Genomic DNA, 113,603 nt, shown 5'->3' with positions numbered 1-113,603 from the left:
GAGCGGAAGTGCAACGCGAGAGAGAGTGTGAGAAGAAGAGCACTACGATATGGTGAACTCGCTCTACTGTAATGTGTAGAGCATAGTGAGTTCTTATTAGGTTTTTACAAAAGAATATGTGTACATACCTGGCGGCCCGCCCACTTACCTGGGCGACCACATTGGGCTTTATACCCCAACAACCTCCCACTTAAAGTCCAATGTGGTACTTTAAGTGTGAGAGAAGCTACTATACAAGCTAATATACAAGAGATGTAGAGAAGTGATGTACTACCCTACACCTAACTGCTTGCGAAAATGCGCAAAGCTCTCTGAGGGAAGTCCTTTTGTAAGTAGATCAGCAGGATTTTCTGTGGTGTGAACTTTGACAAGCTGAAGTTGCTTATCCTCGAGCATTTCCCTGATGAAATGATACTTCACATCCACATGCTTTGTCTTTGAGTGACAAACTAGATTGCGAGCCAATTGTATAGCACTTTGACTATCACAATATAACACAGGCATCTCTTCTTTGATTCCCAAATCTGTTACTAGTCGATTAAGCCAAATTGATTCTTTGCATGCCTCTGATGCTGCAACATATTCAGCCTCTGTAGTAGACTGAGTAACACAATCTTGTAATCTAGAACGCCATGATACTGCTCCACCAGCCAATGTAAAGACATACCCTGATGTAGACCTTCGGTTGTCTAAGTCACCTGCATAAACTGAGTCTGTAAAACCCTTTACACTTAGCTCCTGACTCCCATAGCATATACGCATACTCTTTGTAGCTTTCAGGTATCTCAATATTCCTTTCACTGCCTCCCAATGTTTCTTGCCTGGGTTTGACATGTATCGACTTACTACTCCCACTGCAAATGCAATGTCTGGGCGAGTAGCAATCATTGCATACATCAAACTACCCACTGTAGACGCATATGGAATCTTATCCATTTCAGCCTGTTCTTCCTCAGACACATGACAATCTTGTTTGCTAAGTTTCACATATGGTGGCAATGGAACACTCAGTGCCTTTCCCTTCTCCATATTGAAACGTTGCAAAACCTTGTCAATATACTCTGTTTGAGATAACCAAATCAACTTCTTTGATCTGTCTCTCTCAATGCGCATACCAAGTATATGACGTGCCTCACCCATGTCTTTCATGTCAAATGATTTTGCCATCTTTGACTTCAAAGCTGAAATTTCTTCCAAGTGCTTGCCAGCAATCAACATGTCATCCACATCCAAAATAAGGATCAACCAACTACCATCCTTAGCCTTCTTTGTATATAGACAGTGATCGAACTCACTACGTTTGTAGCCTTGAGAAAGCATAAACTTGTGGAATTTATGGTACCATGCCCTCGGTGATTGTTTTAAGCCATAAAGACTCTTTAACAACTGGCATACCCAATCTTCCTTGCCTTTCTCAACAAACCCTTCTGGCTGTTGCATGTAAGTTTCCACATCTAAATCACCATGCAAGAACGCTGTCTTGACATCCATTTGGTGCAACACCAAATCTAATATGGCAACCAATGCAAGAAAGCATCTCAATGTAGTCATCTTGACCACCGGAGAGAAGACTTCATCAAAGTCAATGCCTTGTTCTTGCTTAAAGCAACAAGCCTTGCTTTGTACTTTGGCTGACTATCATGAGCAGTGATCTTATACATGTAAACCCATTTACAAGGTAGAGCCTTTTTGCCCTGTGGGAATTTAACTAGCTTCCATGTCTTGTTTTTATGCAGAGCTGTCATCTCTGACTGCATGGCCCATTGCCAATTCCCGGAGTCCTTCATTTGCACTGCTTCCTTGTAACATGAAGGCTCATTGCAATCAGTCAACATGACATAGTTCATAGATGGAACAAACCTATCAAGAGGTCGCGTGATACGTCCAGATCTATGCACAATAGGTGGCTCAGGCTCAGCCACAACTTGTGGTTCCACTCTATCCTGTCCTTGCTCCTCTTGAGCCCTGACATTTTGTCTTGCACGTGCAGGTCCATCTTCTTGGAAGACAACTCTTCTAATCTCCTCAACCCTCTCTGGTTTAGAATGATATTTGGATTCATTAAAGTGAACATCATTGCTGCGGACAACCTTTCTGGATTCGGGATCCCAAAGTCTGTACCCCATCTCACCAGAATTACCATAGCCTAGAAAGATGCACTTTCTACTCTTTGGCTCAAGTTTGTTCCTAAATTCCTTTGGAACGTGAGTATATGCCTCACAGCCAAAGACTCTGAGATGCTTGTATGAGGGCATTTTGCCTGACCATACCATCTCTGGCACTGAATCCTTCTGCAAAACCTTGCTAGGAGATCTATTTACAAGATGAACAGCTGTTGATACAGCTTCAACCCAAAACCCATTTGGCAGCTGTGCATTAGACAACATACTTTTGACCTTCTCTTGTATGGTCCTATTCATCCTCTCAGCAACACCATTTTGAGGAGGATTGTAAGGAGCAGTAAGTTCACGTTTTATACCTTTTGACTCACAAAAGTCCTGAAAGGCCTTTGAAACATACTCTCCACCATTGTCAGTGCGTAAGCATTTAAGCTTCTTGCCACTCTGATTCTCCACAAGTGTCACAAACGTTTTGAAAACACTAAACGCTTCATCCTTGTGCTTGAGAAAGTAAACCCATACTTTCCTCGAGTAATCATCTATAAATGTCATAAAGTAAGAAGCTCCCCCTAGAGATAGGTTAGGCATAGGTCCACACAAATCACTATGAACAAGTGCCAACTGTGTATCTCTTCTACTGTTTCTATGCTTATGTGGCTGTTGTGTTTGCTTACCATACAGACAATGTTCACAGAATTCAAAATCATTAAATGAAAAGCAAGGCAAATAACCAGAACGAGACAAGATTTCCATTCCCTTCTTGGACATATGTCCTAACCGGCTATGCCACAAAGAAACGTTCGGCTGCTCGGTTACATTGATTACATTTTTAGAGACATTTGATACATAAATCATGTAAAGTCCTCCAGACTTTACTCCATGTGCTACTGTCATAGAACCCTTGGATATCTTCCACATGTTCTGTCCAAAAGTGGTGACGTAGCCAGCATCATCAAGTAAACTGTGCTGATCAAGCTCTTTGTAATTGCGGGAACATGTCTCACATTCTTCAGCGTGAAAGAAGAGCCATTCTGAAACTTCAATTGAACATCTCCAACACCTAAGATCTCACATGTCTGCCCATTGCCTAGCCAAACATGATCTTTAGTGGTCACATAAGAGGTAAACCACTCCTTGTTTGGAGACACATGAAGTGATGCCCCTGAGTCTATAATCCAGTCACTCAATGAATTTCCATCAGATGCTGTAAGATGAGCCGAGTCCATTGTATTCTTCAAGAAGTAGATGTCGCCTGACACTAGACTGTCATCCTCTGCAACAGTGTTTGTCACATTTATTTCTTGAATCTTCACTGAGGACTTGTTCTTCTCACCATGGTCTTCAACTTTCTCTTTGCCTTTTTTTGCTTTCCATTCTCTGCAGTCTCTTTGCATGTGACCCTTCTTGCCACAATGGTAGCATTCTATGTCACTCTTGCCTTTAGCACTGCGGGACTTGCTACGAGACTGGTTCCTCTTTCCACCTTTGTACTTTTCTTTGGTCCTTCCCCTTACAACTAAGGCTGTTCCTTTGCCTTTGTCCATTGTCTTTCTATTGGTTTCTTCAGTAAGCAGACTTCCTTCTACACCTGCTATGTTCAAACCATCTGGAGGTACAGAATTACTCAAAGCTGTGCCAAAAGTGTCCCAACTTTCCGGCAATGTGATCAACAGGAACATAGCTCTAACAGGTTCATCAAACTTGACACCTTGAGCTGACAACTGACTATAGATTGTGTTGAATTCATTCAGATGATTGGACATAGGTGTCCCTTCTTTCATCTTCAAGTCAACAAGCTTCTTAAGCCAGTATACCTATGAAGCTGCACTCTGCTTCTCATAAAGATCACTCAGCTTTAACCATGCTTGATAAGCCGACATCTCGTCTACTACATTGAAGTAAACGCTTTCTGCCAAAGTCAGCATAATGGTAGAAAGTGCCAATTCATCCATTTCGTTCCATTCATCTTCGTCCATATCTTCTGGTTTTATCCCCTTGAGCTTTATAGGTTTTATCTGCTTCTTTTGTACCAACACGTGCCAAATCTGCTTCTTCCACAATGGGAAATTGGTTCCATCCAGCTTCTTGATATTGTAAAGAGCAGTGTCCTGTGATCTAGCCATAGCTACGCTTCACAGTAGTTTACTTTCCTGGGAAAAATTCGGCAGAGTTTCCCCTGTAAACTGACCTCTGAACCAATATCAACCTGTCAAATGAACCAAGAAAGCTTCAGATTCTGCAGAAATTTTGGCAGAGTCTCCTTTGTAAAATGGCTCTGGTGTACTAAAAAACATACCAAAAAACAGCTCAAAAACACTGTCTCTCTGACACTGTAAGCTGTGGGTAAACCTGTCCTGCACCTGTACTGTCTCTGACTGTCCTATCACTGTCCTGTAAGCATAGACTGCGACAATTCCTCAACGGCAATAAAGCAAAGATGCAATCCCAACTGTCTAACTCACAGTCAATACATCCTAGCTGCCTATCTAAGGGTGCTCGAGGGATCGCTCCAAGACCTGTATCACCGAAAGGATCTCAACATTCGAGAATCCCCCAGCTCAATAAAACCTCACTCGACCCTCAACAAAGGCTGCAGTAAATCTGACAGTACATAGACTTCCCACAAAGTCATACATCCACAAATTTCCCACTGTATGCTGTAACCGCTGCGGCGGTTGTTTGCTACGTGACTCACAGCCAGCAAACCCTCAACAGACATACATCATCTCTGACAATACATCCCATGTGGAAGTACGTGCAATGTCAGGATGAAATCTGAAATATCAAGCAGCAAACACAAGCTACCTGATGAACTAGTGGATGTCGCCTATAGTCTGTGTGTAGATGCGCCCGTGTCGTATGTGACACGCCTCCAAGAACTGTGAGCCGTCCTTCAATGTGTAAACAGCCACAAATCAACACTCTGGGAGTGTCGATATCCTCAGCACCTGCAGTCGTAGGCCGAAAACCCCAAATTTGCAGAGTCGGATCTGCACCCGCTGAGACCACGTAGTCGAAAATGACCTGCGCAGAACTTTGTCGAAGCCGAACGGTGACCGAGATGACCTCAGAATGAAATTCTGAGCACACCAAGCCCTACGGGCCCACCCACAAGATTTGGGGCCGTGTCTTTGCCTGTCGAATTTCACTCCAATCTGAGCTGGTGACTCTAGCCTCCTGCAGTGCTGCCCCGAGCCTCGATCTGAGCTCTGATACCAGTTGAAGGAGTACGAGCGGAAGTGCGACGCGAGAGAGAGTGCAAGAAGAAGAGCACGACGATATGGTGAACTCGCTCTACTGTAATGTGTAGAGCATAGTGAGTTCTTATTAGGTTTTTACAAAAGAATATGTGTACATACCTGGCGGCCCGCCCACTTACCTGGGCGACCACATTGGGCTTTATACCCCAACAACAACCATGCCCTATATAGGTCCTTGGCCCTTGCTCTTTATAGGACCTCTTTACAACATGTTTGTCCTAGCCCTTGGCCTACCCGATCTTACCCTAGGCCTAAAAATGGCATATGGTCCATTTGAGAAATGGGGCATTGTTGCAATAAGGCCATTATCATCCACACAGTCTGGAAGTATGTGATTATAGGAATATATTACATGACTAGGTGGATAGAAGCACGCTCCACTAGAAGCATCACCGCTGAGGATGTAACTTAATTCATCTTCAAGTGCATGTGCCACATATTTGACATGCCTCTAGAGATCCTATCTTATAGAGGGCTAGGATTTTGAGTAGACTTGGTGGGGGAGTCAATGGAAAAGTTGAAAATTAAGCATAGGCAATCAACTCGTTACTAAACTTAATGCAATGGGTTAGTTGAAAAAGTGAACCTTCTTATTTAAAATATTATCACCAAACAAGTGCATGTGCACCCCAAGGCTTGAAATAAACGGTTTATAGGATATCTTTCAAGATATCTCTGGGATACACTCCTTTTCACTTGGTGTATGGACAAGAAGGTATACGACCCTTAGAAGTAGATCTAGGAAGCCTGCGAATCCTAAAACATATCATGAAAATAATGAAAAGGAAAAGATGAAATAGAGGATCACTGATTAAGAGAGGTTAGAATTGGATAGAGAAACAAGTATACAACACTATGCTATGCAGGTAGAAAAGAGGACACGGAAATTCAATAGCAGGCTGACCAAGAAGGACGTTAAGGAAGATTCTCTATTGTTGCAGTATGAAAATTGATATGACCACAAGGATGATGGCAAGTGTTTGCCAAAATCGGCATGACTTGGTACAATATTTTTTAAATGGAAGCTACAGGTTGGGAGATCTAGATGGAAACTTACATCACGCCCCAGTGAATGGATGGCAATTAAATTCTTATCATTGTCGTAAAGCACCACATATAGGGAAAGTAGATGACATATGCAAAGGAACTTTTATTGTGGTACATAATTTTTCAAATGGCAACTATAGGTTGGGAGATCTAGATGGAACCTTACATCAAACCATAGTGAATGGATGTCAATTAAACCCTATCATTATCGTTGAGCACCACAGATAGGGAAAATAGATGATGTAGGCATCTGCTTTGAAAGAGGCCACTGAGAATGGGATGTCGGCTAGAAACATGAATGTCTCTAGCCATCAAGGGAGAGCTATATGAGGCAAGCTTTTATAGCCTCGCCTAAAACCACCATTTTGTACATAATTAGGTCACCTTATGGGATTTTTAGGGACTGTCTAAAATTTCAAGAACCTCCACTAGCATTCCATATACTATTATGCTATGGAGCTTCTCCTTATGAAGCTCATAACCAAAAGCCCTATGGATTCCACTCATTTTCTCTACAATACACTTGTATTGATTACTCATCAGTGCTTGGAAGAAAAAGAGAATGATATATGAGTATCAAGGAAGATGCTAAGTTGCTTGGGTCATGGAGATCTTAGCCTCCGTGGTCCTTGTATATTCAAGCTTCTCTTTGTTGTTGCAAAGGGCTCCAAGAGCTTGAGTAATGAAAAGCCTTTTAAGGGGTTTTTGGCCTTATGAAATCTCGCCCTCAATCTTGTCTTGGCTTGTGTTAATAATCTTCTCTTTAATTTTGGTTATAAGCATGCTAGTTTAAACATCTATGTGGAAATTATGCTTGGTTATGCACCCAAAAATGTAACCATTGCTAAGGTGAGTACATGCCTAAAGCAAGCTAAATCTAATTAAGGTTTCAGCCTTAACTGACATGTATGCCAAATATGGTGCTCTCATGAAAGCACGAGAACTTCTTAATAAGTTTAGAGCAAGAGGATGTCTCTTGGAGCACTTTGATGGCAGGATATGCTAAGCATGGATGTGATAAGGAAGATTCGGATTTTCTTTCAGTAAGTACAAGGGCGAAGCCTCTCTCTAAATGCAATTGCCAATTCTTGCACCTTGAAGGCTTACACAAGACCTTCGTGTGGGTCAGAAAATCCATGAGGAGTCTACTAGTGAAGGGCTAAATAGGGGCAATAGATTCTCTCTTTCTCCCTATGGGACCCACGCCACCCCACCTCACCCTAGATAAAAATAAATAAAAATACATTAGAAGGTAAGGTAGGGTGGTCAATATGGCCATTGCCACCCACCCTTGCTTGTTGCTATACATGGTGACCCCTCTCATCGTCCTCATCTCCCGCATGTGCCCATGGGTTGCTACCCCCTACTCAGATGGCCAACCATCACCGCCATCCCTCTCTCTCCCTATGCGGTAGCCACCTCCCTTCTCTCTCTCATGCCATATCTCCTCTCTTCGTCATTCGACATAAGAAACTAGAGAGAAAATCTCTCTCTCTCTCTCTCTCTCTCTCTCTCTCTCTCTCTCTCTCTCTCTCTCTCTCTCTCTCTCTCTCTCTCTCTCTCTCTCTCTCTCTCTCTCTCTCTCTCTCTCTCTCTCACACACACACACACACACACACACACACACAAACTATGCATATGCACATTCACCCTCTCGCTCTCACGTTCTACTCACACACAAAAACATATATATATATATGTGTGTGTGTGTGTGTGTGCGCGTGTGTGTATAATTATCACCACACATCTACACGCAATGCATACATACATATTCACATCACCCTTTTACGCACACGTATCCATAGAAAAACACCATCACCATATGCTTTTATGCATGAAAGCACAAAGAATAAGTTTTGATGACAAAGGCGACAAAGCAAAACATTGAAAAGCCATCCTAGACGACACAATGGCACCAAAGGCATCCCCCAGCATGCAACAAGGTCAAAGACGACCTTCTTGAGAATCTTTAACCATTATTTGTCAACCTCGGGCAATCTTTTGGCTAGAAAGTTTCCAAACAACTTGTAACTTTTGTAAATACCCTGAGCCCACCTTTTGTCTAGAAAGTGGCCAGACAACTTGTGATTTTTGTAAATACCCTAAGCCCACCTTGCCATAGAAGTGAAACCCCAATCCAACTCTCTCTCTCTCTCTCTCTCTCTCTCTCTCTCTCTCTCTCTCTCTCTCTCTCTCTCTCTCTCTCTCTCTCTCTCTCTCTCTCTCTCTCTCTCTCTCTCTCTCGTATACTTTTAAACCCAAAAAACCATTGTATATTCCACCCCTCTCTAGGTATCACCACACAGGCTATATGTAAAGGCATTTAGCATCATCATCCTCTCATATAACCCAAGACAACAATCTACTAGGTGGGTTCTAGGCTATGTGCTTGGTCCCCCAGGTCTAGAAGTTGATAAAGCATCATTAAGCACTAAAACCATTCACTAATCACCTCCTCCACACCTATAAAAAGGGTCTCTACATACAAAGGGAAAAATTTAAGGCACCCACTGGTCTCCCTCATTAGGATCCTCACATTATACACACTAGAAGGCTCTACTCTCAAACACCATGTCACTATCATGCTTACACTATCCACCACATAGCAACTCCTTTTATGAATAAGGATATCTACCTCTTGTCTCCCTCTTGTATGGATTCCACGAATAAATGGTAAGTTCTCTACTCCATAAGTTTCTTCCATGGTACACCTTGTTTCTCATCGTGTATGATGTGCTTATTGTTACATGGTGGTGTGTTAGTTGATTAGGTATCTATTGGATCCTCTTGTTTTCCTATTCTTGTTTTGGGATAGGCATGTGGTTGTAACTCTCTCTCTCTCTCTCTCTCTCTCTCTCTCTCTCTCTCTCTCTCTCTCTCTCTCTCTCTATGGTTGTGAAATCTTAAGGAGTGTAGTCGCCATTGATTTGGTAGCATAGGTATTGGTGGGTCACCCTTTCCCCTCTTCCCATCATGATATGCATGTGCTCCATTATTTAGCATGTCATTCTCTCTCCCTACGACATCCTAGCTGCAAGATAGCTAGGTGGTACCCCTCTTTTGTTTGCTCTTGATGAGGTCTTTATGTAGTAGCCTAGTGTAGAGAACATTGGGTCATTTTACATCCCTCATACAGTATTGTTGGGAAATTGGTCCCTTCATTCAAGGAGCATTCAAGAAAATTGGTAAGTGGTCTCCTTTTCGTATGTGGGTGAAGGACTTGCTTGTGACAATTAGCAAGGACACTTGTACTATGTTTTGTAAATGGGTTTCAATGATCGGTATCTACAATGGAAAGTAGCCCCACCAAAGATTTTTTTGGGCTTCATGCACTACTCAAACTAAAGAGACACTACACACATGACTTTTTCTATGGAAGCAAGTTCTCAAGTGATAGCAGAGAAGGGGAGACATGCTTTTTCTTCAATATTTCAATGGCGAGACCATTATTTGAAGTTGATCAAGTGAATTGAATGAGGCAAAAAGAAACCGGTGATCTTTACTATGCCTGGGTGCAATTTGATCAAATTTGCTATGTGGCGAATTGGGTCACCATGGCATGCCCTATTTATAACCCTAATTAGATTGACCTTCGTGGTTGGGCTTGGTCTCATTTTTTTACATTCCACCATTTGGAGGTATGCAAGGGGCTAATCCTGGTCTCTTGGTGCACTTAGTATATATGACCTTCTCACCATGGCAGTATGTGAAATGAAGGACGAGGACACAGAATCATAACGATCATCTATACTACTTATAATGGGGGGAGGGATTTCGACCCCCCTCCCTGCCACGAGTCAATGCATCCTTCAAGTGGCGGGTGTCCCCTGTTAGCTGCGGGTGAGACAATGAACAACGTGCAGCCAGAAGGGTGCTGGGTGGGGGGGGGAGAGAGAGAGAGAGAGAGAGAGAGAGAGAGAGAGAGAGAGAGAGAGAGAGAGAGAGAGAGAGAGAGAGAGAGAGAGAGAGAGAGAGAGAGAGAGAGAGAGGCGACTGGAGGCCGCCAACCACACTAGTTCTAAGAAGGTATGAATGTAAATGATAACCAAGCATCGGTGCAAACCTATTGTCAAAAAGTCCAAAGACTTCCTCTTAGCTCTAAATACACACATGTTCCTCACACCTCTCACCATATCTCTCTCAAAAAAATATACAATCAAGATTATGATATTTTCTTGCTACACACACGTAGATGTGTAGGAGATGTAAGAGAAGGAGATGCTGATCAGATTGCACATAGAGAACAAATTAGAAAAGCAGATAGGAAAAATCATAAAAATGATGGCTTAAATCTACCTCCAAAGTGCATGACACACTCTATATCTTGGTTATTTGATATTTATTCAAAAGTTAATTTAGTGAAAAAAATTAGAGGCCCCTCTTTTTACATAAAGTTGCATGTCCAACCATGGGAGATGATAGTTGGAAAGATTTTGCTAACTACTACAAATGGTAGTTCTTCCACACTCATTGATGCACTTTATGTACCATCGAAAAAATTAACCTTTTGTCTATATCTACACTTGCAAGACTTGGACTTAATGTCAAATTTATGGATGATAGATGTACAATTCATGATCTCAACTTTGGTGATGAAATTTTTGCATTTCGCATTTTGTGTCTTTGTAGAAATGTGATAGGGTTGCTTCTTTGCCGTCTCTTGAAGCACCCAATAAACATGGTTGTTGTAATGGAAATGGCCTATGAACTTTAAGAGTAGCGGAATTAGGAAATTAGATGAAGAACTTTTGTGAGATTACTTTGTGAGCATAGCGGGTGAACTTAATTGATGGTAGTAACATAAACATGGTACTTAGTTAACTTGGCATGAACAATACTTTTGCAAGAGAGAGAGTTTAGAGAACATGACAATAGTTGAGGACCAGATTCATACGGAGCCGGTCCCCCCTCCCCCCTCCAATAGGCATTTGTATTATAGTTTCTCCCATCAAGAGAGACTTGGTACAATACAATCTTTGTCTTCCTTGTGACCTAGGTGATGCAATGAAGATGGAAAGCTTCATGCATCACAAACATAACATAAACTTTGTAGAAAGCATTAACTATCCCAAGCCTCAGTCCCAAGGCCTCAAACACCTTCGAAGGCGGAGAGAGCTAGCGGGGAATGAGGGTAGGGAAGAGGAAGAAGAAACATTCCATAGGAGAAAGAAATAGTTCCTCACTTATCATCACTCTTCTTGCTAGAATACGTAATAGCATAGTAACGAAGATGGAGAAGAGGGCAAGCTTAAGCATTGAAGCATGGCTCTTGGTTGGATTTGCATTCCATAGCCAAGAGTGTTGGTGTAGGCTCTCACTTCTCACAAGCTTGGAGAAGGAGGTGGAATTCCTCTACTTTCACCAAGTGAGAATCATCCACAAAATGAGTGTGTGTGTATGGTGTATACCTCCCCCAGCACCCCCCTTGCTTTCTTGGGGTGAGTTCTAGCCTTTCCACATGCTTCAAGCTCATTTTCCCCCCTAGCCAATCACATGCAGCATGCATTCAAGTACATGGGTAGTCTTTGGACAAGTGTCCTCCTTACCCCTTAGAGAGAGAGAGCTTGAAAATATCTAAATATTTGTTGGATGGAACTAGAAGCTCATTGGACCCCTCTTTAGCCCAACCAATAGCATTCAAGCACACCATGTGGCTAAGCATAGGGAGAGTCTGACATGTGTCCCATGTGCCCCTTGAGAAAAGGGGTGCCCTTTGGGTGAGTGGGAGGTTAAGTCAAAAATTCCCCTAACTTTGGGCTTTCCCCCTCCTTTGTAAGGTCTCTTTTTGACTCAAGCACCTTACCCCCCATGCATGGGAAGCTTCTCAAGCACCTTCCTCATTAAGTTTGTAGGGTCTCTTTTGAATCAAGAACCTTACCCCCCATGCATGGGAAGCTTCTCAAGCACCTTCCTCATTAAGTATGACAAGCACCTCAAGTACCTTAGTCATCAAGCACGACAAGCACCTCAAGAACCTTAGTCATAAAGCACGACAAGCACCTCAAGCACTTTAGTCATCAAGCACGACAAGCACCTCAAGCTCAGCCTTAGCTTACCTAAAGTCAAAGGACTTTTAGCACTAACTATTGGAGGTCTTTAAGGAAGCTAACCTAAGGTCTTTTAAACTCCATTAGATGCATGTTGCTCTTTGATAGACTACCTCCTTTTGGACCCATATTGAGATGTAACCATCACTCCTCTTGGTCCCTTGTTGAGATAAGTCTAGAAGCACTTATTGCACATTGCTCTTTGGTAGACCGTCTCCTTTTGGACCCCTATTGAGATGCAATCATCTCTCCTTTTGGTCCCCTGTTGAGATAGGTTTAGAAGCACATTGTCATTCTAACTCTTGTTCCCGTTTATTCTCCCACATTAAATGATCAGTTTAATATCACAAAATCATTTAGGTTAGCTAGATATTAGATTTTATGATATTACCTCTCTCTTGAAATCATAGTCGTCCTTGACTATGAGGTAGAGAAGATAAAGCCTAGTCATTAATCCACGTTACTTAGCGGGTAGAGGATCCCTTTTTACCCTATGGCATCATTCCAAGATGGAGACTAATCCATTTGGTGCTTGGGAGACGTAGCTGCCGCAAGCATGTCTGCTTTTTAGTCCATACTTCCAAAGTAGAGTGACAAGTTCTACTTGGTGTTTGGGAGATGTCATCACCACAAACATGATTCTAAGCATGCATATTATTTAAATTTGTGCACAATAAAAAGAGAACTAGTCTTATAAGACAAAAACATTTTTCATTTAAAATGCATTTTCATATGCTTACTCTAGTGCAACATTGTAAGCATTGACAAGGTTCATATTTTCCTTGAGCTAGGTTCTTTGCATCCATCTAGCATCTTTAAAAGAATAATTCTTAAACTTTATAAGATACTGTCAGATAATCTTACCGTTTCTTAATACCTGGTCTTCATGTCATAGGATAGATTCAGATTGAAGTACTTGATTTCTGATTTTTGAAGGGTCTGCAACTATTGCTTCTTTTGATGGCGCTCCTTTGTAAGGCTTATGTAGGCTCTCATGGAAAACATGGTGCATGAGCCAATGGTTGGGGCAACTTTAATTGATAAGCCATCTCATTGATTGGCTTAAGAATTTAAAAAGGGACATAGTATCTTTTGCTAGTTTAGCATAATAATCTTGGTGGCCCATAGGATTCTTGCCCGTAGTATGTCTTGGACGAGCCTTGAGAAACTTAGCAAGACCCAATCATTTTACTTTAAGGCTAAGGCTCTTCTGTGCTTATTAGCCGCAGCCCTTTTTGCCTTTGCTTTGAGATGGATATAACCTCTTTAATCTTTGAAAAAGATTCTTGTGAGTGTCAGCTATATTCATTAGTAGCGAAGATCTTCCCACGTACTTTAAGTAGTAAGGGACTTTTGGATCTTCCCTCTTTAACCTCGAAAGGTGCTTTCCCCATAGAAGTATGTACAATGTTTTTGTACGCATACTCTATAAGAGGTAGGTACTTCTATCATTGAGAACATTGATCTACTTCCAATCTACTTCCATGACATAGGCTTTTAGTAGATTCAAGAATTGTTAGATTAGTTATTTCACTTTGGTCATCCGTTTGTGGATGATAAGCCGAAAGAGAAATTTATGATAAGCCGAAAGAGAAATTTAATCTACTTCCTAGATCCAAAAGAGACCCTTCTAAAAATTACTGGTCATTCTAGGATCTTTGTCCGACACTATGGATGTTGGAAATCCATGATGCTTGAAAATTAGAGATATAGAGAGGGTTGCCATTTGATGTCCGTGTTTTCTTGCTAAGCCCATCGACTGAAACAATCCAAGTTGCTTCCCTCAATCAAATCTCAACTTTTGGTATACCACGCATTTTGAAACATACTCTTGTATGTTTTCTTTTCATGATAGACCAACATAAATACATTTCTACTCCTTGAAGAGTAGATTATGGATTCCCTTTTTGCCCCGCATAAGGAGAAGCATGGGATTCATACATGGATTTCTTATTGTATGGGTGAGTAACACATAGCCTATTGCCGTTTGGAAGATAACCATCCTTCAAGGTGAATGGTTGTTTTTTCTTCCCTAATGCAAAGGCTGTAATTACATACTTGAAGTCTTGGTCAGTAGCATACTCATCTATCATAAAAGATAGATCATTGTGAGTTGCTATAAACACCACATTTACCCTTGGTCATTGTGAAAGTGCATCGACCACTTGATCGTGCTTACCAACAATGTGAGCAATATGAAATTTAAATTGCAAAAGAAAATTAGCCCCACCTCATTTGTTTGTCGGAGAGCTTGGTTTGCATTATGAAGTTCTTGAGGCCTTGTGATCCATTCTTAGGATGAATGAAGTCCCCAAGAGATAGTGTTTCCACGTGTTTAGGGCATATAGAATAGCTAGTAGCTCTTTTTCATATTTTTTCAATACTCACTTATCGAAGTTGAGCCTTTGACTCTCATATGCTATGGCATGCCCTTCTTGAAGCAAAATAGCTCCAAGGCAATTACCACGAGCATCACATTGGACCTCAAATGGCTTTGAGAGATCTAGTAGTGTGAGCACAAGTTGAGAGATAAGATTCTCCTTAAGCTTCTTCAAAAGCTTCTTGCACTTTTGCAGTCCATTAATACTTAACGTTCTTTTTTGTTAAGTCATGTAATGGGCTTGCTATTAGCGAGAATGTTTGTAATGAAACATCTATAGTATGCACACATACCTATGAAGATTCATACCTTTTGTAGATTCCTTGGATTAGGCCATCCTTTTATTATCTCTAACTTTGTTGGATCCATACGGGTGCCATCTTTAGAGATAATGTGACCTAAATATTGAATCTCTTGTATAAAAAATTCACTTTTCTTTTGAATAATGGAAAGCTTGAAGATTTTTGTCCATCATGAGTTTGAATGCATTTGGAGCATTTGTCAGGCCAAAACTTGTAAAGTATCAAATAGACCTTCTACCCGCGGCACGGGAAATCTATTTTTGATAGTGATCTTATTTAGTGCTCTATAGTCGACACACATGTGATATGTGTCATCTTTCATTTGCACTAAAAGAAACAGTGAACAAAATGGAGAGGAGCTAGACCTCACCACCCTTTTTCCACCAATTCATGCACTTGCCTCATGATCTCCTCTTGTTGAGCTTGTGAAACTCGATAAGGAGGCTTGTTAGGCAGTGAGCTTCCTGGTAGGAGCTCAATTGCATGGTCATCATCCCTCATTTTAGAGGTAGCTCATTAGGGATGTCATTAATGAAAACATCTTGGGATCCATTTAGGAAATTAGACAACTCTAAGTCCTCTTGATTCACTTTATTGCAAGGATATGGTGTTCCCCGACTCATTAGCATCTATGTACATGCTCTTTTCCCTGTAGGTGAAGTAGATTCTCCTTTCAAGGAAATTCATGTTGGGAGCCATGCGGTTAAACCATGGTGCCCCAATGATAACATTCTCATGTTTGAGAGGGGAGATGAAGAAATCCTTTTTGTCCACATAGCTTTGGACATGAAGCCTTAATTTTCCCATTAAGGAAGTAACTGAGACGTCTTGTCCGTTGATAGCTCCATTGGCTTTCAATGCATCTCCTATCTCATGGGCTTGTATGCCTAGCTTGGTGGTCAATTCCGTGGATATGAAGTTGTGAGTTGAACCAGGGTCAAAACAAAATAAAGGCATCATGCTCTTGCATCTTTCCCCAAGCATAGGAAAGGAGAAATCCTTGGCAATGAGCATCCTCTTTTGGAGCTTCAAACATAGAGGCTTTAGGAGTTTCATTGCGGGCAATTCTCTTGGGGCAAGGACGATAACCATGGCCTTGCTCCCCACACTTAAAACATTTGTGGTCCTTACAAAAAGCTTCTAGCTATTTAGGAGAGAGTTCATATTTACCTTTGTAAACTCCCTTCTCCTTGGACCAATTGTTGATGTTGTTGGATTAGCCTTGGTAAGAATTTTGGGCATTGGTTTTCCCCTTGGCACCGGTTTTGTCTTTATTTTCCATGGGCTTGACATTCCGTCTAGGCCCTTGTTGGAAATTGACGCGTGAAGCAACCATGGTGTGGTGGATTACTTTGGTGATAGAACCAGGCCGTTGAGAGTTGACATACTCGGCCATCTCGTTGGGTAATCCTGCATAATATTGTTGCTTTTGCTCGGCAAAGTCTATCTTTTGAAAGATAGTAGCCTTGAGATGTAAATCCCAAAACTCGTCCACATATTTGTGGATAGACTCATGAGAGAGAAGCTTTAAACTTCACCATTTGTTAAGCACTTTGTCCTTTGCATCACTTGCAAGGAATTGCTTTGTGATGGAAACTCGTAGATTTTTCATGTCTTTGGGGCTTCGCCGTTGCCACGAAGGTTAGCCACCATTGACGAGCCGATTTTTGGAAGTGCATAGCTACATGTCATAGCTTGGAGGAATCTGTGAAGCCCTCGTCTCCAAAGGCCGCATCAAATTGTTGGATGAAGGCCAATACTTTGTTGGTAGCACCAAAGGTGTGAGAAAAGAGATACTCTTTCCTCCCTCTTTGAACTTCTTTAGCTTTTGTGACCTTCACCATGCAGGGTAAGATTTGTGATGTCCTCCCCTCTTGTATTCTCTAGGAGAATAGCCATAGCTTTCATCGGTAGAGGAGGAAGGTGAAGAAGAAGGAGAAGAGGATGACCTCTTTCTTGCCCTTTTCTTCCTTTGTTTCCTCTCTTCCCTTTTGGAGTGACAAGGAGAAGGACTATGGGTTAACCGTTTCCTCTTGGGAGGAGTTGGCAATTGTTTAGTCTGCCTTCTTCGCGGAGCCACATCTTTGGAGGAATTTAGGGATTCATTAATTTCTTGATCTTTGGATTCCTCCTCTCGTATGGGAGAGAGTCTTCTTTTGGGGGTCTCATCAAGAGGCCTCCTAAGCTCTCTCTCCTCTTGGAGAGGAAAGGAAATCCCATAAGCACGAAGTTGTTAACTTCGGCTTGCAAAACGGGGTTGCCCATAGCTTGTCGCAACCTAGTGACAAGATAATTAACAAACATGGGGGCATCATGCAAAATCAAAGTTATCAATGTTCATTCTACTCTCTTGGTTACAGTCAGCCATGTTAATTAAACTTATGTGTTTAGTTAGTGTATGCTTTGGCAATTCAAAACCTTAGTTGCTACTCCTCTTAGCCTTTGAAAATAGGCACTTAAGTATCTACACCCATGACTCAAATTGGTTAATTATAGAGAGTAGTGGAGTGAGTTTAACATAGCGAAGTTGCCGAGGGATAGCTCCTTTTGGACTTCTTATCGCTCAATAATCGTAAAGCCGTAGGCAAGTCTAAAAAGACTCCAAGACCAAATCTCTCGAGGTGTGCACCATATCCCACATAGTGGGCTCAACAAAACCGATAATAGATACCAGTCCCACTTACCCTAATATAATTAACAAAATCAATCATTAATAAGCTACTTAAGGACCTCTCTTCTTAAGCAAGAAAAGAGAAACCAAATGCTCTGATACCAACGTAATGGAAATGGTCTATGAACTTTGAGAGTAGCGGAATTAGGAAATTAGATGAAGAACTTTTGTGAGATTACTTTGTGAACATAGCAGGTGAACTTAATTGATGGTAGCAACATAAACATGGCACTTATTTAAATTAGAGAACGTGACAACAGTTGAGGACCAGATTCATACGGAGCCGGTCCCCCCTCCAATAGGCATTTGTATTATAGTTTCTCCCATCAAGAGAGACTTGATACAATACAACCTTTGTCTTCCTTGTGACCTAGGTGATGCGATGAAGATGGAAAGCTTCATGCATCACAAACATAACATAAACTTTGTAGAAAGCATTAACTATCCCAAGCCTCAATCCCAATGCCTCAAACACCATCGAAGGCAGAGAGAGCTAGCGGGGAATGAGGGTAGGGAAGAGGAAGAAGAAACATTCCATAGGAGAAAGAAATAGTTCCTCACTTATCGTCACTCTTCTTGCTAGCATACATAATAGCATAGTAATGAAGATGGAGAAGAGGGCAAGCTTAAGCATTGAAGCATGGCTCTTGGTTGGATTTGCATTCCATAGCCAAGAGTGTTGGTGTAGGCTCTCACTTCTCACAAGCTTAGAGAAGGAGGTGGAATTCCTTTACTTTCACCAAGTGAGAATCATCCACAAAATGTGTGTGTGTGTGTGGTGTATACCCCCCCCAACACCCCCCTTGCTTTCTTGGGGTGAGTTCTAGCCTTTCCACATGCTTCAAGCTCATTTTCCCCCCTAGCCAATCACATGCAGCATGCATTCAAGTACATGGGTAGTCTTTGGACAAGTGTCCTCCTTACCCCTTAGAGAGAGAGAGCTTGAAAATATCTAAATATTTTTTGGATGGAACTAGAAGCTCATTGGATCCCTCTTTAGCCCAACCAATAGCATTCAAGCACACCATGTGGCTAAGCATAGGGAGAGTCTGATATGTGTCCCATGTGCCCCTTGAGAAAAGGGGTGCCCTTTGGGTGAGTGGGAGGTTAAGTCAAAGATTCCCCTAACTTTGGGACTTTCCCCCTCCTTTGTAGGGTGTCTTTTTGACTCAAGCACCTTACCCCCCATGCATGGGAAGCTTCTCAAGCACCTTCCTCATTAAGTTTGTAGGGTCTCTTTTTGACTCAAGCACCTTACCCCCCATGCATGAGAAGCTTCTCAAGCACCTTCCTCGTTAAGTATGACAAGCACCTCAAGTACCTTAGTCATCAAGCATGACAAGCACCTCAAGCACCTTAGTCATCAAGCACGACAAGCACCTCAAGCTTAGGTCGGATTCCTACCTAAAGCTCAGCCCTAGCTTGCCTAAGGTCAAAGGACTTTTAACACTAACTATTGGAGGTCTTTAAGGAAGCTAACCTTAAGGTCTTTTAAGCTCCATTAGATGCACGTTGCTCTTTGATAGACTACCTCCTTTTGGACCCGTATTGAGATGTAACCATCTCTCCTCTTGGTTCCCTGATGAGATAAGTATAGAAGAACTTATTGCACATTGCTCTTTGGTAGACCGTCTCCTTTTGGACCCCTATTGAAATGCAACCATCTCTCCTTTTGGTCCCTTGTTGAGATAGGTCTAGAAGCACATGTCTCTATTCTAACTCTTGTTCCCGTTTATTCTCCCACATTAAATTATCAGTTTAATATGAGAAAATCATTTGGGTTAGCTAGATATTATATTTTATGACAGTTGTGAAGGTTGTGTTGTCGGTAAGATGCAGCGTTCAAACTTTCCAAAGGATGGTTTGGTAAGGGTTACATGTAGGTTGCAACTTGTGCATAGTGATGTTTGTGGGCCTATGCAAACTCCATCCTTGGGTAATTACCTGTACTTTATGACTTTCATCGATGATTACTCTAGACATGCATGGGTGTATCTGCTTAAAGCTAAGTCCAAAGTGTTCATGTGCTTCAAGTAATTTCTAATTATGGCTAAAAATATATCATGAATTTATTGCATTTCTAGCTAGTCATGGGATAAAAACATCGATGTCCAGTGGCGTATACACCTCAGCAAAATGGTGTTGCTGAAAGGAAAAATACACACTTACAAAGATGGCACGATATACGATCAAGAGTCAAGCTTTACCACATTCGTTTTTGCTTGAGGTTACCATGTGTGCTACTTATGTACTTAACATGTGTCTTACCAAGTCCTTGTAGTCTATGACTCCTTATGAAGCATGGCATTATAAGAAGCTATCTATTGATCACATGCGCATTTTTGGTTTTTTAGCTTATGCTCTAGTGCCTGGCAAACACAGTGCAAAAAATTGGATGATAAGGCTGTCAAATGCATTTTTGTTGGTTGCATCTTGAAAGCAATGGTTACGGATATACCATCCACAAACAAAATGTATCTTTGTTTCTCGAGATGTTGTAATTGTGGAAGATTCTGTTGAGCCTTTGTTATCAGTATACTTCAACCTTTGTTATCAATATACTTGATGTGGAAAGGGATGAGAATGAGGAGGCTAGGGGAATACCAAAATGGTCGGTGCTTACATTGCGTGATAGTAAATTGGATGCACCTATGTCCAGTCGTACTCACTCACATTCTCGCCATGCATCATATGCATTAGATTGTTATGCTTTGGTTGTGTCTAGTTTATGTAGTGAAGAGAAACCTCTTTCTTTTGATGAAGCATATAACTAAAAAAATTAGATGGTTGTAATGCAATCAAAATATGATGCACTTATAGAGACTTAAACATAGACTTTATGTGATTTGTTGAAACGTAGGCTGGATGGGGAGATTGATCGCTACAAGGCTAAACCTGTTGCAAAAGGTTATGCATAGCAAAAGGCATCGACTATGAAGAAACTTTTGCTCGCACTTGTTGTATGGCCACTATTTGTTTTCTATATGCATTGGCAACTCTGTTTGGATGGAATGTACATCAATCAGACATTATTACATTGTTGAATTCAAGGATGAATTGAATGCCACTTTCAAGATGAAAGACTTGGGGCTTTTGCATCATTATTTGGGCATACAGTTTAAACAGTGTGATGGAGATATTGCCTTGTGTCAAGCAAGATACACAAAAATATTACTATGTAAGTTTGGACTTGAGGAATGCAAAGCTATTGCTACTTCAATGGAAACATGTTTGAAATTGAGTCTTCATGATGCTGGAGATCTTGATAATGTCACTCCTTATCTGATTGCTATCGACGGGCTGCTATTGGTGGATGACTTATTTATGTATGCACTATGGGGCCAAATATTCAGTTTGCAGTCTCATAATTCAAAAGATTTATGCATAGCACTCTCTCTAAGCATTGGCAGGCTTTTGAAAGGACCTTTCGCTACTTGAGTGGCACTTTACATCTTGGGTTGTTTTATCCAAAGGGGGAATCATTGCCACCATATTTTCATGAATTTTTGGATTCATATTGGATTGGTTGTTATGACACATGAAAGTCCACAAGTGGTTTTTGTTTCATGCTCGACAGCTCATGCATATCATGGTTGAGTAAGAAGAAACCTAATCTGCCCACTTTCGCTTGTGAAGTTGAGTACATGGTGGTATTCACAACTACGATTGAGTGTGTGTGGGTCACATTCCTCATGGTTGATTTGGGTGTTGGAGAGGACACTGCCAACATCATCTACACTGATAGTTAGAGTGCATTGGCAATTGCAAGGAGACCAATTTTTCATTCTCTCACAAAGCACATTGACGTACATTATCATTATGGCAGGGAGAGACTCTCAACAAGAGAGCTCAGCTTGTTGCCTTATGTGTCAACACAAGACAACCTTGCAAATCTATTCACAAAGGCATTGCCTTGTGAGAATTTGGAAGCTTTGCACAAAGATTTGGGCTTGCTTACCTTTGTAAATTGATCATGTCCTTAGGGAATGGCCCTTTCCTATACACTATGTGCCAGCTCTCATTCCCCGCATCACTCCTAGGGGAGATTTGTTGCCATACATGTGGTAGTGATGTGTGTGAACACACTTAGGATCGTCGAAGCATTTTTTACCTCACTAGAAGGTTTTTTCTCACGTGCATTGCATATGCGCCCAATCATTCAATGTATAACTTAACTTTTTATTCGAGCACTAAGCAATACAATCTCTATTGTGTGCCTTGAGCTTCTTCATCTTTTCCAATTTGTGCGTGCATCCCAACAACCCTAAATCCAACAAACAAAAATGCAGTGGAGACTTCACACGTGAGCAACCGTTATGGCACCCAAAACAAAGCCAGGTTAAAGCCTCAAGAGTCCACCTTTCAAAAATAACTATCGCACATGCATTCAAGAGAATTTATAAAACCTCTCTACACACACACTTCACCATAAATTAAAACACCCCTTTTGTTTTTTAAACTTGTAATTTTTTGTAAAGAATTCACTTTTTAACCCTCTTGTATAGGTACTTCCGTAACTCTTTGAAATATAAAAAACCCCTCGAGGTGAACTCATGTGCTACACTCACATATTTTGAGGTGTCAAAGTATTGTACCTTGATTTTCATAGAGGCAGCACAAGATTTTTTTGTCTTTGGCTCTAAAGCAAGGGTAATACAGGATATTTGTTTAGTTGAAGGTGCCCAAGGTTTTTAAAGTGGAGATGCATGGAGAAGATGGTCATGTGGGGATGCATGAGGTACAAATCTGTATGGAGTAAGCATGCACATGTCTGAATTTCACAGAGCGTGTGGCAAAAAGAGGTGACCCTCACATGTATTTTGTATTTCTAAGTGCTTTAGGGTTAAGTTAAATAGAATATGTTTATTCATTTTAGCCACTCATTGGAGAGAAAGATATCTTCAATGCATTTTTCAAGGCAAAGAACCTATTCCAACCTCGACATGTAAGCCTACTTTGCAAAATGGGTAAGATACATCAATAGTATTTGCACAAATATGTTGCAAGCCACTTCATTTTTCACCTACTAAGAAAAGTTTTAACATTGGTTGTCATGAACACACATGAGAGAACAAGAAAGACAAAGAGAGAGATGGAGAGAGAGTGAGGAAGAGCATCTTTTGGCAAATTTTCTCATTGGATTCCCATATTTTTTTGTGAAATGCTTGCCAATAATTTTCCCTGTAAAAGTCTCATTTATGTCTTTTCTCACTTTTAGAAAACTCCATATCCACCCTCAAATCATCTTCATATTTGCAAACAACGCGTATGAGACCCCAAAGTAGAGCCCTGACAATGGGCCTTACACTCAATGACAATAAAAGGCTAGGTCGGTTGAAAGGTGAATCATTGTCACTTTTAGAAAACTCCATATCCACTCTCAAATCGTCTTCATATTTGTAGACAATGAGTATGAGACCCCAAAATAAGCCCTGACAATGGACCTTACACTCATTGACAATAAAAGGCTAGGTCAATTGAAAGGTGAACCATTGTCACTAGCAAGGTGTAAACAACAACACTTGCATTTCTTGTGACACAACACTCCATGTTGGAAGTGCAGCAATCATTGAATTTGATTGAAGGCAATGGCACACCTTCAATTGTGATGACATCAATAGTTTTGTGACATTGGCTTACAACACAATCCAAAGATGGGAGGATCTAGGCTAGAATAGTATATGAGAATCCATATCCTTGCATGGGCAAGTTGATGGATGCAACCTATCCACCTAGCCAAGAAATCGAGCCTTTGATGATGGCTTGATCGATGGAGAGGATGATACAGATGAAAGGTAAAACCTCGTGTATATATGTATTGCAATAAAAGCTATAGATGCAGATAATTTTTTTAATGATGCACAATGTCAATGCAATTTTTCTACGATGTATCATATCAAAGTAAGTATTGAAGTCTAGCATTAATGCAATGTATGTGAGTAGTTATTGGACTACTCATTTTAAGCTATAAAAGAGTGTTATCTTTGGCTATATACTTGTGTATTATCCTCCCATCCAACTCTCTTTCTCTCCCTCTCTCTCTCTCTCTCTCTCTCTCTCTCTCTCTCACACACACACACACACACACACACACACACACACACACACACAAACAAACAAGCCTCAATCCCCCCCCTTTGTCTCTTTCACCCAATCTCCACAAGAAGAGACATAATGGCTAATCTTATCACTTGTTTCAGTATGTGATGGAGTTCTCACGTGAGAGCAAGCTAATCACTCCACTGCCACCGTCGAAGCTGAGAGGTCAAGTGAGTTTCTCAACACTAACAAGAATAGTATAAAATCTTTCAAAAAACTCCTTGGATAAGTGGTGATGGAGGCGTCCAACCTACACACCGTTGCCACCAACCTTGAGTGCTATTTGTTATGGTGGTCACATCAACTTGTGCAAGTGAGTAGGCACTACTTTTTGTGCTTGTAGCCTTACAATGGTTTGTGGCCTAGAAGGGGCGTTCATTGACTGAATGTAATGTTTGTGCAGTTGCTTCATGATGAATTGAAGTAGATGTACGTTACAGGCTCTTACGAAATGAAAGGTTGTAGCTAAAAGGCAATCGAAAGTCAATAGTTTCTTTGAATTTTAGCTGCAACATTTTTTTGAATAGTGCTTTGTCTCTGGCACTCTCACTTTTCTCTTATGCTTTGATGCTTCTACATTTCTACAAGCTCTCTCTCTCTCTCTCTCTCTCTCTCTCTCTCTCTCTCTCTCTCTCTCCCCATAGTCAAGTGATGGTGGATAATTGTTTGGGACTAAACAAAGAGAGATTAGGGACAATGAATGAGGATTAATGATAGCCACACATTGATTTGACTTCGATTATGCTCTAAGTGATAAGGGACGAGGTAGGGGCATGCACAATTGTAGGATTACAAAGTGACTAGTGCAAATGCAATCATCAATACACAAACTCTTTTCAATACTAATCATGTCAGCCCAAGAACATGCCTGATGCTTTGTTAACTAAGTAATGATTGGAGTGGGTTTGTGGGATGGGAGGTCAACTAGTAATTATGATCATCATTTGGGAGATTAAGAAACAATATTCTCATCCTAGCTCTTATTTCACTTGTAGAGTTAGAAAGTAAACACAAAAGCCATTCATAATGCAAGAATTTATAACTTTTCATATAAATTGAAAGTGATGACAACATGCTCTTCTACAGATGAAGAACCAGGGCTAGGTCTTGTTATTGCTTGCATCATCTATTGTTGCTCATCATGACCTAGGTAATTTTGACCTTTCATTTCTAGGTTTGAAAATCTCTGAGAGATTTGGATACTTCTCAACCCTTCTTAACCCTGTGTGCATGCACATGCATCACAACAAAAGAGGGGCCGCATATAAACAACATAGGTCAAGGCCCATCCCCAACATTTCGAGACAAAGTGTGAAGCTTTGCTTTGTTGTGGTTAATTAGCCACTTCTTTGTATATCTGTTCACATCATCCGCTTTATGGGGGCATGTTGGATTGATTTTCACACATACTTATCTCTCTTATAATGTGTTCATGTTGTACTCTAATATTTGTAAGGAAGAGAGCTTCCCTTTATCAAGCTTCTTGCTCTGTGTGTGTACTCCTATGACTGCTACATTTCCTTCTCATTCAACTAGTCTTGATGTTATCGTGCTAAGTCAAATACCTTAACAAGCATTACACTTGACACAATGATCACTTATAAAAGTATAGAAGGGAGTTGCAAGTTTGTCTCTCCACTTTGCCAAGGTCGTGAAATATATGAAACATAGGTTATAAACTCCATGCAATGAATTTCTCACTATCTTTCTCTCTCTCCTCTAGTACAATCGTGGCAACTTTTTTTCTCACTGCTTGACCAAGCAAGAGGTTCAATTCAACAATTTCAAAATGTCCAATTTGAGTATGATTCAAGATTTGTCCTTTCACTTAGTAGTCGAACCGTTGAACATGCACATATCTAGTAGGCATGCAGGTTCTTGCTAGCTTCAAGTTTCCTCTTACCCATGCGGTTAATTTTCAAACACATTAAACAAAAGTAGAAGTAGGCTTTTAGTAGCCCAACACCTTCACATGTGTGTGTCTTGTAGGCATGTAACTTCTTACCATTTAGTTTTTTCGCACCCATGATTAATTCTCCAACACAATAACAGATGTAGATGCATTCACCGACATGCGAGGTAAGCCACTGGAGAGAGAGAGAGAGAGAGAGAGAGAGAGAGAGAGAGAGAGAGAGAGACAGAGAGAGAGAGCCCACACTACATTTGCAGTTGCCCATGTTTAGTTTTGCAACACATCAAACACATGGGAGCATGTCTAGATGCATGCAATGGCAGCCCCTATACCATGTAGATGCATGTATTCACGTCTAATGGATGTCCCTAGTGTAGTGGGGCAAGATACTCATTACCCTAGAGCAATCTAATGGAGATAAAGATCAGGAATTTAGGAACCTTATGGGGATTGAACTCAGCTCTGAAGTTGTATATAGAGGGACAGCAGGCATCATGCCATGTTTCTGATGTTCTATGTGTATCAAACCCTTCGGCAAGAAGAGTGATCGATGTAAGCTGAGTCCCCCCTCTTGGCATTGCGCTTGCATATCCTTCCATCATCGCCATCGCCGATCGTCTCTCACGAATTTCCCTGCTTGGAAGGGCAACTTACTGCTTTAGTCCCTACCTTTTCTCTCTGCATCATTGGGCCCTTCGGGGCAAAGGATGGAAATTTGAGGGCTCAAGAAGGGAAAGCGTCATGATTCATCCATTGTGTACGGAGAAAAGGTTTATTGTGTTGCAGAATCAAGGCGATGGCAGGAAGCCTAGCTCTGTAGCCGCAGCAGGAATGGTGTGCTTTACTGGCTAGGACAACAGGAGGACATGAATCGGAGAGTGAGAAGAAAAGTGGTGAAGTACCGGTCCAGCAGAGGAAAGGAGGAGTCTTGTGATGATGAAGAGGGTCTGGAAGAAGTGGTTGGGCTTATGCCTGAGCGTTCCGTGGACTGGACTAGTCTTCCCCATGATACTGTTATAGCCCTCTTTGGCCTGCTCGATTACAGAGACCGCGCCCACCTTGCGTCAGTCTGCCGAACGTGGAGACGCCTTGGAGCTTCTCCATGCCTTTGGAAGTCTCTGGATATTCGTGCACATAGCCTTGATTACACCAAAGCTACCTATCTGGCCAGCAAATGCTCCAAGCTTCAACGACTACGATTTCGTGGTGCCATTGCGGCATCAGCCATCGTAGGCTTGAAGGCAGTTGAGTTGAAGGATTTGAGTGGAGATAATTGCAGAGATCTCACTGACGCCTCACTTTCCATGCTTGCTGCTCGTCATGGAGCAGTGGAAAGTCTTCAGCTTGGACCTGATTGTGATAGAATTACCAGTGACGCAATCCGTGTAGTCGCTCTTTGCTGTCCCTTGTTGAGGCGCCTTCGGCTTATGGGTATTAGAGAAGTCGATGGGGATGCCATTGGAGCTTTGGTTAGACAATGCCCTAATCTTTCAGATTTGGGTTTGCTTGACTGTGCTATCATAGATGAAGCTGCATTACCTTTGGCAACGAATTTGAGATATTTGTCTGTGGCTGGTTTGAGAAACATTCAGTGGACTACTGCTGCTCAGATGCTGAGCAAGCTTCCTGCATTGGTTGCCTTAGATGTTTCCCGAACTGAGATCACACCCTCAGCTGCTAATAGGCTGCTTGCCATGGACAACTTGAAGGTTCTTTGTGCTCTCAACTGCTCCAACCTTGAGGATGCCGGTGGTTCAGTGTTTTACTCTCCCAAGAAGAAAGTTTTATTTGCTCGATTTACAGACATTATGAAGGGTTTGGCAATGCTTGCTCTGAAAGCTTCAGCAGATAGAAAAGAAGGGAGCACATTAGTATGGAGCCAACAAGGTTGGAGGCAAGGTGATAGAAATTGCTTAGAGCTCCTCCATTGGACAGAGTGGGTTCTCTCACATGGACTTTTGCGCATTGCAGATAGTAACATCCCTGGTTTGGACAGTTTTTGGCTCAAGCAGGGCACAGCTACATTACTTAGCTTAATCAAGAGTTCACAAGAAGATGTTCAGGAAAGAGCAGCCACCGCACTTGCGACTTTTGTTGTGACTGATGATGTTAATGCTACCGTAGATCCAGCTAGAGCCGAGGCAGTGATGCATGGCGGTGGCATTGGACTTCTACTGGACTTGGCAAAATCATGCCGAGAGGGAGTTCAATCGGAGGCAGCAAAGGTGTCAAATGATTTTGAATATCATGTCACTTGTCCCTAACTCTCAGCCTTGGGATTTTTATTCAGTAGCTAACAAGTGATTTGAATGGCAGGCTATAGCAAACCTCTCAGTGAATGCAGAGGTTGCAAAATCTGTGGCCTTAGAAGGGGGAATCAGCATTTTGGCAGCTCTTGCACGGTCCCCCAATCGATGGGTGGCTGAGGAGGCTGCTGGGGGTCTATGGAATTTATCTGTGGGTGAGGAGCATAAGGTAAAGGGTTTCTATGTGCTTTGAAGTTTTGATGTAATGAAATTTCTACATGCTTTGAGGTATTGATGTAATGAAGTGATTACATCTGGCCCCTGGGAAGTGGTGAGTGCTTTGTTTTAATCTGATCAGTCATCCTGCTTAGGGTGCTATTGCTGAGGCAGGAGGGATCAAGGCTTTGGTGGAATTGGTTTTTAAGTGGCCTCATGGTGGTGATGGAGTCTTGGTAAGGACAGATCTGTCGCTCACCATGCAGTATACGTTCAAATTCTGCCACTCAGACTAGGTGTTTGTGAAGGAGCGGGCCGCGGGAGCACTTGCAAATTTAGCAGCAGATGACAAATGTAGCATGGAGGTGGCATTGGCTGGTGGTGTAAAGGCTTTGGTAACACTTGCACGGTTCTCCAAGCATGAAGGAGTACAGGAACAGGTTGTTGTCTATTCCCTTTTGCCTTGTTTTTGGGGTGGGACTGTATATTCAGTAGACGTTTTCAGTTGTTAAATCTACAGGCTTAAAGTAGGGAGTCTGGAGACAATTAGTTTGTACTAAGCAGATATCTTGTTGGCAGGCTGCACGAGCTCTTGCCAATTTGGCCGCACATGGAGACAGTAATGGCAACAATGCAGCTGTTGGGCAAGAAGCTGGTGCTTTGGAGGCATTGGTGCAGCTAACCTGTTCATTGAATGAAGGTGTCAGGTAGCAATTTGGTTGGAGATAAACAAAGGGGAATGCTTTTTTTTGGTACAGATTTTGGGCTCATGGGTCTCTATGCATGATTTCTCTAGACAAGAGGCTGCTGGAGCTTTGTGGAATCTGTCCTTTGATGACCGAAATCGAGAGGCAATAGCAGCAGCTGGCGGTGTTGAGGCACTGGTCAGCTTCAATGCTCTTTACTTTTTTTTGTGGGGTTCTTGAATACAAGTCTTCTCTTTCACACGCCTTTGTGCAGGTTGCACTTGCACAAAGTTGCAGTACAGGATCTCATGGTTTACAGGAGAGAGCTGCAGGAGCCTTATGGGGTTTATCTGTGTCAGAGGCCAACAGGTTAGGCATCAGTATGGTTTTTTTGTAGGCTCCTCAATGGCAGGTTGCCTACTTATTTTATGCTGTTTTTCCTGAATTCAGCATAGCAATTGGGCGTGAGGGTGGTGTTGCACCCTTGATAACCTTGGCTTATTCCGAGGCAGAGGCAAGTCCACATTCCTAAGGAGTAGATTATAGTGATGTGTTCAAAAGTGGGATGTTTGCTGTGCAATTGTTGCATATGGTTAAGTGTGTGTATATATATTGCAGGATGTACACGAGACTGCGGCAGGTGCTCTATGGAACCTTGCTTTCAATTCAGGCAATGCTTGGCGTATAGTTGAAGAGGGAGGGGTTCGTGCTCTAGTCCACCTTTGCTCTTCCTCTGGGTCAAAAATGGCTCGCTTTATGGCTGCTCTTGCTCTTGCCTACATGTTTGATGGAAGGTATTGATAGTATTGCAAAATACTATTTTCGTACTTGTGCTGCTGATATTGTTTTTTTCTTTTCCGGCATGCTTCCCTCTGCACTATGAAAAAGTTGGAAATTTTGGAATAATCAATAGCAGGCTATTTCCTTTCTTGTTAAATCTTTGCGAGTAGTTACCTCGTCTCTTGAGTTTCCAGGTCAATTACTGCATAGGCCTTTCGGGTTGGTGGTGTGCAAGGGAAGCTGAAGATAACAAGCTTTGAACACAAGGGAGAGACGTGGAATGAGAAGACCTGAATAGAAGACAGATGGAGATGGTGAAGCCTCAGAAAGGCAAGTGCTACCCACATGATCAACTGGTTCCCAAAAAGCGGGGGGGGGGGGGGGGGGGGGGGGGGGTGGGAGGCACTCCTTGTGATTGCCACTTACAAGATCACGTCATTCCGGGGTGGGCAGGACCCCTTGGTCCTGTCATAAAACAAAACTCGACTATAATAAACTGGCTAAGGGGAAGAGGCTAAAACTGCATACAATAAGAAACCTGTCAAAGTCGACGATGCGGAAGCGTAAAGACCAAGGGGAGTGAGCGCGAGAGAGAGAGAGAGAAATGAAATGTTATATTAACGTCTTCAAAAGGCCATAATGACCTATGAGACCCGAAAGTTACAAAGTGGTGGATCTGATACCAAGTCAGAGTAACAAGATAACCTAGCAACAGTACAAAACAAATATATATACAATGGGGTCCTAAGTTGGTCGATGTGAGCCAAGCAAAAAACTAAGCAAAAGCAAAAAATGGGCGGCTTGTTGGGATAGCTGAATCACAAGAGATCTAGTATCGGTCGTTGGCGAATCTCATCAATTTCCTCCATGGTTAGTAGTCTGATCGGGCGTCGTGCATGCCTGGCCAGCGTGCTTTGAATTTTCTCGTAGCCTTAGTCGATGCTGTGTAGTTCTTCGCAGTCACGGGCGCCTGGATTTCCCCAGTTCAATCGCTCGGTCAATCAGTGTGCCTCTGGTGTGAGACGAGGGGGAGCTCTGTTGTGGGGGTGGCTCTTGCGGCTGTCCCGTGTCTGCTCTGAAGAAGTCTGTGATCCGTCTTTGAGACTGGCTAGCCTCGACATTCATCAGGCTATCTCTGTGTCTGCGCAGCTCGAGCAAGAACAAACCCAGACATCTCTGATCTTCGTATCCCATGACTCTTGAGAGTGGTCCAAAACCCTCTGAACAAGCAATAGAAGCGGCCTCGTATCTAGTAGTAGACGGGGTAGCGGCATGTATAGTGTAGCTCTGTCTCAGGTTCCATGTTACACAAGGGGCATGCCCTGTCCTCTGCTGGTACTCCGCTGTATCTACCAGTCTCAATCCACAACTGGTGAGAAGATGTGCGTAATTGGCCAATAGCACATCGTATCCCATGAGACAAGTGGGTATCCATGTATCTGGGTCTCGCCACAAAACCATCTTCTGTAAGCTGGAGAAGGTGGTCTCTGTAGAAAGCCATCTTCGTGCCCAATTCCTGTGCTGGTTGTATCCATGTCCTTGTGGTGTCTAGCTGGGTCAGGTCTTGGCGGATGAGCTTGGTGATCTCTGACCAAGGAGAGAGAGAGAGAGAGAGAGAGAGAGAGAGAGAGAGAGAGAGAGAGAGAGAGAGAGAGAGAGAGAGTCTCTTCAACCAATCAACCTTGGCAATAGATAACTGAATGTGTATACAATGGAGGCAAGGGGTTGCTTATATAACAAGCCCAATAAATTGCCCTACCAAAGACTTGGCAAATAAGTAAAATACATACCTAGAAGCCAAACTAAATAATGGGATCACATTGGGCAGTTCATTTGAGATGCCTAAGCTTTTAACACCCTCTATGCAGCTCATAGTGGACATCAATAGTGAGACCAAGTCGATGAAGAAGCTACCATGGACACCCCAGTAGTGGCCACCAATTGGATACACCTCGGTGTTGCTCTCCTCAACTTTGTACCTGAAAGTAATGCCATCTTGAGCATCGGTTGCCTTTGTAGAAACTTTGAACTGTAGACCATATTACGTCCAATAGTCCCCATTCGTGAACAGTGAATATATCATGTCCAAAATATAAAACTCCAAGATAATGAACTGTTGGAACACACCTTGTCCATAATCTGACCAACAACAATGGATTGGCTAGCCCATCCATAGTGTTTTAGACGTCTGATTGGTTCCCTGCCAGATGCATGTGCATTGGACTCCGACCTACGTGTCCAAACACCAATAACTTTAACTCCAACACAAGGGTCCAAATTAATTATAGGGAGCATTGCTTGCCCCTCTCTGCCACTCACAAGCCTCTCTCTGGTTGAAGCTAGTGGTGACATCTGTCATTTGACTAAAAATCTGACATCGAGGCCACTGTGGCCACCACCACGAGTGCCATGTCTATCTCCTCTGCCTAATCTTTATTACTGTAATCTCTGTCTAGCTTGCCTTTATCCTTGTCTATCTGTGAGTTCCAGTTTTTGCCTTTGGCTTCAAACTCCCGAGCCAAACAAAGCGTCGAATCACAATCATGATTGTGGTTGTACCTCGTGGGTACCGAGACAGCTAACCGAGTACTGGTACTGTTATCCTTGTTCAGCTAACCTTTGCCGCTATCCTCAAGCGAACTCCGCCATTTGCTTTTGACTTCACAAACTCGAGCCAAACAATTTGTTTGGTTCCTTGTAACTAAGTCAGACTTTGTAAATAATTAATTTATTTACGAGAAAAGAATTATCTAATTAGTTGTGTGCACATCAGAATAGATTTAGCAGTTCTGGGGCCTCAGGTGCGCCCAAGGTTGGGCCAATGCACCTCAGGGAGACCCTAGCAGAAAATACCCTGAAGCCCTAGCGATTGGGAAATCGGGTCTTCAATGAAGGGGTAGATAATAGCCTCAGATTTCAGGCTCAGAAAATTACGCGCGCTAGTGCAAGCACAAGAATGAGATGGGGTCCTTAGAATAATAACCCTAAGGCCTGATTATTTTACGGCCTTAGGATAAGTTAGTTAAAGTATTCTTAAATGATTTGCGTTGGACCAAATGGCCGAACAAGTGCGAACAGGTTATGCCAGAGCAGTGTCGGTACGGCATTGCGCTGGGGAGCAGCTAACAATTTAATTGGTTGCATCTATGTGTGCAGTTGTGTACTTAATTGCACATTTCATTAACTAGCATAGGATTCTTAAAGTCAAAAGTTGAATGGTTTTTAAATTTTAAAGTAAGTGTGCCACTTGGCACACTTTCCCATGCAATCTCTCTCTCTCTCTATCTCTCTCACTCCCTCTCTTCATGCTAGCGCCCTCTCTTCTGGGAGGCTATAAGAGAGCAGCTCCTCCCCCTCTTACCAGGTTGGCAGTGCACTACCCCTCCTAAGTTGAACGTCCTCTACGCAATGAAGCTCTCCATTGAAGCTTGAGAGCAGCACCTTGTGGTGTATGTGGAGCCTTTGTGCACCCATCACCTAGAACAAGGCCTCTCATGGTCATAGGCAGTTGTGGGAGAAGTTTCATCGCGTAAAGTAGTAGAAAACTCTTTTTCTCTCTCTCTACTAGCTGCTGCAAATTCTCTGTTTTCAGCCCCTAATAACCTGTATTAGGGTGAAATTCAGCAAAGCTTTAGTAGGAAACTATTCCTCTCTACCTACTATACACAAACACAAAGTTTGGAGCATTTCCGTCGCGAAAAGGACCTCCGTTTCGGCATTGGAACGCGCTCAGGTAACAATTTCTGGTTATGTGCAAAAAATTACAGCAAGCGTGTGTGCGTGTGTTTTGCATGTTTCCTTCGTGGGTTGATTGTAGGAATGATCATGTCCGAAGAGACATAGTTAGCGGAAGATAGACTCTCGTTTTTGAGAGCTTCCGATAAGTTTTGTGGAAGATAGACTCTCATCTACGAGAGCTTTCCAAAATTTCACAGAAGAGGAAAGATCCTCTTAGTAGTCAAGAGACCAGTTCTTCTACTCTCTTAGTTAGAAGAAGGAGGACAAGAAAGAATAGAGGACGGGCTTTCGCCCCGTTCCTGTGCTTGTAAAGAATTCTCCCCTAGTAATAAAGATATTCTCTTTATGGGGGGGGACTAGCCCATCTTCTGGTCCCCAATGATGTGTCAAGTTTTCTCTCTTTCTCTCCAAAGTCTCTTGAGTATATAAATTGCATTTAACAGTCAGTTTTCGCTTCTGTATTTTTGTGACAGTGGTTTCAGAGCAAGGTCATCTCTCTCTTCCTTAAGGGATTGACGACTCTTGGCAGACTGCAGAAATGGGAGGACGCGAGATAGAGTTCTCTCTCCTTCAACAGTAGGTGGAAGAGTTGCTAAAAGCTCTCTCCCATCCAGAAGTCCAAAAGATTCTCCATACTCTTGAGAAATGGAAGGAGAAAATGCCGGTGGGGTCGGGAGAAATCCCGCAGAACCCAGAGGCGCCAGAACCAAGGAAAGATCCTTTGATTGGAACCTCCCGCATGCACGAGAGGCACAGGAAACCTCTTGAACGTCATGTGCGGTTTAACCCAAAGGTTCAAGAGCAAGATCCTCCTGATTCCCCTCAGTTCTCTTTCATGAAGGATCTGGATGACATAGTTGCTCCGGAAGACATGTTCCTGGAAGATCCGTCGCAGCAAGAAGTGCATTCAAGTGAAAAGACTCCTGTCCATAAGGAGTCTAAGTATAGAAAGAAGGAGCATCATAAGAAGAAGCACCACAGGCAGAAAACATTCAAGTCGGGAGACAAAGATGTGAAATTCGACACCTACAATGGGCGGCGTGATAATGACAAAGCGTTGGCTTTCATCCGCCAATTCGAAGTTGCATTTGCTGAAGGGATCCTAGAAGATCGTAAACCCCAAGATTGGACTACTTTCAAGAAGGAGTTCTACGCACAGTTCCTTCCTCCAGACTATGAGGAAGAGGTAAAGAAAGAATGGGATCGACTTTCACAGTCGGAGAACGAAACTGTTCCACGCTATGTGGATAGGTTTTGGGACGTTCTCTTGAAAGTCACTCCATTCAAGAAGATTGACGATTCGGAAAAGATGCGCAAGTTTGAAGCAGGATTGCATGAAGCCTTGCAAAAGGCTATGAAGCTTTACTCTCGAGGTAACTTGCAGATACTTATGGAATCAGTTCGCATAGCTGATGGAATACATGACAAGGGTACTCCCAGGAAGATGGAGCAAAGCACTTACCATGCCAAGCAGAAGGCTCTCCATGAGCAGCCTACCTCTACTTCTTCTTCTCAAAAGAAGAAAAGAACCGCCTCCGAAGCAGAAGCAAAGCCAAACCAGCCCAAGAAAGGGAGATATCTCTCTCTTGCTGAGTTGCGAACTTACATTAGTGAAGGAAGATGCTTCAAGTGTGGACAAGTTGGTCATATGAAGGGTGACTATCCTACCAAACCTCCACAACCACCCTCTTCCAATGCAGTCCCAGATGTACAGGGAAATACAACCAAGGATGGAAAAGAAAGAGCTCTTCTTAAAGCATGGGGTAGCATCAACAACCAACGGGCTCTCATTTTGTTTGACCCTGGCAGTACAAACAACTTCATCTCTACCAAGCTAGCTGATGACCTGAACTTGCAACCCAACCGTTTTGGAGTTTCTATTCAAGCACAATCCGCTTTCAAAGGGCATAACTCAAACTCTACTCCAATCATAGGGAAGTTGAATCTAAAGGTCGACGACTACAAGGATCAAGAGTCTTTTCTTACTAGCTTCACTTGAAGGATGCGATGTTATCTTGGGAATGCCTTGGCATTACAAGATGCATCCCATTCCTGACTATGTTCAGAAAACCTTATCTTTTGCTCATAAAGGAAAGGAGCATCTTGTACTTGCAGATGCAGGTGATTGGCGTATCTCTATCGCCAATCACATTGCCATCAAGAAAGAAATGAAAAAGTGTGTTTCAGCGTACTTGATTTTTGCAAGAGAGAGAGATGTGTCTGTTTCACAACTTTCTTCCTCTTTAGAGCAAAAAAGACTTAAGTTATTAGAAAGTTATAAAGATTGCTTCGCAGATGAACTTCCAAATGAACTCCCACCTTCACGACCTGAGGATCATACAATTGATTTGATCCCAGGAAGTTCTCCTCCAAATCAGCCCCCTTATCGAGTTAGTCTAATGCAGCAAGAGGAAATTCTTAAGCAGGTTAACGAACTTTTGGAGAAGGGCTTAATAAGGCCTAGTACTTCTCCATATTGTTCACCTGTCTTGCTAGTACAGAAAAAGGATGGCACATTCCGCATGTGCATAGACTATAGATCTCTAAACAAGATCACAATCAAGAATCGATTTCCAATCCCTCGGATTGACGACATTCTTGACAAAGTTACAAGGAGCAAGTGTCTTTAGTCGTATAGACTTGAAGAGCGGATATCATCAAATCCGCATAGCTCCTCAGGATGTGCATAAGACTTCATTTAGAACAACCTTCGGGTTGTATGAATTCTTAGTGACGCCTTTTGGACTCACTAATGCACTAGCCACATTCAACAGAATGATGGATAGAATCTTCCACTCATATAGAAGCTTCACAGGCGTTTTCTTTGATGACGTCTTAGTCTTCTCAGAGACGGAAGACGAACACTATAAGCATCTCGCCTTAGTGTTTGAAGAATTACGCAAACACAAATTATTTGTGAATGCTAAGAAGGGTGAGTTCTTTCTAAAAGAAATCCACTATTTGGGCCATATAGTATCTCACAATCAGGTGAGAATGGACCCTGATAAGATTCAAGCAGTTGTAGAATGGCCTACGCCAACTACAATACATGATGTACGAAGTTTCCTTGGCCTTTGTTCCTATTATCGGCGTTTCATTCTAGCTTTTGCCGCGATAGCAGGTCTCCTCCATGACCTGACAAAGAAGCGGATTCCATTCCATTGGGGGTCTGGACAAAAACAAGCTTTCGAAAAGCTTAAGTATCTACTCAGTCACAGACCTGTTCTCACCGTCCCTGATCTTCGCAAACCTTTCGAGGTATACTGCGATGCATCTGGAGATTGTGTAGGAGCAGTTTTGAACCAAGAGGGTCACGCAATAGCCTATGAAAGTCGGTGCCTTAAAGATGCAGAGTTGCATGTTTCCATATACGAGAAAGAGCTAATGGCAGTAATTCATGCTCTTTCCATTTGGAAACATTATCTATTAGGAGCTGATTTTATTATCAAGACAGATCATCAAAGTCTTCGCTACTTTCTCACACAGAGAAAGTTATCAGAAAAGCAGATGAGATGGGCCAACTTTCTTTCAATGTTCCATTTTCAGATTTTACATACTTCTGGAACGAAGAATGCAGTTTTGCAGATGCTCTCTCCAGGCGTCCAAAGATCAATGCACTAACAACAATTTATCATGAGGAACTAGAATCTCTCAGCGAGATGTATCCTCAAGATCCAGACTTCACCACAATTTGGGCAGATCTTCAAGCTGGTCACTCAAGGCCACCTTATTCCATCAGGGATAATACACTCTATCGTCAATAAGCAATATGCATAGCTCAGCCCTTACGACAGAAGGTGATGGATGAAGCACATAATTCTCCTTATGCCGAGCATTGGGGAATTGCTTCCACCACTAGTGCCCTCGAAAGGTATTTCTTTTGGCCAACACTCCGAGCGGGCATTGAAAAACATGTACGTGAGTGTTTAGTCTACCAAAAGTAAAATATGACAGACATAAAGTTTATGGCAAGCTTCAGCCGCTCCCTGTGCCTAACACGCCATGGGAAAGTATTGCCATGGATTTTATTATGGATCTTCCTCGATCCAAGAATGGAAATGATGCAATATGGACTATAGTAGACAGATTCAGTAAGCAAGCACATTTTCTTCCAGTAAAGAAGACGATCAAAGCTGATCATATGGCTAGAATATTTCTAGCTCAGATTTTTAAACACCATGGATTGCCAAAGACTATTGTCAGCGATAGAGATCCCCACATGACTAGTCTATTTTGGCAGGCATCGTTCGAAAACTTGGGAACTAAGCTTGATTTTTCATCCGCTTATCATCCTCAAACAGATGGTCAAAGCGAAATCGCTAATGCCACTGTTTTAGATCTTCTCAAGTGCTATGTTTCGGAACGACAATCCGAATGGGAACAGTACTTACCAATAGTTGAGTTTGCGTATAATAATACCATACATTCCTCAACTGGTAAAGCTCCCTTCGAAATTATTTATGGGAAGCCACTCTTACTTCCTATTATGGTTACTAAAGAAAACATCTTCGCCTCAGATGAATTTGTGCGCAATATTGATATTGCCCATCAACAAGTAAAGCAAGCGATTCTTCGTACTCAAGAGCAACAGAAGAGAAAAGCAGACAAGCACAGAAGGAATCTCAATCTAGAAAAAGGACAATATGTCCTGCTTCGGTTTGAGAAAGCTAGATTGAGAAAGCGGGTTGGCAAAGGGAAAGTTGTCAAACTTTCCCATAGATTTTACGGCCCTTTCAAAGTTATAGATAAAGTCAATGACGTGACTTTCAGATTGGATTTGCCTTCTAACTGGCGCATCCATAATGCTTTTCATGTCAGTCTCCTCCGACCATATGTTGGACCTCCTCCAGTGGCGCCAGTACACGAAGATCCTCCAGAAGTCGAAGAGACTGAGGAAATCCTTCAACCTGAACAGATAATACACCACTCGGAGAGACAACTCAAGTCGGGGAGTCTAAGTATTTAGTCAAGTTCAAGAATTACACTCCTTTAGATGCAAAGTGGATGACTGAGTCCGATCTTAAGGACTACCCAGACATCTTGCACAGTTATGTTGACGCTCTATAGTTGAGGTCAACTGTTTAGAACCAAGAGGGATGTAACTAAGTCAGACTTTGTAAATAATTAATTTATTTACGAGAAAAGAATTATCTTCTAATTAGTTGTGTGTACATCAGAATAGATTTAGCAGTTCTGGGGCCTCAGGTGGGCCCAAGTTTGGGCCAGTGCACCTCAGGGAGACCCTAGCAGAAAATACCCTGAAGCCCTAGCGATTGGGAAATCGGGTCTTCAATGAAGGGGTAGATAGTAGCCTCAGATTTCAGGCTCAGAAAATTACGCGCGCTAGTGCAAGCACAGGAATGAGATGGGGTCCTTAGAATAATAACCCTAAGGCCTGATTATTTTACGGCCTTAGGATAAGTTAGTTAAAGTATTCTTAAATGATTTGCGTTGGACCAAATGGCCGGACAAGTGCGAACAGGTAATGCCAGAGCAGTGTCGGTACGGCATTGCGCTGGGGAGTAGCTAACAATTTAATTGGTTGCATCTATGTGTGCAGTTGTGCACTTAATTGCACATTTCATTAACTAGCATAGGATTCTTAAAGTCAAAAGTTGAATGGTTTTTAAACTTTAAAGTAAGTGTGCCACTTGGCACACTTTCCCATGCAATCTCTCTCTCTCTCTCTCTCTCTCTCTCTCTCTCTCTCTCACTCCCTCTCTTCATGCTAGCGCCCTCTCTTCTGGGAGGCTATAAGAGAGCAGCTCCTCCCCCTCTTGCCAGGTTGGCAGTGCACTACCCCTCCTAAGTTGAACGTCCTCTACGCAGTGAAGCTCTCAATTGAAGCTTGAGAGCAGCACCTTGTGGTGTATGTGGAGCCTCTGTGCACCCATCACCTAGAACAAGGCCTCTCATGGTCATAGGCAGTTGTGGGAGAAGTTTCATGGCGTAAAGTAGTAGAAAACTCTTTTTCTCTCTCTACTAGCTGCTGCAAATTCTTTGTTTTCAGCCCCTAATCACCTGTATTATGGTGAATTTCAGCAAAGCTTAAGTAGGAAACTATTCCTCTCTACCTACTATACACACACACACAAAGTTTGGAGCATTTCCGTCGCGAAAAGGACCTCCGTTTCGGCATTGGAACGCGCTCAGGTAACAATTCTGGTTATGTGCAGAAAATTACAGCAAGCGTGTGTGCGTGTGTTTTGCATGTTTCCTTCGTGGGTTGACTACAGGAATGATCATGTCCGAAGAGACATGGTTAGCGGAAGATAGACTCTCGTTTTTGAGAGCTTCCGATGAGTTTTGTGGAAGATAGACTCTCATCTACGAGAGCTTCCCAAAATCTCACAGAAGAGGAAAGATCCTCTTAGTAGTCAAGAGAGTAGTTCTTCTACTCTCTTAGTCAGAAGAAGAAGGAGGACAAGAAAGAATAGAGGACGGGCTTTCGCTCCGTTCCTGTGCTTGTAAAGAATTCTCCCTTAGTAATAAAGATACTCTTTATGGAGGGGGACCAGCCCATCTTCTGGTCCCCAATGATGTGTCAAGTTTTCTCTCTTTCTCTCCAAAGTCTCTTGAGTATATAAATTGCATTTAACAGTCAGTTTTCGCTTCCGTATTTTTGTGACATTCCTTGAGAACTGTGCTGATGCATAGGCTGTAACAGACTTGGACACTCCACGTCAAGATTCTATTGCGACACGACAAGAATTCACTTCAAAACAGTTCACAGTTCACAATTGATTCGACACGGCTCAGCAGAGTTCCGTGCCTAGAGATATTGGCCCCAAAGACTGGCGCCGGTTTCGGTATTTCTTTTGTATTAATCTGCAACTCAAAGTACAAGGGGGTGGGAGGCTCTCACTCTCAGACTCTGCGTCCAGATGCTCTGAGAAGTGGGAAGCCTGACCACACTTATAAAGATTTTACAAGGGATGCCAAAAGCAGAGCCCCAAAAGCTGTCCCAAAAATCAAAGGCTTTCAAAAGCTCTCTCTCTCTCTCTCTCTCTCTCTCTCTCTCTCTCTCTCTCTCTCTCTCTCTCTCTCTCTCTCTCTCTCTCTTGCAACTTGCGTAAAATAAAGCAAGTCCAAAATCTGTCACTACTGCCACAAACAGTGCCGCAAAAAGCGAAAATTCTGTACACTACCGTGAATTGCGCCGCAAAACGCGGGGGCTGCGTACAGCCATGCCATGTCAGCATTTCAGCGAACCTGCCACGTCAGCATTTTCTGCGAGCATGTCGGGACTGTTCCATGCCAAAGGGAAGGTGTGGTGTGTACTGGGCAGCCACGTCACCAGTTTGTGACATACCCCCTTCTTGAAAGCATTGTAACTGTCCTCTATTACGCCTGCAAAACAGACATAAGCCGTAAGCTGTCTTAGTAGACACTGACTATTAGTACCGACGCACTAGGAAGACACATCTAGCACATGTACCAAGCGACAGTCACAACACACGACATCACAGGACATCACTTGACATCACAAAACATCACATGAAAAATCACATTCAAAATTCATTCGGATCTTAGACCATGATTTATTGGCAACGCAATTAGCAATCGCATCTAGATCCACTCAGGACCTCATAGATGCCCAATTGACTAATCTCTATTGCAACCATGTCTATCGAGATCATTCAGATCAAAATGCTGCAGTCATTTCGTTTATCAGTTCTTGCACTTAAACAAGTCAAGAACAAATCAGTATCATATTATCGGGAATTCCAGTCCATAAAGTCATACAACAGAATACTGTCAACTCACAGTATCACTAAAACTCAAAGAGACATCAGTGACTTTAATATCAAAAATCGAGGCAATCTGTTGACAAAGGAGCGGAGCAACTCCCCTCTTGTGCATACATGTTGCACCAGATTCCGCCCAAGCTGAGTTCGGGGTTCCATTTAGAATAGACTATGCTAATCCAAATGCTTCAAGGTAAAGATTCACAATCCAAGGAGTATGTGCTAGGTCCTCCTCCTCCATCCACTTCGCATTCAATGCAGGATAGTTCTTGAATTTAACCAAGAACCGCCTTATCACTTTACCCTTAATCTTTTTGTCTTTATGTGCCAATATCTGTTCGAAAACAAGGATCTCCTCGTTTTCTTCCACTTCGGGTTGCTCATCAGGCTCCCCATCATCGGGCACATCTCCTTTAAAAGGCTTCAAGAGACTCACATGAAAAGCATTGTGAATTCTCCAAGTATCGGGCAGCTTCAGTCTAAAGGAGACATCATTTATCTTTTCCAAAATCTGGAAAGGTCCGTAGTATCGCATACTAAGCTTTGGAAAAAGCCTCTCCTTTCCCTTTTTCTTTCTCAGGTGTGCCTTCTCAAAACGTAAGGGCACACAATCGTTCTCCTTCAATTTCAAATCGCGACGATGGCGATCTGATGCCTTTTTCTGTCTTTCTTGAGATTTCTGCAAAGCCTCGCGGACCTTGGCAAAAGCCGTGTCCAAGTCACACATGTACTGATCGGCTTCAAAAATCTTATCTTTCGTGCTTAGGAAGGGTGGAACCTTTGTAGCACCTTCAATAATCTCAAATGGCGCCTTACACGTCGAAGAGTATCGTGTTATTGTAGGCAAATTCCACCAAAGGTAAATACTTTTCCCATTGAGTTTTCTAATCCGAGATGTAAGACTTCAATAAATCTAGTACCACTGAATTAGCAATCTTAGATTGCCCGTCAGTCTGCAGGTGGAACGATGACAAGAACTGCAACCGTGTGCCAATATTCTCCCAAATAGCCTTCGAAAACAAACTCGTGAATTTGGGGTCCCTGTCGGAGACAATCGTCTCGGGCATGCCATGTAATCTGAAGATCTGGGCCACAAGCAGTCTCGCCAAGTGATCCGGCTTGACTGTTTTCTTCACTGGAATGAAATGAACTTGCTTGCTAAATCTGTCAATAACAGTCCAAATACCATCGTGACCACTTTGTGTTCTCGGGAGATCAGAAACAAAATCCATTGCAATACTTTCCCAGGGGCGGGTGGGTATGGGCAAAGTTTGTAACAATCCCTGTGCTTTATGCCTGTCAAACTTGACCTTCTGGCATACCAAGCAACTGCGTACAAAATCGTCCACATTCTTCTTGAGTCTTGGCTAAAAGAAGTATCTCTCTACCCCTTTCAAGGTGGTAGCAATGCCGCGGTGACACGTAAAAGGTGGACAGTGGCATTCTATCATAACCTTTTCCCTCAACGGTTGTGTAACGCACAACATGATTTTCCTCATCAAGTAGCCATCGTGAATGGAATATCCCGCTACTACCTCCCCATTCTGTATTCAACTGAATACATCTTCAAAAATTTGTATTTGTGGCGTACTGATCGACCATATCCTCGAAGCTTCTATGATGTATCGCGGAAATAGCCAGAACCAATGGCTTCCGGGACAAAGTATCTGCCACCAATTTCTTCTGTCCCTGCACATGGACAATCCGGAAGTAAAGTGTGACCAAATGTTTGCCCATTGCATCTTCCGATAGCTGCTTCTGTGATCAGAAGTAGCGTAAACTCTAACCATCTGTGAAAACCGTAAAATCGGCTCCGAGTAGGTAATGTCGCCACTGAGTAAGAGCATGTATAACCGCCAAAAGCTCTTTCTCACAGTCAATTCTGGCCTTGAAAACAATCGGCTCTCATAGGCAATGACATGGCCTTCATGCATTAAGACCGCATCCAGACTACGTCCACAAGTATCACAATATACTTCAAACGACTTCTGCAAATCCGGCAAAGTCAAAATTGGTCATGTACTCAAATTCTGTTTCCATTCTGAAAGGCAGTCACCTTTGTGGGTCCCCAGGAGAAAGGGACTGCTTTCTGTGTCAAAATATGCAAAGGGGAAGCAACCTTTGCAAACTTTCTAATGAACCGCTTGTAGTACGAACACAAGCCCAAAAAGCTTCCAACTTCATGGACATTCTTAGAATCGGAGCCAATCACGGATAGTCTCTATCTTGGCTGGGTCCATCTGCACTCCTGCTGCTTAGACAATGTGTCCCAAAAAAGTGTATCTCGGGTAGGAAACATTCACTTTTCTTCGCATTAATCACCAACTAGTGATCTCGTAATGCCTGAAAGACCTGTAGCAGATGTTCTCTATGTTTTGTCTCATCCTTGGAGAAAATAATGATGTCAACAAAGAAAGTGCCAACAAATAGTCTGTACTCTCGAAAAATCCCGTTCATCATCCGGTTAAATGTTGCAGGAGCATTGGTTAGGCCAAAAAGCATCACCAAAAACTCAAACAACCAAAGTCATCCGAAAAGCTGTCTTGTAGACATCTCCCGGCGTGATTTGGATTTGACGATATCCGCTCTTCAAATTGATCCTACTAAAACACGAGGATCCCTGTAGTCGGTCAAGAATATCATCGATCCTAGAAATCGGAAATCTGTTCTTGGTGGTGATTTTATTGAGAGCTCTATAATCGATGCACATTCTCCAAGATCCGTCTTTCTTCCAAACCAACAACATTGGAGAGCAGTACGGTAAAGTACACGGCTAGACAAGACCCTTTTCCAAGAGGTCTTTCACTTGGTTCATAATTTTTACATTCTGGGGTCGGCTCACACGGTAAGTTGGCGGGTTCGGTGGTGTGCTTCCAGGTATCAGATCAATGGTATGATCCTCAGGACGAGCTAGTGCCAACTCGCCTAGCAGGCCCTCAGAAAAGCAATTGGCATGAGTGTGGAGAAAATCTTGGCGTTCTTTTTCTAGGTCAAAACATATTCGACCTTCAATCATCATTAAGTTCTCTCCAGAAAATTGAGGAAAGAAGCTGAATTTCATCAAGTACAATCTCTGTGCCCTTCATTTGACAAAGTCGCTTTCCCAGCCCGAGTCAACCACGGCATTGTTCGTATGGTACCAAGGGATTTCGAGGAGGACGTCACAACCTCCCAAGGGCATTACGTAGAAGTCTTTTGCCCTAAACACCCCTGACATTGCAAACGAAGTTTGCCAATGATCGGTGTAATGGCATCATCCCGTCCAGGTGTCGCTAGAACCGCCTGTGGCCTCAGCCTGTTGGACGTAATCCCAAATCGAGCCGCCAATTCAAGTGAAAATTAGTTGGCCTTGACTCCTCCATCAAAGAAAATGAGGGCTTCTTGTTCTTTCACTTTGCCCTAGGTTTGACAAAGTTTGTACTTTCGTTCATCTGATACGGTTCGGGCCCCACGCAATGGGGTACCAGTTTTGTTTTTATCAGCCTTTTCTGCCACATTCCTCTGGTGCTTTAGAACTCTTTGGCTTGTCTGCAGTCTGTTTTTGCTGTGCCTTTATGGGGCACTTTGCGGAGATGGGTGCTATCACAAGACGGGCACCACGTGCCAATAGAAAAGAACATACTAAGCAGACTTTTAGCACTTCAATAACAACTGAACTGAAAGAGAGAGACGACACGCGATACGGAGTGGCGGAATTCCACCCGAGAGAGTATTGGCCCCAAACCTCGACGCCCCTTTCGGTATTTCTTTATATTGCATCAACATAGTACAAGCCGGTACTCCATACTCCACCTTCTCTAGGAAGCATGCCAGAGAATGAGCCCTAACCTCATATTTAAAGGCCCTTGGCCTGAAAAGCAGTTACAGTAAAAAGCTTTTAAAACTCAAAAGCTTCTGGTCCAAAAGCAATGCCAAGAAGCTGGTAGCGCAATTTACGGAAATCTGTACAGTCTTGCCACGTCAGCACCGCTAGCGTGAAAAGCGGAAATCCGTACAGTTCTGCCATGTCATCAACCAGCGTGATTTTCGGAAATCTGCAACGTCATCAGCCTGCTTCGCAAGTTCTTGTGTGTGTGTGTGTGTGTGTGTGTGTGAGCCCTGCTTTATTTTCTTTATGTCACTTGGGGCCCCATCGGACGAGGTCCCCATAAGTTGGTAGGACTTCTTCTTCTGTACTTGTTCTTCTTAGGGTTTAGGCCCCTTGGCCGACATCTGCAAGTTGGCTCCCTTCTTCAAGGCTTTGACACGTCAGCAGTTTGTGACAGGTGCCCATGTTCCCCGCATCCAAAACACTTCCCCTCTTTGAGATAGATAACCCTTTCTCTAAGAGTCTGTCGGAGACGTGTATCATTCTTTTCGTTGTTCTGGGAACTCTTTCTCTTTCTACTTTCATTGTGAGAGGTCTGTTGGGTTGTCACGTGCACATCTAACCCTATGTGTACGTGGACAAGCTACTTCATGACATGGGTTCAGTTCAATTCAGTTAGCGTAGCTTAGGAAATGATCTGGCACTTTTGTGAGTTTGTTCCGAGACCGTGCATGTCCATGCACTTAGAGTAGATGCATATCCTCTGGTTGCACACTGCATGATCATCAGATTTCCATCAGAACCCATCAGGAGAATTTTTACAGTGCATAGACCTATTTTCCCTATTTTAGCCATTTCCACTTTATTATTTTTAAGTGACTTTTGTTGCGAAACTGGGTAGGGCAATTTGAGTCGGGAAGTATATAAGAAACCCTAGCGCTAGCACTTTTGGGCAGAAGAGGTAGCAAGGACTAGATGTCCGGCAAAGCACCTTCTCAACAAGACCCCCCCGGCGGATGACCTAGCGTTTTCAGCCAAGAATAGCCAGTGTTTTCTTCCATTGTAGATCAGCCCCAGCGTTTTGCATTGCAAATCAGCCCAGTGACAGCAGGACTCATCAGAGCATTAGCGATTTTGCAGCAGGTCACATATCAGCCCTAGCGTTTTTGAATTGCATAGCACCCTAGCGTTTTTGCAGATTCGTCGCGACAGGAGGAACGGAAGGCTCTCCCTTCCGTAAGTAAAAAGGAACCTTGAGCACATTTCGGAGCACTCATCTTGAGCAAAGTTCAACATTCACTTCCGCTCCACCTTACATGGGTTCTCTGAGTCAAGATCTCATTAGTGGGGTAAGTCAAATTTCCCGAATGTATCACAAAAACCCCGTTTCACATGACCCATCAATTCTTCAAAAGAATTCAACTTCTGTTCCAAGGAGTAGTCTCGGATCTCTGTAGGTGTTCGCAGCAAAACCGCTCATTCTGTTTCTTAAACAAGACCTTCATAAATGAACAGGCTGGTAGAAAAAAGTTCCAAAATCTCTCTCAATAAGCGTCCAAAGAATCTCCCTTGGTCATCCAAAGATGATTCCAAGCAGTTCATATATCTCGTTCATACTCCCGAGTCAGTCAAGAAGAAATAAAAAGCCTTTCAACCATTTAACCGGAGCTTCTTTTCTGAGTAGAAGAGTGAACCGCCATGTTCGAGCATTACGGAACCCAGAAAAGGATTCAAATCAACCGTCCACCTTCTTTAAATTCTTTGATCTTCTTGCTTTTATCTTAGAGGAAGTCATATTGGTTGGCTTTAAAAAAAAATGTTTCTTCATTACATAAAACATGGGATCGTCGGAGTCCAAAGTATCCGAGGATGAGTCCTCGGTAGAACTATCAGAAACTGGGCGAAACCTAGGCTTCTTTGCCTTTTCTTGCCCTTTCCGAAGCTTTGCTTTGTGCTTCGCTTGTCCATGTCTTTCTGCGAGTACAGGTTCTGCTTTTTTGCGTTCGTTTGTCTTTTCGGTTTACTCCCTTCCTGAGAGTAAAAGCAATGGCCATATGCCATCTCGAGTAAATCGTATCAATCGGGTAATTCTTCAGGTGTATTATCAAATCTCGGGTTCGTGGAGTACTTAGTCAATCTGTTCACACATATGCCAATCTGCAGTTGATGTTTGTGCTCCTTTTCTGGCAAACTTGTTTTTGCCCAAATCTTCATTCTTTTCTTCAGTTCCCGCGCCGGATCTTCAACTTTTCTTTGCCTTCCCACTGAGAGGTGTCATCTCTGTCAGATTCTTCACCAGAACCCATGTGTAATGTGGGATTTTTAATGGCTTTATGCCCTGTAAGACAGAGCGATGAAGACGGGAGCGCGCCCGATGTGCGATGTATGAAGGGTGGGAGTGGTGCCCGATGTATGAAGACGGGAGCGAGCCCGATGCGCGATGTATGAAGGGTGCGCTGTAAAAAGGATTGGATCCTCCGTAGAAGAAGAATCTTTCTGCGCTCTGATACCTTTGTAACAGACTTGGACACTCCAAGTCAAGATTCTACCGCGACACGACAAGAATTCACTTCAAAACGGTTCACAGTTCACAATTGATTCGACTTGGCCCGGCGGAGTTCCGTGCCTAGAGATATTGGCCCCAAAGACTAGCGCCCCTTTCGGTATTTCTTTTTGTATTAATCTGCAACTCAAAGTACAAGGGAGTGGGAGGCTCTTACTCTCAGACTTTTTGCGTCTAGATGCTCTGAGAAGTGGGAAGCCTCACCACACTTATAAAGATTTTACAAGGGATGCCAAAAGCAGAGCCCCAAAAGCTGTCCCAAAAATCAAAGGCTTTCAAAAGCTCTCTCTCTCTCTCTCTCTCTCTCTCTCTCTCTCTCTCTCTCTCTCAACTTGCATATTATAAAGCAAGTCCAAAATCTGCCATTGCTGCCGTAAACAACACCGCAAAAAGCGGACATTCCGTACACTGCCGTGAATCGTGCCCTAAAACGCGGGGGTTGTTGCACCGCCATGGCACGTCAGCATTTCAACGAACCTGCCACGTCACCATTTTTTGCCAGCATGCTGGGATTGTTCCATGCCAAACGGAAGGGGTGTGTGTGTGTACTGGGCAGCCACGTCACCAATTTGTGATATAGGCCGCTAGATGGATGGTTGACGATCCGTTATCCATAGCTTTTGGTTGTCTTTGGTCGATGTCGTCGGGCCTCGAGCAAGGGGAGGGCCATGTTGAAGTTGCAAGAGCTAGAAATCTGCGAAGCCTTCTCGCACTCCAATGCGGCCTCTCGAACCAAGCTGTAAAATTCTCCAATCTCCTCATCTCTGCCAAGCTGCTCCACACCCTCTCTACAGAGAGCTCCACACGAAGTGGGCTCTGCAAACCCTGCTTCTCCCAAGCTGCTCGTCGAAAAGTACTTTTTCGCCCCTCCCAAGAGTTCCAATCTTTGCCTTTTCCAGGCCACCATAGAACACTTCAGAGGTGGCTATAGGGTTTGCACCAAGCCTCTCTAGACATACTGCATAGAGGGCTTCACAATCCCACTTTCCGAATTGCTCCTCAAAACCTTAATTTCTCCAAATCAATGCCACCTTCTCGCTTTCAGCAGCCCAAAAATGGCTCCAATACACCGTTGCGTAAAACGTTTTAAAACGTTATGCACGATAGGCCGCTAGATGGATGGTTGACGATCCGTTATCCATAGCTTTTGGTTGTCTTTGGTCGATGTCGTCGGGCCTCGAGCAAGGGGAGGGCCATGTTGAAGTTGCAAGAGCTAGAAATCTGCGAAGCCTTCTCGCACTCCAATGCGGCCTCTCGAACCAAGCTGTAAAATTCTCCAATCTCCTCATCTCTGCCAAGCTGCTCCACACCCTCTCTACAGAGAGCTCCACACGAAGTGGGCTCTGCAAACCCTGCTTCTCCCAAGCTGCTCGTCGAAAAGTACTTTTTCGCCCCTCCCAAGAGTTCCAATCTTTGCCTTTTCCAGGCCACCATAGAACACTTCAGAGGTGGCTATAGGGTTTGCACCAAGCCTCTCTAGACATACTGCATAGAGGGCTTCACAATCCCACTTTCCGAATTGCTCCTCAAAACCTTAATTTCTCCAAATCAATGCCACCTTCTCGCTTTCAGCAGCCCAAAAATGGCTCCAATACACCGTTGCGTAAAACGTTATGCACGATGGAAGGAGGAGTTACAACTAACTGGCCTCACATTGGTGTTTCAAAACGCTGAACTAGGGAGAAGTGGAGCTACCAGCGCAGGGGTTCAACGTTCTGAAATGCAAGGGACCGGGGGGGGGCTCGGTGACTGCCGGCAGGGGGGTGGAAGCGGGTAACGCTGTTGTAAGGTGTAGCGGAGTGAATGTTTGAACTTCGCTCAAGATGAGTGCTCTAAACTGTGCTCAAGGTTCCTTTTTATTTTTATGGAAGGGAGAGCCTTCCGTTCTTAATGAGAGAGTGCAATGAACACAAACAAAGTGAATGGACACTGTGCGTGAAAGTGTATGAGACTGAGAGAGAGAGAGAGGAGAATACGACACCAGAGACGTTGTAAAACCCTCATCCGAAGGCCCCACTCTCGTTGGCGAGAGTGGTCTACTATTGATTGCACAAACTCGTACAAGTGGATGACTGAGAACTGATGCAAGTCTAGGCTATGTGGAGGTCGACGACGGGGATGACGAGACCGACTCTATGGCTGAAAACCGATGCCCTTTATCTGCTGTCCAAAAACGCCAATGGGCTGAAATCTGCTGAAACCATAAACGCTGGTTTGGGCTGAATCCTGCTGGCTGGGCTGTCAAAAACGCTGAAATTCTGATGCTATGCACTGCTGAAAATGCCAAGGAAGTGGGCGATATTGGTCTGCTGAAAAACGCAAGCAAAGGGGGGACCTGTGGCGATGAGGCTATGGATGGAAAACACGAGGGGATAGGAGTCTATGGCGATGATATTGTGGGCTGAAAACGCCAGGGTGCTGGATCTCCATGGCGAGGATGACTTGATGAAAAACGCTAGATGGCTGAGGATCTTGCTTGGAGGAAAACGCCACCAAGGGGGGGATCTTGCTTGAGAGAGAGGGGGAACCTGTTGCCTATGGCCTTTGTTCTCCTTGCTCTTTTGCTAATTAGTGCTAGCCTAGGTTTGCTTATATATTATCTTACCCAATTTGCCCTCCTCAGTTTCCAACAAAAGTCACTTAAAATAATAAGTGGAAAATGTCAAAAATAGGGAAAATAGGTAAAATACAATGGAAAATTCCCCTGAAGGATTCTGATGGATTCTGATGGGAATGCTTATGATCATGCTGTGTGGAACCAGAGGATATGCATCTACACTAAGTGCCTGGGCATGCACGGTCTGCGAACAGACTCACAAAAGTGCCAGAACACTTGCTAATCTAGACCGACTGGACTGACGGAACCCTTGTTATGAAGTAGCTTGTCCACGGATACATAGGGTTGGATGTGTCACGTGACAGCTGTCTGCGTTTTAAAACACACAACGGGCAACTGCAAGGGGTAAGTGTAGAGGGCTGTCTTCTGGGCCGTGTTTTAAAACTCAAGGGTCAGAGAACAATAGCGATAGAGGGGGCTGTTGAGGTAGACGCCTGCGGCAGGTGTGCTCTTTTCTCCTCTTGTGGGCTGCTGCTCCACTAAAGCTCTTCTAGGAGCACACAACTTTGATACCATGTCAAAGTCGACAATGCGGAAGCGTAGAGACCAAGGGGAGTGAGCACGAGAGAGAGAGAGAGAGAGAGAGAGAGAGAGAGAGAGAGAGAGAGAGAGAGAGAGTGTCTCATGAACCAATCAATCTTGGCAATAGATAACTAAATGTGTATACAATGGAGGCAAGGGGTTGCTTATATAGCAAGCCCAGTAAATTTCCTTACCCAAGACTTTGACAAATAAGTAAATAAATATCTAAAAGCCAAACTAAATAATGGGATCACATTGGGCAGTTCACTTGAGATGCCCCCCCCCCCCCCCCCCCCCCCCCCCCCCCCTCTCTCTCTCTCTCTCTCTCTCCCCCCTGGTGGAAAACCTCAAGGCGAGGAAAATCCACCAAAAAGATCATATACAAAGGGAAGAACATTGAAGTGCTCTGCAATACAAAAGCGCTAAAAGCAAACATAGAAGAGCTGCAAGATTTCGAGGGATATGTCCCCAATGTCAAAGGCAAAATGTATCGATTGCCTCAACGAAAACTTGAACGATGGAAAAGGATCTGCATCATGCTGGTGAAACATGCGGAGATTGCGACAGTGCCACAAGGACCCGTGCATACATGCAGAAAGCAACGAAGGAAAGCCTTGGTGCAGCGACACTCCCAAAGCATATGTTTGACAGTCTCATCAGCAGCGGAGCAACCGACGCAATGAGAGGAGCTAATACGACGAGCCGTGAGGAGTGTTCCAGCCCGAAGAACTCCCAACAAACAACGCCAAAGAAACAAACGCTCCTGAAGAGGCAAGCGAGACTTCGAGATTGCAGTAAGAGCCTATCTCCACCATTGATCAAATTTATGTAAATCCAGATCGCATTACAGTGATCAGCCAGCGAAGAGTCCTGCATGAGAGAAGCATAGATATGGCGAGCAGAAATCGCATCCAAAGAAGAGTCCCATGAATTCCTATCTTGCATACGGCATCCACTGGCTAGCGGCGGAATAGGGAGCAAAACATCCAGCATATGCCGAAGCAAGCTTCAAATCTGACGATAGTGTAGGCCCAACCCAAAGCGTGCCGCCGCTTGAGAAAAGGTAAGCAAATTGCCAGATGAATCCACCACATCATCCACCGTGCGCATGCCACGACCAGAGAGGAAGTAGGCTTGTCGAGGCGACTGATCAACCAGGGTAAAAGAGAACACCCTGCTCCAATGAATGCTTTCCAAACGCAACGAATTCCCATCTGCTTGCTGCCTGCCATGCCAAGAGAGATGATCCGTAACAACTTTCCAAGCGGAGAGCAAGCGAGAGGTGATCAAGCAACCAGGAATATTACCGACCATCTTGCCAAACACAGTCTTCCAAAGGGAAGTCTGCCAATGACCAAAGGTAGGAGTGGCAACATGTCGACATAGATCAACAACCATAACTTTCCATGGCTGAGACTGCAATGCAAGAGTGGGCAATAACATAGCCTTCCTTGCCAATGCATGGTGACGAAGGTCCAAAATATTCAGCTCGCCAAGACGCTTTGGAGTGCAAAGTTTCTCCATTGCTAACAAATGGAGGCCTTTCTTATGAGAACTCGTGCGCCACAAGTGAGATACAATAGTACACATAAGCAATGAGAGGCGGAAGCGAGGCCAGTGCAACAACGGCAAGTAAAACTGAACATATGTTATCATGATACTTTGCACTATACGAAGTCAAACATGTAGCGGCCATGTAGACAGTTTTCAATAGGCAATTTGACATTCAATCGTTGCATGACCCAATCGATTTGTTGCATATTAGTAACCTGCCAATCGATAGGATATCCTAAGTGCCTAACCGCCACATGCGGATCGAGAATCTCGTCAGGCCACAAAAGATGATGCCAGTCAAAAACAGCGAGAGGCAAGATTTTAGATTTCCAAAAGTTAACCTTAAGGCCTGTTGCCAAGCCAAATGTATCCAATGCTTGCATAATTTCGCGCACATCGTCCTGGTTGTTACGGGACATGACAACGAATCATCAGCATAGGCCTGTCCTGCGAAGTCTTTCCCATTGGGTAACTTCAGCCCATGAAGACGATCGAGCGAAGTCAAGTGATCCAAATACAATAAGAGAGGGTGCTCTCTCTCTCTCTCTCTCTCTCTCTCTCTCTATCACGATTGTGACTATGTTGCAGTATTACATTTACTCCTAGTTGTAGATACACGAAGTGCCATTCCAAGGAGGACCCCTAACGCTTGGATGGTCGCGACTCTTCGCTTAAAAGACGTTCCTCTTCGCCAAAAGCCACACTCTTTCGACGACTGGTCACACCCCTTTGCTCTACAGTTGCAACTCTTCGTCCAATGGTTGCAGCTCTTCGTTGAAAGGATGTGTCTTTACGTCTAAAGTCGCGTCTCTTTACCATGAGACGTGTCTTTTCATTTGTGTCTCTTCGTCTCCTATATAAGGAGCCCTTCTATCTCACATTCAATCAATCAACACGTAGTCTTCTGAGTCATGTTTCGAAGTACAGTTCAAGTTTCCAAGGTTGTACCATACGTACTGTACGGGTCGTGACTGTATGTATTGTACGTCGTGCCGTATGGATAAATTTTAGGTACGTAAAAAAACGTACCTGTGTAAAAAATCCACAGCACGCAAGAAATATGTACCAAGACAAGAAGACACAAGTATGTTAATGATGTGTCGCCTGCGTACATCACTCCGTCCATCAGAGATGATGGTGCATCCAAATTGCTGCCATCCAGCCTTAACAGGCACCAACGCCTTATCTATCAAGGCCTTCTGCTCCTCCAGTGCTGTGGTGCGCATCTTTTTGTAATCGAGGCCATACCATGTATCTGTGGCACCAACACCTACCTGGGCAATGGACCTCACCATCCTCTTCCATTGTTCAGTCTTCAAGACATTGAAACTGATGTTGCACTCAATGAGAGTGCGAGCAATCTCCATCTCAGCCACTTTCTGACGCTCTTTTATCCAAGACACAGAATGCACACGTGAAGGCAAGGTGGTCTGCCTACGCACATGCACATCACCAACCTCCTCATTCTCCTCTTCCTGCATGATACGAGCCCTCTTCTTGTTTGCAATTTGCTGAGACCCTGAGCTCTCCTCCACCTGTGTAGAAGAGTCACCAAGTTGTCCAAGAAGAGCATCTTGCAAACGGTCTTGTGTTTGTTGTGCCACTTTTCCTTTCTTTGTTGTTGCAAATGCAGGGAATTTCTTAGCAATCAATGCTTCCCACACACGTGGAGGTACCATCTTGCACTTGCCACAATTATTTGTGCAATTGATGCTAGTTAGATGCATCACAACTCGAGTGATTGTACTCGACAGCGTGAAACCAGAGTACTTGCATAACCACTTGCGACAACCTGATCCAGCCTGCCCAGGAGTATTCACAACTTCAATTACATTGGTGTGCTCTTTCCACAAAGGGTTCGTAGGTTTCGGCATGATGTAAACAGCCTTCTGAAAACATGTAAATAATAAGGTCACAGGTGAGAGTCGAGACTCAGAGAGCTCAAAGGAATCGAGGATTTAGTGGATGCTTTGACCGGTGTATTCAATCGCAAAGAGAGACTCGAGAGAGAGAGAGAGGGAGAGGGGGAGAGAGGGGGGAGAGAGAGAGTTGGGGGGGGGGGGGGGGGTAGGTACCTGGTTCTCATGGTGACCAGTCTGCAAAAGCCTTTCTCTGTAATGCTCGGCAGCGGCACTGGGCAGCGAAAAAGTAACGCAAAACGATATCCAGATAGCCTAAAAGGGCTTAAAATTTTTTTTAATAAAAAAATCACTGTACTGTACGATCAGTACGGACGTACCGTACAGTACGGTTCCACACGTACGTGTTGGTACAACCTTGCAAGTTTCTTAAGTCTTAATCATGAGTTTAAGTAATTAATGAAGGATTAGCAACTAGAATCCTTACAGTGGTATCTTTTTTCCCGGGACTCGAAGGTTGTGAGCCTCTCACCCTCGCCGCTACCCTCTCCCCCCGTTCCCGGAGTTGCATGGAAGCAGAAGAAAGGTGGTATACACACAACTATGAGCATGAGGTAACTTAAATTTATTATGTTCCAATTACATACATATAGAACAAAGGACAGAGATGCAGATGTGGGTGTGCGGGAGTGCCACGTACCCGGCCTCTTCATATAGAACAAAGGACAGAGATGCAGATGTGGGTGTGCGGGAGTGCCACGTACCCTTGCGGGATTGCGCTCGCACCTCTTCATGTGAAAGGACGGCACCTCTTCACCCTGCTGGCACCCTTGCGCATATGGGTCTCTCTTCGCTTGTGCGCCCCTTCACTCGGCAAGGGGCTGAATTCCCTTTGTTGGCTATTGCATATCCAAAGGGCACCTCTCTTTGTGAGAGGGCACCAAGGAAGGCACCCTTTCGCATCCCTTCACCCTTGCTCTTGCACCCTTTCCCAGCGTTGGCTGCTGAAAACGTCATCAATGGTTGCTGAAATTACCAAATCGCTGGGCTGAATTCTGGAAATGCTGGGTTAAATTCTGCAATTTCTGAAACGCTGGGCTGAAACGCTGGGTTGGAGTAACTCTTCGCATGCTGGCTGACTGCCCCTTCGTCAAATATTCAACGCTGGCTGATTTACGTAACCAACCCAGTGGCGCCCAAACTTTATAAAATCAGCAAAAAGGTTTTTTAAATAAAACTGGCCGGTCAGCCCCAAATTTTTTAAAACCATGCGAACACACCTTTAAATGACCACAGTCAACTTACGTAAAGTCTAAAACAAAACGATGACCAACCAACGTTCTCAGTTTACGCACAACCCTCCTACCTCTCCCTCTAGCGCGGGTTTGGTGTGCGCACTCTGCGTGCAAGACATTTCTCCTTCATGGCCGACGAATTCTTCGAGGTGCAAATGGCTTACCTTTCATATATAGAGGAGTTATCCAACAGTGTTCTCCCGAAAATTCCTACCACATCCGAAGCGATAAATATTCCGGATACTCCCGAATCTGAAGTCATCATAAGTTTAGATTCCCCGACTCCAAAGACCGAACCTGTTTTCGAACATAGTCTCCGCTCCCGGAGTACTTGTCTCAGAATCTGCTCTTGCATCTGTTTGAGAGTTGCCTTTGAGGTGTAACCATGCTGAATTCTCAGGAGGGGGGTGGTCAATCTGACCTTATCAAGGAGCAGATGGCCACACTTTCCACAAGTCTCGCATCACTTCACACTCGCTTGGATCAAATGTAGACGCAAAACACTTCTCAAAGTCGTCTTGTTGCTTCTCGGACTACACATGCAGCATCTTCCACACCTTCGTCTAAAGCTTCAGTGGACGAACCAAACGAACCAGATCCAACTGAAGAGGTAGACAATCACGAACTTCAATTACTTTATAAAATTTTGAATGCTGCACAAAAGAAGAAGCTTGATGTTAAACTGTCGGGATTGTATAATGGTTGCCGCGACAAGCGCGTGTTGGACCAATGGCGGTTCAAAATGGAGGTCTACTTGTCCAACACGGACTTAGTCCAAAGTAAAAAAAGTTGCACTTGCTAGTTCTTTGCTCAAAGACACATCATTTCTTTGGTGGCAACGGCGTGTTACTGATGGTAAACACACACCTTCTTGGGATAAATTCCGGTGTGCTATTCGCAAGGCGTTCGAGCCTGCCAATGCGGATTTTCATGGTCGGTCCTCTCTTTGCCGCCTAAGCCAGACAGATTCCTTGGCCGCGTACATCACAGAGTTCCAAAGGCTAACTCTGGAGATAGAGACCCTTAGTCCCTTTGATAAACTTCACAGCTTTATCGACGGACTCGAATCCAACCTGAAGGACGATGTGCACAAATACAACCCTACCACCTTGGATGCTGCAATTGCGTGTGTGGAGCGTCTTGGTGATAATCGGCGCCCTACACGGAATTTTCTCCTTGGTGATAGATCTTCAAATAGCGCTCGCTTTTCACAGCGTGATCGCAAAGACGGCTATAGCCAAAGTCAGCAACATCAGTCTCAGTTCAGACAGCAAGCAACGCAGCCTTATTCAACTTCAAGGTTCTATTTTCAAGATCGACAATCTCAAAGCATATCTTCTTTAAATGTTCCTCCACTTGCTCATGGTAAAGGACGTGATTTTTCTCAAGATCGACATTCCAATACTCAGCAAGGCTCTTCGTCAGATGCATCTTGGACTTCAAAGAAGGATGGTTTATGTACGATTTGCGGTGGTGACCATAGATGGTATTAATGTCCAAAGAGACCAAATCCATCTAATTTGAATAGAAATTCCAACTCGAAACATCATCGAATTCTGAACAACCAGATTCTGGTAAGGATAAAGGAAAATCAATGGTCAATACAATTCGTGTCTCAGAGGATACGACTATTCTCATGAAGCATGCTCGGTGCAACTCTTCAGTTTTGGAGCCTCTCTCAAAGCAAGTTTTGAGTCTTCTTGGAACTCTCAACGGTCGTTCCATCAATGTTTTGGTGGACAGCGGATGTTCGAATAATTTCGTTAGCACTCAAATAGTTCAACAGCTTGGCTTACCAACTCAAAAGACATCTCACTTATATGATGTGGAGTTAGCAGATAGATCAATTTTAACTTGTGATGAGACTATTCGACAGTTGCAGTTCGGTATTCAAAATTATGCAGATCAATTGGATTTTGAAGTTATGCCTCTATCTTATTACGACATGATTCTTGGTCATCATTGGTTATTCCAATATGATCCAGCAATGAGCTTTCGAGGACATACTATCAATTTGTTCAAAGATGGACGTGAATTGATTTTACACGGGCTTTATCTTGCGGAACGAGTGATTCAAGCCTCACGTATACTAGTCAAACAGCATGATACAGTGGATGCAGATGCAAATATTATTATTGATGAATTTTTGAATTCATTAACTTCTCCTGAATCAATTGATGAAGACAAAGATGATTTTAAGCAAGAAGTTTTTGCAAGTCGTACTTCGTTACCAGACAAAGAAAAGAACATAGTTGCAGATTCTGAGTCCGAAGATGACTATGCTGTAACAAACTGCTGACGTGTCAAAGCCTAAAGAATGGAGCCAACTTACAGATGCCGGCCGAGGGGCCTAAACCCTAAGAAGAACAAGTAACAGAAGGAGAAGTCCTATCAACTTATGGGGATCCTGTCCGATGGGGCCCCAAGTGACATAAAGGATTCAAATAAAGCAAGACCCACACACACACACACACACACACAAACTGATGATGTGGCAGATTTTCCAAAAATTGCGTTGTCATGATGACGTGGCAAGTTGTACGGAATTCCGCGTTTTGCATTGGTTGATGACGTGGCAGGCTGTACGGATTTCCGTGATTTACGCTGGCAGCTTTTGGCATTGCTTTTTGGACCAGAAGCTTTTGAGTTTTGAAAGCTTTTCACTATAAGTGCTTTTCAAGCCAAGGGCCTTTAAATATGAGGTTAGGGCTCATGCTTCTTGGAGAAGGTTCAAAGTCTAGAGTACCGGCTTGATGTAATATAAAGAAATACCGAAAGGGGCGCCAAGCTTTGGGGCCAATACTCTCTGGGGTGGAATTCTGCCACTCCGTGTCGCGTGTTGCCTCTCTCCTCTCTCTCAGTTCAATTGTTAATGAAGTACTAAAAGTCTGTTTAGTCTGCTCTTTTCTATTGGCACGTGGTGCGCGTCTTGTGACAGTGGTATCAGAGCATTAGGCGTGTGCTTTTTTGAAAGCATACCGGTCCTACAAAAGAGCAGACAAAGCTATTGGAATTTTTATTTGAGGTATCTTCGCCCTCCAACCCGGACCTATTTGCCACTCCCACCCTTACTTCATCACGCATTGGGCTCGCTCCCGTCTTCACAGCTCATGTCTTACAAGGCATAAGCCAATCAAGATCACTTGCAGGAGAAGGATCCAGATTTGTTTCAAGTCATTGTTTTTCTCAGAAGCAGTGCCATGCAAATGTTGATGTCTACAGCTACCAAGCCGCACACTTCCAAGGACTTAACAAGCTTTCAAGAAAAATTTTGCCCAAAGTTATATGGTTTCTGAACTCTTCCTTCGGAGTGCAACTTCTGGCAGAGTGGGGTATCCCAAAATGCTTGCCATGGAAACCCTAGTAGATTATAACTTGAAATTTCTCGACATCTCTCAGTAGATGTCTCTTTACGAGCAGATGACCTTGGAGATCCAGTGCGATTGCTATCTTGGGACTACCATCGCCGCCAACGAAAATAGTGTTTGTCCAAGAGCTGATGGACCATTCTATGCTCGGCTACGACCTTATGGAATGAACCTAACCCTAATTTTTGGTGCAGGTTTCAGGATGGAAAGTTTGTCGACTTTTCGAGCTCGATTGATGTCGGGATTGCTTTTTAAGTTTGAAATTTGTTTGAGAACTTGTTTGGTGATCCTGTTTGAAATTTGTTTGAAATGGATGGTATCTGTTTTGAACCTGTCTTGGTGCCGATTTGAATTGTTTTGACTCTGGTTTTAATATTGGTTTCAATGATTGGTGATTTTACTCTCGGGTGGAGTAGTGAGAAATTATGTTTGAGAATGCTTGTTCATACTCATGGCCCGGACCCTTGTGGTTATTTGGGGGGGAGTATTGAATGATTGAAAAGTGCTGTTTTTACTCGTGGTCTGGACCCTTGTGGTTATTTTACGGGGGGAGTATTGTTGTTGTGACTCCCGGCTCGGACCTGGATGGTTATGCGGGAGGAGTATTAAGAAGTCTGAGCAGTGGTTACTCTCAACACGACGCAGGCTGCGGTTTGGGGGGCGTTTGGTTGTAGAAGGCCTCTATATCTCCCGGCTCGGACCTTTTTATGCTATGCGGGAGGAGTGATGAGGGAGTCGTTGAATATCTCCCGGCCTGGACCTTATTAGGTTATGCGGGAGGAGTGTTCATCGGCGACTTTATGTTTCTATGTCTTGTAACATGTATATGTGAGCATTTGTGTTGCATTGTGATGTGCCAATTATTGCATATTCCTAATTGGATGAGATTGCCTGGGTATGTAATTTTTTAGTGCATCAACACTTGTGGAAGATCAGTACGGTCTAGGTGTGATGGCTAATTTTATTACGTCGGAATATCAAGAGTTCCGGTTTGGACGAAAGGAGAAGCTAACTTCTTGATCAAAAGAGCAGAAAGGAGAAGCTAACTCCTTGATCAAAACAGCCGAAAGGAGAAGGTAACTCCTTGATCAAAAGAGCAGAAAGGATAAGCTAACTCCTTGATAAAAAGAGCAAACTGATTGTCCCTCAGAATGTCCCTCGGAAATTTTTGAGCTAACTTGAGTTGTTTTGCAGATATGCTGTAATTGCGGACGATTACTCTTCGTCAAGAGGGGGAGATGTAACAAACTGCTGACGTGTCAAAGCCCAAAGAATGGAGCCAACTTACAGATGCCGGCCGAGGGGCCTAAACCCTAAGAAGAATAAGTAACAGAAGAAGAAGTCCTACCAACTTATGGGCACCCTGTTCGATGGGGCCCCAAGTGACATAAAGGATTCAAATAAAGCATGACCCGCACACACACACAAACTGATGACGTGGCATATTTTTCGAAAATTGCGTTGTCATGATGACATGGCAAGCTGTACGGAATTCCGCGTTTTGAGCTGGTTGATGACGTGGCAGGCTGTACGGATTTTCGTGGTTTACGTTGGCAGCTTTTGGCATTGCTTTTTGGACCAGAAGCTTTTGAGTTTTGAAGGCTTTTCACTATAAGTGCTTTTCAAGCCAAGGGCCTTTAAATATGAGGTTAGGGCTCATTCTCTGGCATGCTTCCTGGAGAAGGTGCAGAGTCTGGAGTACCGGCTTGATGTAATATAAAGAAATACCGAAAGGGGTGCCAAGCTTTGGGGCCAATACTCTCTGGGGTGGAATTCCGCCACTCCGTGTCGCGTATCGTCTCTCTCTCTCTCTCTCTCTCTCTCTCTCTCAGTTCAATTGTTAATGAAGTGCTAAAAGTCTGTTCACTCTACTCTTTTCTATTGGCACGTGGTGCGCGTCCTGTGACATATGCTTTCTTTGATTCTTTGTTGGATCATGATATGCCAATTGCAAGTCATGAAGTGACAGTTTCTGAGACGATTTTGAAGAATTTTGGGATTCGTTATTGGAAGATGATTATAGTCTCAAGCCAAAATCCTCTCTAGTGATTCATAGAGTTGAAGTTACCCCATCTGAAGAGTACCTTGAGAAGATTTCCTCTTCCTCAAATATTTCGCAGTTACTGGAAGGTTTTGAACCAAAAATCTTACTTCGCATGAAGAGTTTTGAAGATCAATCTCTTGTTGCAGTCAACTTGATTATGCCAGATTTCTCTAAAAAGTCTTTGAATAATGCAATGACATGGGATTTAGCAGTCAAAGCAAAAGGTTTCGCAAGAAGCAAAAGTTCAAGACAAAGATTTCCGATAACTCAAAGATTGAAGATTTTCGAAGATTCAATGCTTTTCCAGAGTTCTATCAACATCATAAGTCATTTCTTTGACACTGGCTCTCATTTTAAATGGGAGGGAATGTCACGATTGTGACTATGTTGCATTATTACATCTACTCCTAGTTGCAAATACGCGAAGTGCCATGTGAAGGAGGACCCCTACGCTTGGATGGTCGCGACCCTCCACCTAAAAGACGTGCCTCTTTGCCAAAAGCCACACTCCTTCGACAACTGGTCACACCCCTTCGCTCTATGGTTGCGACTCTTCGTTCAATAGTTGCAGCTCTTCGCCGAAAGGATGTGTCCTTACGTCTAAAGTCGCGTCTCTTCACCATATGACGTGTCTTTTCATTTGTGTCTCTTTGTCTCCTATATAAGGAGCCCTTGTATCACACATTCAATAAGTCAACATATAGTCTTTTGAGTCTTGTTTTTGAGTACAATTCATGTTTCTTAAGTCTTAATCATGAGTTTAAAGGATTAATGAAGGATTAGCAACTAGAATCCTTATACTCTCTCTCTCTCTCTCTCTCTCTCTCTCTCTCTCTCTCACACACACACACACACACCCCCCCCCTCCCCCCCCCCCCCCCCCTCGAGATGATCCCCCTAACATTTGGTATTAGATCAGTGATGAGCGGACAACTTAAGGGATCTCTAGACTCTAGCATGCATATCGTGCATGCATGGACAACTTAGGGGATTTTGAGTGATTGGAATGTATTCATGTTTTCGTCCGTTCTCCATTGACCTTGCTGTTGCCGTTGTCTTCCTCAGTAGCAGAGTCCAAGCCTCTCTCCAAAGAAGGATGTGAGAACCACCTATGAGTTTCTGGAGATCACCTTATCCACAAAATTTCCAGATCTTGCGTTTTGGGGGACGACTCACAAGCCATTCAAGTTTTGTGGCTATCTTGGAACTTTTCCATTAGTTTTTTGGGGCTAACTCATACCTTTGACTACAGAACTTCAAGTTGCTGAAGGGACTCTATAATTTCTTGCTTTAGAAGGACAAGGTTTTGTAACTTCATATAGATTAGGCAGCCATCTATATCTATCGATCATAAAAATACAATTCGTCATTGAATGTCTCTTGTCCAAAATATGTAAATCAAGTGTGCTATCTTGTAAAGCCTATGAGGTATTTACCATCCAACTGATTCACAAACGTGCACCTACTTTTGGGCATGGATGACTGAGTAGGGATGTTGTAGCTTTTATCGAAGCTATGTATGATATGTGTTAAGAATGCATGAACTTGTAAAACCTAGACTAGTCGACTAGCCCCCCGTCCTGCCTTTAATTGTAGCTATGAGTAGCGTCGTTGCCTTGTGACGTGCCTCGCGCAGCAGCGACGTTGGTTGCAATAGTTGGAAGTAGGGGACGTCGAACTGCCAGAACTCTCTGAAGTCGAAGAAAAATATGGGTCATGCTCGAAACGAACACGCTTCTTGGATGTGCTTACCTCCTTGAAAGTTGACTTCCAACCCAAATACCAGGGGTAATCTTTTGATTTCCTCTTCTTCCAAGAGTGCTTTGAGCCTTTCGTTCACTGGTTCATCTTCTTTTCAAGAGCTCTGTCCCAACTCTTTCTGCAAGTACAATTTTTGTTTTTCCCCACTCGACTTTTCTTTCAACTTTCTTACTGCCTTGAGAGGAGAATCGACGGCCTCTCACCATCGCGTGTGAATCTCATCAATTGGGTAATTCTTCAAGTGTTTCACATATTTCGGGTCCTCGGAGTACTCTCTCAATCTTTTCACACGTGTCAACCTGTAGTTGACGTTTGTACTCTGCTCTGGAAAGATTCCCATCGGAAATTTGCCAAAACCTTTGCTAAGTTCTTTTGTTCCCACAATGGGATTCAACTTTCCTTCATCTCTCTGCAGAGGGGTGTCGTCTTTGTCGGATTCTCTACGAGAACCCATGTGTGCTGCAAAAAGGATCAGATCCTCCGTAGAAGAAGAATCATTCTAAGCTAAGACACCACTGCTACATGCTTGGACACTCCAAGGGAGAAATCAATAGCAGCACAGGAACTTGAATAGAGAGGGAGAAGGAGAGTTGACATTGCATGATGGAGTTTCGAGCTAAGATGTAGTGGCCCCAAAGACTGTCGTCCCTTTCAATGTTTCTTTATTATTGCTCTTCGCAAAGTAGAACTCCCGAGGGTCCAACTCTCTCCGAGATGTTGTGTCTAGATGCTCTACTGAAGTGTCGGACACTTATAAACGTACAAGGGATGCCCAAAAGCAGAGCCCCAAAAGCATTAGATCCAGAAGCTCTTAAGCTTAAAAGCATTTGCTACCAAAAGCCAGTCAATGCAGAATGTGAAAATCTATATAGCTGCCACGTTAGCACAAATCATGGAGTTTTCGTACATCTTGCCATGCCATTAGCTAACTCAATTTACGGAAGGCTGTCCAAAGTTCAAGCTATTGAGATTTAGGTTTTAGACCCCTCGACCGGTTCTCCATAAGTTTTTATAAGCTCGTGGGTTAGGATTTGAAAATCCTAAGGCCCCTCGGCCACAACTTTTTTAGTTCTTTTGTTTTGAGTGTCTTCTTGTCCTCTTGACCATTTTCCTTCTCCTTTGGCAAGCCACGTCATCACTTTGTGACAATTTCATCCTAGTTATCTGTGCTGTAGATTAGACTTGAGAGACTTGAACACATATGTTTGATTGATTGAAACTAAATATAACAGGCTCCTTATATAGGAGATGAAGAGTCATAAATGAAAAGACATGTCTCATGGTGAAGAGACATGACTGTAGACGTAAAGACTCATCCTTTGGAGAAACAACTGCAACCATTCGGTGAAGGGGTTTGACCAATTATCGATGAATAAGTGTGGCTTTTGGCGAAGAGGCATGTCTCTACAACAAAGACTTGTGACCATCCAAGTGTAGGGGTCCTCTTTGGCATGTCACTTCTTGTTTTTGCAACCATGGGAAAGTGTATGATGCAACTAAGTCACAAGCGTGATATTCCCTCCCATTCAAAATAAAACCCTTGTGTTCAAAATAAAACCCTTGTCAAAGAATTCTTGAAGGAGGTTAGGGTTATGTTGCTTGGAATGGAGTCATGTCTGTGACTGAATTAGGAGAATTGTTGTAAGCAAACTCACGAGTGGCAAGTAATCTTCCCAAGATGCTAAGCGATTGTGAATGTAGTGTCTTAGCAGCTCTTCCAATTTCGGATTCACTCTTTCTGTTTGTCCATTTGTTTGAGGATGGTAAGCTGAACTGAACAACGAACAACGTAACCGCGAAACGTTTCAAGGCCAAAACATTTCACCCTGAAACGTGGCGTTTTACCACGAAACGTTTCAATCCAAAATGAGAGCAAAGTGAAACATGAGACCGAAACGTGCGTTTAGCAACTTTGAAACTAAAACTATGGTAACTTGTTGTTAGTGAAACGGCTTGTGTTTCACTTGGTGAGCGAAACGTTTCAAGGCCCGAAACGTTTCACCTGTCCTGACCTGTCGAAACGCGTTTCATGGTGACGCTGAGTGACTTAAATACAGAAGTCCAAAAATGAAGAGTGAATTTTGGATCTCTATCATAAACAATAGGTCTTAACAAGCCATGTATTTTGAAAACATGTTGTACAAACAATGTCATAATATTTGGGGCAGAAGCAACTTTCTTGCAAGGCATAAAATGTGCCATTTTGAAAAATATATCAACCACCACAAGAATTTCAGCATTGCCTTTAGCTGAACGAGGCAGAGTGGTGATAAAATCCATATTGATATTCCCATCTGCAAGGTTGAAGTATATGGTCAAGACTGACCAAGGATCATGTCATAATGTGACAATGGCATGATTGAGAATTTCAACTGATCTTGATAGTGTTGAATTTGAAAGTACAACTGTTGAACCTTTTTGTTGCATTGCTGAAATGAACCATCTGCAAGTTCCACTTGGAAAGCCCCCACACTATTCTAAATCTATAGTCGTAGCTTACTAACCAGAGCAGTACCCACAAAGTTGGTGGAACTTCCATTGTCCACAAGCACGTTGATGGGGTGTGTAGTAGACTTGGACACTCCAAGCCGAAGATCTACAACAATACATGTGAGAAAACTGCAAACAGAACTAGCAAAGAGGGAAAGAGAGAAGAGGAAGGTCAACACGGCACGACGCACTTCTGCACCCAAATTCATTGGCCCCAATGACTATCACCCCTTCTCGGTATTTCTTTGTTATTATGCTTCGGAAAGTACAATGTCCGATTGTCCTCTCTCTGGCGATGCCCCCATGCAAATCTGTCTAGAGAAGAGGCCTGGGGCATAGTTATAAAGGCCCTTGGCCAAACTCAAAAGCAGTTACATGAAAAGCTGTGCTTCTAAAAGCTTTTGACTTCAAAAGCAAGCGCCCATGGGTTGTCCGTATGCACTACCACGCGAACATTACCGTTCGTAAATCCCACTACAATTCCCGAAAGTCCGTCCTAGCTGCCACGTCAGCCCTCCACGCAATTTTGGGTCCTAGCTTTATTTTTAGATGGTTTTAGGTCCCTCAGACGGGGTACATAAGTTGGGAGGATCAGGTTTATAACCCTAACCCCTCTGGCCACTCGACCAAGTTTTGTAACACACACTGTCACAAACTGTTGACGCGTAAAGCCACTGAAGAACGGATCCAACCTGCAGATTCAGCCGAGGGGCCTAAACCCTAAGAAGAAGCAACAAAAGAAGTAGAAGCGGCACAAGAAGTTTTACAAACTTGCAAAGTCCTACCGAGTGACCTATTGTTAGAGAGGAGTTCCCACCAACTTATGGGACCCCGTTTGATGGGGCAAGTGACCAAAGATAAATAAAGCAGGACCAGCACGTGCGCGTGCCCGCGCGCACACACACACACACACACACACACACACACACACACACACACACACACACACACACACACAGAAGATGCGCAGCCAATTGATGACATGACAAGACTGAACGAAAGTCCCAGATTTTGTGCTGAGAGTGTTGATGTGGCAGTTGTACGAATTTCCGTAAAACGCGTTGACGTGGCAATTGTACGGGTTTCCGCAAAACGCGTTGGTTGCTTTTGGGGCTAGATGCTTTTGAGTTTGAAGCTTTTCATGTAACTGCTTTTCATAGGCCAAGGGCCTTTAAAAATGTGCCATGAGCTCATTTTCTGGCACGCTCCCGCGTGAAGGTGCAAAGCGTGGAGTACCGGCTTGTACTGAGTTCAGACAATATAAAGAAATACCGAAAGGGGCGCCAATGTTTGGGGCCAATGCTCTCTTGAAGTGAAACTCGCCACTCCCCGTCTTGTGTATCGTGCATCTCTTTCAGTTCAGTTGTTAGAAGTGGTTAAAGTTGTTCAGTCTGTTCTTTTTCGTTGGCACGTGGTGCCCGTCCCCATGGCACACTATTTAGATGTTTTGATCTCTAGGGCTTGTGTTTTTGCTCTAGCTTGACAAATGCTAGCCTTTATCATGGCTGAGTATGCCCATCACCTCCGGAGGGTGATAGAAACTCAGTTCGTTGGTTTTATAGAGTAAGTTCAAAGGATGAATGACCTCTATACAAACCTGCACCTACTCTTGGCACTGACGACGTGAGTAGGGGTGACATAACTTTTGTCCAAGCTATGCATGATAAAGGTGATAATCTTATTCTTCCTGTTTGGACAAGCAACGAAGCTGAGGTCACATGTTGTCAAGTTCGGATCTTTGTACTTCTTTGGTTATTTTCATCCTCTTCCTCATAGGTTTGTAGTAGTATTCATTTCTAGTATTTATCTCACATTAGGTTTTTAAGAATTTGTTCCCTTAGAAGTTGTTGTGTGGAGTCTGATTTCTAGGATTAAGTCTTTAAGATGTCTTATTCTTTTTAGTTTAAAGTCAAGTACTAGTTTCAAGTTTTAGCCAAGTAAGGTGCTTCAACTTATTTTGCGTATACCTTTTCTAAAAATTTAAGTAAATAATGGTTTGTTTTATCTAGTTTTGTTTAATGGAAAATAAAGTGCCCCCCACCCCCCCCTCTTCCACCCTTGTGTCCCTTGCTTTTGTAGTTTTATGAGTGTTTTATCCTCTCTTATAATTCGTGAGTTCAAACTATTCTGAATTTATGAAGGTATATATAAGTTTTGAAAGTTTGGTACAAGTTCTTCTGCTTCTTTTCCTTAGGTTTAGGCAATGCTGTCTTTTGGGCCATGCCTTGTCATCACTTTGTGACATACCCCTCTCTTGAAAGAATTGCAATCGACCTCAATTACGATTGTAAAACAAATATAAGACAAAAACTAGTACATTAGACATTGACTCCAAGTATTGACGTACTAGACCACACGTATTCAATACTTGCGCAAAGACGACAATCACTGGATGGTCAAATCACATTCACATCGCTATCTTTGTCAAGATCTTAGATGAGAATCATGATCATTGTAACTTATCTAGCAATCATATCCAGACCTTGTTGATCTTTTCGTCGATGTCTTGGTCTACTACATCTGGCTACTATCACATTCACATCACCCCTTAGGTGACTAAGATAAAATGTTGCAATCATTTCATCTTTCCGACACGTACTCAACACATGTAACATATTCATTTTCGGAATTCCCATTTCAAAGTACTCCTTTACATAAAGTCATTCAGTAGAAAACTCTCAGCCTGATAGTAGCCCTGAAGTCTCAAAAGAAATCGATGACTATTCTCGTCGAGGTAACTTCTGACAAGGGAGCAGAGTAACTCCCCTCTTGTGCAGTCCGTACGGGACCAGATTCAACCTGCTGATTTATCGGTAACTCTTGGAATAGTCGATGCTAAACCAATAGCCTCAAGGTAAAGGTCTAGTATTTGAGGAGCATCTGCTAAGTCCTCCTCCTCCATCCATTTGGCAGCAAGAGCCGGATAATTTCTGAAACTTGACCACAGACAGTTGTGTGAGCTTACCTTTCATTTTCTTTCCTTGTGAGCTAGGGCTTGTTCGGGAATGAGTTATCTCCTCCACCTCTCCCACTTTTGGTTGCTCGCGGCTCCTTGTCCATTGGCACGTCACCTTTGAAAGGTCTCAATAGACTCACATGAAATGCATTGTGAATCTTCCAAGTATTTGGTGACTTCAATCTAAAGGATACATCATTTATCTTTTCCGGTATCTAGAAGGGTCCATAGTAGCCTATTCTTAGCTTTGAAAAAGCCTCTCCTTACCGTTCGGTGTTTGTAATCGTGCTTTCTCAAACCTGAGTAGCACCCAATCATTTTCCTTCAATTGCAAGTCACGTCTATGCTTGTCTGTTGCCTTCTTATGCCGTGCTTGAGACTTCTCCAAAACCTTCCATACCTTGGCAAAAGCAGTGTCTAGATCTTGTGTATACTGATCTGCTTCAAAATCTTAGCTTTGGTGCTCAGAATGGGTGGAACCTTTCTGACACACTCGATAATTTGAAATAGTGCCTTCCCCGTGGAAGTGTGAATTGTGTTGTTGTAGGCAAACTCTACTAACGGCAAATTTTTTTTCATTGAGTCTCCTGATCGGAGATGTGTGATTTTAACAAGTCTAAAATCATTGAATTGGCTATTTTCGATTGCTTGTCTGTTTGTGGATGAAACGAGGACAAGAATTTAAGCAGTGTGCCGTATTGCTCTCCAAAACAAACTTGTAAAACTGGGATCTCTATATGATACTATTGATTCAGGTATACCATGTAATCGGAAGATTTGTGAGACAAACAACTTAGCCAAATGGTCGGCTTTTACTGTCTTCTTTACTAAAAAAAAGTGAGCTTTTTTACCGTGTGATTGTCAGGTGGCTGAGGAGGTAGCTCTCCAAGCAAACCCTCAAAGAAACAGTCCGCTTGAGCTTGCAAAAAGGCTTGGCGTTCTTTCTTTAAGTCCGACATATTTGACGTTTTACTGTCATTAGTTCATTCAAGTAGATCGAGTAAACAAAAAGATTGGATTTTTAAAATTTTGAAATGGTTGAAGCCGATACAATTGGGACGGACTCGCTCTTTAATTTTGCATCAAGGATGATCTTTTCTTTTCTCATTCTTCAACGTAGCCTTTCTTGCCGTGTAGTTGAGCACAACACCGTTCTTGTGGTATTAGGGGATTCCCAAAAGGACGTCACATTCCTCCAGAGGCATGATGTAGAAGTCTTCGTGTCCTACATACCCCTGACAATGTAACCAAGGGTTTGTCTATGACAGGTGTAATGGAAACATCTCGTCCTGATGCTGCTAGAACTGTATCAATTGGTGGTTCCGTTTCCTCTGGCGTGATTCCAAGTCGAGCCACCAATTCAGTCGAAATGAAGTTGACCTTGGCTCCTATGTCTATGAAGATAAGGACTTCCTGATCTCGTACTTTTCCTGACGCTTTGTAGAGCTTCGTACTCTCATCAATCTGTTCTAGGTCGGTCCCCACAAAGTCCGGAACCAGTTTTGCCTTGTCTTTCCTTTCTTTGCTCGCTTCTTTACTGCTTTAGAACTCGTTGGCTTGTCCTTGGCTTGATCATTAGACGCTTTGTTAGGACACTTAGCAAGAACGTGCCCTTGTTCCCCGCATCCGTAACAATTGCCTGCCCTCTTTGTAGTACTCAGCTCGCTGCTCGGCTGACAACCTAGGGCCTGTTGGTTTCTTCTTTTGTTACTTCCCCTTCTTCTTGTTACCATTTGATTGGTTTGGCCCTCCGTCGAGGAGACGCTAGCCTGTTCGTCGAGTACGTTAGTATGCTGGCATGCATTCTGAATCCTTGCTTGGCGTGACCATAAGTCGTTGAATGGAGTCCGCCTTCTCTTGCAAATAGTATCGCCGTCTCTCCTTGTGCAAACCGCAACAAAACTTGTTGCTTGAAGGTAATTTTCTTGAAGGAACAGGCGGGTCGAAAAGTATCCCAAAACGTCTGGCAATAATCGTGGAGTGTAAGGTGAAGTGGAAGTGAATGTTTACTTTGCTCAAGATGAGTGCTCCGAACTGTGCTCAAGGGTTCCTTTTACTTACGGAAGGGAGAGCCTTCCGTTCCTTTAGTGAGAGAGTGCAATGATCACAAACAAAGTGAATGCTACTGTGAATGAAGGTGCTGAGACTGAGAGAGAGAGAAGAATACGACACCAGATAGTTCTCAAACCCTCCTCCAAGGGCCCCCCTCTCTATGGCGAGAGAGGTCTATGCTATTGATTGCACAAATCTGGTACAATGGTCTAGATGCAATGGACTTGCCGACGATGACGACGAGGACGGGCTGAAATCTGAAAATGCTAGGTCTGAAAAGCTGAAATCTGCAATCTTCTGACTTTCCGCTGAATATTGGCACTGTGTCGGCGAGGACAGCGATGGCGACGATGCGACGATGATGCTCTGAAAACGCAGACGCTGAAATCTGTGGACAGTGGGCTGAATCTGAAAAGGCCGTATCGTCGAGTCAGCCAGCGTTATTCTGTGTATTCTTAAGACTAAAAGCTGCAAATTAGACTTGAGAGACTTGAATACAGATGTTTGATTGATTGAAACTAAATACAACATGCTCCTTATATAGGAGATAGAAAGTTATAAATGAAAAGACACGTTTCTTGGTGAAGAGACATGATTGTAGACATAAAGGCACATCCTTTGGACGAAGAAATTGACTATTGGGTGATGGGGTGTGACCAATTGTGAAGGAGAGTGGATTTTGGCAAAGAGGCATGTCTCTAGAGCGAAGAGTCATGACCATCCAAGTGTAGGGGTCCTCGTTGGCATGCCACTGCTCGTATCTTCAACCATGAGAAAGTTTATGATGCAACTAAGTCACAATCGTGACAGTGAAGAATGACAACAGAGTCTCTATCTGCACTTAAAAATATCTATGTATATTGTCATGCTTGGATGTTCTTGGATAACCCTTGCATTTCACTTTGTATTTTGTTAACATTTTGATTTTTCCATACTGCATTGGTGGGTTATTGACTATATACAAATTTTAAACTGCAGGATGGACTCGGTGGCAGCAGGAGCAACTTTCTGTGAGAATGTGTCCAAAAGTGGCGGCTTGGACGGTGCCAGGCGACTGGCAATGCGCCATATAGAGTCTTTCATCCAAGCCTTCTCAGATCAACAGGCATTGGTTGCAGCATCGACCTCGTGGGCATCTGCAGCATTAATGGCAGTTGCTGACTCTGCTCGAATCCAAGAAGCTGGACACCTTCGGTGCAGGTAGAACCTCTTTCTCTAGCATTCCTTTGATATATTGGACAAAAATGATACTCAATTGTGATCTTCTCACCTGATGCTGCAGTGGCTCTGAAATCGGACGGTTTGTTACCATGCTGAAAAATGGGTCGCCAGTTCTACGGGCGTGTGCATCGTTTGCCATACTGCAGGTTGATTTCGACCAGTATAGTAATTTTGTACATTTATGGTAGGTTGCACGTTAGTGCTCATAATGGGTAAGAAATATTTCGCAGTTTACAATGCCAGGCGGAAGGCATGCAGTTCATCATGCTGGCCTCCTTCATAAGGCAGGAGCAGGGCGCGTTCTTCGAGCAGTAGCTGCAGCAGCAACAGTGCCTGCTACAGCACCCCTTCAAGCAAAGGTGTTTGCACGAATTGTCCTCCGCAATCTGGAGCAGTGTCCGGCCGATGCAAGTGCGTAATTATGGGATCCTTTCCACGTGCTTCGCTCTGCTGACTTGATTGGGCTCTGGAGAAGTGCAGCTTTGTTGCATGTTTCTCTCAAGGTTGTCCTTCGCAAGAAGAAATCAATAACTATGTCTATGGCTGCTTAATTGTTCAAAATGAAATGTCTTTAGGAAGCGAAGGCTTCTTCGATGGCCGGATGACATAAGACATGCCTTGTAGCAGCAACTATGAGCTTTGTGAATCACAAGGTACATCTTTTTAACAGGGAGTGTAGGTTTGAGTTTCCCGCTTAGCATCCAACTTACTTTGAAAGAAGCATAGCTAATCTACTTCCCGAGGGTTATACATGCTTCTATAGCAACTAAAGCATTCAAGACTTGCAAATCTTCACTGCATGGTCTTTTGTAACATTACTCTAGTTTTTTTGGAGTGAGAATATATTGATCTAGGCATTGACTGTATAATTAAATAGAGTTGTTTTAGTCCCCCCCCCCCCCCCCCTCTCTCTCTCTCTCTCTCCACCCACATGCACACGTTCTATAACCATGCCCTAATTGTTCAACGAGTATTTTATGTGAACCAGTCCACAATTTGCATCTTCGTCAATGATTGGACATTCATACCGCTTGATGTGTCCCCCCCTTCCCCTCTTAACAAGTCTTTCAGTTCAAGACTAGTAGGATAGATCTTGGGATTGTTCCTACGATGTTCCTCTCTCTCTCTCTCTCTCTCTCTCTCCCTCTCTCCCCTCGTCGGATAGATCTTTAAGGTCTCTTGGGATAGTTTCCCATGACGTTAAAATACTCTTCGTCTTCTTCTTCTTCTCTCTCTCTCTCTCTCTCTCTCTCTCTCTCTTCACTTGTTGTATAGATCTATGAGGTCTCGTGGGATTATTAAAGCCTCTCTCTATTTTCCACGGAAAGCTTATAGTCTTCACTCTTGCAAGAAAATTTGCGGTGTCCCAAGGAGGTCAAATCAGGAATTTTGAGTTTGTGGAAGAAGACTCGTATAAGGTATTGTTTCAGTCTGCCCATAACCACAATCCTTTTGAGTGTAACACCCATCTCCACTCAAAAAAGAGATGTTTGTCGAAGTAGTCTGCCCATAACCACAATCCTTTTGAGTGTAACACCCCTCTCCACTCAAAAAAGAGATGTTTGTCGAAGTAGTCCAATGAATTCAAGGCGGGTCCTTGTTTGTGGTACTAGGTTTGCTTGTTGGGTAGGGAAAGTGTTGACAAGGCTATAATGAGTCAAGCTTGTAAGTCAAATAGACTATAACGTGGCTTTGGGGTCCAATTTGTTGGTCATTTGCACGTTGAGTGTGCATGACAGCTACCTGAACAAATTAAGATTAGTATCGCATGTTGCCTCACCTTTTGTTCACGGAGCTCTCTTTTTATTAGTGTGTAGGTGTCACTTCTTGAATATTGGGACATGCATAGAGTTTTTGAAAACCAATGCCCATAGATGTCCAAAAACTTTTTTTTGTGTCTAATGGAGTACAATACACATGAGAAAAATTTACGCATTTACTATGCTCACACCATAATTAAAGATTTAGATAAAAGCAAAAAACTACGAGACTATTCAAGTACTAAATGGTAAACACATGGATCTTAACATGAAGGTTTTGTGGTTGCATTAATCAATCATCTGTTGCCGATTGAACTTTGCCATCTGTTGCTTGCAAAACATAAGTCTTCAAGCTACTATTAAGTTGGAGGTGCGCAAGAGTTTGCACTATCTCATCCTCCTCGTTGTGTTATGGTGAATCAAAGGGGGTCTTGCTTGCGCGGCAACACCCTCCCCATCCCGCTCAATGGTTTGATTCATGTCAAAAAAGGCATCCTATAAGTGCTTTAAGTAGCCCCCTTTCAATGCCCCCCTCGTGTAGTTGCCATGTGCCTAAAATTGCATGCTTTAGAGTAGGCGCTTCACAAGATGAAGGCTATTGTTGTAGGTATGCTTATTACGAATTGCTTAATTTGGAGAGAGAACATTTCAAGGACATGCCATTTTGTCATCCATGCTTGATGTAAAACTCCAATATTTTACTTACTATTTTAGGGATTCTAAACCTTTGAACTTTTGGAATAGGAAAAGCCTTTGGACAATTAAAGAGGGACCTTTTTTAGGATGACTTTACATTGCATTCCATAAAGTTGATTGTGTTTCCAATGAAATTGATGAGCATATCAAGGATATTTCCAAGTAAGACTAATCAATCATTTCTTCTTTTTGATGATGTGGGTGATGGCATGCTAATTTGCATCAAACAAGGAGGAAGCTAAGATTGCAATTGTTCCATTTTTCTTTAACAATATGGAAAATATTCAGCAAATTTAGGTACAACCATTGAAGAATCCATTGATGAGATCAGAAATTGGTGGATTTCAGATCCTCTAGTGCAATCAATGATGTAAGAGGATATGTCCAAGTAAAGGAGGAATCGATTTTTATACGAGATAAACATTTTAATATATAGTTTAAGATTGACTCAATAGTAGTCAAGAAGCTAAATGAAGATTTGAAGTATTTTTCACATCTAGATTATTTTCTAGGTTTGACGAAATGTTCAGAACTAGAGGATTTCTTAGAATTGGAGGATTTTTTAAGGACATGTAGATTTTGTAAGTTGAAAACTAGATTACATTAATTTTGATGATGAGATTTTGCAGGTGGAAGTTAGCGTCTTAAATTTCTCAACGCTTCAAGATGAAATTGCATGCTTTCAAGAGAAGATTTCAATGTTTCAAGAGGATGAAAAATGTTGCTTCTATCCTTGGCATGTTGCTTTGAAATGGCTCCCATGTAATTCACATTGGTTACGTATGAGATATACAATATGGACAAGCACTGTAAACCACAAGAAGTTTTGGACAAATTCTCACAATATTTCCCACATTGTGACTTACCTCAACATCATGAACTTTTGTGAGGAAGGCGCCGCATACCTAGCTAGGTATGCGATGCCTCTCGAGCAGAAGCTCATGATGTTATGCATTGTATGAAAAACATTGAGAAAGACTCTGTCTTCGTACATGAGAAAATTTCTAAATCTTCTTGTGAACATTTGTGGCCAATGTCTGATAACTCTAGGTGGTGTAATTTGTTAATTTCAAACCTACAAACGTTTGCAATAAGAAAAGTCCTTGGGCAGTCCAAAAGGTATCTTTTGGAATTTTTAGAATGTAAAAACCATTGTAAACGTGAATAGAAAGTTAACATTACGCTTGTTCTTTGCTGTTTATGTGAACCTTCGTGTCTTTGCAAATGGAGGATTTCCTAGGAGGAATTGTTCTTGTCAGGCCAAAGGTCTTGATTAGTGGGCACAACCACATGGACAACCGCATGAGGGCTCTCCCTAGGCTAGGGGCTATAAAGCTAAGTGTTTGTCATCCCCTAAAAGCCATGTGACCTTTCAATGGTATCAAAGCAGTATTGGTCTTGGGGAGGAGGAGGGAGTTGCATGAGTTGCATGTGCATGCTCTCTCTCTCTCTCTCTCTCTCTCTCTCTCTCTCTCTCTCACACACACACACACACACACACACACACACACACACACACACACACACACACACACACACACACACACACACACACACACACACACTAGTATACTGGTCATAAGTGGTTTTTTTTAAAGAAAAACTTCCCAAAAGAACCCCCCCCCCCCCCCCCCCCCCCCCCCCCCCCCCCCCCCCATGGTTGCACAATAAAGATAATTGGGACTTGGCCCCCGCTTAGACCAAAGCGTGAAGTGTAATTATTTCATGGGGTAGGCGGCCCCTATCCACTCTCGATAACCTTCCCCAGGCTATGGCGCCTACAGGCTTGAGCAGTTGAGGGCGGCCGACTGCATTCAAACTGATGACTCTGGGAGCGTGCATGACATCCTATATATACTGAGGTGAGGGCATACTCTGGCCCTCACTTAGCCCTGGAGTAGGTCTATCTTTCTGCGCTTCTTTTCGCTGCTATCTGATCTTGTTAAAATGGAGCTTGCAGCTCAAGTAACACAGGTACCTTACTGCAAAGCTTCGGTTTTTGTTTAAATGTTGTTGCAGTACCTTGCATGGTAAGAGAAGAATGATGTTGTCTGAGTTACACACCGTGTATTTGTCTTAGACTTAGAGAGACAAACTTTTTTGCCTAGCATTTGAGCAAAATAATAGACTCTTTGAAGTACTCGCATGTAATTTAGGTATCGGCTCAGAAAGAAGCCACTGCATAATCATAACTAGTGTACATGGACATTATTGTGGGCCTTTTGACCTTGGACTGGTTATGCCGCTTCTTTGGTAAGCTGTCGGGGTCTGTCGGCTCTTCATACAATGTGTGGTTGGCGCCTCTTAGGCCAGTAAAAGATAATGATTGGCTGGAATGCTTTGGTATACATCGGTAGATAGGGGTTTTTCTGCTGTTTTTTGGAAAGGAACTGTGTGCAGTATGGCTTTAAACTGCGATATGATCTTGTAAATGGGTTTCTTTTAAAACCGCTGCAGGGAATTACCGTCTGCATGCTTAACCTAATCTCGGCATAATTGGTTTTTCTCAGAAAAATGGGGTTATTCTTGACCTTTATAATAACTGAGGCATTGTTTAATTTTGCATTACTGTGCGTTCTCACATTTCCTAGTCTCGGCATAACTGGTTTTTTTCAAAAAATGGGGTTACTCTTAGCCCTTGTAGCAACTGAGGCACTAGGTACTCTATATCACTGTGCGTGCTGATATTCTGAGGAAAGGATCATCATTTGTATTTGAAAATAAAGCTGGATATAACCCAACATTTTGGGTTTGCTTATGGTTTATGAAATGCTTCTCTGTTCAAACTGTTTGTGAAGGTAAGTATATGGCAGTTTTGGCTTCAACAGAAGCTCGGAAAGGGTTGTACCTTGGAATAAGGATGGAATACTGCTTCTAATGCATTGGCTGGTATTAATGAATGGCTTGTTGTCTACTTTTTGTGACTTGGAAGAACCTTCCGTATGGAGGGAGTGGTAAACTGTTGAACCACAGTTTTCGGACCCGTGTTCTAGTTTATGTTGCTTTTATAGGATGGAAAATGATCCGTTGCACTCTATGAAGAACCAGATCGTTATATTTTTTTTGATGGTTTACAACATTTACATTCACAGTCTGTTTCTTTTTTCGGTTGGGCTAGGCTTCAACTACTTGGCTAGCTATAAGGTTGTAACTTATAGATTACATTGGATTCCATTTGTATGATAAATACAACATCTGTTATGTACCTAGGAGATAATATCTATGCTTATTGATAGAACCTCACTAAAATGACAGTTAAATAACTCATGAAGGATATTCTCTTTGGGGAATATGCCACTCGGATTAAAAGGAAAACTCTATCACTTAGGTAAAAAGTAATAATTTAACTTATATACAAAAAGAATTTACTGTGGACCTAGCTTGTTTAAAGTTTAAAAAGTTTTGTAAGATGGACATGGATAACAACTCGTATGGTCCATTGATACCTGTAAAACACATCCAAGGCTAACTGAATTGTTGTCTTGTTTGGATGGATGCAGGTAAGGAGTCTATCTTATCTTGGATGGCTTTCTTTTCTTTGGCAAGCAACCTTTGTGTAATGAAATACTCACTGAGGAACGGGGAAGTTCTTTTACTACTAGTCTTACTGAAAGAGGATCTCTTTCCTACAATCATTGTACCTAAATAATTCTAATACTGAGTTATTGTTGTACATATCAGTTCATCATTCCTTGGCCAACTGTCTTTTGAATGTAAAAATTCAATTATGTCTTATTAGTTAAGATTTAAACAACTACACACACATCCTATACATAAGGTTTTCCCTTTTCGGGGGAAACCGAGATGCTGGCCTAGAAAATTATCTTAGGAATGGAGCTCTAAATTGGACCCACAGTCCGTAAATCCTTCATTGGTAGATTGGTTTTAGTTGGCCCCTTTTAGAATCTTTTTCTGGTTCCCTGCTCACGGCTACCATAGTCTTTGACTTTGCCGGTTGAAGGTTTGCAGGACCAAGTATACTTTACAATTTAGACACTTTGCTAATCTTTATGTCACCTCTGTTTCAGGACTGCTCACGTTACAAAATGACAGCTCGCATGAGTACTAATCACAACCCTGAGAATCATGCAAAGATTCTTGATCAGGTTAATCTTTACCTTAAAGACCATACACCAAAGAATGCCTTGGCTACTAGAACTAGACCTTTCCTTGCTAGGAAAGCCAAATTATGTATTACATACTATGGCAAGAAAAAGTAAACCTGACCTCACTGTTTTTGCAGATTCTTGCTTTATCTCAAGGATTGGAACTTACCTCGGAGCCCCTCTCTGTGGCCTCCTCTCTTATCCTCATATGTATGAGGAGTTTGGATGCTTCACAGCTTATTTATGATTCAGCTCTTGTCTCGGATAAAAGACTATCTATCTTGCATATGTTGTCATTTAATGACTGGGTAAATATTCTGGCTACATTGGACAAAGACCCCCTAGAAGGTGTTAATTTGTTGTCCCAACATATTGCCCAACTTCTTGTCCTTGCTTCACAATATCAGCAAGAGCTTGCCCAGTTCTCCTCATCTGGAGCTGAGCTGTCAAACTTCCTTAGAAAACTTTGTGGGCTTAACCGCTCGTTTGTCTGCACCCAAATACCCCCTCCATCCCTCCAACTGGTGGCATTTTCTATCAAGATAGTGCAACACTAGAAGTAGTAAAAGAATTTCAAAATAACCTTTGCTCCCTCAATGATGTTAACCTCCTTGAGATGGTACCAAAAATCTCTAAAGTGTTTCATGTCTTACCAAGAAGACAAATAGAAATTGAATCTCTCAGAGTTGACCATCAATTGTGGGTTCTGCCTAACAAAGCCTTCCTGGCTCCTATTCTTAGTGAAACGTGGGTGTACTTGGCCAACCTTCCTGCCTCAACCGTGGAAGACTGTAAACTCAAGATTCTTAAAGGTGGGAAGTTCTTGGACAAGGGAGAACTGATTAAAGCACCCTTTAACCTTCATCTCATCGACCACTCCAAATGCCCCTTAAATGCTGGATTGTACATACATACTAAAGGTAGCATGGAATTTGCAAAAAGCAACCCAGATTTCTACAGAGAGTCCATTTGGAATAAATTCCGCCCCTATGTGAAATATTCTTGCAGGTTTCTTGACCCCAAAGCTACGTGTGAATCAAGCATCATGTGGTTTGATCATGCAATATGGTTTATCCTCAACCATTTGGATCTGTTATTCCCAGAGAAACCAGTCGACTTTCATCTATCCCTCATCTGCTCATGGCTAGGTGGACAGGCTAAGCAGATTATGATTGCACAAATAGCCTTTAATATCTTTCGTGGTCTTATGCATGATATTCTGAAAGAACTTAAAGCAGAGGAGCCCGGTCTATACCTCACCACTTATGCTAACTTAGGGGTCAAGTTCATCACTAATCTTCTTAAACCTTGTATTGAAGATGATGATTCTCCTCCTCTAAAAAGAGCTAAGTCTTTGGCTACTCCCAAATCCTTCACCTCGTTTTTTACCCCTAGGTCCTTGTCTAATCGAGGAAAAACTCGTAGCTTCACAAGAGGGAGAGGCAGGTTCCCTGCAATCAGAAACTTCCCTGAAATCTAACCCATGAATATATTGCAGGTCTCTACAAACCCATGTGGAAGAAGAGTTCTCAGCAAAGAAGATTCAAAATGTGGTGCTATCTACATACACTGTCTGTTTCACAATATCCTTCTCGATTGGATCTTACCAAAAAAATATTTTTTTGTGAGTGCTTTGACTTATTTGTTGGGAATCATAAACTGCTTGACAATATTTTCATAGGATGGAAATACTATCAGCCTATAAAAGGATTAGTTTTAAATAATGACTTTCTTAGACAAGAAACAATCCCTTGCTGTACATGCATTCAATTTGCCTCATTCTGCAGGAATTTTGAAGGATTTGGTAACCATGTCTGTACTCAGGACCTTAGCATTATTGATAATGTCACAATACGTAAGTTACTGGCCAAAGGGCTCAATCACATACCTAACTATCCAAAAAACCCTTACCTTGCCCTATGAGCTTTACTTAGCTGCCTCACTGACCTTGTCAGTGCTCTCCGACTGGAGATGACAGTTCTACCGGACTTAAAGGAATTAGTGAAGGAAGGCTTCCGTCATAAAATTTCTCTACTTCCTAGGAAGTGGCTTTCTTCTGATAGCTCTTGGCTTACACCTCAACTAGCTCTTGATTTTCAACTAATCTCAGATAAATGGCTTGTGGTTGGGCTGGACAAAAGCTCCAACTGTCCTACTATTATGTGCAAATACCTTGCTTAGAAAGCAGCTCGGGATCGAGTATCAGGTAAAGAATTCTTTGATACTAACAATACGCCGCAAGATATCTCTAACAAGATCTCTAAACATCTAGGAAGCTTGGTTACTCAATTAGTAACACCAGGTTACCAATACTATTTCCTACATATAAACTCCCTAAACATAAATTCAGATGGATATTTGATGCCTCTAACTGTATCTTCACATATCACCAAAGATATTACTCTTTGCCTTGATATTATTCTCACAGAATTTGAGCTCATTTGTGCAGAGAAGCAGAGAATCTGCAAGGATTTCCTAAATATCCAATATAACCCCTTCTGGTTAACAAAAAACGATACAGAAGTCACACTTAACCTTCCTCAACATATCTTCCACATCTTTACAGGTGATATTACACAATGCTACGAAAACATTCCACTTAGTGGAGATCTCGGCCTTAAGACTGTTTTAGCTAAGGTTATTAATTTAGCCTTTACCAATGCTAAAAAGAGAAAGTATCATTTTATCTCCCTATCCAAGAAACCCAGATGGATTCAAGCATCTCACTCCATACACCCTTTACACTTCAATGAAACAAAACTCTGCTCCTATATTTGCTGGCTGTTGAATAACTGCACTATTATTGCAGGCGGCTGCTACTTTAACCAATGCCTTGGCATCCCTATGGGCTTCTCTTGCTCACTACTTATATGTAACATTTACCTGGCTTTTTTCGAATACAAATGGTGTCTTAAGAACATGGAAACTAACCATAAAATACTTCCATTATTCAATCATACTTTTAGATATATGGATGACTTGCTTAGTGTTAACAACAAAATGTTCTCTAAAGAGATTGATCTAATCCACTGCCTAAAAATTGAGCCTACTTCCCTCCCAGATAATTCGACTGTTTTTGGGGACTTTTGCAAATCAATCCAATTTCTTAACCTTTCAATATTCCTTCACTCCTCATCTACAGGTGGATATGATCTTAGATTTATCTGGAGAAAGGACCTTCTTAAGCTTCCTCAGATAGAATTCATTAAAAGAAATAGCAATAGGCCATACAAAGGCTCTATTTGCTCTTGTATTGGCCTTCTTTACTTAATTTTCTACTCTTCATCTACCCCCTCTTTGGCTTGGGAAGAGATATCTGTACTAGTTAAAAAATACTGCCAGAATGGATTTAACCATAATCAGATCCGGAACACCATCATACAAGCTCTCATTGGGCATAACTGGCCTGGACTATTGTTTCAAAAAGAGAGTCTCATCTCTCTCATAAGGTCACAATGGGCCTACTATCGACCCATTGTGTGTGATGCCTGGGTTAGGGCGGGTACACACACACAGACACACACAGACACACACACACACACACACACACACACACACACACACACACACACACACACACACACACACACACACTAGTATACTGGTCATAAGTGGTTTTTTTAAAGAAAAACTTTCCAAAAGAAACAACCCCCCCCCCCCCCCCCCCCCCCCCCTCCCCTCAACTGTTAACCCTCACGGCTCACAGAAACCATATCACCTACGACGGACGTTGTATTATTTACTTGGTAGAGTCACGTACCGGGCTTGTCAGTCCAATAGACAAAGGGTAAGAGTGATCGCCGATGAGAGGCGCACTCTAACTGGAACATTCAAGGGATTAGTTGGCTAAGCATGGGCGCCCAAGTGTGAATGGGGCGAGCTCATATAAAAGTCAACTAAACCTAAAATTCACTCATTCTCTCATTTGTGCAATTGAAGAGTGCTCTTGCTCCATCTCCATCTTCTTCTTCTTCATCTCTATGTGTGTGTGTGTATGCGAGAGAGAGAGAGAGAGAGAGAGAGAGAGAGAGAGAGAGAGAGAGAGAGAGAGAGAGAGAGAGTGCGATCGAGCATTAGGGCGGCATGACGATGGCGAGGCGGTTGAGCGCGGCGTAGCGGCGTCTCCCTCTTCTTCGCGGCGAGGAATCCTCCACGAAGCAAGCGTAGAGCGGTGAGTGACACACCATTGTCATCTTTGAGCTTACTAGTTTAGGCTTGTTGTGTACTTGGAGCCATTTGTGGCTCACACACGGCTTATCAGCAAGTTCCTTGCATTGACACGTGCAACATATGCGCACATTTTTGGCGCCGCTGTCGAGGAATGCCATACACTAAGCTTGAATGGCACTCTGTGTTTCTTTTGTGGTGCAATTTCTATTGTAGGAAAGGTAAGGAAGGAGGGTGTGTGTGTTGAGAAGAAGGATTTTGTGTTATACTGTGTTTTTTTTTTTTGTTGTTATTGGAGTTTTCAAAGGTACTATGTTTATTCTCTGTGTATTAAGGTTGTTAGATTTCTTTGTTAATGGAGTTTTCAAAGGCACTGTGTTTATTCTCTGTGTATTAAGGTTGTTAGTTTTCTGTGTAATATAATGTACAGTAAGTAGGAAGTAGATCTCTGAGAGCTAATAGAATGTGTTAGTGTGTAACAATAGGTGTATTAGTTAGAAGTAGGTAGATAGAGTGTGTGTATACTCTCGCGCAAGCCGCAGCGACCTTATCCTTAAATAAAAAGAAAAATAAATAAATAAATTTTAAAGGTAGGACCGAGATCGGAAATATCTCCCAGACCCAAGCCCCAAGCCCAAGCTCACGCTCAGGCCTAGGCCTCAGTCGCCATTTTAGCTTCACACGTAGCTAAAAATTGAATTTTTGAGGACCAACGGAACTTTAGATGCCCGAAAATTGTGCTGTAAAGCACACGACGACACTCTAAGTGATACACTCGTTTCGAGCTATCACACACTTTAATCAAAAAAATCAAACATTAAAAAACATTAAAAACGTAAAAAACACGAGTGAAAACGGACGCTTAAAAAAGGTAAGTGGTTAACCTTTGAGGTTATTCGCCGACGCTTGTAGGGTGCCAAAGGCACATGCATCTGCGCTCTGGTCGTGTGCTAGAGACGGAGCAACTAGAGAGAATTTTGACTTACGCGAGTTCTCAATATCCACCTACTTTAGGTTCCGGGCCCTCGGCGGGAACCCAAGGTAGTACAAACCAAGACCTGAACATAGCGGCTAGTGACTCTTCCTCTGACTACGACTTCATGGAGGGTTTCCCAATGCCTAATCTCGATAGCTCAAGCCAAGACATGCATGCCATGGGCCCACGGCCCGGGCCGAGCGTGCTTAGCCGCCGGAAGGAAACCTTTAGTAGAGCCACTCGCTCCGAACATGGAGCTAATGATGTAAATGAGGTGGGTGGGGAAGTAAATTCTCCATTCGTGACCAACGTAGACCCTATGCCCTTAGAGAATGTGCACGTGAATACTTCATTCATTGCACCTCCTGACTCTTCAGAGTTATTTCCCTCCGAGGTCATACTACCCGATGGTAGAAGCCTTGCCGAAGTGCAAGAGGTTGAGTGATATATCCTTGCAGCGAGGGAAAAGGAAGTCCAGAGCTTACGCAAGGCGGAGCAACAAAGAGAGTTAAAAAGCAAAAGCCCCTATGTCAATATCCTTGCTAAGAGAGCAATCGAGTGCTCCTGACTTAGCAACCGGTAAGGTCCAACCCCTAGAAAGCAACATTGCATCTAGCTCAAAGGACACCCCTAGCACCTCAATCCTAGATGGAGTGTTCTTAAATGAGAACTGGGAGTACGAATTACAAACAGAGACTCTGACCGACCTATACACTGGTCACACCTATCACATAGGTTGGTTAGATGTCCTACAATCCACAATGGGTGCTACTAGTGTGGAGGATCAACAACAAAGAGTTTGTGAGGTCATCCATGAAGGGGATCGGGGAGCACCACAGACGGAGAGTGAGAGAGAGAGAAGGAGACACAATGTGGGTGGGGAGACTCAAAGAGTGAGCAGCCCCCTATACACTTATGCTATGTATAAGGTATACAAGTCAGTGGGCGTCCAGACTCTGGGCGGCGGGGAGCACCACAGATGGAGAGTGAGAGAGAGAGAAGGAGACACAATGTGGGTGGGGAGACTCAAAGAGTGAGCAGCCCCCTATACACTTATGCTATGTATAAGGTATACAAGTCAGTGGGCGCCCAGACTCTACGCGGCCGGGCAAGGCACATGCGCCTATACCCCAACAACCTCCCACTTAAAGGCGACTGTGCCTTTAAGCAAGGGAACCTAGTCTAAAGACTACAAAAGGTGAGAGAAAACCGCTCTCAACCGATGCCCACTGGCTGGCTGTGATCGTGTGCATCCGGCTGTCCTGCTCCCGTGTAAGTCCATACACCACCAGACGTACCGCACACGTACTGCAAGTATGTACGCAATACCTGCATATCTCCCTCGTGCACTATGCCATCATCAGTCAACAAACGACTGACAATCCCAACTGCAAATGCTCCCACTGCAGCTGCGATATCCGGTCTCAAGATCAACATCTCATACATGAGACCACCGAATGCCGATGCAATGCTAGCGGGCCCTGCTAGCTCTACGGAGCATGCATCAACATATATATCCTTGGCAATAGGCATCTCTGACTGACAAGGCGTGTCAGCCACATGCATCTCTTGACTGTCCACAAAAGACGCATCAACCTGTCGTGCAACCTCAGAGCAAACCAGCTGCTCTAGATGTCTGCTGGAAGACATATCCTGCACAACTATATCCCCATGCTCACTGTCGAGCATAGAAAGGAATGACTGCATAATCGTTGACATCTCAGTCTCCTCTGCAATCATCCACTGCAAACATGACCACTCAATCTGCTGTGACTCACTAGAGCTCTCATGCTCTAACTCCGTATGCATAGACTCTTGCACAACGTCCTCCTGTCGTGACTCACTAGAGCAAGACCGCTCTACCTGTCTATCCTGCATAGAAGTATCTCACACAACTGACTCTCTGCTTTGCTCAATCACTAGCAAAGCATGCATGTCTGACTCTGTCACCTCTCTGTGTGACTGCTCAAGTCGTGCCCCAACTGTGTGCACAACGAGCTCACTACTCTGCACTCCATGCAAAGTACCCTGCAACCCATGAGCAAAAGAGACTTGCCTGCTCTCTCGTTGTCTACCTGGCTGCATGATCACAGAGACAACACCGTCTCTCGCGTGATCCACATGTAATGGGTAACCTGTACCACTCCTGGCACCTCTCGCAATCACTAGCGAACCCAAATGCATCACAAAATCTCGCTCTCGTAGCGAAATCTGACATCCACTATCCCATAACTGTTTGACTGAGATCAAATCCCGTCTTAGATCTGGCACATAACGCACATGACGTAGGGTAAATCTCATACCACTGGGCAAGGACAAACATACGTCTCCTGCACCCTCAATGTCATACACAACACCATCAGCCATGTGCACACAACCAAGTCTCCCACTAGAAAACGTGCTAAACCACTCACGATGCGACGTGACATGGAAAGTAGCATCTGAATCTAGTAACCAATATGAAGACAATGTGCAATCCGATATGCAATCCGTAGACATAAGATCGTTTGAAGACAAGCTAGATCTAAATGTGACATCGCCGTCACAAGCATACTCAGTAACCACCGTACTGATCTCACTAGCATCTGTCATGCCCAAATCTGTATCACGCATCTGTCGCCTCCGTTGTCTCAAACGCCTGAAACATCGACGCCTAATGTGCCCTCTATGTCCACAATGCCAACATGTCAAGTCTCTATGCCGTCGAGACTTGCGTGTGGGACCAATCTCTTCCATGGACATAGAAGTGGGACTAGACTCCCCTGTAGACATGGATGTTGCGTACATAGCATGTAAACTCTGCCATAAAGCATGAGTTGTAGTCTCCCTCGAGACCTGCCAGTCAACAGACTCAACCAGATGCAAACGAATCGTAGACATTGCTAACTCATCAAGATCCTGCCAATCATCATCACGCATAGACTTGGGCTTCGCCGATAAACCACACAAGGGTTTATCCTGCCCCAAATCCGCCAATGCAACAAGCATATGCTCCTTCCAAGCAACAAAATCTGCACCATCAAACTGTGTCAGACCATAACGCTGGAAGTCAAATGAAAAATCAACCATAATGCTCGCAAAAGAGCAACCAACAATGAGTAGCAAATGTCAACCAAATCAGCCATAAACTGGCTCGAATCGCATCAACAAAAGTCTGCAAATATGGCTGCAAATCAGCCCCAAAATTCAGCTCTTAAACAGTTGCATATACAAGTCACAAATGTGTCCCAGATCAGTCTACAACTGAGCCATACATGGACACCTGCAAAGAGGAAACAATGGCTGAAAATTCAGCACCCAAATAAGCCCTCAAACCTGCCTGTAAACTTGTAAACCTGTAGCTGAAACTTGCTGAAAAACCTCAAGCCATTAGTGCTCGAATCTGGCTACCTAGCTCGTAGCCACACAAGCATACATCACAACATTCACTCTTGTGAGTGTGTCAAGATAACTGTACGCCTGTCAAACCCGTGAGCTAATCACCAAGCCCACAATGTGCGGTATCGATGCATACACACGCACAAATATCCCACCTGCAGAGAACACCGCACGCAAATGCTGAGTGCAACCCACAATCTCTACGTAGATCGCATAAATGATACGCATAAAACTCCTGGAAAAATTTCGCCAGAGATTCGTCAGTAAAACGGCCACAAAACTAGTAACCAAACTGACTGCACACTCAAAACCATGAGCAACCAAAGCGCATCAAACCGCACTCCAAATGCATGCACCAATCTCCACACTTTGCATACATCATTGCAAACACCTGCAAATCTAGTACACAAATATCTGTTCTACCTGTGACTGCCAAAAAACATGCTCGAGGCATACATTGCCGAGCTCAAAATGCAATCACATTAGTCTCCCTGAGCATCAAACCACATAAGGCATACATTGTATCCTCCCACCTGTGAGGAAACTTGCAGCAAATATCACTCTCACATCTGAGAGCAAACCATGTGTGGAATCCTCGACAGACAATAAACAACTGCTGCTGCTGCAAAAAATTCAGTGTTCAAAATTTAAAAATTCTGATATAACCAGCGCGTCCGGAGCGTGCCAAAACCCCAAGGTAGACTCCTAGATCACATGTATCCGAGTCCGGGTGTGAAAGCTATGCCAAAAACCTCAGTTTCGACCCAAAAACGCAGCATAAACTGTCAAAAGAGGGCTAAAAAATGCAGCTCCTCAACCGTAGCTCAAATGAGGTTTCTGATAGCTTGAATGGCTTCGAAAGGGGGGTAAAACACCTGGACACCTACTGAAAACGCTCTCGGAAAGATGAATTTGCCGATGCCGAAGTCGAAACCCTGTTTGCACTCTTGAAAGTGCGTGCGCGCGGACGCGATTTCGGGAATAAAACTGGCTCTCCGCTGTCATCGTGACTGTGCACACACGCGCTCCCTCCACACCTACGCTCTGATACCAATTGAAGGGGATCGGGGAGCACCACAGACGGAGAGTGAGAGAGAGAGAAGGAGACACAATGTGGGTGGGGAGACTCAAAGAGTGAGCAGCCCCCTATACACTTATGCTATGTATAAGGTATACAAGTCAGTGGGCGCCCAGACTCTGGGTGGCCGGGCAAGGCACAGGCGCCTATACCCCAACAATCCATAGGGTCATTGAGTTAGAGAGACAGAACAAGAGGATCAACATGCCTTCAACGGGTCTCATGAAATTCTTGGATACAGGGAAGGCTAAACAACTGACCTTATTGCAAATGGAGACTCCCTCGGTAAGTCCGATGGATTCTCCATACGTTGTTTCGCCAGGGGTCTCAGTGCAATTTGAGCCCACAAGTGATAGCTTTACCTTTCCAAGTCTAGCTCATCTTTCAAAACCACGGCTACCACGCCCACCCCAATGATGGGCATGCCGAGAAACACGCCATGGACCTCATTTGTTAGTAAAGCACCACTACATGGTAGCTCAATGCCTGCAACAGTACCTAAAGGTGTGTACGAATCGTATGCACCTATGGGTCATCGCACTCATGTAGTCCCTACCCCTCCCATTGTTTCAACAACCTATGCTCCACAACCACAACACCCAAGTTCTTATTTCCATGGGACTATACCGGCTAGCATTAGCATGTCACATCCAACGTCTGCTATGCCTAGGGCCACACATATGAACTTTGGGCCACCACATGGCACAACATCGTACCCAACGTGGAACCCAAGGGCTTCCTATGCGCCAACCCCAATGCCAATACTTACTCCACATGTAGTCGCTGGAGCGCCTTCACCCACGGTGCCTGCTCACTTAGGTGACTTGGCAACATTTGCTCAAGCTATTGGTCGATCTATTGCTGAGAATATGCGTAACACGCCTGATAGAGAGCCTAGAAGTAAGGCAGTACAAATAGCCAAGCTCACACAAAAATTTAGTGGAGACGGGGATGTGAGAAAGCATATCGAAGTGTTTGAACAAATACGCGATTCTCTAGAAGAACACAATGACCTGCATAAGAGCAATGCTTTACGCCTAACCTTAAGTGGAAAGACCGGGGATTGGTATAGAACCCTAAGGGTGGAAGAAAAAAAGATTTACCCTACTCTTAGGAGACTGTTCTTGAAAGAATACATACGAGAGGGAGTACTTTGGGGTGTAGCCTCTCAGCTCCAAAAAGCCCAACGAGAGGAAGGAGAGTCAGTGAGAGACTTTATTAGTCGACTGAAGCATTTGAATTCTCGTTGTAATCCAAATGAGCACTTCAATAATAACCAAAATGCTGGATAGATTCATTAGGGGATTACGACATGAGGATATCTACAATGGCTTAGTCATTAGAGGTATCACCACTTGGGAAGCAGTCACCACCAATGCGATCCAATTGGAGGATAATTTAATGATTCAAGGAGAAAGAGTGTCTGTTGAGTCTAAATCTATTAGCTCACAAGCATCGGGGCATCAGCCAATGACCCTAAAGCCTATTGCTAAGGAGCCAACGATATCTGAGATGACTTTAGCAGATCTCACCAAGGCTATTCAAGAGAGTCTTAGAGACAATCGTGCTCCGCTGAACAATCATATGTATCCAAGAAGGGAGCAACAATGGTGCTCAATATGCTATAGACCGCATAGTACCACTGAATGCCCTACTTTTAGAGTAAAATTCAATGGGAATTGCAATGCATGTGGAAGGAACGGTCATCAAGCTAAGGATTGCATAGTATTTAAGCGCGCGATGGCCAATAGACCAACCTTAGCATGGACAGACACACCTCGAGTGCCTGCATTGATGCCGGCCCCACCTCTTGAACAAACAGCACAACACATGGTCCCTAGGGCCCAAAATGTTGTTCAAACAACACCCTTACCACCTCTAGTGCTAGGACCGCAACTACCACATCCGAGAATCACTTCTGTGAATCAAGTGGGTTGTGAGTCATCTATTTCTTGTTTGGAAGGCTGGGAGGAAGATATAGATCCTAATATTGCCTATGGGATGGATGTGCTTGAAGAAAGTCCACAATACTATATGGAGGAATATTGGGGACAAGTCAAACCTGTATATCAAGTAGCTACTCTTGCGGCAAGAGGCCAAAATATCAATTACACTGCTAAGAGACCATCTCTTCAATGCTATGAGTGTGGAGGTCCACATCGTGTAGCCGAGTGTCCTATTAGGCTACAAAAGAACGCCACACTAATGCAAACCAATCAAGCGAGCACGTCTACAATGCCGATACTCATGTGTAATCGATGTCGCATAGATCATTTGATTGCCCAATGTCCAAATAATCCAAATGCACCGAAGATCACGCCATTAAACTTGATTGAAGTTACCGAGGAGCCATCACAAAGTACACCTGTGGTACCAGTAAATGTACTCACACGATCGATGCTCCAAAAACAAAATTATATTCTTGAGGAAAGAGACACGGCATCAATTGCCCAATCTTAGAAAAAGAAGAAAACACGAAGGAAGAGATCGCAAAAAGCACCGAAGTCAGACCCCAGTTCAAAGACCAACATAGGGATTGGTGACGACCCCGTATATATGAACGACGCTGAAGAAGATTCTAATTTAGGTGAAACCATGGAGACCAAAACGACCACTAAGATAGAAACCAACAAGGACTTTGATCTTTATGAGCCACAATGGCCAGGATCCAAGAAGAAGATAGGAACTTATCCAAACCCTATAGAGGAGATTGAGCGAGCCAAGCAAATAAGGAGTTTGGTAGAAGATACCCAAAGGGATCTAGAACCAGCACCTAGGAAGATCCAGATTACAGACACCGTGTTCCCTACGAAACAACAACCTCACCAAGACCATAGACCCTTAGCCATACCTAGTGTCATCCAAGAAGAAAGTGACTTAAATTCATGGGAAAGTGGGCGTACTCACTTCTTGATGGAAAGAATGTTTACAAAGGAACTACTTGATCCTATCGAAGAAATGGAGATCCCATCTTCCCCACGTCAAGGGACCGAAGTCCAGAAAGTGCCGTTAAACATTGCCAAATTGATGGATTTCATGTCTTCAGAAGTTAGAACCACCATCATGTCCAAACTATATAAAGACCCTGAGCTAGTCTCAGCTCTTCAAGCCTTCCTCAATGGAGAACTGAAGTTTGGGCTACCACAATTTGCACAGATGGACGGAGCTGGGGAGATGCCAATAGAGGAGGAACACTTAGATCCACAACCCAACCTAGATGAGAACCTTGTTATAGAAATACCTGTTAACAAGTTGGGACAATACTTTGAGGGTGATGAATCCAATGCGACCATACCAATCACTACTAAGGGATTAACTGTGAAGGGAATCCTTGATGGTGGCGCTGGGGTTAGCATTGTGACTAAACATTGCTGGGAAACTATGGGAAGACCTCACCTTGCGACCACAACCATAGTAGTGAAGATGGCCAATGGGTCTATTGTTAAACCTATTGGGATGCTAGAAGATCTCAAGATCAAGGTCTTTGGACATAAAATAAGGATTACCTTCATTGTTATGGATTTCTCCAAACACACTATGGCATTGGAGATGATCTTAGGACGTCCTTTCATGAGGGAAGCAAAAATGGTGCATGACTGGTCTAAAAACCATGTCTACCTACAGTTCCAAGATTCTGTCATTCGAGTGGAACTTGTGACTGGTCGAGCACATCCTCTAGGAAACAAGTTTATAATTGATCATAGATCTGACACCACAATTCACTCGGCCCCATTGCAGTATTGTTACACGTGTAAAGCGGACACTGATGTTGGGGAAGATTCTCCTTATATGGATATACTACCTGGGATAACTGAGTCGGACAATGTGGATTGGGTCCACCTAGCAGCAACCATAGACACTTGGGGAAATAGGGGGACGACCTGGGTAACACCTGAGGGGGATAAAATGCCACCACTCGTACCCTTAAATATGCTAGAAGCAATGTATATAGCTTTCGACAAGATTCATTCTAATATAACAAAGAAAACATACAAGTGAGTCCCTAAAGCTTCTTTAGCGACCATCGCTAGTACTAAAAAACAGAAGCCTTGTAAGAAACGTACCACTCGCTCCAAGAAAAGTAAGAAAATGTGGCGTTGGATTCCTAAACAACTATTGAAAGCCCAAGACTACTATCAAGGAAATGATCAAATCTGGGTGCCAAAACATAGATTGTGTTCTTACCTATCACCAGACCCATGTGAGCCCAATCCCGTAGCTCCAAAACAAATCAATGATCACGGAAAGAAAAAAATCATAGAATGCTACACACCCGTTCCAAAGCTAGTTTGGGTACCGAAGAAAGAACGATTTGTTCCACCTAGCTCAGGAAGGGGGGAGTCCCATGAAGCTTCTAGCTCCTCATGTAATGCATCCAGAGAGGTAAAAGCTTCTTCACAGCCTCCACCTACAATAGTGGACCTCCATAAAGCTACAAAGGAATCCACACCTCCCAGTGTTCAAGAATCACCTGATGAACCACTTCAAGTTCAATCTTGGGAGAGTACCTTACCACCCTTGCAACTCGATGAGGCACCTAAGGTAATAGAAAACTACTGGCAAAAATCCTCATCTATTACCAACTGGAACAATTGGTTTCAAAGGGTGACGAGCACATTTCAAACAGTATGATCTACCCAAGGAAGGGGGGAGTGTTTACTGATAGTCATCATTCACTTACTCTCCTCTCAACCTTACTCCGTGACCTCTTAATCTCCCAATCTTAGGGAATGTACATATAAAGACTTATACTCACAAAAAACAAAAATAATAAAGAGCAAGAGCAATTAGCAAACGAGTATGCACAATAAAAGTCAAAACATTGACCTAGACCTACACATTTACATCTGGTTCACTGAAACAGAAACCTATGTCATCAAACACCTTTGATCCTCAGCACTCAAGTGATGGAGGGTAGGTAAGATTAGGACGATAGGAGTGTTTCTATTTTAGAGTTGAGTGATTACCAAAGTTCTTTTTTCCCACTGATGTGCCTCCTAGAGGTATTCTTGTGTTTCATAGTGTGTACAGGAACATGTTGCTGTGGTTAGGATTTGGACCTTCATGAAATCTTTCTCTCATTCACTTTTCAAATCAGGTGCGACCATCAACACAAACAGGTGTTTCTTGTCCATTAGCATGGCCCCTTATCTTTTTTGCATCTATGATTGTCTGCTTTGATTGTGATTGGTAGCATAATATCGAGCACATTTGCTTAGTATCAAACATTTAATTCAATGTCATGGCTGGTGTTAGAGATCTTCTCTTAATACCATGGGGAATGCCTTCCTAATAATCAATGGTTACCTAGGTTCTTAATCCGATTTAGGCAGCATTGTGTGAAATGTACTAGGGCTTTCTAGTGGGCTTGACCCTATTGACCTTTAGCTTAAGTATTATAAAGGGAGTTTACGAGTGTGATGAGCCTGGGGAGGTGTAACAGTGTTATATGACCCCCCAAAGTTACAAAATAAAAATGCTGAAAATGAACAAACAAAAAATCAAAGTGTCATAATGTAAAATCTTACGCTGGAAGAGAAATCTCAGCTTGATTGGGTACTTCACTCACATGTATCGCCTATGGTACTAGAGCCCTAGAGGTTCCTAGTGTGGACGCTTTTCCTTGAAAAGAAAAAAACCCAAGGCATACAAAATAAGCACACACATCAAAATTGAATCACTGTGAAAAGACTTTGGGGGGTCAAAGAAAAGGTAATCAGTCAGGCGATGATTTCATGAGAAATTCCTTTTATCGTAGCTTAACTACAAGGTCTTCTAGGTATAGCCTCTAGTCAGCCCTCAAACATGAAATACTTGGCTCATGGTATTAATAGTCGATCTCTAGTGTCTTTCGACCGTTAAATTAGCGACCCCATACTTGTTTAATTTTTTACCTTTACATCTGTTTATGCATTTGATTATATTGCAATTTAATCTTTATTGCTAACAAATGGGTTAAAATTTTGTTACCAATCACATTGTCTGCCTACAACTGCATATGCTTTTTAATTTTATATGACAATGCAATTACTGTGCCAATGTTGTTTGATTTTGCAGTGACTGAAGAAGGCTAAGGACATTCATCTCAAATGCTCTTCCACCTCGATGAACGAGCTTCAACTCAATAGCTTCCAAGGATGGAATCTACATAAGGAAGGGGGGCATGTTAACCCTCACGGCTCATGGAAACCGTATCACCTACGACGGACGTTGTATTATTTACTTGGTAGAGTCAGGTACCGAGCTTGTCGGTGCAATAGGAAAAGGGTAAGAGTGATCGCCAATGAGAGGCGCACTCTAACTGGAACATTCAAGGGATTAGTTGGCTAAGCATGGGCGCCCAAGTGTGAATGGGGCGAGCTCATATAAAAGTCAACTAAACCTAAAATTCACTCATTCTCTCATTTGTGCAATTGAAGAGTGCTCTTGCTCCATCTCCATCTTCTTCTTCTTCATCTCCTTGTGTGTGTGTGTGTATGCGTGAGAGAGAGAGAGAGAGAGAGAGAGAGAGAGAGAGAGAGAGAGAGAGAGAGAGAGAGAGAGAGAGAGAGAGAGAGAGAGAGAGAGGGATCGACATTGCGGCGGCACGACGGCGGCGAGGCGGTTGAGCACGGCATAGCGACATCTCCCTCTTCTTCGTGGCGAGGAATCGCTCTTCTTCGCGGTGAGGAATCCTCCACGAAGCAAGCGTAGAGCGGTAGTGACACACCATTGTCATCTTTGAGCTTACTAGTTTAGGCTTGTTGTGTGCTTGGAGCCATTTGTGGCTCGCATGCGGTGTATTTGTCTGAGTTACACACTGTGTATTTGTCCTGCATGTAATTTAGGTATCAGCTCAGAAAGAAGCCGCTGCATAATCATAACTACTGTACATGGACATTATTGTGGGCCTTGGGACTGCTTGTGCATACAAAGCAACTTTTTTTTTTTTTTTTTTTGGGCCTATCTTGTTGACTGTACCAATGGAGATAAACACCTGAGGGAATGGTGTTAGCTTAGTATGATAACTATGGGCATGATACACCCCCGTCTGCTATGGGTTGACATGGTATGATATAACATCATGGTAATATAAATGGGAGGTGCTCTTGACCTTCTACTGGTTATGCCGCTTCTTTGGTAAGCTATCGGGGTCTGTCTGCTTTTCATACTATGCCAGTAAAAGATAATGATTGGTTGGAATGCTTTGGCATACATCGGCAGATAGGGGTTTTTCTGCTGTTTTTTTGGAAAGGAACTGTGTGCAGTATGGCTCTAAACTGCGATATGATCTTGTAAATGGGTTTCTTTTAAAACTGCTGCAGGGAATTACCGTCTGCATGCTTTACCTAATCTCGACATAACTCGTTTTTCTCAGAAAAATGGGGTTATTCTTGACCTTTATAATAACTGAGGCACTGTTTAATTTTGCATTACTGTGTGTTCTCACATTTCCTAGTCTCGGCATAACTGGTTCTTTTCAAAAAATGGGGTTACTCTTAGCCCTTGTAGCATGAGGCACTGGGTACTCTATATCACTGTGCGTGCGGACATTCTGAGGAAAGGATCATCATCTGTATTTGAAAATAAAGCTGGATATAACCCAACATTTTGGGTTTGCTTATGGTTTATGGAATGCTTCTCTGTTCAAACTGTTTGTGAAGGTAAGTATATGGCAGTTTTGGCTTCAACAGAAGCTCGAAAAGGGTTGTACTTCGGATAAGGATGGAAAACGGCTTCTAATGCATTGGCTGGTATTAATGAATGGCTTGTTGTCTACTTTTTGTGACTGGGAAGAACCTTCCGTATGGAGGGAGTGGTAAACTGTTGAACCACAGTTTTCGGACCCGTGTTCTAGTTTATGTTGCTTTTATAGGATGGAATATGATCCATTGCACTCTATGAAGAACCAGATCGTTATATTTTTTTTGATGGTTTACAACATTTACATTCATAGTTTGTTTCTTTTTTTGGTCGGGCTAGGCTTCAACTACTTGGCTAGCTATAAGGTTGTAACTTATAGATTACATTGGATTCCATTTGTATGATAAATACAACATCTGTTCTATACCTAGGAGATAGTATCTATGCTTATTGATAGAACCTCACTAAAATGACAGTTAAATAACTCATGAAGGATATTCTCTTTGGGGAATATGCCACTCGGATTAAAAGGAAAACTCTGTCACTTAGGTAAAAAGTAATAATTTAACTTATATACAAAAAGAATTTACTGTGGACCTAGCTTGTTTAAAGTTTAAAAAGTTTTGTAAGATGGACATGGATAACAACTCGTATGGTCCATTGATACCTGTAAAACACATCCAAGGCTAACTGAATTGTTGTCTTGTTTGGATGGATGCAGGTAAGGAGTCTATCTTATCTTGGATGGCTTTCTTTTCTTTGGCAAGCAACCTTTGTGTAATGAAATACTCACTGAGGAACGGGGAAGTTCTTTTACTACTAGTCTTACTGAAAGAGGATCTCTTTCCTACAATCATTGTACCTAAATAATTCTAATACTGAGTTATTGTTGTACATATCAGTTCATTATTCCTTGGCCAACTGTCTTTTGAATGTAAAAATTCAATTATGTCTTATTAGAGTTAAGATCTAAATAGCTACACACACATCCTATACATAAGGTTTCCTCTTTTTGGGGGAAACCGAGATGCTGGCCTAGGAAATTATCTTAGGAATGGAGCTCTAAATTGGACCCACAGTCTGTAAATCCTTCATTGGTAGACTAGTGTTAGGTGGCCCCTTTTAGACTCTTTTTCTGGTTCCCTGCTCACGGCTACCATTGTCTCTGACTTTGTCGGTTGAAGGTTTGCAGGACCAAGTATAGTTTACAATATAGACATTTTTCTAATCTTTATGTCACCTCTGTTTCAGGACTGCTCATGTTACAGAATGACAGCTCGCATGAGTACTAATCACAACCCTAAGAATCATGCAAAGATTCTTGATTAGATTAATCTTTACCTTAAAGACCATACACCAAAGAATGCCTTGGCTACTAGAGCTAGACCTTTCCTTTCTAGGAAAGCCAAATTATGTATTACATACTATGGCAAGAAAAAGTAAACCAGACCTCACCGTTTTTGCGGACTCTTGCTTTATCTCAAGGATTGGAACTTACCTCGGAGCCCCTCTCTATGGCCTCCTCTCTTGTCCTCAGATGTATTAGCAGTTTGGATGCTTCACAACTTATTTATGATTCAGCTCTTGTCTCAGATAAAAGACTATCTATCTTGCATATGTTGTCATTTAATGACTGGGTAAAAATTCTGGCTACATTGGACAAAGACCCCCTAGACGGTGTTAATTTTTTGTCCCAATATATTGCCCAACTTCTTGTCCTTGCTTCACAATATTAGCAAGAGCTTGCCCAGTTCTCCTCATCTGGAGCTGAGCTGTCAAACTTCCTTAGAAAACTCTGTGGGCTTAACCGCTCGTTTGTCTGCACCCCAAATACCCCCTCCATCCCTCCAACTGGTGGCATTTTCTATCAAGATAGTGCAGCACTAGAAGTAGTAAAAGAATTTCAAAATAACCTTTGCTCCCTCAATGATGTTAACCTCCTTGAGATGGTACCAAAAATCTCTAAAGTGTTTCATGTCTTACCAATAAGACAAATAGAAATTGAATCTCTCAGAGTTGACCATCAATTATGGGTTCTGCCTAACAAAGCCTTCCTGGCTCCTATTCTTAGTGAAACCTAGGTGTACTTGGCCAACCTTCCTGCCTCAACCGTGGAAGACTGTAAACTCAAGATTCTTAAAGGTGGGCAGTTCTTGGACAAGGGAGAACTGATTAAAGCACCCTTTAACCTTCATCTCATCGGCCACTCCAAATGCCCCTCAAATTCTTGATTGTACATACATACTAAAGGTAGCATGAAATTTGCAAAAAGCAACCCAGATTTCTACACAGAGTCCATCTGGAATATCTTCCGCCCCTATGTGCAATGTGCTTGCAGGTTTCTTGACCCCAAAGCTACCTGTGAATCAAGCATCATGTGGTTTGATCATGCAATATGGTTTATCCTCAACTATTTGGATTTGTTATTCCCAAAGAAACTAGTCGACTTTCATCTATCCCTCATCTGCTCATGGCTAGGTGGACAGGCTAAGCAGATTGTGATTGCACAAATAGCCTTTAATATCTTCCGTGGTCTTATGCATGATATTCTAAACAATAGTTTTAAGCTGAAAAAGTTGTAAGTTGGACATGGATAACAACTGATATAGTCCATTGACTCCTGTAAAACACATCCAAGGCTAACGTATCTGTTGTCTTGTTTGGATGGAAGCAGGTGAGGACTCTATCCTTTCTTGGAATTTTTTTTGGCTTGAAGCAAACGACTGTCCTTGACATCACGGGCTCTTACTACTGCTTGGGACATACTCTTTAGGTTAGCTATTGTATTTTTACACTAGAATGGGATCTCATTCTTATAGCCATGTACATAAATAATCCTAAGACTGAGTTGTCTTTGTACTAATCATTGTCTTTTGTCTAAAGCCAGCTGTCTTTTGAGCTTTAAAGTTCATTTATGTTTTATTATATAAGTAAAACAGCCACACACACACACAAACACACACAACTTTTTTTAGTTACTAAAAAAAAGAGACGAGGGTGGTTTTTACCACCTTTTAGTCCCCCCTTGGGATTGATTTTTATACTTGGCTACCACGGTATATACTGCCCCTTGGGAACACACCCCAGATAGTAGCTCCAGGCTATTGCTTAGTAGAACCAAGGCCTTACAAAGGGTTTACTAACCGGCCACGTAGAACAAGTCCCCTTATAGTGTGCATGCCTTGCCATTTAGTAAACTCTGATTTATGTATATCTTTATTACCCATCTGCAATACATCATGGCGTATCACACTCTGTATAGACACCTCTCTCTCGCACATGCTTGTAACAAACCACCGCCTGTAAAACCTAACCTCTTGTAGAGGGTGATCATAAAGGCTGCCTCACTTGCTCCTAGAATAATGTGCTAAGCCGATTGTAATGCTCAAGTGGATTCTCCTGACACGGCATGCCATAAAACCTCCAACTGTGGGACCTTCTATTTAAAGAAGGTGAGGATTGCATTGCCCGCTTAGTTAGCCTTGATTTTTTGTTTTTTTGCATGTGTATGAGAAGGTTGTAAGAGAGCCCTCTTTCCTACACACTCTGGTGCTATGGAATTGGTTGAACATGCTGCACCGTTTCAAGTTGGTAAAATACTGTGATGCCTCTATTCTACAAAAATCGTTTAAAGATCGACCTATTATGTACTTACTGAATGGAGTCCCATTTTTTGAGTATTATGTCGTTTTGAACTTAACTTATGAGGTAGGTTAAAAAAAAACCTTGCTCGTCTTTTACCTTACTAGCAGCACACACGCCAGTTCTAACAATATGACGATGTTGATAAAAGTGTTATCTCTTGGGAATATTGGATATTTTTTTAGGGAACTATTCAACATGAGGCAGCAATCTGCCAAACTGACTCTGTACTGCATAACCAGGTTATAAATGAGTTTTTTTCTACACTAGCTCAAAAATGTGGTCTCATGTTGTGGGAACCATGTACCATTATTGTTTTAAACACTTCAGTGTTTTTAGGAGCATACAGACTGATTCACTATTGTAGTTGGAACAATTGAATGTAGGTATCTCATAGGTATACTGGGTTGTTTTCCCATGAAAGTTGGGTTCACTTTCTTACCTAGCTAAGTAGGCTGCCAATCATTAGTACACTATATCACTACGCAACAACTTAAGATAGTAATTAGGATCCGACTACACGCTGTGAACTGGTGGATATTTGATGTTTTGGTTGTTGAGTTTATGCTACCCCAATCAAAAGTTGGGGCATTTTGAAGCTAGGATTGATACACAGGCCAAGCAGGCTGCTAAAATGGTTTTTTTAGTTGATTGTGTTCTGTGCAACTTATAGGAATGTGCTACTAAGATATCGAAAAAGGTTTTTTTTATGATATTGAGTTCTGTCCGAATTATGGAATGGATACTACATTCAGTTTTTAGGTTTTAATTAAAGTGAAAAATAGAGGCATGGTACCTCATTCACTTAATTGGTTTTTGTAAATTCTTAGAAGTTAAAGGCTCTTTTTTCCAAAAAAATGGGACTAAATTGGGGGGACAGACACTTGGATCAAAAGGGGCGGTGGCCTTCTGATCAGAATTGTATATATCTAAATACTTAAGTTTTTTTTTTAAATTGGGTACATAATAGCCTTATCTATAACTTCAATAAAACATAGATCGTAAAGGAGTGATGACCTTTTTTGATCAAAGCCGCACGTGAAAGCCAAGCTTGTACAATGAGGACATGGCGATATTTTTAGGATCGGACACGTCTAGGTTCAAAGGCAAGCGCCCTGATGAGCTAAGGTTTTTCCCCTTCTTGTATGCGGGAAAACGACCCTTCGTCCTCATGCAATGTTGTTCCCTTTTCTCCACGCCATGGCTTGTTAGTTTCAAGATTGTTCTGTTTTAGAAGGGGTGTCTTCCTAGCAATAAAGACAATATAAATTGGCAGGCTTGGGATAAGTGCCTCATATATACGTCATCTCTCACATATTATATTTCACGATATCAAGAAGTGATCCTCAACCTTGATAACCTCAACAACAACCATAAAATAAAAGACATCTTCTCATGATGAAGAAGCTACAAAGAAGGCTACTGACCCTTGAGGTTATTTGTCTATAGTAGATTTGCCAAGGCAAAGAAGGGTACCTTGTGCTTTAAGTGCCTTTTTCAAAAAGTATACCAAGTGGAATTATCCTTTGAATAGAAGCACAGAGCAGGAAAAGGCCAAGAGCAATGACAAGAAGGAGGTAGATAAAGGTAAGAGAAAAAGCAAGAGCAAGACCCTACACAATGTTGTGTTACTTCAGCTAAATCAATCTTCTAAGTCTGCTCAAAGGAAGTCTCACTCCAACGAAGCACACAAGTGCTTGCATATACTTCAATATGGCAATCGTGAGTGGGTCCACATGATTTAGTATGCCTTCATGGCTACATTAATGGGTATAAGATGCTCATTCTCATTGAGGATGGGGTAATCCATAATTTTCTCAATTATGCTTTGGTGAAGCTATTGAAGCTTCCATAGAAAGTACACACAATTACAAAGTGTCTCTTATGCAAGGGGAAGGCTTAGATGTTTGGGACACTATGGTAAAGAATGTGTCACTAGAATTCCATGGCCATCCTATGAGGATCAACTTTCAAGTTATGAACATCTCAAGAGCTGGCGTCATTCTTAAGCATGAGTGGTTGTATAGCTTAAGACTTACTTTGAAGCATAGTTATCAACCAAACACTCTCTAGTTTGAAGGTGATGGTAACAATGTTTTACTTTTTAAAGAATGATGTCTCCATTATCTAATTATATGTACACGGTACAATCGAATTGCAATTACTGCAGAAAGCAAATGAATTAGAGAATATTTATTTGTGCTACTTCTTGTTTAGCTTCTCTGTACACACAGAGAAAAAGTATGATTTTATTTTTAAATGTGAGCATCTTAATCAAGTTTTGCAAGAATTTTAAGATGTTTTTCCAAAGGATTTACCTTTGGGTTTATCTCCAGAGAGGAAAAACAACATAGTATAGATGTGTAGCCAAACAACAAACCTATTAGCAAACTAGCCTATTGACTTAATCAAAGTGAAGCTAAAGAGTTGGAACACCAACTAGCTGAGTATATTAGTAAAGATTTCATTAGACATAGTTCTTTTGCATTGGCATCTCTAGTGCTTTTGGTGAGGAAGAAGGACCGTTCTATGCACATATGTGTAGACTATCAAGGTCTAAACAAAGTTATCATTAAGAATAAGTATCCTATTCTTATAGTTGATGAGATTTTTGATCAACTCCCTGGGTCAAGCGTCATTCCTAAAAAAGCTTTCCAAACAAGGTTTGTATATTTTGAGTTTCTTGTTCTTCTCTTTGTGTTGACAATTTTCCAGCATTTTTTATGACACTAATGGACACAGTTCTATGGCCTTAATGGGTAAATTTATAGTTGTTTTTAAATGTCATACTTATTTACAAGCATTCTAAGGAAGAAAATTTAGATAATCTATGATGGGTTTTTGATTTGCTGACGTAGCCTATTGAAGAGAAAATGCACTTTTATGCAAATAGAGGTGCGATATCTTGGCCATATATTTTTGTTGAGAGTCTTAGGATGTATCCTAGTAATGTCGAGGCTATTTTGAAATGGCCTTCTTAGAAGAGCCTCAAATTATTTTGGGCATGGGGGATTGGCTATTATCACAAATTCATTCAGAATTATACAAAGATACCTGTGCCTATGACTGACTAGTTGAAGAGTCAAGGTTGCCAATTGAATTGGCAAGAAGAACAATAGAGTAGTTTTGATAAACTTAAGACAAATTTAGCTACAACTCCCCTATTGAACATCGTCGGTCCTGCTGTGTGTTGTTCACCACCTCTCATGAAACATCCTTTCTGATTTCCAAATTAGATGTAAATCCTCCATTGACAAGAAAGGCTTTGCATGCAAGTTTTTAGTAGCATAATGGAGAGCTTGGATTCTAGTCAAAGATTGGAGATGCTTTATCATCATAAGAGAGGCTAGTTGCCAATTCACTTGGCGGTTTTGTTGATTGCAAGAGTCTCATAGAGATCACATAGAGTATCAAGCTTCCAATCGTGTGTGAGAGGCTGAACAAAAGTGCTACCTTCTACTACCGATGACTTTGATGCACCACCCAGTTGGCATTCGGCATATGCAGCCCATTATACAATGTTTTGAAAGTCTGAAATGCCGTAGCCCTCCTCTAGTGCCACCACCTCAAGCGTCTTGCAAAATATGGAACATTTTACAATGCCGCTAGCACGTAGGGAAAAATTTCAGACCTTGACCATGCCTTAGCTTTGTAGTTGTGATAACATTTTAGAATGCTCTTGCTACTGCACAGAGTTATTGCGGACACAATCGACCTGCAACGGCAAACGACGAGTGTCTTGAGATGCTACACCCATCGCCAACACCTTGCTTTGATACCACTTGTAAGGATCATCGGCTATGTTGGGCTGGCATAGCTTTGCCATGGGAGGAAGTGCGAGCAAGAAGAAGACCAAGTAGGAATGACAAAGAGAGTGAGATCGACCAAAATCACATGCTATTGTATTATTCTTGTCTTTGAGTGTTTTTCACATTTATAGAACTAGACTTACCACTCCTTTTACCATACAAACTCTAGACAAAGAGTGGAGTGTGTCTATCTGTGTCTGTCTACCATAAGAACAGTTCGCACATGGGTTAGATGAGGCTTGAAACCTAACAATAATGATCTTTTTTGGTTTTTGTCTACAAGTGTGGTCTATTGTTTTTTATGTAGATTTTTTCTCTTGATGGAACAATGATCATTTGTGTTTCCTTAACATTTTCTTTTTCTAGAATTAGGTCTCCCAATCTTAAAAAAATAAAAATTCTTTTAAAACATCTCGAGTGCATAAGTGAAAGGTGAGTTTAGGAAATGAAAAGACCATAGAGGTGGAAAGTAAAAAGACTTTTTGTGTGCATATAAATAGAGGTGGTTGAATGCACTTACACATTTGTGCCAATCTTTTTAATTTCTTTCCTCTAGCGTTTTCAAGCCATTAGAGCCATTAGGAAAGCTTTTTATTTTGTTCAAAGCCATTAGGAATACCTTTTATTTTTTTAATAGAAGTATGGCCTATTGTGATCTACTTGTCTTGATCAAACAATGATCTCTTGTGTTTTCTTAATGTTTATTTCTCTAGAACAATCGGTTATTGCAATCTACTTGCCCATTTTTTCTCTAATATGTGGTCTATAACATTTCTTCCATGTACTTTGTTCTAATTTTGCATTTATTTTATGTATTGTACTTCGATTTTGAGTTTTTTGAGATTTACTTCAATTAGTGTTATATTGTTTCTTTCAATCATCGTCTCTCTATCTAGCTCTTCCCTCTTTGCTCTTCTTATCTCTATCTGCATCTCTCCATCTCTATCTTTATATCTCTCATGTTCTCTCTCTATGTCTTTAAACCAATCTATCTTTTGGTTTATCTCTATCTACCTACCTCTCATGTTCTCTTTTTGCTTGTATCTCTCTCTAGCTACATCTCAATGTTCATCTGTCTATCCATATCTCATTTCTCCCACAAAATATTTATGTTTTGTGGTAAAATAAAATGCACATGTGTCACTTTATTAATAATGGAAAGTGAGGCAAAAATTATATGCCTCTATGTCTAGGTATTTATATTACCTCTCTCTCTCTCTCTCTCTCTACATTTGTTATCTCTTTATGTCTGTCTATATCTTTATACCTCTCTTTCTCTCTATGTGTCCCTCTATGCTCAATCTGTATCATCTCTTTGCCTCTCATCATTTCATCTACAACGATTTTCTCTATCTCTCACTATTCACCTCTCTACCTATATTTGTCCACATCTTTCTTGTCGCTTGATCTCTTTCGTGTATACTTGAGCACTTTTTCTTATTCTGATTTCATTTGTACTTTTATGAGTTTGTGTGCATAAGTATATGTATGTGTGCCAAACTTGCCTTGAAATATATAGCTTATGTAGTTTATTTTCTAAAGAGACTCTTTCTTCCTCTTTACCTAGAGAAATCTCTTTTTTCTTTGAAATGAGCTGCATTTTCCCGTTGTCGCTTACATGTCCAGTTTGCTATCAAAACCACATTACCACATGAGCTTGCATTACATTTTCACACTCAAAACAACGAGTAAGAAATACATTATTGATAGAGACATCTACATGCTTTGAGGTATGTGCACAATGCATCATGCATTATTATAACGTTCCATTTTCACATCACAAAGTCAAACTTTTGTCTACTAAGCAGTGTCCATATGCTATAATTTTTTCTCTAATCCATTCCATGTGCTGATGTATGAGGTCTGCGCTTTCACTAACTTTCTTCACCTCACATAAAACCACTCAAAAATTGAATGAAAAACCTCCCCTCAACTTAATGCAAGCTCCAAATGTCTCGAACTACAAGCCCTTGTCTACCTGTACATTACGTAGTGAGTTGAGTTGATCAAGGCTCGGAATCACACTATGTAGTGAGTTGAGTAGATCAAGTTTTGGAATCACACTTGATGGCTACCAAAAGACACAAGAAGAACCATCAAAAACACAAAAAACTCCAACCACAAAAGGCCTCTCCCAAAACATTACAAAAGCTTCACCAAACTCCACTCCCTTTGGTGTAGCCTCAACCCTAATGGCACTGATACAAGGTCAGATAGTCTTGCCAAACGCCACACCTTCTTCCCTCAATTCCTTGCACACACATACATGGAAACCTCAAGACTTCCATAAATTCTCCCAAATGCAAAATTGAAGAGAAGAAACCCTCCACGTTCTCGAAAACAGGACCCATTCAAGTCAAGACTGCATGGATGAGTCCCAATTTAGCAACCTCAATTGCTGGAGAAGGAGATAACATCACAATTGCATGCAAGTAAAGAACAAAATGGCCCTCGACACAAGAAGAGCAAAAATATTCATATAGGCCAAAATATGTAAAAATGTTCCAAGGAAGAAAAGAAATACACCTCAAGCACCACAAGCAATTTTGGTGGAAGACGACAATGATGAGATGGTTGCTAAAGAATATGAAATTCACAAATCTGGGAAATTCAAAGAGTCCCTAGAGGAAGTAGAGTACAATGTCAAGGAAGTCTGGATGGGCAAGCTGAAAAATGCAAAAGAAGATTTAAAACATGGGTATGTGCACTGCATCACAATCATTTTAGCGTATCAGGATTTGGAATGGAAATGAGGCAGGGCAAGGTTGAGGGGAAAAAGCCCACTACATCTGGTTTTGCAATGATAATGTGGACCACACATGGCAAATCTACAATATGATTAATCTCCCAATGCCCACAAAGAGTGCCAAACACATGGCCCGTGAAGAAAGTGACAAATCTAGCTACAGGGGAATTGAAGATATTAGAGGAAGGAGGATTAAAGGTTCAAAAGTGGTTGGTGATTGAGTCGACAAGCATGCGGTATTGTCAAGGTATCCCTCCCACTATCACTAATTGAAGAGTGTCTAATGTATATGGAGGCAAAGATGCAAAGACTTTGTCAATCGGCAAGCAGCGCAAGGATGGCCGTATCTTGCATGCAAACACATTTACTACAATTTTTTGTGTATCTTTGGATTAGATGTAACCACAACATGTTTATCCATGGATGTAAGTTCACAAATGAGAACCTTTCCTGAATGCTCATCACACATTATAGGTTGCACAAGATCTAGGGATTTAAAAAGGAAATTTCAAGAAAGATCAATGCTCTTTGCGATTTGTAAATTTCTTGATTATTGTAATTTTTTTGGACTCTTGATGGCGACTTTCTCATTTAAATCACCATTCAAAAAACTAGTCTCTATATCCAACTCATGTACATTATGAGCTACCAATGCACAAATGATACTAATGATATTCATACAACAAGTGGGAGCAAAAGCCTCATCAAAATCAATGCCCTTCTCTTGAGCATAGCCTTTTGCCACAAGTCTAGCCTTATAGTGATCGATACTACCATCAAGCTTACATTTCAACTTGAGACCACACTTAGTACTAATGGCCTTTTTGCCAAGACGTGAGCGTGGATGTGAGTCACACAAACAACATGTGCCATTCTTCAATAGCATCATACTGAGATTGTATTGCAACCAACCAAAACTTTGAATATGGTGCTTCCAAAGGCTCTCTTGTCATACATACTAGACACAACCAAAACACAAAATATGACAATTTGATGCATGAGAGACATGCTTGAAACCTGAACAAGTATAACTAGCTAAAGGTACACCCAACTTACAGTCACGCAAGGTTTCCACCAGCCCTCTTGGCATACCTCTAGCTTACTCATTTTCAGCCATGTCCTCATTAGTTACATCCTATAAATCTACATAAAAAATGGCTGATCTATAAAATAATTTGAAACATACATGGGTTGCACATGTGCCTCATTGGAACTAATATTCGTACTCCCACCATTGAATAGAGGTTTCCACCAGCCCTCTTGGCATACCTCTAGCTTACTCATTTTCAGCCATGTCCTCATTAGCTACATCCTATAAATCTACATAAAAAATGGCTGATCTATAACATAATTTGAAACATACATGGGTTGCACATGTGCCTCATTGGGACTAATATTCGTACTCCCACCATTGAATAGAGGGAGAAAAATATCATATAAAATTTTCCATCTTGTATTTATCTCTTTGATACACACTAACAAGGGCTATACTGCATCTTCCACAAAAATAGCATCTTGACTAATCAAGATATGCTTTGTTTGCATGGATACAATCTGTAACGTTTTTTTCTAAATTGTAATAAACAAAAATACACTTCATAGCATTAAAGCATAAGAGAAGTAACCAAATACACGTGAATGACCAATGGATGGCTTCTTGCCATGCCAAGCCTCATAATAGTGATAAACTGCAACGCTTTAGTGGGACACCTATTTACTATAAATACGAAAAATGATGGACTCAAGACAAAACACATGTGGAAGAACTAGCAATTGTGGGGTAGTCCTACTACCTACATCAATCTCCACTAGCTATGGTAATTTCTTGCTAACCATAAGAGTTAATTGTGCAAAGAAAGAGAGGCGTGGGAGGTACATAGTTAAAATTAGTGACACATGCAAGGTAGAGTGCAAAAAAAAAACGCAAAGTAGCACAACGAGCGTAAAACCAAGAGCAAGAGAACTCTGCAACAACAATTTTGCATGGGAGTGAGAGCACACTGATGTTGCAATCCTGCCACCTTGTTCCTTGCAACTCACTCCAAGGCGGTGACCAAGGCATTGTCCTTGGCATCCTTGGTAATGAGTCTATGAAGGATTTTTTGGCATCATTGAACACGTGCAAGGGATAAGAGTTTGTTTGAAATCAAGACTTCTTAGGTCACCCATCTGAGTAGCGTTCTAGCCCAAGAGTGCTAAACTGCCACAAGGGAAATAACCATTGTGTTAAAAATCTATGTTGTCTAAATCTCCAAAAGAATGTGGATTGCACCCCTAACCCCTAACCACTAGTTTTCACCTTCAAAACAATATTTCACTTGCACAACATCCGTTTTGATACATCGACGTACACACATGCTTCTTAAGAAGCTCCAACACATACGACACACCCAAAACCTCTATTCCACACCGCAAACACACACAATCCTCTCTCTCTCTCTCTCTCTCTCTCACACACACACACACACACACACACACACACACACACACACACACACACACACACACACACACACACACACACACACACACACACACACACACACACACACACTCTTTGCACACACAGACCTCGGTTTAGGGTTGCACTCAACCACACAGACATCGGTAACACCATGCAAAGCACACAAGCAAAAAAGAAAGGAGAGGGGGGGGGGGGGGAATCGACACCAAGAAGGGGGGGAATGGCGAGCTTCTTCTTGCAAAAGCTTACAGAGCCACCATGGCTTACACAAAGCAATCCTCTTCTTCACCTGTTCAAAAAATCTCCTTGACAAAAATCCCTTTACAACTCTTAAAAAAGCCCTCTTATGGAGAGTTGTACTTTTATCAAAAAAATAAAAAGGTGGTCTTTTTTTTCATGCAGCTCAAGGGAGCCTCTTTCTTCGAATTGGGACCTCATTTCACACACTTGGGCATACCATTTTAGTACACTTGATAGGGTGCCGACACCTCAACACTCTTTCTCCACTTTCTTGAGCCTTGGGGGATTTCACGGTGCCGTGACAACCCCTAAGGCACACATGCTCCTCAATAAAAGAATTTATCATTGAGAGGCACGATAAAAACGGCCATTTGGTTAGTGCCACATCATCATCATCTCCTCGGGCCACCATCCACCACAAGGCCGCCAGAAACGCCACCGATTGACATAACCATTAGGAATTTTTGGAGGTCTTTTGGAGGGCCTTTTGGTAGAGAGAGAAAAAAGAGTTCCTCCAATGAGAGAAGGGCCAACATTACATAGAAAAAAAGTTGATATTTAAAAAAATATAAAAAAGGTATCACCCACTTATTCAGTGATTGAACGGTCCTTGAAAACGGTCACCTTTTCATTAAATGCGAGTGTCTTTTTCACGAGGTCAGCACCGCTCATTCAATATGGCTTTTGTCATCATTGAAATGATAAAAAATCACAAAATTGTCAACTAGTGTCATAATTTGAAGATTTTGACACCACGAACGTGTCTAGAACGCCCAAAGACCTAAAAATCAAATGTCTACTTGTCCCGTTGTTCTGACACCTGGAGAGGGAGAAATTTTCAAAAAACCCTTACAAAGGGGTTTTTGACGAGCGGCGCTAATTATTTGAAAAAGGGCCTCTGCGCCGTTTGCAAATTTTGACAAGAGCCGTATTGAATGAGCGGCATGACCTCGTGAAAAAGACACTTGCATTTATTGAACAGGTGACCGTTTTCAAGGAACGCTGAAAAGTTAGGTTTAGTTTTGAGAGTATCTAGTTGTCCTTTTGGACGTACTCAATAAGTGCAAAGGCATTTTAAGATAATTTTCTAGACAGAGAAATAGAATTTCTTAGAAGACCCTCCAAATGACCTTGCGAATCTTCTAATGTGCCCTCAGGTAGCGCCCGTGCATGGCCACGCGACGGTTGCCATAGCCAGAGATCCCAAAGCTCTCTCTCTCTCTCTCTCTCTCTCTCAATTGTGATGCACTTAGTGGCGTGCACTCATGGCCCTTATACCGTGTGCCTCTAGGCTTAGAATCCGCATATGGGATATATTGGCAGACACTGGTAGCCTCCTGTTGTTGCTGCACCCCTTAGAACTGCAAAAAACGACCCCAACATTTTCAAAGAAAATTCTTATTTTCCACCAACTTTAGATCCTTGCTATCTGATGCTCATGGATCCAGAGATCGGGTCGTAAAGCTCACTTGAAACCTCACATTGCGAGCCTAGAGTCCCCCCGTCTCCATTGCATTTCGACCTTACAGGGTCCGCAAACCGAGTCAACCAAAATTAGGAAAAACCAATTGGCATTGCACCGCTAGTGCAACCAAAGTTGGTTCGAGCCAAAAAGTGGCTATGAAAGGCTATGGGTGCTTAAAGGTGTGGGACCAAGTGCTAAAGCTGGTATGTAAGGCCTCGACAGGAAAAAAAAAGCGGGAATGTATACCTGATGCGATTTCTTAGTCCAAAGGAACTTCAAAAGACCAATTGGGATGGGAGATCCAAGTGTCTGAAGTGCTGAGCTAGTACCCTGAGGATGTGGTGTTCCAAGTTCTCTAGAAGTTGGTCTAGACGGCTCATCAAACGGAGCCACAATGTGAAAGATATTGAAGTTCAAAGCTAGAAGGCTTGCAGATCCCCAACGGATAGGGCAGACATGGGCATATGGCCATAGCTGATGTCAGTGAATAGTGTAAGGTTTCCAGTTTCTGAAACCTTAAAGGTTGTATAAAGCTTAATCAAACTGATATGATTATTGAAAAAGCAATGTAGAATTGTCCGACCATGGCAAATATTGGTATTTTTGGAATCTTAAGCACAGCAAACCCCGGGCTAGAAATTTTCAGATTTAAATTCGGACAAAAACTGACCCTGCTAGTCTTTCCGGAAGATTCAATGTAAATTAGATTATTAAGAAAAATTGAAGGGTTGCAGTAATCATTTAAGCATAGACTTTAATAAAGGCCTCCCATATATTACCAGATATTTACAAGATATTTACCAATTAAGCAAAAATAGGTCAAATTATAGAAGAATTGACATTTTAAAAGCTGGTATAAATAGGACCCCTTGCTTCACAAATTGGCGAGACTGGGAGCCTTGATACTCTCTCTCTCATCTAGAGAGAACACTGCACAGAAATCATTAGAGATTAATCTCTAATTGATTAACCTAAATGGTAATTAATCTAATCTTTCTTAATTAACAAGGTTAGATTAAGCTATTTTGTTAATAAATCAAAGATTAGGCCTATGTATACTCATAAACCCTCTCTTAATTAATTATTCTCTGCTGATTGTTGTAATTACGCTTGGTAATGTTAAGCTAATTAATTATCCTATCATATTAGGGCTTAAATTAGCCAAATTAACCATGAATTAATGGAAAATATATTAATTAAGCTTAGATTAAAATTAGGTAATTATCAGATCTGCATTAGACAGTCATTAAGCTAAGAAAATTATCCTATAAATTTTTGAGTAATTTTCCTAATTAATTAGGCAAAATTACAGTATTTTTTAGAGAAAATTAAAGGGGAAAATAATCAAAATGATCCCAAATGTTTTGATTTATTTATCAGTGGTTAATTATGTGTTAAGGAAATCATGATAATTAGGAGAGGCTCAAATAATTAATCTAGCTAATTACTTTAGCAAAAATACTCTATTTTTAGAACTAATTAAATGAGGAAAATTAGTAAACTGATTTGAAATGCTGTGAGTTATTGATCAGTGATTAATTAGATGTTAAGGAACCCATGATAATTAGGGGAAAGTCAGATAATTAATTTAGCTAATTACTTTAGCAGAAATACTCTTTTTTTAGGACTAATTAAATAGGGGAAATTAGTAAAATGATTTCAAATGCTGTGGGTTATTTGTCAGTGGTTAATTAGGTGTTAAGAAACCTGTAATAATTAGGAGAAACTCAAATAATTTAGCTAGCTAATTACTTTAGCAGAAATACTATGTTAGTAGGACTAATTAAATAGGAGAAATTAGTAAACTGATTTTAAATGCTTTGAGTTATTTATCAGTGGTTACGTAGGTGTTTAAAAACCCGTGATAATTAGTAGAATCTCAGATAAATAATCTAGATAATTACTTTAGTAGAAATACTCTTTTTTTAGAACTAATTAAATAGGGGAAATTAGTAAGCTAATTTTAAATGCTTTGAGCTATTTATTAGTGGTTAATTAGGTGTTAAGAAACCCGTGATAATTAGGGGAAGTTCAGATAATTAATTTAACTAATTACTTTAGCAGAAATACTCTGTTTTTTGAAAATTTAAATAGGGAAAATTATCAAATAGATATAAATTGAATTGAGTTATTTATCAGAGGTTAATTAGATGTTAGAAAACTTGTGGTAATTAGGGAAATCTCAAATGAGTAATCTAGCTAATTACTTTAGCAAAGATACTCTATTTTTTGGACAATTTAAATAGGAGAAATTTGCAAATAGATTCAAATTGTATTGAGTTATTTATCAGAGGATAATTAGAGATTAAAAAACTTGTGATAATTAGAAAAAGCTCAAATGAGTAATCTAGCTAATTACTTTAGGAAAAATACTCTGTTTTTTGGACAATTTAAATAAGGGAAATTAGCAAATATATTCAAATTGAATTGAGTTATTTATCAAAGGTTAATTAGATATTGAAAAATCTGTGATAATTAGGATAAGCTTAAATGAGTAATCTAGCTAATTACTTTAGCAGAAATACTCTGTTTTCTGAACAATTTAAACAGAGGAAATTAGCAAATAGACTCAAATTGCATTGAGCAATTTATCAGAGGTTAATTAGATATTAGAAGACCCATGATAATTAGGAAAAGTACAAATGAGTAATCTACCTAATTTACTTTAGCTGAAATACCCTGTTTTTAAGACAAATTAAATAGGGAAAATTAGCAAATAGATTCAAATTGAATTGAGCTATTTATTAGAGGTGAATTAGACCTTGGGAAACTAGTGATAAGTATGTTGTCATCAGATAATTAGTTTAACTAAATATCCCAGTAAAATTACATTAGTTTTAGGGGAAAATAAAAGGGGGAATATAGTAAATTAACCCAAAAACCTTTGACATAAATATCAGAGGAAGAACACACCTTGAGGAATCCATGATAAATATCCCAACCTTAGATAAATAGTTTAGGTATGTATCTTCAATAAAAGTAACCAATTTTGCGTATAAAATAGACAAGGGAAATTAGTAAACAAATTTATCTAATTACCAAATAAATACCTCAGGTTTGAAATCACTATTGAAGTGTGGGAAAATTACCTCAGCATAAATGGACGGTATAATAAATTACTATCAATAAAATTTTACCAAATTTAGACCATAAGTATAGGAGGAAAGGGTTATTAATCAAATTTATGAAAATTACTAAAGATAGAACATATTCAATTACAATTTAGGGAGAGTAACCCATTAGCGGATAGAAATTTATAATTTACTACCGTTAAAATGTAAGATAGACTAAGGAGAAACCTAGTTAAAGGACTTCCCAAATTAAATGGTAACTATGGGAAATTACTTATAGCATAAATAAGTTACAGGAGGAATATCTCATCAAATTGACTATCAACGATACCTACTTACTCCAAAAACCCTTAATTTTAGGTAAAAAAGGAAAAAGAAGATTATTCAATTAAACTTCTAATCGCTTAAGTCTTTTTATAAGGTTGCCGACATGGCTCCAAAGAGAACCAGGGGAAATCCTCTTACCGAGGAAGAGGATGTTAGCAACAAAAGAAACAAGGCTACTAATGACCATGAGGCTGGGCCTAGCCATAGGCCAACGGAGGAAAGTCTACGGGCTCCCGCCCCACAGCACATGGACGAGCAGTCCCAGGTGGATTTCTATTTTCTTCATTTAAAATCTTTTAAAGTTCATTTTTAAGTTAGCATTGCATACGTAAGGTTAGGAAGGATAAACTGGCTGAAAACGGAAGGTAAATTCCAACGTGCATTTGTTTATAATGTAAGAAAGAATTGTTTGGGTTAAAACTGGTTGAAATAGGAAAGATATGATCGATCATCCTTAAGACAGCTTGTCTCAAGACACCTCCGACTCCTTAGTATAAATTGATGATAATGATTGGCTTTCTAGCCACGGATAAGTCGGTTACCCCCATGAACGATGAGTTTCTACTCCGTGTCATGTCTTGATGTTTCTACATAAGTTAGGATACCGTTTTTTAATCCTAGGGGAGCCGCCCGGTTGTATGGGCAACTGGTTTGGTGTATGGGCACCCGGAACCTTGGGTGGGGGTTTATCCA

General features: G+C 42.3%; 1 protein-coding gene across 1 annotated transcript; it reads left to right on the top strand.

Moving 5' to 3' along the window:
• Positions 1-26,315: 26,315 nt before the first annotated feature.
• LOC147449614 (protein ARABIDILLO 1-like) lies at positions 26,316-72,236 on the top strand. The gene is made up of 12 exons (XM_086522023.1): positions 26,316-28,063; positions 28,155-28,313; positions 28,456-28,536; positions 28,609-28,740; positions 28,880-29,007; positions 29,097-29,184; positions 29,261-29,355; positions 29,437-29,500; positions 29,605-29,780; positions 71,120-71,341; positions 71,424-71,508; positions 71,593-72,236. The coding sequence occupies exons 1-12, from the start codon at positions 26,705-26,707 to the stop codon at positions 71,779-71,781; spliced, it is 2,778 nt and encodes a 925-aa protein (XP_086378149.1). The 5' UTR covers positions 26,316-26,704; the 3' UTR covers positions 71,782-72,236.
• Positions 72,237-113,603: the final 41,367 nt, after the last annotated feature.

The sequence above is a fragment of the Adiantum capillus-veneris genome, chromosome 10, assembly GCF_014529385.1.
Source record: "Adiantum capillus-veneris isolate H3 chromosome 10, ASM1452938v2, whole genome shotgun sequence".
Taxonomy (NCBI): Eukaryota; Viridiplantae; Streptophyta; class Polypodiopsida; order Polypodiales; family Pteridaceae; genus Adiantum; species Adiantum capillus-veneris.
This window is presented reverse-complemented; position numbering and strand designations above follow the sequence as displayed.

What these genes read in the sequence shown, in the direction of transcription:
- LOC147449614 (XM_086522023.1), top strand. Translation starts at nt 26,705, where the DNA reads ATGAATCGGAGAGTGAGAAGAAAAGTGGTGAAGTACCGGTCCAGCAGA. An exon ending in CTGGCGGTGTTGAGGCACTG is followed by an intron (nt 29,185 to 29,260) that starts GTCAGCTTCAAT and finishes GCCTTTGTGCAG; the next exon opens with GTTGCACTTGCACAAAGTTG. An exon ending in GCCTACATGTTTGATGGAAG is followed by an intron (nt 29,781 to 71,119) that starts GTATTGATAGTA and finishes TTTAAACTGCAG; the next exon opens with GATGGACTCGGTGGCAGCAG.